Source organism: Paramormyrops kingsleyae, chromosome 19 (assembly GCF_048594095.1).
Source record: "Paramormyrops kingsleyae isolate MSU_618 chromosome 19, PKINGS_0.4, whole genome shotgun sequence".
NCBI lineage: Eukaryota > Metazoa > Chordata > Actinopteri > Osteoglossiformes > Mormyridae > Paramormyrops > Paramormyrops kingsleyae.
Window position 1 is genome coordinate 25,656,182 of NC_132815.1, and position 144,179 is coordinate 25,800,360.

The window sequence follows — 144,179 nt, forward strand, 5'->3', positions numbered from 1 at the left end:
TTAGAGTATACATAGAAGACATGTTTTACCTGTACATACTGGTGACGGATCTCCTTCACTCTTTCACTGTTCCGTTCAAATGGCACTTTGTACAATTGTTTCATGCGCATTTCATTTCTCTTGAGCACTCTGTCAATTGTTGCAATTGACACAGATCCAGTATTGCCAAATACACCGTTATCCTCTATGACAGCACTTTGAATTTCTTTCAACTTTATTGCATTGTTTGCAATCACCATTGCACAAATGGCTTCCTCTTGCTCCAGGGTAAAAAGGGGCCGTCTTCCACCTCTGCGAGGTTGTGTTTCAATCCTTTGTGGTGCAGATTACAGTAAAATTACAGTAATGTACACTAAACATGAGATATTATGAGATGTTGGATTACTGTCCAATACTATACATACCTGTTCCCCCTACGAAATGTTTGAATGATTGAATTCACAGTGGTTCTTCCAACATTTGGTTGCACCCTCCGACCAGCCTCATCCATTGTGAGGCCGTGATTGACAACATGGTCAACAAGTGTTGCCCTAATTTCATTAGGAACCTGCCTATGTATTTGGCGTCTTCTCCCTCTTCCCCTGTTTTGTCCCCCCCCCGCATCCTCACCCCTCTTCCACGATGCTGACCTTCCATTTCTGTGTCACAGAATTGTAGAAATGGTACACACTATCTCCTGCTCGGTTCATATATGCTTGCCAATTGAGGGTTCATGGGATTGATCCATGAGTGACTGTGAACAAGTGGCTTGTCATTGGTTACAACTAATACTTCACACACCTCCTCGTCAGTGAAAGCTGAAGTTCACCTGAGAGAAATTGTTCAATTTAGGAGACATTTCCAGGAAAAAATAATAAAGAAAGGTATAAAATTTGCTTGACAGAATTTGATAACTAATTCAACACTTTTGTATGTAGTGACTCAAGCAATGAAATGAAGACTATTAGTTTTATTGGGAACGACTATTCAGCATCCAAAAGTATAGTTCATTTTGACTGACATGACATAAGCAAATGATAATGTTATAAAACGGCAGAGAATTGTATGAAAGCAACTGATACATGTCCAAGGGCATTTGCAATTTGTTCAGAGGAAGGAGAAATTGCTACTATGATGTGCACAAATGACTAAATGTTGTGGAGGTTGCACTAATGGTTTTGAGACTTTTCATTCTGATGTGAGAAAAGCACCAAAGCGACTGAGAAAAACTGTAAAATAGTTTTGGGTCAAATGTTTGGTTTTGCAAGACAAGTCGAAGGTTTTGTGAGTGTAGCTTGAATTTTAGAATTTGTGTTTAGTGTTTTGAGACAAAGAGATGAGATTTTAGGAAATGTGTTTTAGCAATTCAGAAAAACTGTAATCACCCAAACAAAACAGTAAGATCTTTTTTCAACTTAGTACTTTTACCAATCATTTCATTCAGGAGCAAATAATACAAGGTAAGCGTTTCAAATTGTCCTTGGTGCTGAATGAGTGTAACTGAACTGTAAAAATTTACACAGCAAATATTACACTTATGTTCAGGGAAAAAATAAATATATATATAAATTTTCATCAACATCACAGTGGATGTCTTCGTTGTTCAGGCACCGTGGGAAAAATCTCCTGGCATGACGAATCCAGGCTTGACATTGCTCAGCAGTTATATCACCACAAGCTTCACCCATGGCTTGAAGGAGGGAGACATGTTCATGGGGATGGCGATCATACACCTTCCACCTCCATGTAGAGAAGAATTCCTCAATTGGGTTGAGGAAAGGGGAATATGGTGGAAGATAGAGGGTCATGAAGCGAGGATGTGTTTGAAACCATTCCCGAACCAGCTGTGCATGGTGGAAGCTGACAATGTCCCACACAACAACATAGATGATGTCTTCTCCCTGACAGGCCTGCTCAAGCTCATTTTGAAAATCCATGGACATAATGAATGATTCATTGATTAAACATTAAGATCAGTTGAATGAAATGACAGACAAATGTATTAAACTGAATAATAAGAGATGCAAATCAAAAATTTGATAGTGATAACATTATGAAAGGCAGTTACTGTGAACGAAACATTTATTTAGATGAAACACTTATTTTGTGTAGTGAAAAGGATATTTTGTGATTATGTGTATTGTACTAACACAATTGAAAATATGCTGAAATGTTTGAAAAAAGTGCACTTTTGATGATCTGTTGTGATATAAGTACTAAGAGTTTTGAAAATGTACCTATTGCTTGTGAAAACTGCGCCAAACCAATTAAAAAAAACTGTAACATTAAAAACTGAAGGAAAAACAGAAGGGCTGGAGGACTCAAGTAAGTCCAAAGGTTTTATTAGGTGCAAAAAAGGAAAGAAACTAACGTTTCGACACCGTGTGTGTCTTCGTCAGAGTAACTCTGACAAATGTCATTACAAACTGAAGTTCAGTTAGTTGGTATCTAAAACCCAGCTATGTCCTTCAGGGCCAAATACAGTTCTGTGGCCGATTCCCAGTCTTGTGGCTGCTGCAGTGTGTTTTGTTGTACAGCCTGTTGTAAATATTCCTCAATGTTTGGATCACCACACAATCTAACCGGTAGCCCCTCCTCGGGAAACGCATCCAGTTCCCTCTCCTCAACAGCAAATCCACAGTCTCTTGAACCATATCTGCAAAATGAAAAGCAACTTAAGCAATAACAACACCTTGCATTTAGTTTGATGCAAAAGGTTAATTCATTTTGTTAAGAACTCAAATACCTGTGAGGCAAGAGATAGAGTTCGTTTGGAATCCCCCCTGGACACGATGCAAGTCTGCTTGGCCGGATCCTGTGTTTGTTCCAGAGGTCTTTGCATTCATCCAGGTCTTTCTGTAGAACCCCTCTGAAGCAGAATCTCAGCAAGCATTGGTGTTCGTGGCTTCCATTTAAGTTTCCAGAGTCTCTTAGGTCTCCAAACAAGTCCATCCAAAACTGATACCTGGGTATATAATTAATATTTAAGAATCAATTTAGCTTTGTTCTTGGTCATTTTATAGTGTTTGTTACATTTTGGTCCCATTTAAAACATGCCACAAATGGATGTCAAACAAAGTAATGCATATTAGTTTTCCATAAATATTGTAGCGACCCTGCAGTAATGTTCCTGTTAAAAATGCTGTATTCTTTTCACTCTGTTCTGTGTGTTGATTGTGAGGAGTGGAGAGAGAGTTTGGTCTGAGTTTTTCATTTTGTATTGGCGTCGTTAAATCTAGGCAGGCATGCTCATTTCAGCACAACAGCTGACAGTGACCATTTTGAGTTCCTGCAATAAAGTGACGGCTGTTAACATCTATCTCATCCAACTTTTCAACACGTCCAGCAGGACGCTACTCTATTTTCTTAAATGCATGTAAAAAAATAAACGATCTGATCAGCTTTCACTGTAACTTACACCTACCAGACACAAATGTACCCACCTTCCTCTTCTGAAATAAGACCACCATGACTCGATGCGCTGATTCCCAGTAGATGATCCGTGACTGTGGCTTGACGATCCAGCATAATAGTCCGTGTGCGCGTGACGGAGGGTACACTGTATTGCTGCCATAGTCCCATTCTCAGTCCCGAAGTCTGTTCGTAATCTCATTGGTATCACACCAAGACTCTTTACACAGTTTATATAATTGTGAGCTATAACAGCCGGGTTGTTGTTTGTTGCTCCACACACAAGCCACATCAGTCTTCTTGAAAAGCCATCTATACATCCTGACAGGGCCAAGCCAAAGGGTTTCAGTTTATCATAGCCATCAACATGCCATATATAATTGGGCCCCATGGAGTGATACGTGTGTCTTGTGAACCTCCTTCGAGTTCTCAAAGCGATTCCTTGAGGATTTAGTTGTCTCAACAGCCTCATAACTACATCACGCTTGACACGCAGCTTGTGTTTTTGTTTGAGAACTTACCACATGGTCCGATATCCAAACAATTGTCCTGGTCCTCGAAGCTCGGACAAAATGGCACGCCTCACCTCAGGAAGTGGAGAGTAGTTGCCTCATCTGTACAGTCCAGATTCTTTTAAATGCGTTTTCAGTGTACGCATACTAATTGAAATGTCATGATTACACTTGAGCATATCCAGTATCACCTCGTATGTATGTCCTGAATCAAAATATTCTCGAATAGCGACAGCTATGTTTGGGTCACCGCTAATGTTCATGTTTGAAAAAATGCGCTACAGGCAGAGTAACTTCCGGTTCCAAAGACGAACAGCGCGGTCGTCCAATCAGTGATTTCTCCTGTTGCCGACTGGTACCTACCCTTTCCGGTTTTCTTAATGTAATTGTGCTTCTCAATTTGTTTTTGTGATTCTTCTTTTGTTTTTGTGCTTCTCAATTTTGTTTTTGTGCTTCTCAATTTTGTTTTTGTGATTCTTAATTTGTTTTTGTGCTTCTCAGTTTTGTTTTTGTGCTTCTCAATTTTGTTTTTGTGATTCTTAATTTGTTTTTGTGCTTCTCAATTTTGTTTTTGTGATTCTTAATTTGTTTTTGTGCTTCTCAATTTTGTTTTTGTGATTCTTAATTTGATTTTGTGCTTCTCAGTTTTGTTTTTGTGCTTCTCAGTTTTGTTTTTGTGCTTCTTAATTTGATTTTGTGATTCTCCATTTGTTTTTGTGCTTCTCAATTTTGTTTTTGTGCTTCTCAATTTTGTTTTTGTGCTTCTCAATTTTGTTTTTGTGATTCTTAATTTTTTTGTTGTGTTTAGCAATTTGTTGGTGTGATTTGCACTTCAGGGCCACCGTACACGTATGTAGCCCATGAATAAACAAAGAAACAAATGAATAAATATATACAATAGATGCAGCTTAATTCCAATTCCATTTTTTTCCTTTGAATTTTTTAACCCACTTGGTGCCCATGTAGAACCCATGTTCTCTGTGTACGTGGTATGCCCATTTCTAGCCCTTTTAAATTCATATGGGTTGCCCACATGGGCCCCAACACCAGCCCAATTAAAAGCCCAACCTAAGCCCATGCCCACTTGTAGCCCACCTAACCCAAGTAAAGCCCATGTGGGTCCAACTAGTACTTGTATGTGTTAGCTGGGAAGTTTCATAACAGAACACACGGTATAATATTAGGTTAATATTTTTTTGCAAATACAAGTGCTATTAAATGAGTTTGTTTTATTAAGATGTTAGTGGATTTGGAATGTTGCAATGAAAGTAGTAAATTTATGCAGTTATGTCAGTTATTTTCAGGAGACACTGACCTCGCATGCATTAAAATTTTACTCTTTTTAATAAATTAATAATACATTCTATTATACAGCTCTGCATGTCGAATAAAAAAAAAAACATGCAAGCATGCAAAACTAAAACGTATTTCTTCCGTGATCAAACTCCATCCATCCATCCATCCATTTTCTCCTGCTTATCCGAGGTCGGGTCGCGGGGGCAGCAGTCTCAGCAGGGAAACCCAGACTTCCCTCTCCCCGGCCACTTCATCCAGCTCCTCTGGGGGAATCCCGAGGCGTTCCCAGGCCAGCCGAGAGACATAGTCCCTCCAGCGTGTCCAGGGTCTTCCCCGGGGCCTCCTCCCAGTGGGACATGCCCAGAACACCTCACCAGGGAGGCGTCCAGGAGGCATCCTAATCAGATGCCCGAGCCACCTCATCTGGCTCCTCTCGAGGCGGAGGAGCAGCAGCTCTACTCTGAGTCCCTCCCGAATGACCAAGCTTCTCACCCTATCTCTAAGGGAGAGCCTAGCCACCCTGCGGAGGAAACTCATTTCGGCCGCTTGTACTCGCGATCTTGTTCTTATGGTCACTACCCACAGCTCGTGACCATAGGTGAGGGTAGGAACATAGATGGACTGGTAAATCGAGAGCTTTGTCTTTTGGCTCAGCTCCTTCTTTACCATGACAGACCGATGCAGCGCCCGCATCACTGTGGATACCGCACCGATCCGCCTGTCGATCTCCTGCTCCATCATCCTCCCACTCGTGAACAAGACCCCAAGGTACTTTAACTCCTCCACTTGGGGGAGGACCCCATCCCCGACCCGGAGAGAGCATTCTACCCTTTTCCGGCTGTGGACAATGGTCTCGGATTTGGAGGTGCTGATTCTCATCCCAGCCGCTTCACACTCGGCTGCGAACTGTCCCAGTGAGAGCTGAAGGTCACGGTCCGATGAGGCCAACAGAACCACATCATCTGCAAAAAGAAGAGACCTAATCCTGAGGTCACCAAACCGGACACCCTCAACGCCGTGGCTACGCCTAGAAATTCTGTCCATAAAAACTATGAAAAGAATCGGTGACAAAGGGGAGCCCTGACGGAGTCCAACCCTCACTGGAAACAACTCCGACTTATTGCCACCCATGCGGACCAAGCTCTGGCACCGGTCATACAGGGACCGAACAGCCCTTAAAAGGAAGCCCGGCACCCCATACTCCCAGAGCATTCTCCACAGGACTCCCCGAGGGACACGGTCGAATGCCTACAAAACACATGTAGACTGGTTGGGCAAACTCCCATGAACCCTCCAGAACTCTGCGGAGAGTACAGAGCTGGTCCACTGTTCCACGGCCGGGGCGAAAACCACACTGCTCCTCCTGAATCCGAGGTTCGACTATCCGACGGACCCTCCTCTCCAGCACCCCCGAATAGACCTTACCAGGGAGGCTGAGGAGTGTGATCCCCCTATAGTTGGAACACACCCTCCGGTCCCCCTTCTTAATGGGAGTCATTGAAGTGATTGAATATTGGTAAGCTAATTTACCTATATTTGTGTTTTGTATGACTGTAACTTTCTGATCAGCTACCCCTGACCTCACTCCCCCAGTCCCGTTCTGTGTATAACTTTCTTTGCAGCAGTGTTGATAACTTTGGTCTTGATGTTGCCGTCTTGCAGGTTTCTTCATCAGCAAATGCAACAATTATTGCAGACCCACAGGACACTTTCATTGTCTTTATTGCAGCCAAACAATAATACGCAAAGACCAGTTTAAACATCATCTATCCCAATGCATCAGTGAAACCAAGCCAACCACAACGGAAGCGCATCAGTCACCTCCCGCCTCTCCTGCTCCCTCCTTTACTGCTTCTGAAGCTGCATGTCCCACTCCCCCTCCCCCAGTCCCAATCCTCCACCCCTCACTTTCTTCATGTTCCTCTGATCCTGGCTCCTCAGCAGCACCACCACTACCACCCTCCACCCAAAGAAAGCAGAAAAAAAGACACAGTGAAGTGTATTCACTGTGGCCTAATCCTTAACAGATGGAATCTACGGATGCATCTTCAAAAACGTCACACCCCCATCAAAATGGACATTACGGCACAGAAGCACCTCAGTGCTCAGTGTGTTGATTACACAAATGGAGTGTATGTAGTGGCAAAGTCTTTTACTGTATCACACCCAGCACACCAGTACATGTAATTAAAAGGACATGGGGTCCTAACCAAAAAACAAGGTGTGAGCTGGATATCTGCAGAATTAATGCAGAGTTTGCAGAGAGATTGAACCTTCATCCATTTGAGTGCCACCACATTCAGTCCCTCCGGCCAAAATGGACACTCCATCATTTACAGAGGATGTTTTGCAGGTCATGGTACAAGACAGGTGGTTTGGGGAAGACAAAAAGGAAAGGTGTTTGGTACATCAGAGAGAAGCAAATAATGCAGGAGAGTGGTGGTAATGTACAATTCTAAAACCATTTCATGGCATTGTCCTTGCGTGAACCCAAGGCAGTCATGCATACATAAATATGTTGCCAAGTGGCATTTATTTGAAACAGACCAGACACTCTTCAGAAAAACCAGAAGTGTGGAGAAGGACATCACAGAACATTTTCCAACTGACATGGAAAGTTTTGACCTAGAAGAAGGAGCTCAATACCCACCTGAAGGCAAAAATCTGTCACGGATGGTTCAATCCATTTTTCATAAGAAGAAACTGCCTGCGATTTTCCCCTCAGATGTGGTCAAGACCATTCATTTCCCTGTGCTCTTCATACCATCAGAAACCTTTTGCTCAGAACGTTTAGAGCCCACTCCTCTAAGCGAACCTGTGCTGATTACAATTAAGGCTAAAATCCTAACATTCACTGATGTCATACAAGGTATGTTCTCTCTTTATTTAAATGTTTTATCGCTATTTTAACATTTCATTACTCACTACATGTACTGTAAATGTCAGTGTAACCATGACTTCCACTATCAGCAGCTTAACCTCCTTCCCAGCAATTCACACTTACTAAAATGATTTCATACACTGGCTTTTAGTACTGTGCAAAGTATAGAGACATGTCACACTGTAAAATGGTGAAAGATAAATGTGTAACATTTACTGGTGCTTGTGTCCATTAGGAATTTCAATGTACAGAAAATGGTGCTACTGGTGTAGTATGGTATATCGATACCAGGAGTGGACTGATGGTGTCCATAATTTGACCACACACTTTTGTCCACATACATCTGCCATTTTCTACACAATACACTCCAGGTAGGAACCATGTTCTGTTGTTTTAATCATTTAATTTATCAAAATAATATATTAAAAAGCCTTTAAATGTCATACATTAATTTCACAGACTCATCAGGCAGTAGGGAGTGCCATGGATGTGTTGGAGAAGATCTCTGGTAAAACCTATCCATCCAGGCAAAGGGTCCTACAGGCTAATTTAAGCTTTGAAGCACTGTCAGACCACAGTTACTAGTTACTAGTAAAGAATAGGAGATTTCAACTTAGTCCCACATCACCCCACTTCCAGGGATTACACCTTCTTCTCACCAGTACACCACTCACACTCTCACTTAGATTACTTTCTAATTAGCAGCTCCATGATGAGGAACATCACAGAAACCCAGATACACTCCATCGTTATCAGTGATCACGCACCGGTGTCTCTTTTACTGGCAAAGGAAAGAGTCACACCACCAAGTAGGAACTGGAGATTCAACACATCCTTACTTAAATAACAAGATTTTATTAATTATTTCAAAAATGAGTGGGCAACATATTTGGATAACAATGACTTACCAGAAATCTCACCTTGTATTCTCTGGGAAGCAGGAAAGGCAGTAATGAGAGGAAAAATAATATCTTACTGTACACATAAAAAAAATAAAGAAAAAACGTATGTTGCAGAATTAGAACAGAAGATTAAATCGCTAGAAACAGCGTATGCTTCCTCGCCACAAGAGCATATACTTAGCAACCTGAGAAAACTAAAATTGGAATTTAATGATTTAAATGATAAGAAGACACAATTTCTGGTAAACAGATTGCGTTTGGAAAACTTTGAACAAGGCAATAAATCTGGGAAATTCCTTGCTAATCAGTTAAAACTCAATAAAGAAAAAACAACAATCTGTTCTATTAAAGACTCGACCGGGAATGTAACTCATGACCCCGAACAAATTAACAAATCTTTTAAAGAATTTTATAAAGCTTTATACTCATCACAGAATAATCCATCTGATGATGACATCAACAATTTTCTTAGCAATATAAATCTGCCAAAACTAAATGATGAACAAATTAGGGTTTTAGACTCTTCTCTATCAATATCTGAATTTAATGAAGCCATACAATTTCTAACAAATAATAAAGCTCCAGGTCCAGATGGTTTCCCAGCAGAATTCTACAAGGTATTTTGGCCAACGCTAGCACCCGTTTTTATCAGAATGGTTACTCAAATTCAGAACGATCACACGCTATCTTCAAACATGAACTCTGCCAACATTAGCCTGCTTCTAAAACCTGTTAAAGACCCAACACTAACATCCAGCTATCGCCCAATCTCATTGATAAACGTAGATCTTAAAATAATTTGCAAAGTTCTTGCCAAAAGATTAGAAAAAGTCACGCCATTCCTTATACATCCCGACCAAACAGGTTTTATCAAGGGTAGACACGTAGCCAATAATACACATAGATTAATAAATGTTATAGACTACTGCTCCATTAACAAATCAGAAACCACAGTTATCTCTCTAGATGCGGAGAAAGCATTTGACAGAGTCAACTGGAAATTTCTATTTGCAGTTCTACACAAATTTGGATTTGGGTCATCCTTCATAAGCTGGATTAGAACACTATACTGCTCCCCAAATGCATGTGTTAGGACAAACGAATTCATTTCCCAAAGCTTCCGTTTGCAGAGGGGCACCAGGCATTGAGCCACTAGCAGCAGCAATTAGACAAAATGTAGATATTAAAGGAATTCAAACAGAACAAACAGACCATAAGATAAGCCTTTATGCAGATGACATATTACTTTTTCTTAGGTATTCACCAACCTCTCTTCTGAAGACAATATCACTTATAGATAAGTTCTGATCTATATCAGACTACTCCGTCAACTGGAGCAAATCAACAGTTTTGCCTTTGAATTGTAGTTTCCAAAACACAACTACTACCCCTTTACAGTCAGGTAACCTTAGATACTTAGGCATAAATTTTTCCACCAGGCTCTCAGATCTAGTACAGATTAATCATATTCCAGTATTAAAAAAGGTAGAAGATGATCTCATGCGATGGAAATCTCTACCTATATCACTCATGGGTAGAATTGCCACCATTAAAATGATGGTCCTGCCTAAAATCAATTACTTGTTCTCAATGATTCCTAATAAACCCTCTATGGCTTGGTTTAAATCACTAGACTCAAGCATCTCATCATTTTTATGGAAGAACAAACCATCACGAATAAGCTTGAAAACTCTGCAAAAAGCCAAAGGTAATGGTGGTCTAGAACTACCAAGTTTCTATCACTACTTCTTAGCCAACAGACTGCAGTATATATCAAATTGAATCAAATCAAGCCCGGTAGATAGTCCATGGCTGGACTTAGAACAAGCAATCTGCAGAGAAGTAAAATTGTCTGATTTGCCTTTTATAAGTCCTACTATTAAGCGGTATAAATGTTTTAAGAGCCTTAGTATTGCCACCTCATTAATAGCCTGGGGGGAATCTTTAAATATTACTAGGTCTCCACTTATTCCCTGCAAACTAACACCCATTTGGAACAATCCAGATATTTGCCAAAAAAAGATAACATTGAACTTTCCCTTATGGCATGATAAAGGGATTAGAAATCTTGAACATGTTATTCAAAACAGGAAATTTATTTCATTTGACGAACTAGTCTCAAAATACGGAATTAGCAACAGTAAATTTCTTGAGTACCAGCAACTGAAGTCCATTATTCAGGCAAGGTTCAATCTTAAACTGATAAACTTAGAAATACCTCCATGGGTGCTAGTATTTTTAAATCTTTCTAGCCCCAAATTATTGTCAAAAATGTATAAGTTATTGTCAAAAATGGATGACTCAATTTCCCTTCCAATCTCAAAATGGGAGAAAGATCTATCCATCGATTCAGATCAAAACTTTTGGAAAGAAATATGTTTAAACACCTTCAAAATGACTAAAAACCCGAACTTGCAGCTTAAACAATACAAAACTCTGCATAGAACTCATTATACAGGACAAAGGATGTTCCAAATGGGCCTTATCCACTCAAACCTACAGTATGCACCCACTGCTCAGGTGAATTTGTGGAGAACTACATGCATGCCATATGGTACTACACCCCAGTTCAGAAGTTCTGGCAAAGGATATGCGAGGATCTATCAATTTGGTTTAATTGCTATATCCCAACCTCACCTACATTGTGCATTTTAGGTGATGCAAGTGTATTAGATATGGAAGAAGTGCACATGATTCTTACTGCCTTAGGCATTGCAAAGAAAACTATCTTCATGAACTGGAAATCAAAAAATAATTTATGTGTTACTCAGCATAGAAATTTAATTCTAGACCACATAAGTCTGGAAAGAAAGTCTGATTCCCTCCAAAAAATCAATTGGGCAAATTGGATTCTCTGGTCCATTCTGGCCAATTCCATTACGTAGGGGGGGTGGTCGGCTGTGGTCTCGTCTCGTCTCGGGCTGTGGGCGGCTAGTGGCTTCTTGGGGCTGGGGGGGCTGTGGCAGCCGTCCTGTGATGTCTAGGTGTCTGCCCTGGCTGGTGGTGGTGGGGGGGGCTTGGGCGGGTGCTGCTCGGCGGTCATGGGGCGTGGGGTCTGGGGTGCCGGTGGTGGTGGGGGCTGGCCCTGGGATGGGTGGTTGGCCTCTTCGGTGCGGGCTTGGGTGGGGGGGTCTGGGGCTCTGGTGCCCGGGGCCTGGCCGTTTCCTCGGTGTGTGCCTTCCTGCGCGGGAGTGGCCTGTGCTCCCTCCGGGGCACTGCCGGGGGGGGTGGGTCGGTCCATGTCTGGGGGGCCAGCCTGCGCTATTTGGGGGGTGGCATGTCTCGAGCCCGGGCTGGTCTGCCACTTTTTTGTCGTCGAATGAGTGGGTGACTGACTACGGGCTGCCCTTCGGGGTGGGGGGGGAGGGGGGCTGGCTCTTGGCGTCGGCACTGCTCCGGGGCGTTGTCACCGGGGACCCCGGGTCCGCTCCATCCCGTGCCGCGGTGGGGGGCTGGGGTGCCTAATGAGCCAGCTAGTTAGCTGGCTCTCTTCTGCCAGGGGGTAGTAAGCTCCCCCCTGGTATCATGAATCCCAGCCCCTCTCCCCCCTCACTCACATAACATGCCACGCACACATGTAGGATCTCGGGGTGGGAATGTGCCGCGCACGCTGCGGTGAGGGGGCCATCCACATGGCCTTACTCGCTGTGCTGCGCGGCCCTCTGCCTCCCCTTGTTTTAATTGCACTTTAGTCATCACATATCAGTATACACACAGGGCCTTGGGGGGTGGGGGCACTACTCAGAGGTTGGTGGGTGGGGCCGCTGAGGCGGTCTCACTCACCTCTTCACTGCTGCCCGCCCCTCAATTTTACTTACACCATATATATTGAGGGTCTTGGCGGGGGGGGTGATGGGGAGGAGAGCTGTTTGCAAGCAGCGCTCCTCCTCGCTTCCCCCATCAATTTTAAATCCATCTTAAGTTTCTCAACAGTCATCCCGTACACCACATACACTCACAATCACCAACACATGCATTCAACACTCACACAGGTGCGTGGGGGAGGAGAGTGGGCGGGTCTTCCTACACCCCCGCTCCCTGCCCGCGATGGTGGGGGGACACTCGGGTAGTCGTCTGGCTGGCGGCGCCCTGGGGTTGCGGCTGGCGCTGGGGGGTGGCGTCCGTTCCCCCGCATCGCGGAGGGCGGTCCGGAGTGGATGGGCTTATGTCTTTTTGTCTCTGTGTATGTGTCTGTGTATGTTGTGTGAGTGGATGTATGGTCTATGTGTATGGCTGAGAGGTGTGTCTGCGAGGTGTCTGTGTGGGCAGTGTGGGCCTGGGTCCGGGGCTAGCTGCTCCTTCCTGGGCGCGGCTGCCTCCTTGGCATGGTTGCTGTCCCTCCTCCCCGGGTGGTGGCCTGGGGGTGGCTCGGGCCTCTCCGGCGCGGGTGGGGCTCTCTGCCAGGGGGGCGGTCGGCTCCCGGCCGCCTGGGGTCCTGGGGCCCTGGCCCTGGCCCGTGCGGGAGCGGCCATCCCCCTCGCGGGGTCGGCTGCCTGTTGCATCTGGTTCTCTGGGGCTCGTGCCCTTTTGGCTGCGGGGGCTGTGCCTGGGACCTCCCTCCTCCTCCTGCTGGGGTGGGGACCCGGCTGTCGTGGGGACGTGGGGCCTTGGCTCCTCCGTGCTCTTGGGGGGCTGCGGACGCCTTGGGTCTCCTGGGCCTGTCTCCGCCAGCCTCTGGTTCTTGTGGGGTGTGGTTGCGGCCCCCCATCCTCGCTATCAAGGGCATTCCATGGAGAAATTCACACGCACCCAACACATGCATACATGTTCAAACACCTCCCCCAAACAGATGAACACATATGCAAATACACCTCCACGCTCACCTTCCAAGCACATGCTACAATTTTGTATGTCTGTATATCTGTTTTATTTTCTTTATTTCTGGTTGTGTCTTTGTACAGTATTTATCCTTTTTTGGTTGTATTTCAAATGCGTTTTTTTTTTTTGCCTTATGTGCTTTTTACGTTACTCCTGTCTTTCTTAGCCTCTCTGTCCAACGGTTGTCTCCGCCTTTGTTCGTGTTTTTTTGCTTTTTTTTTCTCTCTTTCCTTCTTTCTCTTTCATTTCTCTCCCTACCCCTTTTCTTCATTCATTTTCCTAATCTATCACTCCCTTCCGGGCAGCACGGCAACTGGAATATTTTACATGTATTAAATAAGATACAATGAAATATACGAATAAAAAGAAATTGACCAATATGAAGGGCCTATGCAGAGTTTATAGAGCCCCTCATGGTAAAGCAAATATGTCTGACACAGCAGTGCATTCAGACCATTATTCTGCTTGCGAAAGCTGCCGGACAGGACACAATGAAAAAAAAAAAGATCAGCCGTGGGTTGGTCCCAAGTAAGTACAGTCCGCACAATGTTCTAGTGGGATGACAGTATTCTAGCATTTACTTTATCATGGAATAGTGTACTGTTATGTTAATATTTTCTAACATCATTTAAAGGCAACAAGTCAAACATCAAAATGTATACCAACCTTCAGCCACCCAAAGTTATATGCTTCATAAGATGGCTCAGTATCAAAGAAATGTGGTGAAACACTTATCTGGTTATTATTTTCATGCATGGTTTGATATGTATGGCAGGAGATCTACCAGTGTGCAGTGATAACTGCTGGGGACTACCACATCTGGAGCACATAAGTGCCCGATCGGAAATTAGAGACTCAGAGGTGCATGTTTTATGTTTTGTTCCCCCATATTTGTTTGTTTGTTTTTATATTGATTGACTCATTTGATTGATTGCAGCAAGGTCCCTCTTAGTCGCAAATTTCCAAGGTGGTAAATGTGTTGGTCCTAACTTGTTGGCACCTACATGTGTTCATGATCATTCACCATTAGATGTTCTCCAAGTGCTGTACATGCATTAGCCACTTGTTCATACAGAAGATGTCATGGGATCCTTATAAATTAGTTTAAATGTCAGTTGAGGTATCTCATGAACTTCTGATTGGAAGTGTCCAAATCTCCCCCTCTTTTTTTTTTAGCTTGATAATGTGCTGGATCGCACAAAACCAGCTACTGAGTTGATGGGAAAAGTGGGCACCACTGTTTTATCAAGATGGGACTTCCTAACCTTGGGATTAAAGGAACAGTTGGAAGTAAGTATTAGTACAGAAATGATAATTCTTTTTTTTGTGATCATATACATTTACATTTACAGCATTTGGCTGACGCCCTTAGCCAGAGCGACTTACATAAGTGCTTTAAGACTCTACAATGAATTTTTCCCGATACTAGCTCAATAAAAACCAAGGCTATGAATACCATCGATCTAATACTCTGTTGGGAAAGTGCTTTTTTTTTTTTTAAAGGAAAGAACTGAGTATAATGCCAGAAGTGCTAATTCAGGTATTTCTGGAAAAGGTGTGTTCTGGAAAAGGTGTGATCAAATATTTATTGGAGATTTTATAACAAAGAACAAGACAGAACAGAACAAAACACACTCAACCCCCCCCCCCCCCCCATACACCCTGAGACAGCACCTCAAAGGAAAAGAGACAAAGGACCAACAATGGTCACCGGCACACCCAGCCCCAAAGAGCGCAGCTAAAAACTGAGGAGAAAAGAAATAACATACTTATATCAGCAAGAAATGTCAAAATTAGGAAAGTAAAAATCAAATCAAAAAACAAGGAATACGGCCTCAGGACGTGACCCGCAGCTGCACGTCATGGAGCCAGCTCTGGATCGTAGAACCAGACGAGTTGTTAATCCAGGCCGCAGAGAGTTCCAGCAGAAGCAGATCAAGGAAGGTGGACTTCCAGACAGTGCGAATGGCAAGATCAGGAGACTTCCAACGAGAGGCTAATAACAACTTAGCCGCTAAGAAGGCAGACATCAGGAGCCTCTGCTGGAAGTGAGAGAGAGAGAGAGAAGAGAGAGAGAGAGAAGAGAAGTCCAGGAGAAGAAGGACCACGGGAGACAGAGGGATGGGAGAGGAAAGAACTGAAGAGAGAGATCTGGCCACATAATCCCAAAGAGCTCCAGGAGTTGAACATCACTGTGCACCAACAATGGGCCCCGACGACAAGCGCTTGATTTCATTTTATACATTTTCTTTTTCTTTTCTAGTTGTTAATGTGAGTGATTCACCTGCTTATGTTAATATGTGAACTGTTATACTGTGTGGTAGACACACGCAATTGGGAATAAGTGGCCATAAGACCTAGACCTACCAAATTTGGTGGGAAGATGTCAATTCTACCAACTACTCAGACCATCCAACCCAAATCAGTGTGGGTGGGAGGGTGGGGTGCTGTAGCGCCCAATTTTACATTTTTGCCAATATCTTCTGACCTGTTAGTATTGCAGTCGAAATTCTTTCTTTTTTTTGGCCACTTACAGGTGGCCATGCCCTACCAATGTGCCAGTCACACGCTATTAAGCTCCGCCTACTTAGTATTTCAGCTGATTAGCATAATTTCCAAAACCTACTTTTGTGTGGTAGTCGTACATCTTCTAACTGTGGTGTCGGACTGGTGCCCTGAGCTGGTCGATAATTGTTTTTTTTTTTTTTAAAAGAAAAGAAAAAACAAACAAAAACAAAAAAATTGCCTACCACACAGCCACTAGCCACGCTCAAACTGAGCCATAATCACAGCCGTTTTAATCAGACAACTAGAACTTGGCAATGCCTTGTCTTACCATAACTAAATTTGAAGTCCTACATCCCAACACCATTCTTGAGACACAGTAAAAGGCTGGCCGCATTTTGTCAAGAGAGGGCACTACAACTAGTCTGTGCAAAGGGTACATATACAGTAGTCATTTAAAAAAAATTAAAAAGAAATATTACATCATGTTAAATCAGACTAACTGTTTAGGGTATGAATTCACAACTATAAAATTGACTCAAATGATGAAATGATTTTGTTGGGAAGGATGGGACAAGGAGTGGGAGTCTGCACAGCACACCGAGACTCACTTTGTCACTGTTTTACCAACAGTCATTTTGTCTTTATGTCTCTATGTCTGTCTCTCAGTCTGTTTCGCTCTGTCTTCATGCATTTCTATGCCGAGACAGGACACAGTGACTCACTTTGCACTTTTCTTCTCTATTCTGAAAAGGAAGAAAAAAGTAATTCATGAAGAGCGCAAACCTATGAAAGCCACTTGTGTGACACCGTTAAAGAAGGACCACACTGGGAGAAAAGCTGGCTGAATAATGGCCTGGCTACTGGCTACAAATGCTATGTTGAGCATAGGAATGGGAATCGAGAACCGGTTCCTATTTGGAACCGGTTCTTTTTGTTGCAAAGAACAAAATGTTCATGGCTGCATTTTACAAAGAAGGACGACCATTGTGCAGTGTGCAAAGCCGTTGTCACCTCTAAGGGTGGTAACACTAGTAATATAAAACAGCTGCTTTTGGTGCTGAAAACTGCACAGGAATACTGTTTTTTTAATAAATATGTAGCTAATTAGTTCTAATTACTTGTCCACAAAATTATAATCAGAGATAAATTAATATTTGATTATTTTACAGTGATTAGGAATTGATAAGGGAATCAATAAAGAACCGATCGACGATAAGAATCGATGATGTCACCGACAACAATAATTTCTTAACGACTCTCATCCCTAGTCGAGCAGTAATGTGGCATTAATGATGAGGAGTGATGATTTACAGGGGCAATTCACCATAAAACTGGAAAAAATATATATATTAGAGGGGCTTCAGTTATATCTAACCATCTAGGTCGTTCTGCTGGGAGATGCCTAGTGTTGCAGGTGAACTGTCTCCTTTTCTGTTTTAGGGTGAACTGCCCCTTCAAATATACTAGAGGGAGCCTCCGCATGAATAGTGAGCCGGTTCAAAGCCTTGGCGGCAGCCTACTTGTATTTGATGAGCTAGTTGCCCTGGATCAGTTGCACCGTCGCATTAGCGACATGGCATGCCAAGAGGAGCCAGTTCCTCGGCTGAACTTGATACGCAAACCTCATGAAAACGACGGAGTAGCAGGTAAGAGCTTGGGAGACAGAGGTCAGGCAGGGGTCAGAGGCCGGTAAAAAGGAGAGGAAGTCACCGCAATAACAGCAAGACTAGGGAGGTGACACTCGAACAGCTCACAGCGACAGGCTTAAAACCTCCTTTAAAAAGTCCCTCTGGAGTCCCAGTTGACCCCGTGGACGCTCACACAGACGGAAGGTGAGCCCTCTGCCTCTTACCGAAGGTCATCTGGCCACTGATGAGGTCAGGACTTTTTTTCATGTCCATGATCGCTGCGATGGGCAGACCCCAGTTAACAAACTGTAGCCCGCTTACTACCCACAGCCCGAGGGAGAGACTGGCACACGCTACCCACTCATCCAGAATGCAGGGTTACACTAGTTTGATTATATGTTAACGTTTTCTGTATAATAAGATCTTGCTATATGTTACACGATCCCTTACATAAATCACCGACTTGAAGCAAAGGAGATTATATTTAAAACTGAACCATGGCTTTTAGAGAATTACATCCGAAATCAAATCCCAATATCTGTCAGAAAAATCGCGATTAGATATTGTCCTCAAATCGTTCAGCTCTATTGCAATTTATTTTAAATGCATTTAATGTATTGTGATCCCTTTTTAACACAAGGCCCAATGTGGCTCTGACTGTAATCACCTAGAGTGCGGCCCAGCGTGGCTCCTGATGACATGTTAATGTCTTGGAGTGAGAATTCCATTTCCATTTTACCATTAAACAAAATACGTTGACTTCAAGTATTAGCAATAAGTCTGTGCCATATCAAACCATCCACGATAACACTAGTTTTATGATTTTCACGTGATAGAAAAGTGTCATATGGCGATATCAATTATAGACACGATGCATTTAGGGCTGCCACTAACAACTATTTTTCTATAGATTAATTTTGACTAATATCAACTATTTTACTGATGGTTCAATTAATCTACACAAATACTTTTCCTCCAGAAAATCAAACTGACCCTCTCATTTAAGTTGTTTATTTTGACAACAGCATTCTGTATGTCATTGTAGGGCTTCAGATAATGGACACCGGAGTTGTGGCGCTATGTGGACATTTATAATAATAATAATAATACATTTTGTTTGTGGGCGCGTTTCTAAAACCCAAGGTCACCTTACATAGCACATAAAAGACAAACAATACAAACAATGTGTTAATCTGCTGCAACTCTAATGTGTGTGGAGCTTGCATGTTCTCCCCCTTCATCATGGGGTTTCCTCTAGGTACTCTGGTGTCTCCCCACAGTCCAAAAACATGCTGAGGTTACTTGGATTTACCAAATTGCCCATATGTGTGAATGTGCCCTGCAATGGGCTGGTGCCCCATCCTGGGCTGCTCCCTGCCTTATGCACCCATAGCCTTCAGGATAGGTTCTGAACCCCCCCACTACCCAAAATAGGGCAGGCAGTTTCAGAAAATGGATAAACCTACTCCTCACTGATCCAGACCAGGGATCCATTCTTTTGTGATCTTCTGCTTTTTGAATTGACTGAAAAATGGCACGAATGGCCTCCTCTCGTTTGTAAATTTCTTATATGTTTTCCCCTCGCACTTTGCATGGGCAATGAATTGGCCTTAGTAACGTGTAGATTCATAAAAAGAAGAATGGAAGACATGAACACACATATATATTTAAGTATATATATATATATTTATTTGGAAGGACAGGAGGAGGGGAGATCACATTGCAGGGAGCTTGGATAAATTGGGAACATGCACTGACTCGGAAAATCACCTGGTCAGAACTTTGGAGGTCAGAGCCAATAAGACTCAAGTTTCTGATCCAGTCAGTGTATGATGTCCTACCGAGCCCAGCCAATCTGCATTGCTGGGGGCTAGCAGAAGCACCATCTTGTCCTCTGTGCCCTGCAAGAGGGTCGCTGGAGCACATCTTGAGCTGCTGCCCGAAAGCACTGGGAGAGGGGAGGTACCGATGGCGCCATGACCAGGTGCTGAAGGCAGTAGCTGACACCGTCTGTGCCGGAATCCAGCAAAGCAAGCGCCAGCCCATAGCAAGGCCAAACATTGTTTTCGTCAGGGCCGGGGAGAAGCCTCAGTCACAGTCAAAGGCCCCAGCTGGTCTGCTATCCTCAGCAGGTGACTGGCAGCTGAAGGCGGACCTGGGGAGGCAACTGAAGTTTCCAGACCACATCATCAGCACAACACTGCAGGCGGAAGGGGTGGAGGGCCCGCTGTGAGCCAATCGAGGTTGGCTGCAGAGGATTCCCAGGACAGAGCCTGCACCGATCACTCAGGTTGCTTGGAATCAGAGGTTCTCAAGAAAGGAAAGCCACCAGAAACATCTGTGAGGCAGCGGAGAAAGCCTCTAGGTGGCTGTGGATCAAAAGGGGCGACGTATGGCTTAGTGCGCTGCTTGGACACAAGTCGGGGTCTGATCATCCCCGGCTGGGTCGCTCAGGTGAGGGTGTCTGATGATCTAAGACCCGAAACACCCTGTGACCCTGGGTTCATCACTGAGGATGTGTCCAAGCTGCACCACTAAGGTGTTTCTTATAACTAAAAATTATTTGGAAGCACTGGGGAGATCACATTGAGCGCATGCATTCCACAGGTTTATTTCCTGTTTGTCTGCTCCATTCTGAAATGGAAGAAAAAAAGCATTCATGAAGAACACAGACCTATAAAAGGTACCTGTGTGACACTGTTAAGTAAGGATCTGACTGGGAGAAAAGCTGGCTGAATGATTGCCTGGCTGCTGGCTGCAAATGTTATGTCAAGCTGTAATGTGGCATTAATCAACAAATGAGGGGTGATGATTAAAATATACTAGAGGGAGCCTGGTGGGGGCTTACTTATGTCGCATGAGCCGGGCACCCTGGATGCTCTGTGCCGTTGCATTCGCAGCATGACAAGCCAAAAGGAGCCAGTTTCGGGGCTGAACTCTGTACGCGAACCTCATAAACACTACAGAGTAGCAGGTAAGAGCTGGGGAGACAGAGGTCAGGCAGGGGTCAGAGGCCGGAAAGAAGGAGAGGAAGTCACCGCAATAACAGCAAGACTAGGGAGGTGACACTCGAACAGCTCACAGCAACAGGCTTAAAACCTCCTTTAAAAAGTCCCTCTGGAGTCCCGAGTGACTCCGTGGACGCTCACACAGACGGAAGGTGAACCCTCTGCCTCTTACCGAAGGTCATCCGGCCACTAATGAGGTCAGGACTTTTTTTCATGTCAAGAATCGCTGCGATGGGCAGACCCCAGTTTACGACTGGTCCCCAGAAGTGCTGAAATCAAACAACAAAACACAAACTCAGAGCTGATCTAACATGTAGCAGGGTGAAAGTACCAGTAAAGAAATTCCAGAGGATTCTTATAACATATTAGTGTGAGATTACTGAACAGTAGTCATAAAATTATATTTACAATAACAAAAAAAATCACTTTGTGACTTTCTTACCGTGCTTTTGTTGGAAGGTTTTCCCCAAAAGGCACATTTAGATCACGGAAAGGCAAAGAAAACAAACAAACAAAAAAAATAGATCATAATTAAGTGCAATTGTGTGATCACCAGCAGCACTTCTGCAATTATGGGCCCAAATGTAAGCAGTGACTTTATAGTTACATCTATAACACAGCGAACAGTTTAAGCTCCATATGCACTGATGGCAATCCACGAGGATTTTTAACCCTCTGGGGTCGATTATGTCGTCGGCATCGCGTACTTTTCGCTTCTATTCCAGTTTATATGTCGCTGAAATCTTATGATGCCACCTGAACGCGTAGCCGGCCGAACGCCGGTGTTGTACTCCCGTGTGGACGCTTTGATTTGCTCCAATGAGCAGAAAAATGGTCGGCGCTCACCTGGCGCCACGAACGCCAGAAAAACGCCTGCTACACTACAGACGTCTGTGTGAACAAGGCCTTAATGTAGAATCATTAAAAAAACGCTGGCTAAATCCGTAACCTGTCTTCTTTTAAAAACATCCATTGTCGGAAGTATTAAAGTTTTTTTAATTAGGTTAAACCGGCAAAAAAGTAAAGCATGTCATCTTACTTTGTTTTACCTGCATCGGGGGCGTGTAGTAACGCTCTCACCCGAAGATCGCTATTCACATTATAAATAGCCGCATTAGTGCGTATTCAAATCGCATTCGCATGGTAATTTGATTAACAGCGCAACGGTGAAACGCTATCCAGATACTGTACATCCCCATCCGCGCCATAAAAGGGGGGTAGGGACGTGGCCAGGTGACAATGGCTCTCATACACATGAAAGTTGCTACATATTCAATGAAAGGAGCCAGAAGTAGTGACATGAGTTAGCTTTATCTTATTTATTTATCCAACTGAATGTTGCATCTACACCATTTAATCATCTTCATATAGCCAAGACTTTGGTGATCAGATATCTGGGATCAAAACAAACTGCCAGCATTGCTTACTATTTACTTTTATAATCAATCTGCAAGTGTTCCAAACAACATTCTGCAATGTCTATACTTTGATGTCAAATTATAAACTTAACAAAAATCTGACATATTTACAGTATATATTAAAATAAAGATGAGTGTAATGGCAAAACAAATATATAAGAAATCATTTATTTGCCATGAATTAAGTTTATGATATTTGAAGGAATGTGTGATCATGCCCCAGTCAGTGAAAGTGTGTTTCCTACCGCTAGACCCCAGAGGGTTAAACAAACTCCGGATGCACATACCTCCTCATGTACTTGCGAAACTCCTTGGATTTGAGTTGGTTTATAGCTTTCCGAAACAAAATGCCTGCCATTTTGCGTCTACAGTATGTCGCCCTCTGTTCAAACTGAAATGTGAAGGTGAATTTGCCGTTTATATAGCAACGCAAATGACGTCAAAAGGCGGATTCCAGAACTTATATACAGTAGCCTACGTAAGCTACTGCTTATGTAACTGCATGACGTAACTATCTCAACATCTTGGAAACGGTCTGGAACTGAATGGAAGAATGTCAGTGGGCAGTGGCGGTTCTACACGGAGGCCTAGGGAGGCCCGTGCCTCTGTAGACATGTCCCTGGCCACCCCTGTGGCCCCCCTGTGCTGACCAAATAAAAAAGTATGAATTTATTATGATTTTACACACGAGCGCCAAAAGCGGAACTAATGCGACGCATCGTTCTACACGGGTAAATTAGAGCGGCGCACCCAAACACTGTGGTGCTGCTCGGTGAATGGGAGCGCAGCAACAGCTAGAACCACTCTTGGATAGTGGAGCTACGATTAATTTCTTCTGTAGCAAGAGTCGAAGGTAAGCAAAACAATTTCATCTCGTGAGTGACTTGTTGTTCTTGCACATAACCGTGTTACTTTTGTTTTTCACACTGATAATGAAATCAAGTTTGGAAATGGCTGGTCTCGAGATATTTAAAAACTTGGTAACACTTTTATATTTGTTACTTGAATATTTGTACCCTTATCATTTTTTATGGCCCTACCTCTTTTGCACCTGCACTTACTCTTGTACAAAATAAATGTTTGTATGATTTTAAAGTAAAATAAAGTTTATAATCTTTAAATATCATTTGTTGTCATTTTTTAATGTGCCTCTCTGGTTAAACACTGGCCCCTTCTTGGCCCCCCTAGTAAAATTTGTCTAGAACCGCCACTGTCAGTGGGCGAAATGCATTTTGTCAACTGAATAAATTCATTTTGTGTAGAAAATGCATATGCTGAACGAAAGTACCATTTTGTGGAGGAAGCGAATGTTATGAATGATACCGAGTCATTTCGTGGAAGAAATCGATTCTGTGGAATTACGTAGTGCTTTTTTAAAAGCGGGAAATGCATTTCGTCTTTTGCAGAGTCAGGAAAATGAGCGCTTGACACTTGGCACCCCATAGATTACAAAGTACACAGCAGGCATACAGTATGGACGCAGACTCATCTGTATCCACACCTGCATATTTCAGTGTGACTTTTCATTTGATTCTTACTACAATGGTGCCTGCGGTTCACGAACACAATCCGTTCCAGGAAAGTGGTCGTGAACCAATTTGTACACGAACCAAGGCAATTTTCCCCATAAGAAAACATTGAAATTCGATCAACTCGTTCAGAAACATACCATATCCGAGCTAACGTGGATCCTAACACTATTAAATGAATTAACTGTTTCATTGTTCATAGTAAATTACCTGTTTGTTTAAAAAGCCGTATATGTAACCGGTTGTTGTTTTGTTTTTCCAAATCGGCTGAATCTTTTCTTTTCGTCTAAGTTTACGTAAGTTTCATAACAGACAATACGGTATAATATTAGGCTAATATAGGTGGTATTAAATTAGTTTGTTTTATTAAGATGTTAGTGGATTTGGAATGTTGCAATGAAAGCAGTAAATTTATGCAGTTATGTCGGTGTTTTTCAGGAGACATTGACCTCGCATGCATTCAAATTTTACTCGTTTTAATAAATTAATAATACAATCTATTATACAGTTCTGCGCATGTCGAATAAAAAAAAAAAAACACGCGAGCATGCAAAACTAAAACATATTTCTTCCGTGATCAAACTCATGTCACTGTTAATCTCTAACAAGACAATAGCGAACAGATAATACAAGCGCCCAGGAAGGGTACAGCAGTTTCTTCTGCTTTCTTCCGGTCATCTGCTAAATAAACGTATTAACTAACTGCTTAAAACACAGCGTCGCATGAGAATAACTCGTTGATACAGATACTAGTCTAACCGTAGTTACTGTGCACATTATATTTTTTGGATTATTTTAATTAAGTGTATGTCACTGATTTATGTTATATTATTATTATGCTTTGCAGTAATTTTATTGAGGTTAATATATATTTATTTTACATTACAATGTTATGTTGAATGATCAGATTTAATATTAATTTATTTTATTTATAATCAGTTACAGCACTTTATTATTTCGGTTATATTTACATGTGTTACATTTAGGTTCAGTATGTTCCCTTGGTTAACCGTATTATTAGTTCCTATCTGCCCTGGTACACAGGGGGACGGGTTTAGAGAGGAACGGTGGAGAGCGGCTGGAAAAGAAGTTGGAACTTGGAAAGTACTGTTTTGCCATGTTTGTGATTATTAAAGACAATCGTTGAAGAAACTGTAGCCCGCTTACTACCCACAGCCCGAGGGAGAGACTGGCACACGCTACCCACTCATCCAGAATCCAGGGTTACACTAGTTTGATTATATGTTAACGTTTTCTGTATAATAAGATCTTGCTATATGTTACACGATCCCTTTTAGAGAATTACATCCGAAATCAAATCCCAATATCTGTCAGAAAAATCGCGATTAGATATTGTCCTCAAATCGTTCAGCTCTATTGCAATTTATTTTAAATGCATTTAATGTATTGTGATCCCTTTTTAACACAAGGCCCAATGTGGCTCTGACTAATCACCTAGAGTGCGGCCCAGCGTGCCTCCTGATGACATGTTAATGTCTTGGAGTGAGAATTTCATTTCCATTTTACCATTAAACAAAATACGTTGACTTCAGGTATTAGCAATAAGTCTGTGCTATATCAAACCATCCATGATAACACTAGTTTTATCATTTTTACGTGATAGAAAAGTGTCATATGGCGATATCAATGATAGACACGATGCATTTAGGGCTGCCGCTAACAACTATTTTTCTATAGATTAATTTTGACTAATATCAACTATTTTACTGATGGTTCAATTAATCTACACCAATACTTTTCCTCCAGAAAATCAAACTGACCCTCTCATTTAAGTTAAGTTTATTTTGACAACAGCATGCTGTATGTCATTGTACTGTAGGGCTTCAGATAATGGACACCGGAGTTGTGGCGCTATGTGGACATTTATAATAATAATAATAATACATTTTGTTTGTGGGCGCGTTTCTAAAACCCAAGGTCACCTTACATAGCACATAAAAGACAAACAATAGAAACAAATAATCACGATTTACTTTTGCTCACAATTCTATAAGCCTAAAATTTCAATGAGAGATATATTGTGACGCCCAAAACTTAGTAGTCTGTTTAAATGCGTCATATCCTTATGTTTATTAAATTAAATTAGCAGAGCATGCCACATGTAACTGTTTTGGTCTATCATAGAAGCGTTAAGCACAGAAGTCATAAGCTTTGATGAGTCTATATTTGTTATTGAGAGAAAATGACTTTCTTCTTCCCATCATGTTTTCTATGCACGCCACATTAGCCTGAGGTAGCTAGCCAGCAGCAGATGGTTTACCAATGTAGGGTGATCAAGGTACAGTAAAAAAAATAAAAAAAATTAAAAAATCATATATTGTCAGGTTTAAAAAGACCCAAAATGTATCATTTTTTTTCTGAGCACCAATTCCGGGTAGTACGACTTCTGGCCGCTACTCCTGCCGCGCAGCAGCGTAGCGTGTGTACTCCCAACATCCTTCTACTTAGTACTTGCGTATACCCTTAAAATGGTGTTGAATAACGACTCATGAATATTTCAAGTCACGAACGGCCGTTCGGAACGTAACTCAATCGTAAGTAGAGGAGCTTCTGTACCACCAAAAATTGGGGGTGGGAGTATGGTCACATTTTGTCATTGGAATCTGTGTATATATATACGGTAGTTAAAAAAATCTAATGTTAATTTAATACCAAGAATGAATGGCCGAAAGAACTGTATTTTTTTAGAGGCAAGAGAGAAAATATCGCAAGCACTATTGTGTCCATCTGTGTACCACAGGATCCCCGTGGATCCTTGAAAAGTATTAAAAAGTCTTAAAAAGTATTAAATTTTAAAAGGGGTGGCATTAAATTAATTCTAAGGTGAAATGAAGCAAAATCTGTTCCCGGTTAGGCTTTTGGGTGCGTTTGACTTCATTCTATATTTTATTTTTTCCATGATACAAAAGCCTCTTTTTTCTTTTTTTATTGCCAAATGAAACAATACAATACAAAACTCTCATAGAGGATATAAATTCAACATTCAAAAAAGTATAAACAACATTCACAGTACGGGGGGGGGGGGGCTAGATAAATTTTACAGTATACAAAATAGTGCAAGATATCAAATAGGGAGCACAGGCCAAGAGACAATGGAGGCATAAATCAAAACAGTAAAAAATGAGATATGATATCATAAATCCTTCTTACAGATTTGCTGTATTTCAAAAGAGAGAGGAGGCAGAAGCGAGGCTGCAGGGCCGGCGCACTAGCTAGGCTACGGATTCAGCCACACAGACCACCGCTCTCCAGTCTTTTTCTGACGAACGGCAGATCACTTGCCAGCAAGATGGATGAACTGAGGCTACAGGTTGCGACTAACAACAGCATGAAGAATAGCTGCATTCTTCTGATAACAGAGACCTGGCTTTATTCATTCATCCCGGACTCTGCTATCGAGCTAGCAGGCTACACAGCATGGCGTCATGACAGGACAGGGGACTCCGGTAAGAGCAGAGGAGGGGGGCTCTGTGTTTATATCAGTAACGACTGGTGTACACACAGTGTACACAGTGATTATTGACAGCAACTGCTCCCCAGACCTGGAGTATGTGACTGGTAAATGCGGGCCCTTTTATCTTCCGAGGGAGTTTACCGTGATCATGATACATTCCACCGGATGTTAATGCTAACTCATGCTAACAGCTATCGGACATTTATATGGCAGAATTAGCAGTCAGCAAAGCATGCATCCTGACGCTGTGCATATCGTAGCAGGGGACTTCAATCATGCAGACTTAAAATTAGTACTCCCCAAATTCCATCAGCATGTGAAGTGCGCTACTAGAGGAGCCAACACGCTGGACAAGGTCTCCTCGAACATTAAGCGAGGCTATAGAGCTAGGCCACTACCTCATCTGGGTCAGTCTAATCACATGTCCCTGTGTTTAATTCCTGCATATGTCCCCCTCAGGAAAACTGCTCTCACCATCACTAAGACTGTTAAAACTGTTAAGACTGGTTCCTCTCAGCAGCTACAGGACTGTTTCGACAGGACTAACTGGGACGTTTTTCAACATCCGGACTTGGAGGTGTTCATAGATAGTGTTCTATGTTACATTAGCCACTGCATAGACACTGTCACTGTGGACAAGCGTATCCAGGTCTATCCCAACCAGAAGCCCTGGATGAACTCAAAGGTCCATCAGCTGCTGAAGGAGAGGAACATCGCCTTCTGGTCTGGTGACAGGGCTTTGTACAGTGTGGCCCGAGCTAACCTGAAGAGAGGCATCAGACAGGCCAAGTCAGAGTACAGGAGGAGGATTGAAGATGACATGGACAGTAACAACAGCAGGAAGGTGTGGCAGGGAGTCCAGCAACTTACCAACTATAGGACCAGCCTCAGGGCTGTTGAAGGGGACGCCTCGCTGACAGAGGAGATGAACCTCTTCTTTTTCCGCTTCGAGGTGGAGCAACCAGAAACAGCCACATCTCACCTCGCAGCCCATAGCAGCATTACCCTCACAGTGGAGGAACATGAGGTGAGGCGCATTGCTGCGGGCTGTAAACCCGAGGAAGGCTGCAGGACCTGACGGTGTCACTGAATTTTCAACCAATCCCTGTCCCAGTCCACTATCTTAGTTCCCCTGCCCAAGAAACCCCACATTATTCATTAACATTACTAGTCATTATCTCAATAACTACCGGCCAGTGGCACTTACCCCAGTGGTGAAGAAGTGTTTTGAGAAACTGGTACGGGGTCACATCATTTAATTCCTTCCACCAACTTTTGATCCATATCAGTTTGCATACAGGGCAAACAGATCCACGAAAGATGCCGTAGCTACAGCCCTCCATGCCGTGTTATCCCATCTGGAGCAGCAGGGGAGCTACGTGCGACTGCTCTTTGTGGATTTCAGCTCTGCGTTTAATACCATCCTTCCCCATAAACTAATGGAAAAACTGGTGGATCTGAGTCTTCCACACTTCACCTGCGCTTGGATTAGGAGCTTCTTGTCTGGACGCAGTCAGAGGGTGAGAGTGGGCCCGTATACATTTTTGGCCCTTAGCCTCAGCACTGGCTCCCCACAGGGTTGTATGCTGAGCCCTCTGTTATACACCCTGTACACTCATGACTGCACTCCCGCCCACCACAGCAACACCATCATCAAATTTGCTGATGACACCATAGTGGTGGGGCTCATGTTTGGGGGCAATGAGACTGCCTACAGGGAGATGGAGCAGCTGACAGGGTGGTGCAGGGAGAACAATCTGCTCCTCAACACCTACTAAACAAAGGAGGTCGTCATTGATTTCAGGAGGAAAAAAACAGAAAATCTTCCACTGTACATAAACGGGGAGTGTGACTTCTTGGGAGTCCATCTTGAGGAAGACCTGACCTGAGGAGTGAATACTACACAGATGCTTAAAAAGGCCCAGCAGAGACTGTACCTCCTGAGGGTTCTTAGGAAAAATTACATCTCCCAAAGACTGCTTTTATTGGTGCTCCATTGAGAGCATCTTGACATATTGCATATGCGTGTGGTAGAGCAGCTGCACAGTGGCCCAAAAGAGGGCACTACAGAGGGTCATTAAAACCGCACAGAAAATCCTCGGCTGCCCTCTCCCCACACTGGAGGAGCTGCACAGTTCTCGGTGCCTCAAAAAGGCACAAAACATCATAAAGGAGATTTCTCATCCTGGACACACTCTCTTTGAGCTGCTCCCGTCAGGAAGACGGTACAGAAGCATTACAACAAGGACCAATAGATTTACGAACAGTTTTTATCCCACTGCAGTTGCTTCAATTAACGCTGCTTATACATAATTTTTGGATGCACATTTTTTAGGGATTTGTGCAGTGATGTTCGAATGTATGTTTGTGTGTGTGTGCGTGAATGAATGAATTAATGTTTTTTTATCTGTTTTTATATGCTCTCTTTCTTTTTGTAATGCACTGTTTTAGGTGGCACTTACAATTTCATTATACCTGGTACAATGAGTCATGAAGCGTCGCTCTTATTGCCTACACACCTACTTTACCTCTGTGCAATAAGTCTTGGGATATGGTGGCTGTGAAGGATCCATCGGGTGGATCCTTCACGACTCGACAAAAGGAAGACCTGTTTGCAGACTGCATTTGAAAGGAACCTTCGAAATAGGACAGCCTTGTCACATCAATGTGATACACACAGACTTCGAAAGCAGCCTTCAAAGGATGCAGCCCCTGAATTTGGACACAGCCTGGGCACTTACCTTTCGACCATGAACTACTGGGGAGGCACTTACAGCGATAACGTGCTGATTGGTTAACCACAAGTACTGGCGCTAACTTGTAAGTTGTGCTTAAGTGTGGGGCAAAGAGATAGAAAAAGTGGAGCAAAAACAGTAATTTTATACCTCATTTACATTTAGTACAGCAATTAATACATGTATTTTTGTCTGTCACTGGTGCCAGCAGTGAACCTTAGCGGTGCTATTAGCAGGTTAATGTTACATCGTTTTTATCCTGTGGAAAACAAAGAATTGGTCCAGATTTAATAAGGATTATAAACATGTCGCTGGTCGTATTAATAAATGGCCGTATCCTGTTTTAATTGTGATAAATCCCCCTAGTAACTAACAAATAGCTAACAAAACGACTTGTTCACTTGTTGAGGAGGGTTAGCCAGCATGGATTTAGGAGAGGTAGATCCTGTTTAACAAATCTGTTGGAGTTTTTTGAGGAAGCTACTCAGGAAGTTGATGATAAGAAGGCCTATGATGTCATCTACTTAGATTTCCAAAAGGCTTTTGATGTTGTCCCCCACAAGAGGCTCTTACTTAAACTCAAAGCGACAGGTATTTTAGGAACTGTAGCGACCTGGATTGATAACTGGTTAACTGATAGGAAGCAGCGAGTAGTTATAAGAGGCACAATGTCACAGTGGGTCTGCGTTCATAGTGGGGTACTGCAGGGTTCGATTTTAGGACCACTATTGTTCCTAATTTACATAAATGATATAGACATCAATATATACAGTAAACTGGTGAAATTTGCAGATGACACCAAGGTGGGTGGTGTAGCAGATACTGAACTAGCGGCTCAGCAGCTACAGCAGGATCTTGATTTAATTAGTGACTGGGCCGATACCTGGCAGATGAAATTTAACATAGACAAATGTAAGGTACTCCATATAGGGAGCAGAAATATAAAGTACAGGTATTTTATGGGACCCACTGAAATAAAGGTAGCTGATTATGAGACAGACCTTCGTGTGTATGTTGATACTTCCATGTCTCATTCTCGCCAGTGCGGGGAAGCAATAAAAAAGGCCAATAGGATGTTGGGGTATATCTCCAGGTGTGTGGAGTTTAAGTCAAGGGAGGTAATGCTAAGATTGTACAATTCCTTGGTGAGGATATTGTGTGCAGGTTTGGTCACCATATCTTAAAAAGGACATTGCGGCCTTAGAAAAGGTGCAGTGTAGGGCCACAAGAATGATTCCTGGTCTTAGAGGAATGTCATAGGAGGAAAGGTTAGTTGAGCTAAATCTGTTCAGCCTCAAGCAAAGGAGACTGAGGGGGGACATGATCCAGGTCTATAAGATTTTAACAGGTTTGGATGCTGTTCAACCGAATAGTTACTTCAGCCTTAGTTCAAGTACAAGAACTCGTGGCCATAGGTGGAAATTAGTGGGAGAACATTTCAAACTGGATTTAAGGAAGCACTTCTTTACACAGCGTGTAGTCAGAGTATGGAATAGTCTTCCTGATAATGTAGTGCAAGCTGAATCCTTGGGTTCCTTTAAATCAGAGCTAGATAAGATTTTAACAACTCTGAGCTATTAGTTAAGTTCTCCCCAAGCGAGCTCGATGGGCCGAATGGCCTCCTCTCATTTGTATAGTTCTTATGTTCTTCCATTGTTTTTGGTTAGCAGTGTAGTTTCATATGAAATTATGTCTGAAGTTTAACCTACCAGCTTTTTGCGTCTCCCATGCTAATTGAAACTCTGTGATCTAAGGCCTTCTGAGACACTTTGGAGATGCCTTGACATGCTTTGACTTTTATGTATATATCAGCAACACAAAATACAATGACATTTTTCCAAAGGCCCTGAAGGGCAAAATGCAACACAAATGCAAAAACACACCAGCAAATACGAAAACATGCCAGCAAAATGAAAACACTGCAACATTAGTGGCACTAATGAGATCACAGTACCCATCCCGTAAGGTAATGCATCACAGGCTAGCTTCATTGATTTCATGGTATTGTAAAGCATCAAGACACAGCTCTCCAACAGCTATACCTGTGACTGGGGGCCCCCCACCACACGGCCCCTGTAACACACAGTAACTCTGAAAATGGTGGCTCCATACACATGGATAAATCCAATATAGAAACTGGTTCTAATAGGTCTGCTGAAGGTAATATTAATTGGAGTAGTACTTAAAACCTCATCACTAGGGGCTTCCATTGCACCATTTTAGACATAAATAACATTTCAATCTGCATGCAAAAGTAGGTTATTTTTTATTTCCCAATATATTATTTGGAAATAAAAAAGGATGAGTGTCAGACATATACATTTAGTATTCAGGTTGGTATTAAAACAAAAGAAGTAGAAGTACATAGATTTATTTATTTTTAAATGTAATCTTTATTTCACCAGGCAAAGCATTAAGACCAGTTTCTTATTTATAATGACATATAGATATTTTCTTGGAACTGCTCTCTACATGGTGCTTCTCATCTTGGCACCTGCTGGAAAAATCTTTCATATGCAAGGCATTCAGTTTAAAAAGTACAAATGACATATTCTGAGCAATAAGTGAAATTATCCATTGCTTTGTATTACATGTTAATAAGTGTAAAGCTGCTTCTGAAAACCATCTACTTGGGTGTCTTACCTATATCATTAAAAAAACTCACCTACATAATGGTGCACCCTGGAATAATGGCTTCAAAAGGCAGGGCTGTGGTTTGGATGGTAATCGTTCTCCTTTTCGACATGCCAGATGTGCACATTAGCATACACAGGAAGGCAACCATCAGCATACAAGTAATGTATACAAATAATTTTATTGTCTTTAAAGCACCACCTTCGCCTTCACTCAATTTCATCTCTCCATTATTAAGCAAATAGCCAAATTCATTCACTACCACACTAATCAAATACAGGGTTTAATATGACATCTTTCCAACACAGAGTGATCCTTGCTCCTGAAAGCTTCCGATAGATTTACGACGATTTGAAGCACCTTCATGTGGATCTGAGCAGGAATCCTGATCCTCCTGCTGTCTGTCTCTCATTTGCTTTGAACCTTGCATTCTGAGAAATAGAAGGACCAGCATTAACCACTAGAAGCTCCCACACTTAAGCTTCTGCATTACTATTGCCACCAGTTCATTCAAATTGTTTAACACAGCATTTAAGTATAAAAAGAAAAAACCCACCAAACAATATAACCACCTTTCAAAACTGAACACTGCATTCAACATCTAAACCATCAGCTACAAAGCTAACAATAATTTAAGAGGTAGACTTGACATGCCAGAGCAGTGATAAGACCTGAGGAAATGGTGCGAGACACAATAACCAAAAGCAATCTGTATAAGGTGTGATTTTTGGGTCAGAACCTATTCTTGGGGGTGCACTGTTACCTCATACCTTTGGAACACGGGTTCAAGTCTCTGCTGCAACTCAAAAGTGGGTGGAGCTTGCACGTTCTCCCCATCATCATTGGATTTCCTCTAGTCTAGGTAATCTGGTGTCTCCCCACAGTCCAAAAACATGCTGAGGTTCATTGGATTTACTGATAGGATGAGTCTTCCTGCTAGTGTAGCGCAAGCTAAAACCCTGGCTTCCTTTAAATCAGAGCTAGATAAGATTTTAACAACTCTGAGCTATTAAAGTTCTCCCCAAACGAGCTTGATGGCCCGAATGGCCTCCTCTCCTTTGTAAATGTCTTATGTTCTTATACAGGGTTTATGCAGGAATCCTAGAGTTGAATTTACTACCATTTTTACTACCTCCACAATATTTTTTACTAACAACAATCGGGCAGCGGCATTTTTTTTTGGGGGGGGGATCTTCATACCCATCATAGATATTAGGTAAATTAATATTTAACTGTTATTAAGTATTGCCATTAAATATTATTAGTTTTTTTGTAGTGTCAAGTTGAGTTTCGTTTGTCCTTACCTTAACTCTAGCCCTTGGGTTATCCTAACCATAACCCTTAACCCCACCTAATAAAGTCAACTTGACACTTAAAACAAATGACACTTGACAACAGCCACAAACATTAATAAAATTTTGTGTGTCATGTGACACACACACTATGACAGACACACATTCTCCTACACAACAAAGTAGTGAATTATTTCATCACAAGGTAACTTGTAACAATAACTTACACTGTGGATTAAAAAACTGTCCAGAGTCCTTGGAATGGTAATGGGTGGTAACCACTGGTATTTATTGGTTGATGCAACGTGAAATAAAAGTTTGAATGTGTCATAAAATAAATCTCAATAAAGAAGTTTAACAATTTTTACCTGTATATACCTTGTTTATAAGTAATTTCTTAAAATGTGGCACAATGTCTAACCGAATCATGTATGCAGTCTTATCCTTGCCACATGTGAAACTTTTAGCTATATCGAAGTCAGTGTACATGCTTCTGAATAGTTCCCCAATACATAGGGTGACCAGATAATCCATGTCAGGGAGGACACCACCTGATATGGGGTGTCCTCCCTGTCCTATATGAAGTGTTCAGAAAACACTTCATATAGGACAGGAATTGTAAATTACCATTTCAATTAAAAGGACCCGGATTTCACTTGAGCACTGAGTTCTTGCTGTGTGCTGATTGGTCGGTCTCCTATAATCATGCATGTGTCACTAATGCTAATGTGAAACAGCTGGATGAGTCTTTCAGTCAAGGAAACAAACCAGTCAAAGCACAAGAAGAGCTGAACTATTTAGCCGAGCACAGGAGCCTTTCAGTTTGAAATTAGTTTGTAAAACCTGATGTAGCTCAAAGTGTCCTCCCTGACATGGATAATCTGGTTACCCTAGTTTTGGGAGTCGATGTTGGTGACAGTAAGGTCTGCTGTAGCCATTGTGGTGCTAGTCGCACTAGTTTGCTGCTGAGGTGGTGTGATGGCAATGTTTGTGCTCGTAGCTGACCTTATGTTTGCATTTGCCCCGTGGCCAGTACTACGAAGCGGGGTTACTGGCTTATTGGAGTAACTTTGCGAGTAACTTGATGACGTGTGGTGTAACTTCACGATTAACCCGTAATACGAAAGGTGGGTAGGTTTTACTTGAGGCATGCTGCTATGCCAATTTACACTAATTCTCAAACCTGCTCCGAGCAGTTTTTGTTCTTGGTTAAGTCAAGGTTTCTGTGTAAGCCAGCCCTATATGAACACCGCCCTTCCAACTACAATTTCCCCGAAGACAATGCCGGCGTACCTGGATGATCCATACGACATTAGCGCAAATCGTGAAGGGCTCTCTCTGTCAATATGTATGAAATGGAGCAATGGAATATAATATGCATACAATATATTAATTAATAACTGTTAGAGAGAAAGTTATTCTGAAGGGGGTGTGCATTGTTCCCTGTTGTCCACTGATCAAAGCACACTCCACTGGAAGTGTTTTGTCTAGTTTTAAAGTTTTTAACCCATTCATATATTGTCCCATTGCACATTATACGGATACATTCAAACATTCAAAAATTAAAATTCGTACGTAAAGCAATCTGGGAAACAAAGGGGTGTATAACAGTCGCCATGAGCCCAAAATGCTAAACCACCATGTCTAGGCACTTAAAACACTCGCTCGAGCCGATCGCCGATCGCGTCGCCCCTGATGACGTCATCATTTTAAAAAGAGTGTATCGGTAGGATTCTAAAATTTCCTCTTTTTGGGGCTAGCACTGCACGAATTTACGTTAGATGTGCACCATCTTGGACAGGAGAGCCTCGATTTCAAAACAATTTTTATCCGATCAATTTCCGTGGTGTTTTCACAAAGTTCTGTTTATCACAAACTAAAGGTAAGATTTACCCCTCCCAAAAATAGTCAGTAACCCCCCAGGCAACCCAGATTCACCTCCAGGCGCATTCTTTGGTTTCTAAACTACTTATCTGCAAAGTTTCACAACAAAATTCAAGCGGGATCTTGCATCCCCAGCCCGGGTCTTTTAAGGACACAATGCATTATGCGTGAGCTGCCAGACGAAAATACGGTCAAAAAAAATTTCACTATCTCGATGAAGGGTATGACCAAATATCATAATTACATGTAAGAAAAATACCTTTAGAAGATATTTTGATGTATAATAAGACAGGATGATTTTGGATTTGTGCTTTCGTTCTTCTCTATTGAACAGAGATAATGCATCAATTCAATGATTTTCACCATGGCTGATGGTAAGAAAAAACTCTTACTTAATTTTTTTTTCAGTTCCCATGGCCTGTGGCGGGGGCGGGGGTGGGGGTTGTAAAAATAGATGAATATGTATAATAGATTTTACAATTACAATTTGCTTTATTAAGCCAAATAACATATGCGTTAATACATATACAAATTACAATATTTATTTACTAAAGTTTCTTTTTCAGTTTCCATGGCCTGTCAGTGAAATATGCCTTATGCCTACAGACTATTGCTGTAGAACCCCTTGCATGCAGTCTTTTTACATTGTAATAAATATGTTCTCTCTTATTTTGAGCAGCAACATCTGCTGCTTCACCTCCCTTGAAAACTGCTGCTGACAAGGCCCGATACATAGAATCTTTCGCAAATGATTCAAATACGAGAAGCATTAGAAAAGGATACGTTGTTTGGCTTCATTCGACAAATCATGATCAAAAGGATTTTCTATCCACTACAAAAAAACTTGTTCAAATAGCAGAATCCAATAACATTGCAAATAGGAAGGATATTAACTTTGAAGCCCTGAAACGTAGTGTTCAGCGAACTGTTTCTGATGCCAACAAAAAGATAAACTTATCCAGACAGGGTGAAAATCTGGTTACAAAGTTGCAGGAGGACCTGTGCATCCCTGTTCAGACTTCTTCATCTATTAATGTCAGTACCACTCCACCATCTGTGAACAATCATACAGTGATTCCATCTTGTGAGAGTAGTGCTGTTGAGTTGCCTAAACTTTCACCTTCTGTGGTGATTCAATCTGGTGAGGGAAACGCTGTTGAGTTGTCGAAACCTTCAGCTACTTCAGTGATTGACTCCGGTGATAGTACTGCTGCAAATGTTCAGAAAAGATTCTGGCCAACATCAGACAAATATGACCCTTCTCCTAAAAAGTTCAAAACAGATTGTGGCAAATGCCGTCATAGAAGGAAAACAATTTTAAGTCTCGTCAGGATTAACCAAGAAACGCGGAGAAAATTGGATGATGTTTATGTATCTTCAAATGAGGGACGTACTCTTTGCCAGGCATTACTCAGAAAGAGAGATGTAGAAAAGACACTGAGAACCGATAAGAATAAACTGAAAGATGCTCTTGCAAAGGCTCATAAAAAAATTCAGAAGGAAAAAAGTTTGCCTTCCAGTTGTGAAAAGTGTGTGTGTCAGAAAAAAAAGAAGCGTCGTCGTAAAAGAACATGGGCTGAATTGTGTAAGAAAAAAGACCAGGAATTGAGGAGAATGAAAAGGGAACAAGAAAAACTTGAGCGTGAAAATCAGGGGCTAAGAGATGTAATCTTGTGTGAGGAGAGCCCTAAGGTTATGGTTAAGGAAGGGGGCAAGTTCACAACAAAGTACCGTAAAGCTGCCTATAATTGTTTGATGAACCAAGTTCCTATGGAAACAGTTGGTGGTATAATCAAAAATGTTGTAAAGGAAGTGGCAGGCATTGAAGTCAGTGCCACCCCCAGTGCACCAACTGTGAGTCAGATGGCTTACGAGTTAGGGGTGCTACTGTAAGTGATTTGCAAGTTGGTGAGTCACTTACCATTGAAGAAGATATGACACTTGCGTGGGACGCTACATCTCTCCGTGATGACCACATTAATGAGGTCCACTTAATGTTCAAGGGTGAACCACTCAGAGGTTTATCCTTGCAGATAGGTACAGTACCCTGCCAGGTGGAACAGCTGCAGATTATGTTCAGCACATTACTACAACTATTCGTGATGTTGTGACAACTTACTCAGAATACCAAAATGAAGATGCCCAAAAGTTAGAAAACACTGTTTTTCAGCGTATCAAAAATACAATAAGTGATCGGGTTTCCGTGAATCACTGTGTCGTAAGAAAACTTGAGGAAGATTTGAATCTAGAACTTCTAGAATTAAAGTGCAATATCCATCCACTGGATGGTATTTCTAATGAATGTAGGAGTATTCTCAGGGAGGTTGAAAAAGATTTGAAAATTAAAACTTCTCTCCATGGCAAGGACTGTGGAGCAGCTAACATTGCTTATAATTTGTCAAAAATTAGATACAGGCAAGGAAAGGGGGACCCCAAAGGATTTAAAGTTTTCTTGCTGCAGGAAAAAATTCCTTTGAAGCACTTCATTAGGTACGTAGGAAACCGATTACACGTTCTGTTTCACTTGGTTGGAGTGATCTTTACTTACAGGGAGAAGCTTCTAGTCTATTTGGATAAAGTCTGTAATAATAGGACTGGCCTTAGAACAGGCCTCATTTCTGCCCTTTCACACAAATCCATCCAGTTGCATCTCAAAGCCCTAGGATTGATAGGCAAATTAGTTTCAGGGCCATGGATGAGGGTTGTTTATGCACTGTAAAAAAAAAAAGTTGAGTTAACTTAAAATAATAAGGCAACCTATCACAAGCACTTTTATGAGTTAACTGAACAAACAGAGTCTGAAGACAAAGCAACTCAAAGTATTTTGTTAAAATCCTTAGTTCTCACAACATAAATATATTTGTTTACCTAACAGGTTGATCTATTATGTATTCATGATTATTTTCATAATTAGAATTTAATAAACCACAAAACAAATTTCTCTCTTTTTTTTAATAGTTTGTCCGAACACATTACAATACAGTCTACCATATGCCATACACGTCTTCTGCATTAGGCATGTTTGTAGAAAAATAGTACAGAAATGTTAATCATTGGAAAATTTGTAAATTATAAAAACTACCACTTTTTTCAACATAAATTGAAAGATGAGCTCCAAAAAAGTAATATTTTGCCCAAAAACCCAAAACAAACAAAAGTAAAAGCATCCGAGCAAAACCTCGAACCACAGTGTATAAAGCATTCTTATTCGGCAGAACAGCAAAGTACATAAAATCCAAAACAAGTATACGTCAAAATATACTAGATTCAAACACTACATAAAGAATTTTGTATTATTTTGGCAGATCAACATTGAGAATACATTAACATCTCATCTGAATAAACCTCAAACCTTAGTAAAGTATGATTCATATACTGTATAGCATGAACTATTTTACTGCATGTAAGTGTATCTGAAAAAAAAATAGCTTGTACCGCTACAGCCAGATAAAAACAAAAAACAAAACTCAAAGATTCAGTATTCTTTAAGGGTGCAAAGATTGAACCAAATTATACATTGTAATAAATCAGTATGTACTACTAAATTTTGATTGCAAAGATCATTGTCCCATTTGCCATAGCTCCAATAACATCCGCAAAATGGTCAGCTACAACAATTTTGATTTTAGTGACTGGACTCTCGCAGAGCAGGTATCACCAAGATCCATAAAGATTTTCTGAATGACTTCAAAAGTATATTTCAGTTCTTTTGGGTATTCCATATTGAGTGCATACAAGAGACCGAACAAGTAAGCAAAGGTTTCAGGCAGATCTGGAATTTCCTGAAGAACAATGGCCTCTTCCAGGATTATTGCATGGTTGATCACAGTGGCCAGTGAAGCAGGAGTGCCAACATCATCTTCAACCACAGTGAGGATTCCGATCTTTACACCTCTGGTGCTGCGGTCTTCAGGGTCAACGTCCTAGGAGATTAAGTGATAGGAGGGGGCATTAATTGACATGTAAACATAATTACTTATTCTTATTAGGGTTTGAGCAATGGTGGTGCTTGCAGCCCTAATTATTATTTTTATAATGTGCAAAGAAAATGAACAAATGTAATACTAAGCATGCTAACAAATTACAAATAAGGTATGAAAAGGGCAACTTACCAGACACATCTTGAGCAAGAAAGCCGAATTTTCACGCAGAATGAGTGGCAGTCCCTCAAGAGCTGCTCTTTTTCGGTGAGTGACAATATCACTGGCCTGAAAAAAAAGAAAGTTTACAAAGGGTGCAGATGCTTTACCGCCTTATAAGTCTTATGGATTAAATGGATCTCAAATTGAGAGTAAAAAGGATCATTTGTGATTAATTGCACAGTGCTTTCACAGTGGGGAACAATTATATAGTTTATAATTATTATACAATTATTCCTAAAATTCACCAGTTCAATTAGATTCCCACACAACACAGACGAAAGATATGCAAACTTGCTTTAATTACCCTATTCAGGAAGGTACTTCAGTATTTTAAATATGTGTATTGTATATTAAAGAATCTTAAAGAGTACCTGGTCATCCAGCTTGTCCAAAAGTGTCTTCATTTCTGGACTACTAATTTGCAAAAACTTTTTTTTCCAGCCATTTCACATATTTAAAATGTGATTTCCAGCTAGCGAACTGTCTTGAGGTAAGTTAAGTTGGCCTGGATAGCCAGCGCCACAATACAATTTATTGGCCGTTTAGTCGAGGTAACCGAACGTCTCAAGTGATGTATATTGCCTGAATGTCACACGATGTTCTTGATATACTTAGTTCTCACTGTCTGTTCCACTGTTAAAACCGTTAAGAATACGCGCAACGTTTAAACAGTGCCGACAGGCATCCGGATAGACAGGACTTAAAGTTAACGTTATATTCCTTGTTTTGCAAATGCATATGACTAGCAAACGTCACGTTGAACTCATGTATTTTTTTTTTCAATAAATAAATGACAAATTCGCTGTTCATACATAAGCATTCAAAAGTCTAAATTAGTTAAAAAGCTAACATAACCCCGCAAGCAGCTACATTCGAATATATAGTTATTTTGGGACACCAACATCCAAGCTTACACGTCAAATAATATAACTTTAAGTTAGATGATAATAAAAAAAGATTAATACATAACTTACCTATGATTTGGCAGAAATGCTGGACTGCTTTGAACCAGCACGCTGTTTCAAATCAACACTACACTAGTAAAACAGATTATGTAGTTAGCTTGGTAGCACATCACATATTAAATGAAAAAAAAAGTTATTCGATCATGAAAATGATTGACACTCACCTGTAACTCGGCAGAAACAAGTGAATTGTTGGCACGATGCTGCCCTTTCACTAATCCCCGCAGTTGAAGTTTCAAATTACCATGCGATTGGGCCAACAAGACGCAAACGCACGCTTTAACGCAAAACTAACATTTTAATGTAAGTTCAACAAAACATTTTTAGTATTATGCAGTTTTTTAACATTGAAGCAACATATTTGTTGAATAAACTAAGTATTATTTCTGAATATTTCAAACAAAAATATCTTAGTTCAGTTTACTTTTAAAACTTTATCTAGATAACTTTTCATAAGTTGGCTTTTTTACAGTGTGGTAATCCGGAAAAGAAATCAAATTTGGAAATAGTTCCCCAGCTGCAGGAGGCTTTTGATGCATTGCATGACCTGGCAAGTGCTGATGTCCTGGTCTCTGTGCTTCATGCAAAGAAGGATATTTTTGGAGAGACTTTGAACAAGGATGATGAACTTCTCAGGTCCCTGCAGACAGCAGTTTGCAGTCGGGATGAAAACGAATTCAGAGATGTTCTTCAGCAGTTACTTAGGGGTGTCATTTCTGTAATGGAGCGGCAGATGGCTGATTACCTCTCTGGCGATCTCTCTGCACCAACAAAGAAGATATTGGTGCAGGCAAAGTCTGCTCCCCTTCACAACATTATGAGTGAGTGGATATTGGGAATGACAGATCACCAGACTCGTAGGGCAGCCAATGCCACTATGGGATTTATAGAAGGTAAAGTTAAAGCTGCTACAAACAACACAATTCAGTGGTTGAATGCCAAGGACTCAGAAGAACAGGACAGACTGGTTTCTTTTGCTGTTAAGCGAGCCAGGGATGTGAGAGATATCCGTAAGGAAGAAATGGAAAGGGTTTACCAACAGAGACAAAAAATGAAACAACAAATGAGAGATGAAAAGTTCAGGAGAAAAGTAGAAAAAAAAGTTCAATGTCTTATTGCTATATCAGGGGAAGTTGATAGTAAGTTCTTAGAAGACTTGGATGTTTTGCTCAGTGATGATAAAGTGAATATTGTCAATCAGGTGATTAGTGACTATAACTGGCTTGTGCATAGAAAAATTGAACATTTCTGGTATGACAGCGAACAACAAGAAGATGTTCTCTACCATGGACGCATCGTTGAACTCAAGCAGGATAAAAACAAAGATATGTCTGTGCTTGTAACATATTGGAAAGAGGGCCAATCAGAAAATGATGATGGGAATGACACAAAAGTGAAGGTTGCAGGGGTCCTTAGTGACTTTCTTCTGGAAGATCTATCATTTTTATAGTTGGGTAGGTCCTACAGTATGCTCTTTACAGACACCTTGCCATTGTTGTATCCCAGTACCCTTCCATATTGGCATATGGTCATTTGGTATGTCTCTCATTCGTGACATGCATGAAACACTCCCTGGTCATGACTATATGTCTATAAAGGGAGGCTTTATGAATATACATAAATGTTTGCATTTTTTCACCCTATTTTTGCATTCTATTCATTGTGCCCTTCGATTTGATATATTACACCACTGATTATCAACTGGCGGCCCGTTCAATCCGGCCCGCGACTAGATTCCAAAATTGTGAGGATCAAAAAGAAAATAGTGGTCCACACTATTAAAGCAACTAAAAATAACAACAACTGAGTCTCTTGTCAGAATAACCACCATTTATGACTATATTTAGGCTACACTCCGAAATGAGGACAGACTCAGACAGACTATGCGGCATTAAGCATTTATTGTGATTTTCTTCTTGGGGGTCCGGCCCCCAAGGAGACTGTCTGGTAAAACTCTGGCCCTCTGACAAATATAGTTGATGACCCCTGTATTACACGATAGGTTTGGTGATGTTTTAACTTTTTCCAATATGGCCACCATTTTCCAATATGGCCACCATTATGAAACACGGTGTGAGTGTTCAAATATAACTGGTAACCCAAATGCGCCATACCACAGTGAATTCAGTCACAGAAAATGCACATTCATTGCTTTTTCATCATTTCCTCCCTTCAGAATCCATGAGAAGTTGACCCCTAATGACCTTGACCTTGTCATCCCACAAAGGTTATCGAAGTGGAATAAGATGCTCCAACCTTCTGACATGGCCCCCTCCAAATTTCATTGCAATTGACTGATGTTTAGTGTACTATATATTGTATCATATTGTTGCAGTGTCTTGAAGACAAACCTCTAATTCTTATCACAATTTTTCTTTGTTCATTAATGGAAATTGCATTACAACAAAAGGCGGCTAAGTGGCACCTTTAAAAAGCTCTAGATCAGGAACTACTGGACCGATCTTGACAAATGAGGTATCAAAATGCTTCTGTTCTCATGCTCTTTGCAATGAACTTATTTGTCAGGCATATAGTGCCTTCTGGCAGAATCCTCTTAAGTGCCTACCATGTCATTACAGGTGACAGCACCTCTAATATTAGCTATTAACATGATTTTGCACAAATCATGAAATGGTTTGAAGCGCAAAAATAATTGGTGTGCATCGATGTCTGTGTACTGGGCATCATAATTCTGTCATTACAAACGCCCCCACCTTCCATTAAAAGTTATTAAAGCCAGAAAACTGAATATGGAATATGACGCTAACTTAACCGCGGTCGAGGTTCCTAGTCGTTTTCTCATGACACATATGCTTCTGTTTTGTCCTGTTGTAAATCATTTGTTTGTTAAAAAATGGCTCACCTTCTATTAAGTGTAATTTTACACTTTTTCTTATTAGCTGTAAAACATAGAAACACGCTATTAAGTGGAGACTAGACAACAAATCTTTCATAATGAGTAGAAATATAAATACATAGCCCTACCACTTGACATGATGTTTTTATATTTCATCTTCACTTGCTGCCACGTACGCTTTCCACTACAATTGCATTTGAAATCGGATCAGTTAAGTTATTAACATTAGGTTTACATTATGAGTAACATCGCAGTAATGGAACTTTAGGGAGCATTACATTACTTAATAGCAAATAATAGGTGACTTCTGAATTGTGTCGCATCTGTGAGCCTCTGTATTTATTAACTGTACTTCAATTACTTTCAGAAAACACTTCATATAGTCTAATACTCGGTCGAGATATTTTATACCACGTTTTATGACCATGAAAATGTACTTATGTATTTACTCGGTCGGCAATACGTTGCCAACAAGCCTGCCTGCAGTGGTATCAGACTTTCTTTGCAGTGTTTATATAAGCTCCTCATAATCCTGCATAATTAGCATGCAGTCTTCCTCCGTGAAACATGGAGATCGCGCCATGAGTCAAACGGAGACTTGCGCTTTCGAACGTGCTCCATTTATGTGAACGCGCACAAACTCCAATGCAGAACACCAATGTAACAAATCAACTTCTTAACTGGCGTCGTAGTACTGATTAGCACCGATTGAGACAACCTGATTTTGTCAACCCCGCGTTCGCAAATGAAATCCCGATTAAATCTGATTTGGTTAAATCCCCTTTGTAGTACAAGCCACCGGTCCGTGAAATATCACCGAACAACGAAATAGGGAACTGCTCCCCGCGCACGCGAATCCGCTGCTGATGACTGGTGGATTCTCGATGAGATTTGGACGTGGAAACGCCGTTGCAGGTTAGATTTAGAGTTTTTTTGCATATACTGCAGAATGCTTTCCGGTCATTCCCCATGACCGGCTTAAGCCAGTCTTTAATAAATGACGGGTTATCAAGCCAACTTTTAGAAAACTTACATCTCCCCATTTCACTGCGAAGTGGCTACTAGCTAATTTCAGAGGCTCTCCTGATACCAACAAGTTAGACCACCCTGGCGCAACTGAGGTAAAAGGCGGAGAAATGGCGTCAGCGTCACTCTGATAGGCTATTAATTCCGACTGAGGTCCTGTTAGCACGTATATTATATATTTTTAATAAGATGAAGTTAAAACACGTAGACAGTTTTGAAACTCATAATATATTGAGGTGGATGATGAAAAATTTACTACCAAGTCAAATTCCATTTACTACCTTTTAATACCTTTCAAGGGCCTTAATTTTGTCTGATTTCATTTGCTACGTTTTACTACCGCGCGGAAACCCTGTTATATGTTTTCCCCTGGCACTTTGCATGGGCAGTAAATTGGCCTTGGTAACGTGTGGATTCATAATAAGAAGAATGAAAGACATGAACACACACATATATAAGTATGTGTGTGTGTGTGTGTGTATGTATATGTATGTATGTATATATATATATAAATTTCCCATAGACAGGGGAGGAGACATTTTTCTGCTCCATTCTGAAATGGAAGAAAAAAAAAGCATTTATGAAGAACACAAACCTATAAAAGGTACCTTTGAGACACTGTTAAGGAAGGATCTGATTGGGAGAAAAGCTGGCTGAATGATTGCCTGGCTGCCGCCTGCAAATGCTATGTCAAGCAGTAATGTGGCATTAATCAACAGATGAGGGGTGATGATTAAAATATACTAGAGGGAGCCTGGTGGGGGCTTACTTGTGTCGCATGAGCCAGGCACCCTGGATGGTCTGTGCCGTCGCATTTGCAGTGTGGCAAGCCAATAGGAGCCAGTTTCTTGGCTGCACTCGATACGCGAACCTCATAAACACCAGAGAGTAGCAGGTAAGAGCTGGGGAGACAGAGGTCAGGCAGGGGTCAGAGGCTGGAAAGAAGGAGAGGAAGTCACCGCAATAACAGCAAGACTAGGGAGGTGACACTCGAACAGCTCACAGCAACAGGCTTAAAACCTCCTTTAAAAAGTCCCTCTGGAGTCCCAGTTGACCCCGTGGACGCTCACACAGACGGAAGGTGAGCCCTCTGCCTCTTACCGAAGGTCATTTGCCCACTGATGATGTTAGGGCCGCTATGGGCATATCCCAGTTAACCCTCTGGAGTCGGCGGTCCTGCCGGCGGGATCTGACAGAAATTTCGCCAAACCGTTTAAATATCTCTGCGAGTTTTTGTCATATACACATTTTAAAAACACCCTCAGAAACCTTGGACGGTCTACTTTTGAAATATATATTATTAGAAACTAAATATATTTTTATAGCTTCGTGATACGAATAGGAAGAACAAGAGTGACTGACTTAAGCGTCTGCGTCTCGAAGCAGCTCTGATCGCCTTCCCACTTGCAAATCGCGCTATTCGCATGATAACATGATAATCCGACAGTTAGTATTGGGTAAAGAAATATGTGAATACGCCCATTGTGACCGAAATAAACAAGAGCACCTGTCTGGGTAGTGTTTACACTGATCGGCTACAATATAGCACACGGATACATCTCTGCCGCTGAAACTTTGCGCCAATGTTGCCATTTTCGGCTAGCAAAGTTCATACCTGTCTTCATAGCTCAGTGGGCTAAGCCTGTGTGTCTGTAATCACAAGGTCGCTGGTTCAAACCCAGCCTATTTAGAATGTGAATAGCGATCTTCAGCTGAGAGCGATACTACACGCTCCTGATGCAAGTAAAACAAAGAGAGGTGACACGATTTTTCTTTTTTGCCTATTTAACCTAATTTTTAAAACTTTAATACTTCCGACAATGGAAGTTTTGAAAAGAAGACATATTACGGATTTAGTCAGTGTTTTTTTCATGATTCTACATAATGATTTCAGCGAGATATAAACTGAAATTCACGAGAAAGATACGCGGTCGACGATGCCCTCGTTCCCAGAGCGTTAATAATAGTCACTGCATCATATTTATCGCTTTCTATATTTATATGGTCGCAGTTTCTCATTTTTCATTCCATCTACCAATAAACTGTGAAAGGGATTTTATTGTTGTTACTTTTCTTGCGCTTCAAACTGCCTTTCCAAAGTGATGGGTGTGGGGTGCAGTGACATTCCAGACTAATGGGCCATTGACAGTATGCAAACTACTACAGTTGTGGGGACACCTATCTCATCAATATTCATTGTGCAGGCCACTGACTTTGAGAAAAAGAGTGTCACTCCAAATTTCTAACACTTTAGTAATCAAACCACATAAAATTTCAGAATGTCTCTTTCACCTACACTCACCTAAAGGATTATTAGGAACACCATACTAATACGGTGTTTGACCCCCTTTCGCCTTCAGAACTGCCTTAATTCTACATGGCATTGATTCAACAAGGTGCTGAAAGCATTCTTTAGAAATGTTGGCCCATATTGATAGGATAGCATCTTGCAGTTGATGGAGATTTGTGGGATGCACATCCAGGGCATGAAGCTCCCGTTCCACCACATCCCAAAGATGCTCTATTGGGTTGAGATCTGGTGACTGTGGGGGCCATTTTAGTACAGTGAACTCATTGTCATGTTCAAGAAACCAATTTGAAATGATTCGAGCTTTGTGACATGGTGCATTATCCTGCTGGAAGTAGCCATCAGAGGATGGGTACATGGTGGTCATAAAGGGATGGACATGGTCAGAAACAATGCTCAGGTAGGCCGTGGCATTTAAACGATGCCCAATTGGCACTAAGGGGCCTAAAGTGTGCCAAGAAAACATCCCCCACACCATTACACCACCACCACCAGCCTGCACAGTGGTAACAAGGCATGATGGATCCATGTTCTCATTCTGTTTACGCCAAATTCTGACTCTACCATTTGAATGTCTCAACAGAAATCGAGACTCATCAGACCAGGCAACATTTTTCCAACATAAGAACATAAGAACTATACAAACGAGAGGAGGCCATTCGGCCCATCGAGCTCGCTTGGGGAGAACTTAACTAATAGCTCAGAGTTGTTAAAATCTTATCTAGCTCTGATTTAAAGGAACCCAAGGATTCAGCTTGCACTACGTTATCAGGACGACTATTCCATACTCTGACTACACGCTGTGTAAAGAAGTGCTTCCTTAAATCCAGTTTGAAATGTTCTCCCGCTAATTTCCACCTATGGCCACGAGTTCTTGTATTTGAACTAATGCTGAAGTAACTATTCAGTTGAACAGCATCCAAACCTGTTAGAATCTTATAGACCTGGATCATGTCCCCCCTCAGTCTCCTTTGCTTGAGGCTGAACAGATTTAGCTCAAATAACCTTTCCTCGTATGACATTCCTCTAAGACCAGGAATCATTCTTGTGGCCCTACGCTGCACCTTTTCTAAGGCCGCTATGTCCTTTTTAAGATATGGTGACCAAACCTGTACACAATATTCTAGGTGAGGTCTCACCAAGGAATTGTATAATCTTAGCATTACCTCCCTTGACTTAAACTCCACACACCTGGAGATATACCCCAACATCCTATTGGCCTTTTTTATTGCTTCCCCACACTGGCGAGAATGAGACATGGAAGCATCAACATACACACCAAGGTCTTTCTCATAATCAGCTACCTTTATTTCAGTAGGTCCCATAAAATACCTGTACTTTATATTTCTTCTCCCTACATGGAGTACCTTACATTTGTCTATGTTAAATTTCATCTGCCAGGTGTCAGCCCAGTCACTAATTAAATTAAGATCCCGCTGTAGCTGCTGAGCCGCTAGTTCAGTATCTGCTACACCACCCACCTTGGTGTCATCTGCAAATTTCACCAGTTTACTGTATATATTGGTGTCTATATCATTTATGTAAATTAGGAACAAAAGTGGTCCTAAAATTGAACCCTGCGGTACCCCACTATGAACGCAGGCCCACTGTGACATCGAGCCTCTTATAACTACTCGCTGCTTCCTATCCGTTAACCAGTTATCAATCCAAGTCGCTACAGTTCCTAAAATACCTGTCGCTTTGAGTTTAAGTGAGAGCCTCTTGTGGGGAACAACATCAAAAGCCTTTTGGAAATCTAAATAGATGACATCATAGGCCTTCTTATCATCAACTTCCTGAGTAGCTTCCTCAAAAAACTCCAACAGATTTGTTAAACAGGATCTACCTCTCCTAAATCCATGCTGGCTATCCCTCAAAATGTTATTTGAGTCCAGGTAATCTACCATTTTCTCTTTGATTATAGCCTCCATAACTTTACCAGTTATACAAGTTAGACTGATTGGCCTATAGTTTGACAAATTACTTCTATCCCCTTTTTTGAAAATGGGCGTTATGTTGGCATGCTTCCAATCAGAAGGTACCACACCTTCAGATAAGGATTTTTGAAACAGTAATGTTAAGGGTCGGCAAATAATATCCCTCATCTCTTTTAACACTATAGGTAAGATGCCATCAGGGCCCTGTGATTTATTTATTTTGAGCTTAGCTAGGCTTTGCAAAACATCAGCTTCAGTTATATATATATATTAGTTATAGACGATGTTGGATTAGTAATAAGAACTGGTAAGTTACTAGTGTCCTCGACAGTGAATACCCGTGCAAAACTATCATTGAACTCATTTACTATGTCAATGTCGTTTTCAATTATAAGACCCTTACTATCCTGCAGATTAGTAATTTCAGCTTTTAGAGCTCTTTTAGAGTTAAAATACTGGAAGAAACTTTTAACGTCATCCTTAGCCTCCAATGCGATCTTCCTTTCGACATTCCTTTTAGCTCGTCTAATGTCATTTTTTAATTCAGCCTGTAGATTTAGATACTCTTGCTTTATTATGTCATCATCAGTTATTTTCCATCTCTGGAACAAAGCCCTTTTCCTCCTTACTTTATACTTTATGTCCCTATTAAACCACCTAGGTTGCAATTTCCTAGATTTATTCTTGCTAGAAACAGGTATGAAGTCCTCTTGTACTTGCAATAATGTGCTTTTAAAAAATTCCCATGCCTCTTCAACAGTTTTGTTATTTAACTCCATCCAGTTCACAGTTTCTAGTTTTAATCTCATACAATTGAAGTTAGCCTTCCTAACATTATATATTTTTGATTTGGACTTTGTTCTTCGGGCACTAAACTTAACCTCAAATTTAACCATGTTATGATCGCTACTGTCAAGTGGTTCTAAAACATCTAATTTACCAATCCTGTCCTGGTTATTAGACAAAACAAGATCAAGAATGGCATCTCCCCTGGTATGGGTGTTAACAAACTGAGTAAAAAAACAATCCTGTACTAATTCCACCATCTCAAGTTCATTTTCAGAAGAGCCAGCAACAATGTCCCACTGCATCCCCGGTAGATTAAAATCACCCATAACTACCACATCATTTTTATTGCTCATAATCCTAATATCACTGTATAACAATCTGCTTTCCTCAGCAGCTACATTGGGTGCTCTGTAACAAACACCGACAATTAGGCTATTTGAGTTTGTAGCATCTAATTTTACCCATATAGCTTCCGTACTTTTACTTATATCAGTAAGCTCCCTTGCCTGCAAGTTTTCCTTTACATATACTGCAACACCACCTCCCTTCTTACCTATACGGTCTTTACGGAACAATGTGTAACCATCCATATTATATTCTTGTCCATCCTTATCACTCAACCACGTTTCAGTTATTGCTATAATATCATAAGAGTCCGATGAGATAAGAGCCTCTAAATCATGAATTTTATTCCTAATACTCCTGGCGTTTAAATACAGACAACAAAGGGTAGGCCTATTACAGTGCATACTTATAATATGATTTTTTTGGGCTTTCCGTTTCCCCCCAGTTACATACTTAACTAACCTCCCTGCCCCCCCAGTCCCTAGTTTAAACATTCCTCAACTACGCTACAAATACGCCTTCCCAGTACACTGGTTCCCCTCCGGTTCAGATGCAACCCATCCGGCTTGAACAGGTCCCACCTGTTCCAGAAGGTCCTCCAGTGCCCCATAAACCTAAACCCCTCTTTCCTACACCATCCTTTTAGCCACGCATTTAATCTCCTTATCTCAGCTAACTTAGCCTCACTTGCGCGTGGCACGGGGAGTATTTCGGAAAATACCACCATGGACGTTCTGCTTCTAAGCTTATTGGCGACTTCTATAAATTTATCCTGCAGAACAGCCCTTCTACCCTTGCCTATGTCGTTGGTGCCAACATGCACCACGACAACTGGATCCACCCCAGCTGGGGCCAAAAGCTTGTCCACACGATCTGGAAGGTCTCCTACCTGGGCACCAGGCAGGCAAGACACCGTACGGGACCCTCTATCACGCGTGCACACATAACTGTCTACTCCCCTAATAATTGAATCCCCCACTACCACAACCTCCCTCTTTCTGGGGGGAGGGGGCTCCTCAGTGCCCAAGGGCCCACCTGCTTCCCCAGTCCCTTCCGGCTCTAAAGCTGGAAGCACCTGAAACCTGTTAGACACAGACACCTCAGGTGATGCCGCCTCTGTAACGTGTGTACGCCTTTTCCTGCGTCTACGACCTACGGTCACCCAGCTATCTCGACCTCTCTGCTCTTCATTCTCCCTCCCCCCCGTTAGTGGCGTACACACCGTCTCCCTAAACAGCGTATCAACTAGCTCATCTAACTCACTGTTGCATTGGTTGCGAGCCAGTTGCTCCTCAAGGTCGCGAACCTTGACCATGACTGAGTCCACTAGCTTACATCGCTCGCAGATGAAGTCCGACTGGACACTAACGTCCAGAAGGGCAAACATCTTGCAAACGCAACACTGAGCCGGCCCCATAATTAACTAACTCACTATGACCCCGTACTCCCAGCCCAGTAAATTTATATAGTGTATTTAACTATAAAGATTAATTTGCGTAACAATAAATGCAATAACGTGCGGAGTACACTAAAATAAGTTATTACTTGTGTTAAAACGGAACTTAATTATTATTTTATTTAAAATTTTAAACCTGATAAATTTACTACTACTTACCAGAAGAACTTCTGCCTGAACCAAGTATGAACTAAAAGTTGCTCTTGGGAGGTCGAAAAACCACAAAAACCCCCTCACAGCAGGCTACTGCCGGAGCGGGAAAAAAGTGGAAAATGTCCTCCCGGCCCCGACTGGCGACCGAGCAAAGCTCAGGAGCAACTGTCCTTTTCCGACGCTTGGTAGCGATACCGACGTTAGATATTATTAGTTATAATCGCCCCGCGGGTGTTTGCTACGGAGTTTAAACGCGGACAGAAAAACGCCGCTCACGCGACACCCGCAGCTCTCTGTCGGTAATAATCGCGCTGTTGATTAACAGACAGGACAGACAAGCACTCACGCTGACCGAAATAAGAACAATAAATAGAAATAAACAGCCACCCACGTAAACAGGTAAAGCACACAAACACTCAAAACACTCCAAAAAACAATCCCAAACAATCGCTGCAGCTCAACACCACTCTCTCGCAGCAATCCCAGCAATCCTCGACAGTCTTCAACTGTCCAATTTTGGTGAGCTCGTGCAAATTGTAGCCTCTTTTTCCTATTTGTAGTGGAGATGAGTGGTACCCGGTGGGGTCTTCTGCTGTTGTAGCCCATCCGCCTCAAGGTTGTGCGTGTTGTGGCTTCACAAATGCTTTGCTGCATACCTCGGTTGTAACGAGTGGTTATTTCAGTCAAAGTTGCTCTTCTATCAGCTTGAATCAGTCGGCCCATTCTCCTATGACCTCTAGCATCAACAAGGCATTTTCGCCCACAGGACTGCCGCATACTGGATGTTTTTCCCTTTGCACACCATTCTTTGTAAATCCTAGAAATGGTTGTGCGTGAAAATCCCAGTAACTGAGCAGATTGTGAAATACTCAGACCGGCCCGTCTGGCACCAACAACCATGCCACGCTCAAAATTGCTTAAATCACCTTTCTTTCCCATTCTGACATTCAGTTTGTAGTTTAGGAGATTGTCTTGACCAGGACCACACCCCTAAATGCATTGAAGCAACTGCTATGTGATTGGTTGATTAGATAATTGCATTAATGAGAAATTGAACAGGTGTTCCTAATAATCCTTTAGGTGAGTGTATGTGTAGCCAACCCCTGTGTCTATAAGCTTCAGAGCTCAAAAGTCTTGGCTACAAATGTCTATTATCACGTTTCGGCAGGCAGGTGAGCAGGGAAGCAGGCGAGAGCCAAAATGACGGGTAATCAGGGTCTTTAATCATTGACTGACAGACAGGTAGGGACATCTAACGGACAATACACGACAATACAATGCTGGATCTGGCATACATGGGGAGACGCGGACTAATATACACAAGACAAGGCAAAAGAAACAAGAAACAGCTGGGCACAATCGGGGAAGCACACGTGGATAATGAGGGGGCGTGGCACACACTAGGAGCGGACGGAGCAGAGCGTGACAGTCTATAATGTGATTTTTTTTTTACAATTTCTCAGCATGTCTGAAAATAGGTTTTGAAAAGTATATGTTTAAAGTTGATTTTAAGAAAAAATCGAATAACAACATTTTAAGTGGACTCAGATTATTGGTGCTGAGTTTGTGCTGTATAAAAGCAAATGTAACACTTTGGGATAAATGTTTGGCCGATGTTGGAGCAAGCCAGAGCAAGCGGGAAAACTGCATACTACAGAGGGCATTTTGGGTATATCAATGGCTTCGGAGTTTCTCTGAATTAGTTATATGCTCTCCACTCAGAGCCAATATTTTACTTTGTGGTACTACTGTTAAGATTTAAGGTGTTTGAGTGAATACACTTTTCAAGTGTTATTGTAGCAGGTTCGTATTTGACTTGAAAGTAGGAAGGTTCTGTTATTTGTTTACTTAGGGACTTATTATTGAGATCTTCTCTTCAAACACTAACTTTGCATAGCACATCTTCGTTTTTCAATGTCTTTGTTTAATTTAAATCTTTGATGTTTCTCTCTTAAGACTAGGGGTCTTAGGGACAGCGCTAAAAGAAAGTCATTTTTTTTTGTTTTGTAAAAGTAACAAAGCCAGTTGTTTTTTTCTTCAGGAGACTCACTCTGTATTCTCTGTACTCTCTCTGATGAGAAATGTTGGGCAAATTAGTGGGGGGACAAAATATTGTTTAGTCATGGTAGTGATAGTTCGGATGGTGTAGCCATATTATTATGTAATTTTCGTGGTCAGTAAAGCCGATAACTCGGGCCATTGGCTCTAGAGATGGATAACTTTATAATTCTGGGAAATGTTTATGGGTACAATAATCCTACTCAAAATAAGTGTTTGTTATCTGAGGTAATCAAAGATATCTCACAGAAAGTGTTATAATTGGAGGAGATTTTAACATGGTATTGGATGAATGGCATGATAGATTTCCATCCAAACACCAGGAGCACCATTATAACTTAATTTTAAGAGATTTCTGTGCAGACCTCAAATTGGATGACCCATGGCGTTTAGCAAACAAACTTAACCAGACATTTACATGGTTCAAACCCGATGGCTCAATTCAATCTAGAATTGATTTTTGGCTTGTCTCTCATACTCTCCTAAGATTGCATGTTTGTAGTACCATATCTGCAGCACCTCTCACAGACCACTGTATGATTAGTCTTGCTCTTAATCCTCTTGAAAAGCAGTGTCGCCGCAAGGGGTATCTTAAATTTAACTCTAATTTACTCAATAGTGAATCCTTTTGCCAAGAAGTTAACGAAGAAATCAATGCAGTTCTTTCTGATCCAAGCCTAGTATCATACTGTATATCATTAACTGGGAATATCTTAAATTTAGGGTACGGCAGATTGCTGTAGCACACAGTAGATTAATCAGTCACTTAAGCAAAAAGAAATGACTGTGAAAGAAAATTATATTATTTATAGTAAAATTGTGTTAAGTGACTGACAAATGTAGTCTGGCCTTGTTGCAATTGACATTAGATGATATATATGTTAGTAAGGCAAAAGGGGCATACATTAGATCAAGGGCAAAGTGGATAGAAGGGGAAAGAAGTAGCGCATACTTTTGCAGGCTAGAAAAGAAGAGGCAAGAAAGTAATGCAATTAAGAAACTTATCATTGATGGTCAGGAGTGTACCGATTCAGACCGAATTGCCAGGGAAATCTACACATTTTACAGTAATCTATATTCCTCCTCTTACTCCTCTACAGAAGCCGACTCCTTCTTTCAGGTAATTAAAGAATGGATCCCTCAAGATAGATGATGACTTTAAAATGTTATGTGAGGCAGAAATGAATATGGCAATAACTTGTTTATCTTTAGATAAATCTCCTGGATCAGATGGTTTAACAAGTAATTTCTACAAACGTTTTTGGAACTCACTCAAAGAATTACTTCTTAATGCTCAGAGAAGTTGTTGAACTCTGGACCCTCCCAAACACCATGAAACGAAGAACTATTATTCTGATTCCCAAATCTGACAAGGATTTCAGATATCTGGAAAATCTGAGGCCAGTAACTCTTTTAAATAATGACTACAAGCTACTGACTCATATTTTTGCTAATAGACTTAAAAAGGGTATCACGCAGATAATCTCAGAGACACAATCAGGTTTTATGAAAGGCAGGTCTGTTTACAACAACATTCGTCTTGTACTTGATTATAATAATTTAATAGATGATGAGGGGTTTATCTTATTTTTAGATTTCTACAATGCATTTGATATGGTTGAGCACCCTTTTATATTTAAGACTCTGGAATGGTTTGGGGAATTATTTATTGATATAGTGAAACTATTGTATGAAGATACAAACTGCACTGTTACATTACCTCATGGTTCTTCCCCAAGGTTTTCAATTAATAGAGGTATTAAGCAAGGTTGCCCAATCTCCCCCATCCTGTTCATTATTGCAGCAGGGATGCTGTCAATCCTGATTAAGCACTCTCATTTTGAGAAAAGAATTGGTCATAGGTCAGCTTGCTGATGACCATGCAATTTTTATGAAAAACTTTAACCAAATTCCTAAGGTTATTGATATAATCGCTATTTTAAAATTAGAACCAGTTACCTTAAATTCCCAGAGTTACCAAAAGTCAAAGAGATACACTTCAGGATTCTTTCAGGGATCTATCCTTCAGGGGAATTCCTGAGAAGACGATTTGGTTTTGATAATAACATTTGTTTATTTTGCAATGAAGGCATAGAGACAACAAATCATTTGCAAGAATGTGTGCAGGTACAGTAATGCTTTATGGGAAGAAATACATTATTGGTTGTTCCCTTAAATTTTTGGTTTAAAGGAATTTACAATATGTGATGTTATTTTTGGTTTTATTACAAGTGATAAAAGTCATGACCTGGTTGTCAACACGATTATTGCCCTATGTAAATTCTTTATCCACAAGGCAAGGTACACAAAAATAATGCCATCTTTTGTAGCCGTTTATAGGGAACTAGGCTATTTCTTTTTGTCCTTAAAAATGATGAAGAGGAAGAGTGGTTTAAAACTTTTCAAGCTTGTGAATGATCTTGGGCTTTATGACTTCCCCTAGTGTGGGTATGTGTCTGTTGGTTTATTTTTTCTTTAATGTCTTTTCTCATTTCCACTGTGATTGTGCTGGCCTTTCTGGTACCCTTGGAAGGTAGTTTATTTTGTGATTGATGCCTTGACAACACAACTTTGCCCTTATTGGCTGAAGATTTTAGTCACACACATGACGTATGTATCCCAGGAAGTTCCGATGCGTTATCTGCTATATCTCCCCAAAAGCATGTAAAGCAGTGACAACTGGTTTTCAGTTAATTTACCTGGTAAAATAAAGTTTAAATAAATGCTCTAATAGTACACGTAAATTAGTTGTTTATTTATTGTTAGTTACTGTAATGTTGCGCTGCTTTATTTGTTTAATCATCTAGTCTGTGAAGAAGGCATTCAAGTAAGAATTGCATTGTACTCTGTACATGACAATAAAAACTTTGAATCCTTGAAGTAAATGTATTTGATCTTTTTCCTGTCAGCTATCTTTTGGGGCAGCGTGTGGCTCAGTGGGCTAAGCCGTGTGCCTGTAATCACAAGGTCACCGGTTCAAGCCCAGCCTCAGCACATCTGCGGCTCCTTGAGCAAGACCCTCAATCCCCAGCTCCCTGGGCGCCGCTACGGGTGGCTGCCCTTCGCAGACAGCTTGCTCTACAAAGAGCAAGTTGAGGGAGGCGTAAAAACAATTTCCCCACAGGGATCAATAAAGTACCAATCATTTTTATACAGGGCCACTATACACAATAGTTTTTTCACTGCTAACAGTTTGGAAAAGGAGTTGGGTATTTTAAAAGAAGTAATGTGCATGCAGGTGATATTTGTATAGATTTATCTACACCCTTCTGGCAGTGCTGTCATTGCAGTCAGGTCTCGCACACTACGAGGAGTAGAAGTTGTCCGACTTGGCTGCAGTCAGTTACTGCACCCCTGCAGCCGCCGGCAGATCTCGCTCCACGTCACGTCAGCTGCAGACACACCTAAGCCCAAGTGGAACGCACCCATTTTTGTAGGAGGAGGGTTGGAATTGTGATATATATATATATATATATATATATATATATATATATATATGTGTTTTAAGATGATGTGAGGGGGATATAGGGTTTTCGAAGGAACAAACAGGCACACTTAGGTTCGCTACTAAAAACGCTTTATTGCAAGTAATACAAAATAACCTTGCATTAAAATCAATACCAAAATATTGGATCAAAGGCAATGCAAAAATAATCCCATATCACAAGTGATATCCAATAATCAAACCGCCAATACAAGAGATTATAGGCATATAAAAAAGTGACAACAAAAAACATGCATATATAGAAAGTGCAAATTGTTATTATGGTTATTGCGATAATTGATTGAATTAACAAATTGAAACTGCAAAGCTATTCACACTCGGACGTGCCATCATCACCTACCTTCACTCTTAGACTGGGGAGCCCATTTCAGTCCTGGCAGGAGACCAACACGTGAGTCCCGAGAAAGGGGGCAATGCACGCTCTATCCCATGGCTGAACTCCAACCAACACTATGTTCTCCCCCTACTTTTATACTAAATTTAGGCACTGCGTGCGGGCAGGGGATGAGCTGGCCAGGCTCACCCCTCCCCTCAGGCAATGTGTTGTCTAATTTCCAATTTTCCAAATAGGTGAATCATGGACGGCGAATTTGAATCTCAGGATGATTAGTCCACACACGATCAGAATTAATCCACACGTCAATCACCTCAGATGTATGTCTACTAGGTGGAGTTGGAGGGACTCCACCAAACTGTGAATAATGGTGTCGAACAATTACAACTTCCCAAATCATTACAGTAACAGGGGGACACTCAACACATTGTTTCAATTCTATACTACGTGGGCGGCGTGGCCAGTTACGGGGCCACCTGTAAGTTCGTTTTGATACAATATATAACCAGAATAAATTTCATTTGTAGTTCTAAACGTATTTATGGTGTTTTTAACCACCTTTTGCCTCTCCCACGATATTATTCCTCTCTCCTACAGCGTCCATTACACATTATGCAAATGAGGCGATGGCGTCATTTAGCAACTTCTAGCGACTTTTGGGACGAGTTTGCAACTGCTCATCTGGCATTACACATGGTCAGACCCTCACGCTCAAGCAAGACGTCCTACAGCAAATCTATATTATTCTATTATAAACCACCCAGTGAGGTTCCTGCTGGGGCAGTTGCTGCTGCGGCGCCCCCCTGCTGGCCGTGTGTTGTCGGTGCCTGCTGAGGCGCCCCCTGCTGGCCGCGAGTCGGCGTTGCCCGCTGCCACCGCCACGCCTGCCTCACCTGTCCCGTCTGCCCTGTCCGACTCACCAGCACCCCCTGCTGGCCATGAGGTAACAGTGCCCGCTGTCGCCGCTACGCCTGCTACAGCTGCAGCGACACCTGCTGGCTGAGAGTTGGCGGTGTCTGCGTCCATTACACATTATGCAAATGAGGCGATGGCGTCATTTAGCAACTTCTAGCGACTTTTGGGACAGCCGAGAGCTACTTCTCTTGCTGACGAGTTTGCAACTGCTCATCTGGCATTACACACGGTCAGACCCTCACACTCAAGCAAGACGTCCTACAGCAAATCTACATTATTCTATTATAAACCAAAAAAAATAGCTACATCAATCGCGTTGGAGTAGTTTTCAAACCCTACAGACCATTTACATGGTACTGTAATAAATCTGTTGCATGTATCTTATAGCGAGGACCGTAACTGGTTAGTATGTGGAGTAGCAATCACTACAGGGTGTCGGATCAGAACAGCAATTACATATGTTCAGGAGAGTAGAGATGTAATGAGAGAATGTCCAGCTCCAGAAATCATCTCTGAACTTGGTTTTAATAAGGCGCTAACAATCCTTAATTCATACAGGTATCGGGTGTGAGTGGTTTTTCTACAAAGAAAATAAAAAATATATATGAATATTCTTACAACAAATACAACTAAAATGGCCACAAGGGAATAAACATGTAACCAATGTCTGCTACGATGCTAAATGCACATAACTATTGTAATAAACCTACAATAGCGTTGGAGGCTGTAAGGGAAGAATAGACCACCAGACTTCTACTACAATTACAAAAATAACTTTATTCAGTACAATTCATACAGCAACCTATCGGGTCGGGTCGGGTCTGGGTTCACAAAGGGTTCGGCCCTGCTATCTCCCCATAGCAAAGCAACCCTTCCAAACGTGCGTTAACCCACGTTACCACACAGTAAATCCCGCACCACACAACATCTCTATTAGGGCACGGCACACCAATAGCACTGCAATACTCAGTAATCTCCACACTTCGGGCACAGGCAAGAGTCACGGAACCAGTACCGCCTCTATAGTCCCGCCCCGACCCCTAGCGGGCTACGCTGCTTACTTTAAAAGACACGAAACAAACATACAAGGACAAGATTAAAACATAGCGTCCCCCCCCCCCCGAGGCTCAAGACCCTCCAGGAACATTCACACAGGTCCGCAATCTAATAAGACACCACGCGGAAAGGGAATTCCACCGCCGCTACGTCACTATGGGGATGCCGCTATTCACCTTTATCAAACACCCCAGACTCAGCAGCGATCATGCACTCCTAACTACCCCCCGTCCTAACTATCCTCCCCCTACCACACCGGAACCTGTCCCTGCAGCCCTAAACGGCATACGAGCGGCACCTACCTCCCAGAACCAACGAGTGCTGTGCCTAACAAGCAATCTCTCTCGCGCGGCTCCACCCTCCCCCGCTTCTGCTTGCTGTTTCATGGCGGCTGGCAAACAACTATTTGGTGCATTACCGCCACCAACCGGTCTCAAACAACCATAAAACTCTACCATATCAGTGTAAATACAGCTGTAAGTCATCAAAGAAATAAGGATGAAGCACAAATAGTAATACTCACTTCCAATGGACGCACACTGTTAAAGATATTAATTGAACCAATACCTCCCCGAACCACGTTATGCTCAGAACATGCATTATTACACTCTGGTAGCCACCTGATGGCGGAAACAAAAACTACATGCAAACACATTAATGAAAGGAAAATAAAGGGCTGAGAACTAGTAGATTAAGTCTTTTTTACACATGTAAATGTGAGTGCAGATTTGTCTCAAATTGAAAATCTCACGCCAGCCAGCTGACCAAAGATGATAGATGGCAACACTGTTGTCTTATTTACCACAAAAACTGTATTTAATGTGGCACTCAGATGTAATTCCATAAGTCAATAAAATCCTATGTTTGTAACCCTTGTATATATTTTAAAAATCTAGTAATGATGCAGTAAAAGCAGAAGTAACCAAGCAATATTTTGCTCTAGTAAAAGTGGCCTTTACACTTAAGTAAAAGTAATTGTTTGTGAATAGATTTAAAGTATTAAAGTAATTGAGCTTGTAGTCCTTGATGCTACTATATAACATAGCACTAAGCATGTCCACTGCAAAAATAACCTATAGAATTTACTCAAATAAAACCGGGCTCTCACGTCTCATGCATTAATTGACCGTGAGACACATGAATTACAACCAGCCCTTACGCCATACTTTGTATTCCACACGCTGAGGCGTAAGGGAAAACGCCCTCCAACGTGTCCCCTTGTATAGAATTATTGGACGATGCGCAGGCATGCGGACTTCAGGAGTGGAGTTCATAACTGTCCTGAGATATACAGAGTCAATAACCACCTACCAGCAAATCATTTGTTGTTTCCAGGTAAATTACAAAATAAGTTACGTGTGCATTACTACATGGATGTGCATACAGATGGAGTGCAGAAAAGATTAAAGTGTAAGATCCGATGAATGCGGTAGGCAGGGCTCTCAAGTCTCACGCATTAACCGTGAGACATATGTTTTGCCCCTGATGTAATCTCGCTTCAAAGTTTTGATGAAATTTGGGAGCCTTGAATCAAATAAGGTTACGATTTGCAGTCACTTTTTGGAGTAAACTTAAACTGTTTTTTGAGTGAAATATACCCAATTTAAGGGAAATAAATATTTTAAATATGCATGAATGTGTAAAATATGGTTCACGTGTATGTTAAAAGAATTTTATACTGTCTTGTTTTTTTCTGTATACTACATTTACCAGCATGCTGTATCGCGAGTACGTGTTTTTTAGATGGACCAATTACAACGGAGAAATCCACTTTGTCCGCGAAATCGCGGCGGGAATGAATGCGTCAGTCGGAAGCTGTAGTCGGACAGGTAAGAAAAATCCAGTCTGTCGGCAAAGACTTTCCTTATTTTGTTTGGTATTGTGATCGTGGTTTGCCGTTGGAGTTGCTATAGCTGGCAAGTTACAAATTACCAGGAGGGCAATGCTAGCTGACCAGCAGGAGCCAGCGCCTTTTGAACTAATTCATCTTGCCGCCCGGCTATGGAGTTAATTTAGTGCCAAAAGTATCATGTTTTTCTTTGCTTTTGGAATTTTTTTTTTTTTGCTTCTGGAATATTTTTCTTTGCTTTTGGATTTTTTTTTTGCTTTTGGATTTTTTTTTTTGCTTTTGGAATGCTTTTTTGCTTCTGACTTTTGGCACTGTTTTAACGGGTGGGCGGGCCTTAGCAGCTTACACGTGTATTGGTCAGCTGGAATTTGGAGTGAACACGCCTTTAACCATCTGAGCACGGCCACTCCATGACGCATCAGAACATCGCAACATAGCGGGAAGCTCCGGAGCCAGTTTACAGCATGGAATTGCATCTTTGTAGTTCTATAATAGTGTACTTTTATTAGGAATCGGTGTATGCAACACATATTTCGCGTTCATAAAATGTCACCAACCCACCCAATTCAGTAAATTGCAAAGAAAAATATTCCAGAAGCAAAACAAATTAGAGAAGAAGAAGGATAAAATGATTTTATTTGACTTTTTTGATATTTGGAATCAGGGGCGATTTTAGCCCATTTTTGGGGGTGCTTCAGCACCCCCAAAATGAATAAAAGCACCCCCAAAGATTTCTAAAGATTTCTAACTTTTTTTGACAGTTCGTGCTGTTTATGTGAGACAGTATTAAAATATGAAAAATCATTCAGATGTAATATTTTAATAACTAGTATAGATACCCCCCCCCCCCCAGCCCCGAAAAATGGTTCGTTCCAGCTTCACTCTCCGCTACTCTGACTGGCTCCAGCAATGGTGGCTGAGACGCATTGGAGCGGTGGTGTGAGTACTTGGCTTAAAACAGGACATGTTAGCTGCATTTAACCTTCAGTAACTCTTTCTTTATATAGTTAGGTAGTAGGAGTCAGACCATGTCTCTTATTAGCTGAAAAACATTACCCCAGGGCTCTCAAGTGTCACGCATTGAGAGTGAGTCACACTTTTCATTCTTTTGTCACGCATTCCCGCCACACATTGTATTTCTCACGCGGAAAAATAATTTGTAGGCTAATATGCCGCCCATTTTTCCCCCAGACCACGGCACAGTAGCGCCTCACTATAAAACAAGCGTGTCTCCGCTGGAGTCTAATGGTGCGTTCGTTTTTCTCTCGGAACTCGGAAATTCTGAGCTGAGTGACATTATGATACATTCGATTATTTCTCTCCAAGTCGGAACTCGGATGAAACACGCCTCTTTTATGACGTTGAAGTCGGACAAGATTTGCCCCAAGAGCCTGTCACTTACCAGCCAATCAAAAAAAAAGGGTCTACACAATAGCCAATCAGAAAATAGTACTATTGTATCTGGGTAGAATACAACACAACAACCAATGAAAAGGCATCCTGTGGAATGTCACTCTTGCCTGTCTTCAAAACTTGACAGCCCTGTTACCCTCACAGGTAAACTGCAGTGTTGAAAACACGTTTTCTGACGATGTTTGCTACCCTACAATCCGCCCTACTCTGTAGGAAAATCAGCAACATTTTGACCGTCCTGTTGCTCCCATTGAAATTTATATAGCCTAAATCTAAAAACTTAAATTGCCAACCGTTTTACCAGTCCTCTTTGAAATGGAACGAGAGAAGCTGGTTATTTTTTCATGTTCCGAATATTAAACCTAAGGTACCTGTAGCTAACTGACTGGATGCCCATTAACTTCTGGTGTGTGTGTGTGTGTGTGTGTGTGTGTGTGTATTTTGCACAGAAAGACAGCCAGGTTCATAATGTATATAAGGAAGTTTTTTCAAAAAAAGGACGGGCATTCAGGTAAAAGTAGAAGATCATGATCTGTCAATCAAGAATAATGTTGGATCAGTGTTTAAATAGTCATATATTTTATTAAATGTACACGTGGTTTGGTTATTTGCCTTTTGATTGAAAGTACACTGAGAGGCAGGGAAAAAGTCTCATTTTGACGAGTAAAGTGTATCTTGCCTTGCTGGGCAGCTCTCTGGGTGCTCAGCACCCCCAAAGCTCTGAACCTAGAATCGCCCCTGTTTGGAATACAAATTTTCATTCTGATACTTAATGATTTGCTTGCGGTTTTCAAAATTTTGATTGATACTTTTGGCACTAAATTAACTCCATACCCGGCCAAGACTCGGTGAAGAAATTAAGGGAAACTCGTGGTCCGAGGATAGACTCACCAGAGACACTTGACCTGAGACGGGGAAATGACACACACGCGATGACGGAGCAAAGTGGTCGGCCGTAACCGACCTCGCCATAGGTTGTTCCGAAGCTACTATCGGTGGAGGTAGCGGCAGGACACCCGCTCCAGACTCCGGGACTGAGAGAATCCATTTGAGTAACGTACGCCTATACTGATACGCACACACACATAGCTATGGCATTGATAGATCTAGGTTTTAAAGTGGAAGCACTGTAATATCTGCTGGATTAAACTCCAGGAACTGAACACTCCTATGCACCGGCGGACGGCCTCCGACGACAAGGGCTTAATTTTCGTGTGTTTACATTTAATATATATATATATATATATTCACATCTATCTGGAGGATTAAGGGTCATGTCCACCACGGGGCAGTGCGAGCAAACCATCTTGGTCGGATCCTTCATTTCCAGTCTCACGTTGTATGAGGTTGTGGTATGAAGTGTTGTATAATACTGCTGCCGCATTTCCTGTTCTGCCCACCGCTCCACATCGTACTTCGCTCTGCGACACATCACTTTACTACCCCATGTTGAATGTTGCGTTGTATGTTAGATATCTCGTAGTAGTTAGTAGTTTGTAATTAGGCGGCAGGATATTGGAAAAAACCCATTTCTGTAGTAAGCTTTGCAGTATCTATAAAGAAACAAAAAATGTTAAATCAATTTCTCACAAATGTCTTGAGTGCTTTAAACAGTAAGGAGGAAAACATTAGTGCATGCAGAGCTGTTGCAAAAGTAGAGGCTGTAAACTTGGTTTACATAGTAAACTAATGTTAAACATATGCTAGATAATTATGAGGAGCGGTCATTAAAATTGCACAGCTTGTTTATATTTTTATAGGAAACAAAATATAATGTTCTGGTGAAACGTAAACCGCACAATCTGCGAATTTTATCACCAAGACATAGATATACTGGAATCATATTGAAAAATAACATTGATTATGAAAGTAGGCAAGTAAGAATTTAAAGTTAGAATTTCATTGTACTTTGTACACATGACACTGCTTTCTTAGAACTTTAAACTGCCATTTAATTTTGAAGACTGTGTACACAGAGGGACACAATAATCCTCAGAATATTTTCTGTCTTTCCTCCGAAAACATTGCCCTGTAAAGATGTCCTCCAACTTACAGGGATATTTGGGGGCTGGTGGCAGGATCAGTACTCCGGTCACTGGAAAAGAACTCGCTCTCCATTCGGACTACTGTGGTGCTGAGGTATCACTCACTGCACGGCTGCACTCAGGTTCTCACCCCTGAGGTGGTTCATCGTGTGGTGGGTGCAGCAATGTGCTGCAATCAGCCCACACCCCCTTACCTACCTACCTCTGAAAACATACTGTTCTTCTAGCCACTCCTTCTGAGAAAATCAGATGCTACTTTAATACAAAAGGTGACCATACTGCCACCCCAATTTTTGTTAGTACTAGGGGTGTAACGATACACCAAAGGCACGATTCGGTTCGGTTCACGGTTTTGGAGCCTCGGTTCGGTTCGGTTCGGTTTCTGTTTGCTGTGGGTTAGGGTTGATGTCATCCTAACAGCAATGCTAAGGAACAATAGATTCACTTAATAAGAACAACTAAACTTTTTCTTTATTAACTTTGCCATCACATTTTTAGTATAGTCAGGATACTTGAGTAAACAACAAAAATTAAATAAATACCTCCAATATTGACTAGTCAGAAAAAAACAATACTAATACTAACTTTAGAATATAATATTTAGAACAAAATTTAGAACAAAAGCTCATCATTACTAATACAATTTAATCAAATGTGATAAAATAAAGATGTGTTTAAATTGGTTAAATTAGTTAGAGACAAGTGACGTCAACCTCAACAATGGGCAGCAGGGGGCGTGAGAGTACCGCGGTACGCCACGAGAGTTCCGCGATACGTATCGTGGTTGGTGTATCGCGATATTTCGGTTCGGTTTGTAATATCGTTACACCCCTAGTTAGTACTACAGCTTGCACACATGTTAATTCCTCACATAGGTGCTCAAGCGATGCATGGAATCAATGATGAAAATGCGTGATGGCCACGATGTGTCAAGTATAAATTTGCCCTTATACTGTGTGGTATACAAGTAACGGCAGGTTGTTTGGATTTGTTGTCACAATTGGGAATGAGTTAAACTTCGCCTTGTAGATGTAACCATAAAGTCATTGCTTACATGTGGGTCTCATTGCAGAAGTGCTGCTGGTGATCACAGAATTGCACTTATCTTTTTGTTTGTTCTCTTTGCCTTTCCATGATCTAAATGTGCCTGTTGGGAAAACCTTCCAACAAAAGCACAAACTGCAAAGAAAGTCACAAACTGATTGTTATTGTAAGTATAATTTTATGACTACTGTTCAGTAATCTCACAATAATATGTTGTAAGAATCCTCTGGAATTTCTTTAATGGTACCTTCACCCTGCTACATGTTAGATCAGCTCTGAGTTTGTGTTTTGTTGTTTGATTTCAGCACTTCTGGGGACCAGTAATTAACTGGCGGTCTGCCCATTGCGGCCATGATGGATATGAAAAAGAGCCCTGACATCAAAAGTGGCCGAATGACCTTCGGTAAGAGGCAGAGGGCTCACCTTCCGTCTGTGTGAGCGTCCACGGAGTCAACTGGGACTCCAGAGGGACTTTTTAAAGTAGGTTTTAAGCCTGTTGCTGTGAGCTGTTCGAGTGTCACCTCCCTAGTCTTGCTGTTATTGCGGTGACTTTCTCTCCTTCTTTCCGGCCTCTGACCCCTGCCTGACCTCTGTCTCCCCAGCTCTTACCTGCTACTCTGGTGTTTATGAGGCTCCTATTAGCTTTCCATGCCGCTAATGCGACGGCGCAGACCATCCAGGATGGCCGGCTCATCCGACATAAGTAAGCCCCCACCAGGCTCCCTCTAGTATATTTTAATCTTTACCCCTCATCTGTTGATTAATGCCACATTACTGCTTGACATAGCATTTGCAGCCAGCAGCCAGGCAATCATTCAGCCAGCTTTTCTCCCAGTCAGATCCTTCCTTAACAGTGTCACACAGGTACCTTTTATAGGTCTGTGTTCTTCATGAATGTTTTTTTTTTTTCCATTTCAGATTGGAGCAGAAAAATGCAAAATAAGCCTGTGGTATGCGTGCTCTCAATGGGATCGCCCCTCCTCCTTCCAAATAAATATATATATATATATACTTAAATATATATGTGTGTTCATGTCTTTCGTTTTTCTTTTTATGAATCCACACGTTACTAAGGCCAATTCATTGCCCATGCAAAGTGCGAGGGGAAAACATATAAGAAATTTATAAACGAGAGGCCATTCGGGCCATCAAGCTCGTTTGGGGAGAACTTAACTAATAGCTCAGAGTTGTTAAAATCTTATCTAGCTCTGATTTAAAGGAAGCCACACGTTACTAAGGCCAATTCATTGCCTATGCAAAGTACGAGCGGAAAACATCAGAGTACCTAGAGGAAACCCAATGATGACAGGGGAAGAACATGCAAGCTCCACACACATTAGAGTTGCAGCAGAGACTTGAACCTGTGTCCCAAAGGTATGAGGTAACAGTGCTAACCACTGCACCACCATGGCACCCTGAAGAATAGGTTCTGACCCAAAAATCACTTCTTTTACTGATTGCTGTTGGTTATTGTGTCTTACACCATTTCCTCCGGTCTTATCACTGCTCTGGCATGTCAAGTCTACCTCTTAAATTATTGTTATCTTTGTAGCTGATGGTTTATATCAGCGGTCACTAACAGGCGGACCACGGTCCGGTTCCGGACCCAGAAGCTGTCCCATATGGACCTGGACAGACAGCCAAAACATTAAGTTATTATTTAAAACCTGATGGGGTGCTTTTATTTTAACCGGCGAAGCGTTTGTAGTCTTTTTAGTTAGTGGTTTAGTAGTAGAACCGCCGTTTCCCACGCCAATGAACGTCAAACGCCTTTTACCACCAAGCAAGACGTTTATAGTTCGGCGTATGCAGCCCTTTGTCTGCGCTAATGCGCCATTTGTGTTAATAGCAGCAGCAAAGCTAACACCCGTAACCAAAAAGCGTAATGTTCCTAACAGCGGGGCTGCGCTCTCCTGAAATCGTAAAGCTGAAAAGTTTTCAAATACAATATGTATTATGTAACAAGTTTGATGAATAGACGTAGTTTATTGTTGATTTCATGTTTGTTGAAGTTTCTGCTTTTTACATATGTATAAAGTAATGTTATCAATAATAACTCATATTTATTTCTGAAGGCTGTTGGAGCTGGGGGGACTGAGAGGGCAGGAATAACACCAGACTGCTGGACCAGACCAGGCTGTTTGTAAATGTATAGGCTTATTACTTTTACTAGTATACTGTACTTCTTCTAGGATAATTCCTGGGAGTTATCAAAACCAAAATCTTTTGGATTGGGATAAAGATAATGAGATCTTCTGTATTGATTCTCATTTTGTTGCATGTCCAGACCATGACCGTGTGTTACATACATGTTAGTAAACTCCCCTAGTGAATCTTGCACTCTTAACATTGCTCCTGGTGGCAACTATTCATATTGACGCGGTAGCGGACCATAATGGTCATAGAAGTGTTATGAAGGCAGTACCCCCCAATTATGGAGAGGTAATTCGCACTCTGGCTGCATCTATTGCATATATTTATTCATTTGTTTGTTTGTTTATTGATGGGCTAATGTCTTGGTACATCTGAGCAATTTTAATAAAATATAAATTTTATACGGCCTACATGCTATATTGCCCGACCAGTTTTCTATTCAGCAAAAGAATCAATGTATGAGGCTGAGAGAACATAATACACAAGCGTACGCACGTATACCGTCGCAGCCACGCCCCCCGCGCGCGCCCGCCCACTCTAATCGGACTTTCCCGCCTCTTTATCTGGCACTTTCCATCACTCCGAATCTGAGGCGAGCCAGTGTGCAACAGGTATAAACTAAAGTATTTTTGGGTTAAAAGTGAAACATTACTTTTACACATGTCTGGGTTATACTTAAATGAATATTCAGTAATAAAGTTGTGTCTAACGGATCGGCTTCCAGGGATTTTCCAAGTTTAAATAAAATCTGTTTAGTTAGCCTTCTTGTCATATTGGAATTTTGCAGGTAACGGTGTTAGTTTGGTAAATTAGCTATACTTGCTATATTTTTAGCTGTACTTCTTGGAGGGAAATCGCTTAGCACAGGGGTGCCCAATACGTCTGTTGTGTTCAATGATTGTTATTGCAAGTTTAGAACACTAGGTGGCAGTGTCGGAAAAGTGGAGACTTGAAAAAAACAGAGATAGTGATTACCGCGGGATATACGGAAAATCCATGCTGAGCTCAATGTTGCCAACTTAGCGACTTTGTCGCTAGATTTAGCGACTTTTCAGACCCCCTTGACGACTTTTTTTCAAAATAGCGCCTAGCGACAAATCTAGCAACTTTTGGACAAACCTTAGCAACTTTCCAAATGTCGCCAGTACTGTCCTGTAAGCGCGAGGTCTTGCTTTCCCGGTACAGTTACTCATCTCCCTGTGTCTGCTCTGATCAGTGAGCGCTATCTCCGGCTGAAAGGAGCAGCATATTCCCGTGACCGCACGGCAGCTGACATAGATGTGAATGAGCTGCGCATGTGCAAACGGTGTTGCCACGGACCAATCACTTACCTGCTTCTCCTTTGCTTGAAATAAAACTATTTAATTTGACCGTTTCTTCTTATTTTTTCTCATTTATTTATTTTTTCTTCTGATGCACTTATATTACTCACTGTTACAGAGCTTAAGTTCATTCCAGTGAACTCGTCTGAGATCGTTTACTGAGCTACATCTGATTGACTGTACGTGATTCTACTTACTCATACACAACGATAAACTTCATTAAACTTATTAAACTCATATACACATAAAAAAAACATATATACGTATAATATAAATGTTGTCTGACAGAAAATATGTAACGTAATTGATAGTTTTATATTGGACACGTGAGGAAGGATTAGGGAAAACACGCAAAATGCAAATATGACGTAATTGCGTCATCAATATGCAAATATACGCATGACGTCATCTAGCGACATTTGGCGACTTTTCGAGCAGACTTTAGCTACTTTCCATTGAAAATAGTTGGCAACACTGGCTGAGCTACCGTGATAATTTGCTGTACTGTTTGTTAAGTAAACAGCATTTTTGTTCTATTCTCTGGCCTGGTTATTCGGGTGCCAACATTACATTTTGGCGACGAGTTTTGTGTTTTCACCTCTTCTTTTTTCTGCTGACTCACCATGGCTGGAAATGTGCCTGCACCTTCAATGTTTTTACCGTGCCCGGGAGAACCCCCAGTACCCTTCGACATGTGGAAACGGATTTTCAAGAACTATCTACTGGTAATTAATGCAACAGGAAACGCTTGGCCTGAAGCTCGCAGGAGAGCTACACTACTCCACTGTCTCGGAGCCGAGGGACAACGGACTTTCTACTCGCTACCAGATACAGGTGACTCCTTTGACTCTGCTGTCGCTGCTTTAGAGAAACATTACACACCCAAAGTAAATGTTGTTGTGGAACGACATACCTTCAGACAGCGAAGACAAGCACCTCATGAGACTATTGTACAGTATGCAGCCGTGCTGCGTGATCTTGCTTCAAAATGCGGATTTGATGATAAAACAGATGAGATGATCCGTGATCAGCTGATTGAGCATGTGAGTAACTCAAATATAAGAGAGAGGCTCCTGCTCGAACCGGATCTGACACTGGACAAAGCCTTAACAATCGCATCACAAGTAGAATCTGCCGTTCGACAAGCCAAAGCAATAGCAGCAAATGACAGTGTCCCAGTGCAAGCTGTACAGCCCCGTTCGCGATTCACTAAAAAGGAATACACACAGCACACTCGTCCAAATAAGCCATCCCATGTCACCACTACATCTTCCCGCAGCTGTTTCAGGTGTGGTTCTGACAAACATCTGGCTAATTCTTCTCAGTGCCCTGCAGCCAAAGCAACTTGCAAGTCTTGTCATAAAGTTGGACATTTTGCTCGTGTTTGTCGCTCATCCAAGACAAGTGATGTACGTGAGATTCAGCTACCTGAACTGACTGTGCTATACTTAAACAAGTCACCACACACACTTAAGTGCAAAATCAATATCAGTACACCTGCTTCTCCTACCAAAGAGCATGAACTGACTGTTGACACAGGATCAGCAGTATCTATTTTGCCACACCACATCTATGTTCAGTACTTCAATGACACCCCACTGCTTCCACCTGTTAGTCAGCTAGTGACCTACATGAGGAAGAGAATTCCTGTGCTTGGCTGCCTACAAGTCGAGGTGAGTACTGCCCCAGTCACATTCTACGTGGTGAAGAAGGGCACCTCTCTTTTAGGAAGAGATCTTATGAAAGCCTTAAGCATCTGCATTGAAGGTAACACTGTCCTTCCCCCCGTGTTTACCACAAACTCTACATCTGCTCCCTGTATCCCTACTGCTCCTGCCGTTAGCTGTGTGACTGTTTCACCTGCTTCCTGCATCCCTGCTACTCCAGACATTGGTTGTGCACAAAATTTTGTGCATAAGGTGAAAATCGACCCCACTGTTAAACCAGTACGCCAGAAATTACAACGCCTACCTTTTGCTGTAAGAGCTTCTGTCTCAGCTGAACTTGACCGATTACTGAAAGCTGGCGTGATTGAGAAAATTGACGCATCACCCTGGGTTTCGCCTATTGTGGTCACAGGGCGAAAAACTGGTGGAATACGGATGTGCACGGATCTCCGTGAACCGAACAAAGCTGTGGTCACAGACTGCTACCCCCTACCTCATGTGGATGAACTGCTTGCAAATTTACAGGGTGCAAAGATGTTCTCTACAATCGATCTGGCTAATGCATACTACCAGTTGTCTCTTCATGAAGATAGCAGGGACCTCACAGCATTCATCACACATGACGGTCTGTTCCGATTCTGCAGAGTTCCTTATGGCCTTGCGTCGGCTCCCTCAGCCTTTCAGAAAATGATGGTTGACATCCTCAGCGGTCTCCCAGGTGTTCAAAATTATTTGGATGACCTTATCGTTTATGGCAACACTCCTGTTGAGCATGACCAGAACCTCAACACTGTCCTCCAAAAGCTGAAGGAGGCTGGATTGGTTTTCAATGAGAATTAATGTGACTTCAGGAAGACCTCCCTACGCTTCCTAGGTCATGTCATTACTGTAGATGGCATTCTTCCTGACCAAGACCACCACATTAATGCTGTCCTGAAAGCCCCTTCCCCATCTGATGCTGTTGCCCTGAGATCATTTCTGGGCCTAGTGTCCTGGTATTCAAAGTTTCTGCCTAACTTTGCGACGGTTGTGGCTCCTATGCGTGCCTGCGTCAGTGGAAAAGACATATTTACATGGTCTCCTGCAGCACAAAGCAGCTTTGAGGAAGTCAAGCAACTTCTTGTGAACAGTCCTGCGCTTGCTCTTTTTGACCCTTCTCTGCGACCGGTGATTTCCACAGATGCGAGTGACTATGGACTTGGAGCTGTCTTTGCACAAGTACAGCCTGATGGCACAGAGAAGCCAGTGGCTTTCGCTTCCCGCACACTGACTGAAACAGAGAGGAAATACTCGACCGTTGAAAAAGAAGCACCTGCTTGTGTGTGGGCTACAGAAAAATGGAGAACATACCTGTGGGGACGTCGTTTTACTCTCCGCACAGATCACCAGGCATTGACAACACTGCTCAGCACAAAGGGAATCGGTCGGGCTGGAATGCGGGTTGCCCGCTGGTCTGCACGCCTGCTCTGTTTTAACTATGATGTTGTCTATCGACCAGGCTCCCAGAACTATACGGCTGATTGTCTCTCGCGCCTTCCCTTGCCTGTGCCTTCTGACTCTATTTCAGATGCAGAACCCGAGATGGTGGCACATATTTCTGCTGTCCTGAGCTCCCTTCCAGTGGCTGACTTCAACTCTGCTTGCTCTTCTAGTCCTGAACTGTCAGCCCTGCGTTCACAAATTGAAAGTGGTTGGCCTCCATCCGTTAAATCAGTAAGTGGTGTACTGGCCCTATACTACAAGATCAGAGATGGAAGAAACTTGGCCTTGACATTGTTGGTCCCTTTGACACTGCAGTTTCTGCTTGCAGGTACGCTATCACGCTGACGGACTATTATTCAAAGTGGCCTGAGGTTGCCTTTTCACATACTGCCACTACTGAGGATGTTATTCACTTCCTGACATCAGTTTTCTGTCGTCATGGTAACCCTGAGAACATTGTCACAGACAATGGTCCACAGTTCACCTCGGCAGCTTTTGGCTCATTCCTGCACACCAACGGTATCTCCCATAGCAGGACCTCAGTTTACTATCCAGCTGCTAACGGAGCTGTCGAGAGACTCCATCGTGCCCTGAGAACCTGCATTCAAACTGCCACTCAACAGTCACAACCATGGAATGAGACTGTTATGAACTGGCTCCAGGTGTATCGTGCAACGCCACATGCTGCAACCTCCACCTCACCATATGAACTCCTTTATGGCAGGAAAATGCGCACCAAATTGGATATTTTTCCCCTGCCGTCTGCCATGTCTCCATTGGATGTTTCTGCTCATTGTGCAGTTCAGAGACATCAGAATAACATGCAGCATTACACTGATGCTAAACGTGGCGCACGAATGCCTTCTTTTCGACCAGGAGAGAGAGTGAGGATAAGGAAGCCTTATCATGTCCCTAAAGCTCATCCCAGATTCACTTCCCCTACAACCGTGAGGAAGAGAATAGGTCCAAACTCTTTCTTGTTGAGTGATGGGAAAACTTGGAATGCCTCTCATCTTGCCCAGATTCCTCCTGTGGCTGGACAAGACTGTGACACATCTCGACTGATACACACAGGTGTTAGTCATTCCCCCTCTCACAAACAGCCACGTGTTAAACACAAATCCAAGTGGCATAAGGACTATGTCATGTCATAGTTGCCCAAAAGGAAGCTGAGATAATTGCAGTAACTGTTTACATGGTTCGAAGTATTTCGGGTTATTCACTAGACAATAGTCGAGTTTAAGCATAGGTAATTCACTGTTTGCAATGATGTTACAGTTACATGTTAATGCACCTTGTGTAAAGATACTTTATTCATGATATCTGATGCAATGGTACCACAAGAGTTTGTATTGGCAAAACTACATTTCATTTCATTAGATTTACTTATTACATTTTGTTTTCATCTTAGAATCCACCTCTTATAGAGAGTGTATTCTTTTACAGAGAGAGGAGATGTTGTGTTCAATGATTGTTATTGCAAGTTTAGAACACTAGGTGGCAGTGTCGGAAAAGTGGAGACTTGAAAAAAAGAGAGAGAGTGATTACCGCGGGATATACGGAAAATCCATGCTGAGCTACCGTGATAATTTGCTGTACTGTTTGTTAAGTAAACAGCATTTTTGTTCTATTCTCTGGCCTGGTTATTCGGGTGCCAACATTACAACGTCCATCGCGAACGACCGGTAGATCGCGAAGGTAGTGCGGGCAGATAGCGCGACATTCAAAAACATTTGGGCGGCCAGTTTGCTGTTGCTTAATTAAAACTTTATTACAACAGGTTACCATAACATCTACTTAGATCCCTTCTCTTCTAACGTATCTTTGATCACATGGGTCACCAGGGAGAAAACGCGAATGTATTGCGAGCTAACGCAAAACTCCAGCGAGCAAAGGACCAGAAGGTACTTGTTACTGGCCACCAGGACAAGTCAATATCAGCAAGGCAGTGAAGGAAGAAATTTTTCCGAGTACAGACTGGCCACAGTTTAAAGTGCGTGTCTTGGGAAAAGCAGGTAATGTTTTAAGTAGTTATAATGATCTGATTACGATTGCCTCTAAATCAAAAACAAACAGGGAACGATAGCATTTCCCTTTTTTATGTGTCATCTACAGGAAACTATGCCCATGCAAGAACAAAACTTTTGAAGTCTGAGGCGAACTCAGACCTGCACACAAAGAAAGAATCTGGAGGAGGAATGGGGAAAGGGAAGCGGAGAAGGAGGTAAGACTATATTTCTCAATCATGACACAAAGTACATTGGCGAAAAGTCCTTTTCAAACAGTTTCCTTAAATTATTTTAAAACCACAGATAACATATGCACTGTTTTATTACAACAAAATATTCAAGTTTTAATAGTTGAGCATATTTACATATTTAAAAAAAAAACTTTGTCAGTGAACTATGAGGGGGGAAAATCATTAATCATAATCGAGGTAAAATTATTTATTTTTAATTAATCATGATATTGATTTAAGGTCATATCGCCTAGCCCTAAGCAGAATCTAAATTTTCAATCATAAGCAAGTGTTCACCTATACACTTAAAAATACTTTGGGAAAATATTAATAGTAATAACATTTTTTTGCTCTGTTATTCACAGGTGGCTTGAAAAAAATGCTCTTACAAGCAACATTACAAGAAAAGACGGTGTCAAAGTAGCTAATTGTTGCCCAGGACAGGGGAGGGAATCGAATTGCGGGGACCCGAGGTGGCGACCAAGATTGGTAAATGTCAAGCTTAATTTTAAGTGGTTAGCACTGATACCTCATACCTTTGGGACACGGGTTCAAGTCTCTGCTGCAACTCTAATGTGTGTGGAGCTTGCATGTTCTCCTCCTGTCATCATGGGGTTTTCTCTAGGTACTCTGGTGTCTCCCCACAGTCCAAAAACATGCTGAGGTTACATGGATTTACCAAATTGCCCATAGGTGTGCATGTGTGAGTGTGCACTGCAATGGGCTGGTGCCCCATCCTGGGCTGCTCCCTGCCTTATGCGCCCATAGCCTTCAGGATAGGTTCTGAACCCCCCACTACCCAAAATAGGGTAGGCAGTTTCAGAAAATGGATAAACCTACTCCTCACTGATCCTGACCTTGGATGGCATTGAAAGCCAATGTTTCACATAAGCTGAGAAAAGCTAGCTGAAGTGAGGAAAATATTTACTAATATTAGTTTAATATTATCAGAATAAGAGTTATATAAGACTTAACAACTTACCCATTGTCATAGCAGCTTGCTGTGTGTGTGTTTTTAAGCCGGTGTCCGGGGGGCGTGGCCTTGTATGTATAGTGCCCGGACTGTTTTCCGTGTGAATGGCGTGTGGGCGTGTCCTGCCTCGGGTCATTAGCAGATAATGAAGTGCGACAGAAATTCTGTGCCTCTCCTTGGTTTCACATGGATTACATAAACTGAAAATATTTATTTTTCATTTAAACAGCTTTATTTAAACGTAGACACTTTAAGCTTTCTATAGATATATTTCTCATGTCTGTCTGTGCAGTATTCGCAGAGTTTCAGTTCATTTTAGTGACGTGTTTCAAAAAGATTTTCGCGGAGCCTGAGACGGCTGAAAGCGCACCCTGTTTATTTTCTTTATTTTACAAAAGCACAATGTTTTGTGGATATTGTGAGTATACATGACTAAAAGTAGACCATTTACAGATTAAAATGATGTACTACACTTACGTGTATGATCAAACATGACGACGCATTTTAAGTTCTTTTCACGGTTACCAGAAAAAAATGCAAGTGTCCCCGCCGGCGGGTCCGCCGACTCCCAAGGGTTAAATCAGAGCTAGATAAGATTTGAACAACTCTGAGCTATTAGTTAAGTTCTCCCCAAACGAGCTTGATGGCACGAATGGCCTCCTCTCATTTGTAAATTTCTTATGTTCCTACATGTTTTCCCCTCACACTTTTCATGGGCAGTGAATTGGCCTTAGTAACATGTGAATTCATAATAAGAAGTATGAAAGACATGAACACACACACACACACATATACACTCACCTAAAGGATTATTAGGAACACCATTATTAGGAACACCAATAACCCCCTTTGACCCTCTTTCCCCTTCAGAACTGCCTTAATTCTACGTGGCATTGATTCAACAAGGTGCTGAAAGCATTCTTTAGAAATGTTGGCCCATATTGATAGGATAGCATCTTGCAGTTGATGGAGATTTGTGGGATGCACATCCAGGGCACGAAGCTCCCGTTCCACCACATTCCAAAGATGCTCTATTGGGTTGAGATCTGGTGACTGTGGGGGCCATTGTAGTACAGTGAACTCATTGTCATGTTCAAGAAACCAATTTGAAATGATTCAAGCTTTGTGACATGGTGCATTATCCTGCTGGAAATAGCCATCAGAGGATGGGTACATGGTGGTCATAATGGGATGGACATGGTCAGAAACAATGCTCAGGTAGGCCGTGGCATTTAAACGATGCCCAATTGGCACTAAGGGGCCTAAAGTGTGCCAAGAAAACATCCCCCACACCATTACACCACCACCACCAGCCTGCACAGTGGTAACAAGGCATGATGGATCCATGTTCTCATTCTGTTTACGCCAAATTCTGACTCTACCATTTCAATGTCTCAACAGAAATCGAGACTCATCAGACCAGGTAACATTTTTCCAGTGTTCAACTGTCCAATTTTGGTGAGCTCGTGCAAATTGTAGCCTCTTTTTCCTATTTGTAGTGGAGATGAGTGGTACCCGGTGGGGTCTTCTGCTGTTGTAGCCCATCCGCCTCAAGGTTGTGCGTGTTGTGGCCTCACATATGCTTTGCTGCATACCTCGGTTGTAACGAGTGGTTATTTCAGTCAAACTTGCTCTTCTATCAGCTTGAATCAGTCGGCCCATTCTCCTCTGACCTCTAGCATCAACAAGGCATTTTCGCCCACGGGACTGCCGCATACTGGATGTTTTTCCCTTTGCACACCATTCTTTGTAAACCCTAGAAATGGTTGTGCGTGAAAATCCCAGTAACTGAGCAGATTGTGAAATACTCAGACCGGCCCGTCTGGCACCAACAACCATGCCACGCTCAAAATTGCTTAAATCACCTTTCTTTCCCATTCTGACATTCAGTTTGGAGTTCAGGAGATTGTCTTGACCAGGACCACACCCCTAAATGCATTGAAGCAACTGCCATGTGATTGGTTGATTAGATAATTGCATTAATGAGAAATTGAACAGGTGTTCCTAATAATCCTTTAGGTGAGTGTATATATATATATATGTGTGTGTGTGTTTTTTTATTTATCTGGAAGGACAGGAGGAGGGGAGATCCCATTGAGAGAGCACGCATTTCACAGGCTCATTTTGCATTTTTCTGCTCCATTCTGAAATGGAAAAAAAAAACATTCATGAAGAACACAAACCTATAAAAGGTACCTGTGTGACACTGTTAAGGAAGGATCTGACTGGAAGAAAAGCTGGCTGAATGATTGCCTGGCTGCTGGCTGCAAATGCTATGTCAAGCAGTAATGTGGCATTAATTAACAGATGAGGGGTGATGATTAAAATATACTAGAGGGAGCCTGGTGGGGGCTTACTTGTGTCGCATGAGCCGGGCACCCTGGATGGTCTGTGCCATCGCATTTGCAGCGTGGCAAGCCAATAGGAGCCAGTTTCTTGGCTGCACTCGATACGCGAACCTCATAAAAACAATGGAGTAGCAGGTAATAGCTGGGGAGGCAGGGGTCAGAGGCTGGAAAGAAGGAGAGGAAGTCACCGCAATAACAGCAAGACTAGGGAGGTGACACTCGAACAGCTCACAGCGACAGGCTTAAAACCTCCTTTAAAAAGTCCCTCTGGAGTCCCAGTTGACCCCATGGACGCTCACACAGACGGAAGGTGAGCCCTCTGCCTCTTACCGAAGGTCATTTGCCCACTGATGATGTTAGGGCCGCTATGGGCAGATCCCAGTTAACCCTCTGGAGTCGGCGGTCCTGCCGGCGGGATCTGACAGAAATTGCGCCAAATCGTTTACATATCTCTGCGAGTTTTTGTCATATGCACATTTTAAAAACACCCTCAGAAACCTTGGACGGTCTACTTTTGAAATATATATTATTAGAAACTAAATATATTTTTATAGCTTCGTGATACGAATAGGAAGAACAAGAGTGACTGACTTAAGCGTCTGCGTCTCGAAGCAGCTCTGATCGCATTCCCACTTGCAAATCGCGCTATTCGCATGATAATAACATGATAATCCGACAGTTAGTATTGGGTAAAGAAATATGTGAATATGCCCATTGTGACCGAAATAAACAAGAGCACATGTCTGGGTAGTCATTACACTGATCGGCTACAATATAGCACACGGATACATCTCTGCCGCTGAAACTTTGCGCCAATGTTGCCATTTTCGGCTAGCAAAGCTCATACCTGTCTTCATAGCTCAGTGGGCTAAGCCTGTGTGTCTGTAATCAAACCCAGCCTATTTAGAATGTGAATAGTGATCTTCAGCTGAGAGTGATACTACACACTCCTGGTGCAAGTAAAACAAAGAGAGGTGACACGATTTTTCTTTTTTGCCTATTTAACCAAATTTTTAAAACTTTAATACTTCCGACAATGGAAGTTTTGAAAAGAAGACATATTACGGATTTAGTCAGTGTTTTTTTCATGATTCTACATAATGATTTCAGCGAGATATAAACTGAAATTCACGAGAAAGATACGCAGTCGACGATGCCCTTGTTCCCAGAGCGTTAATAATAGTCACTGCATCATATTTATCGCTTTCTATATTTATATGGTCACAGTTTCTCATTTTTCATTCCATCTACCAATAAACTGTGAAAGAGATTTTATTGTTACTTTTCTTGCGCTTCAAACCGCCTTTCCAAAGTGATGGGTGTGGGGTGCAGTGACATTCCAGACTAATGGGCCATCGGTCTTTGACAGTTGACGTCACACTCGCTATAGTCGCAGTGTGTTGTGGGTCTAATCGCCATTTTGAAGGTATATAACTCAAGAGCAAGCGTTTGCGTCCGCCATTATCCTTTGTAAGATGGGATACTCGTGTTGTGTGAAAGGCTGTCATACTAAATCACATGGCAGAAAGGTGGACCACAAGATAAGATTTTTTCGGATTCCCACTTGGAAAAGAGGATAAGGACGGCAGGTAGAGGAGGTAACAAAGAGGCGTCGGATGGCCTGGGTCGCAGCGGTGAGACGCAAGGAGATCACGTTCAACAGGATATCTCCGTTCATGCGTGTTTGCTCTCTGCATTTTCATAAAGGCAAGTAAGATGTTTTTTGTTTGAGTAATATTTCTGGATATGCATTTTTTTGTACTCTAAAGTTGCTGTTTTCACATTGGTTAACCTACGCTAGCAAGCTAGCCTCACTACGGAGGGTAGCAGAAACGGGTTAATCTGTTCGTGTTAAACTATTGTTACAGATTGAATGCTTTTTAAAGTAAACGGCAAACTGTGATGTCTATCAATGTACGTATGTGTATATTCGCGTGCATGGATTTTTCCTGTTTTTGGCATATATAGACATACGTTTTATATTTGGGACGTGTTTGTTTAAGAACGTGTTCATTTAAAAACTTACCATTTGCTTGCAGGACAACCAGCTTATGAAATGATGGAGACTGACCCTGACTGGGCACCATCCCTACATCTGGGGCATACATATGTTACACCCACAGACATTGCACGCTTTGAAAGACAAAGTAGACGTGAGCAGCTACGGAAAGAGATACTGCAAGCAGCAGAGATGGGGGTCGACAAGGATGGAGAACTTGGAGAGCTGCAGAGTGAGGATAGCACACCAGAGCCTGGTGGTGAAAGCAACCAGCAACAGACTGAGGATGGGACACCTGACACTGGAGAAGACGGTGGTCAGCTATATGCCGAAGAGTGGACACATGAGGCAGTAGGAGAAAGTGATGAGCTCATCACTGAGGACGAGATACAGAACAGCAGTCATGACGTGGCACAGACTGAATGTGAATTGTGTGTGCTCAGGTGTGCAGAAATAATCCGCCTGTTGGAAGAAAACAGAGAGCTACGACGTGAACTCAATGAGTGCAGGATATCTGATGGTTTCTTTGGAGAGGATGATGAAAAAGTAAAGTACTATACAGGTCTGCCAAACCTGGGAATCTTTATGGCATTATTCAGGTTTTTGGTACCTCTCATGCATGGTCAAAGGAAAATTCTCACCCCATTTCAAATGCTCCTGTTAACTTTCATGCGCCTTCAATTGGATCTGCCTCCACAACACCTAGCTCATCTGTTTTGGATTTCCCCAAAGACAGTGTACAGAACATTCAATGAAATGGTGTCATTTTTACATGCAAACTTGAGGCGTTCTACTGTATGGCCAGAGAGAGAGACACTGCGCAAAATTATGCCTCATGAGTTTGTGGAGGCCTTTGGACACAGAGTGGCAGTGATTATTGACTGTTTTGAGATTTTCACTGAGAGACCATCAAATCTGAAAGCACGTGCCCAAATGTTTTCCAGCTGTAAGCACCACCACACTATGAAATACCTGATAGGTATTACTCCCAAGGGAGCCATTTGTTTTTTATCAAAAGGCTGGGGAGGTCGTACAAGTGACAAACATATAACGCCGAACAGTGGTTTTCTTGCTAATCTGTTGCCTGGGAATATTGTCTTGGCTGACAGAGGTTTTGACATACAGGAATGTGTGGGCATGTTGTGTGCAGAGGTCAAACTTCCAGCGTTTACTAAAGGCTACTGTCAGTTGGCAGCTAGAGATGTGGAGGAAACTAGAAAAATAGCACATTTGAGAATCCATGTTGAAAGGGTCATTGGAAATGTCTGCCAGAAATATAAAATTTTAACAGGAACCACTCCTATAAACATGATTCTTCCATGTGAAGTCACAATGCTGGATAAAGTTGTCACTGTGTGCTGTGCCTTGACAAACCAATGCCCAACTGTAGTCTAGAAACATCATTGTATACTGAGCCTGTATTCTGCTTGCCATTTAACTGAAATATATGTTCAATGACATTTTTGTGGTGTTCTTGACTCTTCCTTTCTGAAACACCTAAATTACTAGTATGTTTTGATTATGAAAATTACGTATCACTGATTACATAAAACAGCTTAGGTGGAAAAAACACTGAATTTGAAATATTTAGTTTAACCAAGCGGGATGCGGCTTCGGCGGTCGCTGAGGCAAAAACTCGGGTTTGGGAGGAGTTCGGTGAGGCCATGGAAAACGACTTCCGGACGGCTTCGAGGCGATTCTGGTCCACCATCCGGCGGCTCCGGGTGGGAAAGCGGTGCAACATCAACACTGTTTATGGTGGGGATGGGGTGCTGCTGACCTCAACCCGGGACGTTTTGGGTCGGTGGAAGGAATACTTCGAAGACCTCCTCAATCCCACCGACACGCCTTCCGATGTGGAAGCAGAGTATGAGGACTTGGGTGTGGACTCCCCTATCTCGGGGGCGGAGGTCGCTGAGGTGGTTAAAAAGCTCCTCGGTGGCCGAGCCCCGGGGGTGGATGAGATCCGCCCAGAGTTCCTGAAGGCTCTGGATGCTGTAGGGCTGTCTTGGTTGACACGCATCTGCAGCATCGCGTGGACATCGGGGGCAGTGCCTCTGGACTGGCAGACCGGGGTGGTGGTCCCCCTCTTCAAGAAGGGGGACCAGAGGGTGTGCTCCAACTATAGGGGGATCACACTCCTCAGCCTCCCTGGTAAGGTCTATTCGGGGGTTCTGGAGAGGAGGGTCCGCCGGATTGTCGAACCTCGGATTCAGGAGGAGCAGTGTGGTTTTCGCCCCGGCCGTGGAACAGTGGACCAGCTCTATACTCTCTGCAGGGTTCTGGAGGGTTCATGGGAGTTTGCCCAACCAGTCTACATGTGTTTTGTGGACTTGGAGAAGGCATTCGACCGTGTCCCTCGGGGAGTCCTGTGGGGGGTGCTCCGGGAGTATGGGGTGCCGGGCTTCCTTTTAAGGGCTGTTCGGTCCCTGTATGACCGGTGCCAGAGTCTGGTCCGCATGAGCGGCAATAAGTCGGACTTGTTTCCGGTGAGGGTTGGACTCCGTCAGGGCTGTCCTTTGTCACCGATTCTGTTCATAACTTTTATGGACAGAATTTCTAGGCGCAGCCAGGGCGTTGAGGGTGTCCGGTTTGGTGACCTCAGGATTGGGTCTCTGCTTTTTGCAGATGATGTGGTCCTGTTGGCTTCATCAGACCGTGACCTTCGGCTCTCGCTGGGACAGTTCGCAGCCGAGTGTGAAGCGGCTGGGATGAGAATCAGCACCTCCAAATCCGAGACCATGGTCCTCAGCCGGAAAAGGGTAGAATGCTCTCTCCGGGTCGGGGATGGGATCCTTCCCCAAGTGGAGGAGTTTAAGTATCTCGGGGTCTTGTTCACGAGTGGGGGGACGATGGAGCGGGAGGTCGACAGGCGGATCGGTGCGGCGTCCGCAGTGATGCGGGCGCTGCATCGGTCTGTCATGGTGAAGAAGGAGCTGAGCCAAAAGGCGAAGCTCTCGATTTACCAGTCGATCTACGTTCCTACCCTCACCTATGGTCACGAGCTGTGGGTAGTGACCGAAAGAACGAGATCGCGAGTGCAAGCGGCCGAAATGAGTTTCCTCCGCAGGGTGGCTGGGCTCTCCCTTAGAGATAGGGTGAGGAGCTCGGTCATTCGGGAGGGACTCAGAGTAGAGCCGCTGCTCCTCCGCATTGAGAGGAGTCAGATGAGGTGGCTCGGGCATCTGATTAGGATGCCTCCTGGGCGCCTCCCTGGTGAGGTGTTCCGGGCATGTCCCACTGGGAGGAGGCCCCGGGGAAGACCCAGGACACGCTGGAGGGACTATGTCTCTCGGCTGGCCTGGGAACGCCTCGGGATCCCCCCAGAGGAGCTGGATGAAGTGGCCGGGGAGAGGGAAGTCTGGGTTTCCCTGCTGAGACTGCTGCCCCCGCGACCCGACCTCGGATAAGCGGGAGGAAATGGATGGATGGATGGATGGATAGTTTAACCAAATGAGAAGCTCGACAGATTTTTAGCTGACATTTTTACTGAAATTCACTTTTGAAACAAAAATTAGCAGCACAATGGTGGACAGTTCAATAAATGTTCAAGTCAGAGTTGCATTATGTCACTGCCTGGGTGGAACACTGAGAGCAGATCCAAAACTCCTCTTTAGCTGTTGCATGCTGTAGACCAACACAACTTAAATGAAACCACACAATTGGGCAGTTTTGATTGTCACAAGCCACCATGTCATCTTTGCTCTCTGGTCCATGACAAAAGCACCACAACTTGACAGCCGTTTGCCTCTTCCGGGACTTCTCCGCTACTGTGCGAAATGTTCTGTGTGTTCTTTTTGGGTTCCCTCCTGGAACAGAAATCTTATCAACTGGCATCTGTCTTGCAACCTGAGTGAAGTAACAGCTGACCAGTTCAGGGAGACATACACACTCAAAAAATTGCTGTGCTTTTTTCAAAAGAGCACCCCAGAGCTCTGGGTCAGGCGCCACACGCAACACCACACAGTCTTTCAGGGTCCACACAACAAAATCACAGTACTCTGCATCTGCAACAAAAATTTGTGTCTGTACTTGTTTATAATATGGATGATCCTTCTTGCGCTGCAGCTCTCCATTCACTATTCCCAAACAGAAGTTCTTGTCTCCAGTGTTGCATGCCTCCTCAACAGTAGTGTCACGGTACGTGTATGGGCATTTTATTTCAGTGCAACCTTTACCACAACAAGTGCACTGCACAATCCCATCCGGCGATGCCCCAATTTGGGGAAAGTGTGGGTTTATGATAAACCCACACTGACTGGTCTCAAAGTCACAGTGAAGTTTCTCAGTCTGCAATCTGTACTGTGCTTTCCCACACTCCTCATTTTGTCTTCCCCATGTCGCAGCAGTAGATCGGTTTGTTGCATTGCTCTTAGGATAACACACTGCTGTCACTGTAGACAGTGCAGGCTTGTCCAAGCTTGACACATGAACTGAATGCATATTTGATGCAGTAATCCTTCCAATGCGATAGTGATACCAAGCTGAAGATCTGTATTGACGTCTGCTGATTTTTTCTATGTAGTGTGCCTGCTCAAGTGAAATGTCTACTTTATTTACCAAGCTTTTGCAGTGCAGGCGCAAAGCAGTTAATTCTGTGCCATCCATTTTCTCATCACGTAGACAGCGAAGTGAATCTGGTGCTGAAAATGGCTGCACTGGGTCTACAAATGCATCGCAATAATCTGGGAGATTTGACAGAAGTGCAGCTTTTGGGGATACTTTCTGCAGGTCTGCAACATACGCATCCCACTGATCCTGTGTGGAATTGTGGAATGTAAAATTGTTTGTTGCAGTCCTCAGAGCAGGCATGTTTGCTGCCTCACCATTCAGGAGTTTGTTAAGGCTTCTTCTTTTTGCTTTCGCAGTGGTGAAGTCTATTTTGTGTCCTGCTTCTGCTCCCACTTTACTTATGCTGCTCGGTATCATCCAGTATGCAGGTTGTCCTGTTACTGTTACTGTCTCTCTGCATATGACGACCGCCTCCAGCTTAAACAGCATAGCTGCAACATGTGTGCATGTCTCTGCTAACCCAGCCATACATGTACAGTGTGCAGAGGATATAGCTCCTGATGGCTCAATGATGGCCCATGGCTTGAGAGGCGTCTCAGTGAGGCGCTGGGAGTGCAAGACCTGTAGACAACACATAGACCAGGGGTGTCCAAACTTTTTGCAAGGAGGGCCAAATTTGATAAAGTGAAGATGTCCGGGGGCCACTAGTTCCTTCTGACATTTTTTTAACCACAAAAGTTACATGAAAATATACACTGTTATAAAGCAATTTTCATTGTCACGATTACCTTTATTTTTTTTAAATGGCAATGTAACCAAACATAACATCAACAGTTATAACCAAATCTTATTAGAGTTTAATAAAATAAGTGACATAAGTCTAAGTTTATTATTGTGCTTTAGGCTTTTCATTGTTAATAGTGACAGATGTTACCGTTCAAAAAACACTCAATTTCAGATTGAACAAGGAACAGATAACTTGCTGATACTAATGAGAAGGGTGATACTGAGATCTAGATTTCAGTAAAGAGACCAGGTCTGGCTTGAGGGCAGTGGTTGAGATGTGTAAAATGTCACGTAAGTGGGAGTCAGTCATCCTTGACCTCAATCGGTTCTTGTGCAGATTCATGACTGAGAATGTTTGCTCACACAAATATGTGGAGCCGAATAAGCTCAGCATTTTCTTAGCGAGTAACCGCATTTTTCAGTCCCGCTCCCGCAAGATTCTGTCCCGCTCCCGCAAAAAATATATATTATTTTCTCCCGCTCCCGCCCGCAGTATTCAAGTTTTGTCCCGCTCCCGCCCGCAAAATCCCGCAGGTAAACATATAAGTAGTTTTATTTTTACCGCTTCTTCCCGCTACTCTGTTATTTGTTTCACTTGCTTCCCTTTTGAGTATATATAAAAAAGAAACAGAAAACAAACAAATATGTTTCGTTTTATTTGAGTTTAATTAAATGGAATGATGAACATGGACACGAACGAGGATATAGATATAGCCTATAGTTCCGCGCATGAACCACGCGAGAATTAGCTTCCGACCTTGTGCCTGTAAATTATTATTTTAATTTAGTCGTTCTTGTTGCTTTTGTGCAGTAGATAAATAATAGAGTATTTGTTTTTAATAAATTAATTTTAAGATAATTCCATTTTGCTGGAGTCCCGCGATTAATTCTATTCTCCCGCAACCCGCACATACTGTACATGAGGACCTTACCGCCCGCACCCGCATTCACCCATCAAATCTTGTCCCGCGCCGCACTCGGTGCGTTGGATCCCGCGGGAGTGCAGGTCTCTAATGCAGAGCCAGATAGCATCGGAACCGTGTGGTGAAAGGAGGAATTACATTTTTAAAGTATTTATTTATTCTGACAGAGCTAGCGGGCCATAAATAACACATTATGAGACCGAAGCTGCGGGCCATATGAAATCTGGCCGAGGGCCGTGATTGGCCCGCGGGCCGGACTTTGGACACCCCTGACATAGACAGACAACAACGGTGTTACCACGGTGTTAAATTATTCCATGTATTATTATTTATTATTATGGTTCATTTGTAAGGCTATCTACATGATTACAGTTAACTTCACCATATAATTACTAATTTATCATATAATATATAATATTAACTTGAACATAAGAACATAAGAAATTTATTGAAGTAGCCATTTGGCTGCATCCAGACCTGTTAGAATCTAATATACCTGTATACCTGGACCATGTCCCCCCTTAGTCTCCTTTGTTCGAGGCTGTACAGATTTGTTTGCAACTTGATTACAAGCTAGCTTACCTTTGCAGTGACGACTGTGTTTTCGCAGTCCTGCGTTCGAAATGTGAACAGATCCTGCACCCAGCCATTGATGAAATGTCCGTGGGCTTCAAGATATTTATAGTTCTTGAACTGTTCATACGTGTAAGCGCTGATATCATAAACGAGGTAGTTTGTTATATCCAGAGATGAAGTTGGAGGTAACAATGTCGCATCGGAATTCCATTTTCTTGATGTGAGATCATACGGATCTACACTCACCTAAAGGATTATTAGGAACACCATACTAATATGGTGTTTCACCCCCTTTCGCCTTCAGAACTGCCTTAATTCTACGTGGCATTGATTGAACAAGGTGCTGAAAGCATTCTTTAGAAATGTTGGCCCATATTGATAGGATAGCATCTTGCAGTTGATGGAGATTTGTGGGATGCACATCCAGGGCACGAAGCTCCCGTTCCACCACATCCCAAAGATGCTCTATTGGGTTGAGATCTGGTGACTGTGGGGGCCATTTTAGTACAGTGAACTCATTGTCATGTTCAAGAAACCAATTTGAAATGATTCGAGCTTTGTGACATGGTGCATTATCCTGCTGGAAGTAGCCATCAGAGGATGGGTACATGGTGGTCATAAAGGGATGGACATGGTCAGAAACAATGCTCAGGTAGGCCGTGGCATTTAAACGATGCCCAATTGGCACTAAGGGGCCTAAAGTGTGCAAAGAAAACATCCCCCACACCATTACACCACCACCACCAGCCTGCACAGTGGTAACAAGGCATGATGGATCCATGTTCTCATTCTGTTTACGCCAAATTCTGACTCTACCATTTGAATGTCTCAAGAGAAATTGAGACTCATCAGACCAGGCAACATTTTTCCAGTCTTCAACTGTCCAATTTTGGTGAGCTCGTGCAAATTGTAGCCTCTTTTTCCTATTTGTAGTGGAGATGAGTGGTACCCGGTGGGGTCTTCTGCTGTTGTAGCCCATCCGCCTCAAGGTTGTGCATGTTGTGGCTTCACAAATGCTTTGTTGCATACCTCGGTTGTAACGAGTGGTTATTTCAGTCAAAGTTGCTCTTCTATCAGCTTGAATCAGTCGGCCCATTCTCCTCTGACCTCTAGCATCAGCAAGGCATTTTCGCCCACAGGACTGCTGCATACTGGATGTTTTTCCCTTTGCACACCATTCTTTGTAAACCCTAGAAATGGTTGTGCATGAAAATCCCAGTAACTGAGCAGATTGTGAAATACTCAGACCGGCCCGTCTGGCACCAACAACCATGCCACGCTCAAAATTGCTTAAATCACCTTTCTTTTTTTTTCTTTTTTTTTTTTTATATTCCCTCCTCCACCCCCCCTCTGCGGGGGACTGTATCTATTTTTTTTATTTATTTTTATTTATTTTTTTTATTATTATTTATTTATTTTTTTTTTATTTTATTTTATATTTTTATTTACTTCCTCAAAAGAAGGAGAGGGAGGGGGGGGACAAAGGAGAAGGAGGGAAGAGAGAGAGAGGGAGAGAGAGGAATGGAAAGAAAACAGAAAAAAAAAAAGAAAAGAAAAACAAAAAAAAACAAAAAAACCAAGAAAAAAACAAAACAGATAATCTGCTTCCATGTCTGTTGAAAAGAGAAAGACAACATACAACATCTGTACTAATCACAACGACCATCAAACGTTAAATGTTGTTGAACAGCACACACAACCAGCCTTACAACCCATGCCCAGAAACAACAGCCGATCAAGACAGTGTGTGTCCGTGAGCACGTGTCCGTGAGCACCTGTGTGCACACCTGTGTGTCAGCGCGCTGGTGTTCCTAAGGTTTCTCCAAGTAATTGTCAAGTAGTGTGTGTGGGGAGCCACAGCCCCGCCCACCTAGGACATGAAGTCGACACGGGGGAGACCCGGGCCCCAGATATCCAGAGGCCCCCCAGGGCACGGGAACCCCAGGAGGACCAACGCAGGGACAATTGCAGCCCCCACCGAGAAAAGGGCAGAGGAGCGCTCCGGAGGGGGGCCATCCGGCAGCCACATCACAGGAGCCCCAGGGGGCCGTGGCGACGAGCACGCAGGCCCCGCCGGCGGCCGGCCACACCAGGGCAGACCGGACCCCGGGCCCAGAGATCCAAGGGACCCCCCACCCCCCAGCCAGGGCCCCGACAGAGCCGGAAGGGCCAGGCCCCGGCAGGCAACCGCCGAGAGTGAGCCAGCACACACCAGAGCATCCAGCCCCAGACATCGAGAACCACCAACGCATCGGCGGCCGGGGGCCTCATCCACCAGCAGGGAGTGTGGCGGGGGGTAATAGAGCCTGAGATGTTATTTCAGGTGGAGTCTAAGACCCAACCTGACACATACGTATAGACAGACAGGCACACACATACACAAGCATACGTTCCCACCCTCATGCACACATAAACAAATATTCACCCATTCGCCCAACATGAAGACACAGAAATGAACGCCGTACACACACTCACACTCCCCATATATACTCTATACTCCGAGATCTAGGCACCACCGCCCCCAGAGGGGCAATCCGCCACCAGACCTCGGAGATGGATCCCTTTTTTCCTCTGGCATGGGGACAAGAAGACCACCCCGGACCCCACAGCAGCCGAGAAGCCCACCAGCCCAGACCCCGACCGGACGGCCATTGCTTAAATCACCTTTCTTGCCCATTCTGACATTCAGTTTGGAGTTCAGGAGATTGTCTTGACCAGGACCACACCCCTAAATGCATTGAAGCAACTGCCATGTGATTGGTTGATTAGATAATTGCATTAATGAGAAATTGAACAGGTGTTCCCAATAATCCTTTAGGTGAGTGTATAATGTTAATTGTTGACAATTTAGCCAAATACCGATCCCTGGCGTCCTTCCTAAGTTTTTCTCTGTACGGAATTTTCTCGTTCTGCTTTATCTTCTCCATTCTTCCTAGTGTTTGCGTCTGCAAATACCTTCAAAATGGCGAATGGGGGCGTGTCAGACGGTGCAGACACGTGACTGACAAAGACCGATTGACAGTATGCAAACTACTACAGTTGTGGGGACACCTATCTCATCGATATTCATTGTGCAGGCCACTGACTTTGAGAAAAAGAGTGTCACTCCAAATTTCTAACACTTTAGTAATCAAACCACATAAAATTTCAGAATGTCTCTTTCACCTATGTGTAGCCAACCCCTGTGTCTATAAGCTTCAGAGCTCAAAAGTCTTACCTAGAAATGTCTATAATGTGATTTTTTACAATTTCTCAGCATGTCTGAAAATAGGTTTTTGAAAAGTATATGTTTAAAGTTGATTTTAAGAAAAAATCGAATAACAACATTTTAAGTGGACTCAGATTATAGGTGCTGAGTTTGTGCTGTATAAAAGCAAATGTAACACTTTGGGATAAATGTTTGGCCGATGTTGGAGCAAGCCAGAGCAAGCGGGAAAACTGCATACTACAGAGGGCATTTTGGGTATATCAATGGCTTCGGAGTTTCTCTGAATTAGTTATATGCTCTCCACTCAGAGCCAATATTTTACTTTGTGGTGCTACTGTTAAGATTTAAGGTGTTTGAGTGAGTACCTTATATCGTCTTGGTTCAGTGAAGAATGTAACTTCCAAGGTTTTTAGGTGGAGCAATTTTTTGCATTGCACTTCCTGCATCAAGTTCTTTTTTTGGCAAAGGGTTTGTTCTATGAATTTTCCCCAGTTTTTTTCCTCATTTACTCTATTCATATTAGCAGCCTGGAGCTGCTTTTTCAAGTGTTATTGTAGCAGGTTCGTATTTGACTTGAAAGTAGGAAGGTTCTGTTATTTGTTTACTTAGGGACTTATTATTGAGATCTTCTCTTCAAACACTAACTTTGCATAGCACATCTTCGTTTTTCAATGTCTTTGTTTAATTTAAATCTTTGATGTTTCTCTCTTAACACTAGGGATCTTAGAGACAGCGCTAAAAGAAAGTCATTTTTTTTTGTTTTGTAAAAGTAACAAAGCCAGTTGTTTTTTTCTTCAGGAGACTCACTCTGTATTCTCTGTACTCTCTCTGATGAGAAATGTTGGGCAAATTAGTGGGGGGACAAAATATTGTTTAGCCATGGTAGTGATAGTTCGGATGGTGTAGCCATATTATTATGTAATTTTCGTGGAAGGGTCTTGGTCAGTATAGCCGATAACTCGGGCCATTGGCTCTAGAGATGGATAACTTTATAATTCTGGGAAATGTTTATGGGTACAATAATCCTACTCAAAATAAGTGTTTGTTATCCGAGGTAATCAAAGATATCTCACAGAAAGTGTTATAATTGGAGGAGATTTTAACATGGTATTGGATGAATGGCATGATAGATTTCCATCCAAACACCAGGGGCACCATTATAACTTAATTTTAAGAGATTTCTGTGCAGACCTCAAATTGGATGACCCATGGCGTTTAGCAAACAAACTTAACCAGACATTTACATGATTCAAACCCGATGGCTCAATTCAATCTAGAATTGATTTTTGGCTTGTCTCTCATACTCTCCTAAGATTGCATGTTTGTAGTACCATATCTGCAGCACCTCTCACAGACCACTGTATGATTAGTCTTGCTCTTAATCCTCTTGAAAAGCAGTGTCGCCGCAAGGGGTATCTTAAGTTTAACTCTAATTTACTCAATAGTGAATCCCTTTGCCAAGAAGTTAACGAAGAAATCAATGCAGTTCTTTCTGATCCAAGCCTAGTATCATACTGTATATCATTAAATGGGAATATCTTAAATTTAGGGTACGGCAGATTGCTGTAGCACACAGTAGATTAATCAGTCACTTAAGCAAAAAGAAATGACTGTGAAAGAAAATAATATTATTTATAGTAAAATTGTGTTAAGTGACTGACAAATGTAGTCTGGCCTTGTTGCAATTGACATTAGATGATATATATGTTAGTAAGGCAAAAGGGGCATACATTAGATCAAGGGCAAAGTGGATAGAAGGGGAAAGAAGTAGCGCATACTTTTGCAGGCTAGAAAAGAAGAGGCAAGAAAGTAATGCAATTAAGAAACTTATCATTGATGGTCAGGAGTGTACCGATTCAGACCGAATTGCCAGGGAAATCTACACATTTTACAGTAATCTATATTCCTCCTCTTACTCCTCTACAGAAACCCGACTCCTTCTTTCAGGTAATTAAAGAATGGATCCCTCAAGATAGATGATGACTTTAAAATGTTATGTGAGGCAGAAATGAATATGGCAATAACTTGTTTATCTTTAGATAAATCTCCTGGATCAAATGGTTTAACAAGTAATTTCTACAAACGTTTTTGGAACTCACTCAAAGAATTACTTCTTAATGCTCAGAGAAGTTGTTGAACTCTGGACCCTCCCAAACACCATGAAACGAAGAACTATTATTCTGATTCCCAAATCTGACAAGGATTTCAGATATCTGGAAAATCTGAGGCCAGTAACTCTTTTAAATAATGACTACAAGCAACTGACTCATATTTTTGCTAATAGACTTAAAAAGGGTATCACGCAGATAATCTCAGAGACATAATCAGGTCTTATGAAAGGCAGGTCTGTTTACAACAACATTCGTCTTGTACTTGATGTCCTGGATTATAATATTTTTACAGATGATGAGGGGTTTATCTTATTTTTAGATTTCTACAAAGCATTTGATATGGTTGAGCGCCCTTTTATATTTAAGACTCTGGAATGGTTTGGGGAATTATTTATTGATGTAGTGAAACTATTGTATGAAGATACAAACAGCACTGTTACATTACCTCATGGTTCTTCCCCAAGGTTTTCAATTAATAGAGGTATTAAGCAAGGTTGCCCAATCTCCCCCATCCTGTTCATTATTGCAGCAGGGATGCTGTCAATCCTGATTAAGCACTCTCATTTTGAGAAAAGAATTGGTCATAAGTCAGCTTGCTGATGACCCTGCAATTTTTATGAAAAACTTTAACCAAATTCCTAAGGTTATTGATATAATCGCTATTTTCACAAATGAGTCTGATTTGAGGTTAAATCTTAAAAAGTGTGAAATATTGCCGATTAAAGAATGCCCTCTCAGGACAGCTCACAATATTCCTATTAAGTCTGTAGTAAAATATTTGGCAGTTCATATTACAAAAGATAATGCTTTATCAGAAAGGCTTAATATTTTGAACAAGATAAACAATTGTAAATTGCGGTTAAATGCTCGGTCATCTAGGGATCTATCGATATTTGGCCGCGTTTTTTTGACAAAATTGGAAAGTATCTCCAGACTTATCTATCCTGCGTATTGCATGGCAATCCCAAAAACAGCTGTTAAAACCATTAATCATGTACACTGATTATATTTGGAATAGGAAAACTCATTACATTAGGAAAGCTGAATTGGTCAAGGATTATGAAGCAGGTGGCTTACAAGCTATTGACTTTGATTGTCTCAACGGCACTCTTAAAATAAACTGGCTAAGATCCTTCATTAGGTCCCAAAGTAGTTTAAGGATTCATTTCCCTAGTCAGATTTTCATGAAACTTGGCGGTCATTGACTTCCTTCTTAGATGTGATTATGATTTGAATAGTTTACCTGTAAAACTGTCATCATTTCATCAACAAGTTTTGTTGTATTGTAAATTGATTTACAATCATAATTTTTTATGATATAACGTTATTCCTTTGTGGAGCCGTAGGTATGTGACGGTAAGAAACAAATCATTGTTTAATGAAAAATGGATGGAAAAAGGAATATGGTCTATTCTGCACATACTAGATGGCAGTGGTATGGTCCTGTGACTCCTGTCATATGAACTTTTTTGTCTGAAATATAATTTTGCAGTTGACTGTAAACAATACACTAAAATTATTAAGGCAATCCCACAGTCAGTAACTGTGATGGCTTCTAATTTAGTACAAACCCTATAAGTAGAACTCCACACCTTCCTAAACATGACCTTATGGGAATTACTTTATCAAACTCCACAATCCGTATAATATTCACAGAAACACTGTTCCCCTTCATAAACAAATGAAACTCAATCTGTCAATTCTTTTTCCTTAGCTCATGTTTCTAAAATTAGAACCAGTTACCTTAAATTCCCAGAGTTACCAAAAGTCAAAGAGATACACTTCAGGATTCTTTCAGAGATCTATCCTTCAGGGGAATTCCTGAGAAGACGATTTGGTTTTGATAATAACATTTGTTTATTTTGCAATGAAGGCATAGGGACAACAAATCATTTGCAAGAATGTGTGCAGGTACAGTAATGCTTTATGGGAAAAAATACATTATTGGTTGTTCCCTTAAATTTTTGGTTTAAAGGAATTTACAATATGTGATGTTATTTTTGGTTTTATTACAAGTGATAAAAGTCATGACCTGGTTGTCAACACGATTATTGCCCTTTGTAAATTCTTTATCCACAAGGCAAGGTACACAAAAATAATGCCATCTTTTGTAGCCGTTTATAGGGAACTAGGCTATTTCTTTTTGTCCTTAAATATGATGAAGAGGAAGAGTGGTTTAAAACTTTTCAAGCTTGTGAATGATCTTGGGCTTTATGACTTCCCCTAGTGTGGGTATGTGTCTGTTGGTTTATTTTTTCTTTAATGTCTTTTCTCATTTCCACTGTGATTGTGCTGGCCTTTCTGGTGCCCTTGGAAGGTAGTTTATTTTGTGATTGATGCCTTGACAACACAACTTTGCCCTTATTGGCTGAAGATTTTAGTCACACACATGACGTATGTATCCCAGGAAGTTCCGATGCGTTATCTGTAGGGGTGTAACGATACACCAAAGGCACGATTCGGTTCGGTTCACGGTTTTGGAGCCTCGGTTCGGTTCGGTTCGGTTTCTGTTTGCTGTGGGGTTAGGGTTGATGTCATCTTAACAGCAATGCTAAGGAACAATAGATTCACTTAATAACAATAACAACTAAACTTTTTCTTTATTAACTTTGCCATCACATTTTTAGTACAGTCAGGATACCTGAGTAAACAACAAAAATTAAATAAATACCTCCAATATAGACTAGTCAGAAAAAAACAATTCTAATACTAACTTTAGAATATAATATTTAGAACAAAATTTAGAACAAAAGCTCATCATTACTAATACAATTTAATCAAATGTGATAAAATAAAGATGTGTTTAAATTGGTTAAATTAGTTAGAGACAAGTGACGTCAACCTCAACAATGGGCAGCAGGGGGCGTGAGAGTACCGCGGTACGCCACGAGAGTTTCGCGATACGTATCGTGGTTGGTGTATCGCGATATTTCGGTTCGGTTTGCAATATCCTTACACCCCTAGTTATCTGCTATATCTCCCCAAAAGCATGTAAAGCAGTGACAACTGGTTTTCAGTTAATTTACCTGGTAAAATAAAATTTAAATAAATGCTCTAATAGTACACGTAAATTAGTTGTTTATTTATTGTTAGTTACTGTAATGTTGCGCTGCTTTATTTGTTTAATCATCTAGTCTGTGAAGAAGGCATTCAAGTAAGAATTGCATTGTACTCTGTACATGACAATAAAAACTTTGAATCCTTGAAGTAAATGTATCTTTTTTCCTGTCAGCTATCTTTTTATACAGGGCCACTATACACAATAGTTTTTTCACTGCTAACAGTTTGGAAGAGGAGTTGGGTATTTTAAAAGAAGTAATGTGCATGCAGGTGATATTTGTATCGATTTATCTACACCCTTCTGGCAGTGCTGTCATTGCAGTCAGGTCTCGCACACTACGAGGAGTAGAAGTTGTCCGACTTGGCTGCAGTCAGTTACTGCACCCCTGCAGCCGCCGGCAAATCTCGCTCCACGTCACGTCAGCTGCAGACAGACCTAAGCCCAAGTCGAACGCACCCATTTTTGTAGGAGGAGGGTTGGAATTGTGATATACACTCACCTAAAGGATTATTGGGAACACCTGTTCAATTTCTCATTAATGCAATTATCTAATCAACCAATCACATGGCAGTTGCTTCAATGCATTTAGGGGTGTGGTCCTGGTCAAGACAATCTCCTGAACTCCAAACTGAATGTCAGAATGGGAAAGAAAGGTGATTTAAGCAATTTTGAGCGTGGCATGGTTGTTGGTGCCAGACGGGCCGGTCTGAGTATTTCACAATCTGCTCAGTTACTGGGATTTTCATGCACAACCATTTCTAGGGTTTACAAAGAATGGTGTGCAAAGGGAAAAACATCCAGTATGCAGCAGTCCTGTGGGCGAAAATGCCTTGCTGATGCTAGAGGTCAGAGGAGAATGGGCCGACTGATTCAAGCTGATAGAAGAGCAACTTTGACTGAAATAACCACTCGTTACAACCGAGGTATGCAGCAAAGCATTTGTGAAGCCACAACACGCACAACCTTGAGGCGGATGGGCTACAACAGCAGAAGACCCCACCAGGTACCACTCATCTCCACTACAAATAGGAAAAAGAGGCTACAATTTGCACGAGCTCACCAAAATTGGACAGTTGAAGACTGGAAAAATGTTGCCTGGTCTGATGAGTCTCAATTTCTCTTGAGACATTCAAATGGTAGAGTCAGAATTTGGCGTAAACAGAATGAGAACATGGATCCATCATGCCTTGTTACCACTGTGCAGGCTGGTGGTGGTGGTGTAATGGTGTGGGGGATGTTTTCTTTGCACACTTTAGGCCCCTTAGTGCCAATTGGGCATCGTTTAAATGCCACGGCCTACCTGAGCATTGTTTCTGACCATGTCCATCCCTTTATGACCACCATGTACCCATCCTCTGATGGCTACTTCCAGCAGGATAATGCACCATGTCACAAAGCTCGAATCATTTCAAATTGGTTTCTTGAACATGACAATGAGTTCACTGTACTAAAATGGCCCCCACAGTCACCAGATCTCAACCCAATAGAGCATCTTTGGGATGTGGTGGAACGGGAGCTTCGTGCCCTGGATGTGCATCCCACAAATCTCCATCAACTGCAAGATGCTATCCTATCAATATGGGCCAACATTTCTAAAGAATGCTTTCAGCACCTTGTTCAATCAATGCCACGTAGAATTAAGGCAGTTCTGAAGGCGAAAGGGGGTGAAACACCATATTAGTATGGTGTTCCTAATAATCCTTTAGGTGAGTGTATATAGATGCAATCGGGGGATAGAATGTGACATATTATTAGACACACACGGTGATTAACACACGAATGATGACCACAGCCACACACACATGTATACATATACTGTATGTATGTTTAAATACATCCATCCATATATATATGCAAGATACTTCTCCCACTTGAGTCAGTCCGCGTCAGTCGTGCTCTTTAACCAATCAGATGTGACCTCAACATTTCAACCAATCATAACCCACCAGGAGCGCAGCCTAAATCCTGTTTACATGAAATAAACCTGCTCCCGAGCAGGTTTAAGCTTACGGACCTGTTGCTATGACAGCAAGTCCAAGATGCGCATCGAAGAACGAAACAATCCAAGATCAGGACAAATCCACAACAATCAAATCCAGCTAACTGAGTTAGCGACGTACGAAGAACGGACCCCTGATAAGTAACTGAATTTAGTTTGTCAGGCTTTCCTAACATCATTGGAGCCATTGACTGTACACACGTGACGATAAAGGCTCCAGCAGGTCCAACAGAGCCTGATTACATAAACCGCAAATCATATCACAGTTTTAATGTACAGGTAAGTACTGATAATACCTCACATTTATATATGAGAGGTGAAAGTGTAGTCGTCCAACATCAGCAATGTATGTCATTACCATTTCCTAAAATGTTTCAGATGGTATGCACTGCTGAACATCTAATTTCAAACATTGTGGCAAAATGGCCAGGATCAGTACATGATGCCAGAATTTTTCACGAGTCTTCACTGGCTCAAAGCCTCAGACAAGGCAAGTCAACTAAAATTCACAAATATACAATAGTTTATTATACTATAGTCTAATGTGTCTACTTTCTATTACATGAATTTTTCCTGGTGTGCTGCTTGGTGACAGAGGATACCCATGTCTACCATTTCTTCTCACACCATATACAGATCCTGCAACACAAGCAGAGAGACATTTCAACCATGCCCATTGTAAGACAAGGGCACGCATTGAAATGACATTTGGACAGTTAAAATCCAGGTTTAACTGCCTGCGGCATCTCAGAGTTACACCAGACAGAGCGTGTGACATTGTAGTAGCCTGTGCAGTTTTGCATAATGTGGCAATACTGCAGCAGGAGCGTATGCCAATATTGATGCAGGATGAGCAATGGGAAGAGGGCCTAGCAGTGGAAGACCACATGGACAGTAGAGCTGTGAGAGATGTGTACGCACACACATATTTTGGTTGATTCTGTTGCAAATTTCATTTATTTTTTTCTCCCCCCCAACAGAGAATTAGAGAAATTTCTTCATTTTTATTTAATCTTTCATATCCTGTTGGGGGAAAGGGGAAGCATTTACAACAGTGAACACTAAATGTAGACAATAAAGTGATGTTAACCACTTACATCTCTCTCCAATTTTTTAATTTCAAGCTTCAGTTTTTTTTATTTTCAGTTGTCTATATTTGAGATCTGCTTTTTGGACTTCCATTTCCTGGATCAAATACCTCTTGTAAATAGCACAGATATCTGTCTCAGAAGGAAAAAATAATTATTCATTCATTCTTATTAGTTACATTAAACAGTTTATTACTTTCCTTCTTCCTTTGACGGTCTTTGAGTACATGTGGGCTGTGCTGATGAGGGCTGAGAGCATTGGCCACCTGGGTCTTCAGACTCCTGTACACAGCAAATACTGCATGGGTTTATAAGGAAGAGACAAATGTTATTCGCTGCAAAATAGTTTCAAGTTCATACGGCTAGCATTTCTGAGCAAGCAAACAGTTTCCTCATCCTCCTGTGTCGTGGATGGCCCCACGATCTGCAAAAAGGGAACATTTGTTGGTTATATTTACCATGGCCACAATGCAATCAAATTCAACTTTTATCACATACAAAGTACGACATGCAGTGGTATGCTTATTGCTGTACAATGCCTGACTACAAGTATTAACAGTACAAGTAAAGCTATTTCCATTATTTCCATTCTTAACTTACAGAATTAACTTAAGTGAACAAAAACCACAATACATGACAATTAGCAGCAGATAAAGGCATTGGACTGGAACATTAAATATAAAATCCACAGTTATTGCAGTGTATTAAAGTATATGATTAAATACAATAATCACAACAGATTCTAATGACTGTTGTTCAGGATCCAAGAGGGTCAAGACACAATCCAGTACTGTAATGCATTAGAATATTTGTTTAAGACATTTAACAGAAAGCAAGGCAGAGAGGAGAAACAGAGTAAAGACCTACCATACCTTTAACATACGATTGCACATTACCAGAAGGAACAACATCTGAGGATGTTCCTCCCTCAATCCCCTCAATAATAGGCCGTGCACGGTTCTGTGCAAGGGCCATCACCTCGGCTGGGGTACAGGCTGTTGGCGGTGGGCCCCCACCAGTTGCAGCAGCCGCAGCTCTCTTTTTGGTGGCTAAATTATACAATGCAAAAGTGGCCTTTAAATTAATTCTTTAAAAATGTAGTTCTAATTAGACTTACTTTTTACCATTCTGAAGAATATTTTTGTATTTAATCTTCACTTGCTGCCAGGACCTTTTCGTTCCACTCATGTTGCTCCTGAAACCAAGCATTATTAATAATTACAATTATATATATCACTTTTTATCCAAGATGGACCCATATAATTAACATGCTGTCCTGTTTATCAATATGTTAAAATAACCTTCAAGTACTTTAGAACTGGTAACAAAATGCATATGTAAAAGGAAATTTTAATTACTATACATTTTGAAGGCTTGACACTGTTCTCATTTAGTTGTTAAATAGTTTGACATCCTTAACACAAAGGTTACTTAAATCATATTCTTACGCATTTAACCTGTCAGCAATTTTCTGCCATGCAGCCTCACGAGCTTTGATAATACAGCTCGTGTTCCCCTTTCTAGTTATTATATCTTCGTAGTCCTCATAGGCTTGTAATAATAATTCTTGCTCTGCCTGGGGGGGACGCAGCTCTTTCCTTAGTTTCAATTCTTACTTATCCAGCATCGATTAACAAGGCTGCCTTCTATATCGCGCGGACGCGCACGAGCCTCGCTTATCAAGCTTGGCTTGAATTAGCGGAGATTAAATACGCCTGAATTTTGTTCGTGGAACTCAATGAGCCTGAAGTGAACTGTTAGGCTAACTCAAGCGAGGCTATTACAAATAATCCTCGATTTTATAAGCTCGCTTCGTGGAACAGCCCCCCGGGACAACGACATGTTGTTGTGTCCGTAAAGTAGAGAACCAAACTTTTTTTTAAAAAAAAAGAGAGAGTAAAGCAAAATAAATAAAGTGCGCTTGGTTGTTTTTAACAAAAAAAAAAAAAAGAACCGAACTTTTTTAAATCATACAACAATCGCACACTTCCCACAGACTTCACCTGTAGGGAGGGCACTCATGACGCTTTGAATCCTGGGAGTTGTAGTGAACATACACATACACAACACGTCACTCCAAGGGTACTGTCCAATCACGAACAAGAAGTGTGGTCCTACCCTTTCCGTTTTCTGAAATGTCGTGTTTTCTGTAATGTCGTTGTGTTTTTTGAAATGTTTTGTTTAATGTAATGTCGTTGTGTTTTATGAAATGTCGTGTTTTCTGTAATGTGGTGTTGTTTTCTGAAATGTTGTTCTGTTTTGACCTTCAGGGCCACCGTAAATCTATGAGGCTGAGAGCACATGATACACAAGCGCACGCGCGTGCCGCAGCCATCCACGCCCCCCGCGCGCGCCCGCCCACTCTCATCGGGCTTTCCCGCCTCTTTATCTGGCACTTTCCATCACTCCGAATCTGAGGCGAGCCAGTGTGCAACAGGTATAAACTAAAGTATTTTTGGGTTAAAAGTGAAACACTACTTTTACACATATCTGGGTTGTACTTAAATGAATATTCAGTAATAAAGTTGTGTCTAACGGATCGGCTTCCAGGGATTTTCCAAGTTTAAATAAAATCTGTTTAGTTTGTCATATTGGAATTTTGCAGGTAACGGTGTTAGTTTGGTAAATTACCTATACTTGCTATATTTTTAGCTGTACTTCTTGGAGGGAGATCGCTTAGCACAGGGGTGCCCAATACGTCGATCGCGAACGACCGGTAGATCGCGAAGGTGGTGCGGGCAGATAGCGCGACATTAAAAAACATTTGGGCGGCCAGTTTGCTGTTGCTTAATTAAAACAGGTTACCATAACATCTACTTAGATCCCTTCTCTTCTAACGTGTCTTTGATCACATGGGTCACCAGGGAGAAAACGCGAATGTATTGCGAGCTAATGCAAAGGACCAGAAGATACTTGTTACTGGCCACCAGGACAAGTCAATATCAGCAAGGCAGTGAAGGAAGAAATTTTTCCGAGTACAGACTGGCCACAGTTTAAAGTGCGTGTCTTTGGAAAAGCAGGTAATGTTTTAAGTAGTTATAATGATGTCATTACGATTGCCTCTAAATCAAAAACAAACGGAACGATAGCATTTCCCTTTTTTATGTATCATCTACAGGAAACTATGCCCATACAAGAACAAAACTTTTGAAGTCTGAGGCGAACTCAGACCTGCACACAAAGTCAGAATCTGGAGGAGGAATGGCGAAAGGGAATCGGAGAAGGAGGTAAGACTATATTTCTCAATCATGACACAAAGTACATTAGCGAAAAGTCCTTTTCAACCAGTTTCCTTAAATTATTTTAAAACCACAGATAAAATATGCACTGTTTTATTAGAACAAAATATTCAAGTCTTAATAGTTGAGCATATTTACATATTAACAGTACTAACTTTGTCAGTGAACTATGAGGGGGAAAATATCATTAATCATAATCGAGGTAAAATGATTTATTTTTAATTATTCATGATATTGATTTAAGGTCATATTGCCTAGCCCTAAGCAGAATCAAAATTTTCAATCATAAGAAAGTGTTCACTTATACACTTAAAAATACTCAGACCTGCACACAAAGAAAGAATCTGGAGGAGGAATGGGGAAAGGGAAGCGGAGAAGGAGGTAAGACTATATTTCTCAATCATGACACAAAGTACATTGGCGAAAAGTCCTTTTCAAACAGTTTCCTTAAATTATTTTAAAACCACAGATAACATATGCACTGTTTTATTAGAACAAAATATTCAAGTTTTAATAGTTGAGCATATTTACATATTAAAAATACTAACTTTGTCAGTGAACTATGAGGGGGGAAAATCATTAATCATAATTGAGGTAAAATTATTTATTTTTAATTAATCATGATATTGATTTAAGGTCATATCGCCTAGCCCTAAGCAGAATCTAAATTTTCAATCATAAGCAAGTGTTCACCTATACACTTAAAAATACTTTGGGAAAATATTAATAGTAATAACATTTTTTTGCTCTGTCATTCACAGGTGGCTTGAAAAAAATGCTCTTACAAGCAACATTACAAGAAAAGACGGTGTCAAAGTAGCTAATTGTTGCCCAGGACAGGGGAGGGAATCGAATTGCGAGGACCCGAGGTGGCGACCAAGATTGGTAAGTGGCGCCCCCTTAGTCCCTCGTGGGCTCCCTCTCGGGTTGGGTGGGTGGTTGTCTTGGGGATGCGTGGCTGTGGGCCCTTGTGCCGGGGGGATGGCGGGGTGGCCTCGGTTGCCTGGTTCTCCTGCCTTCGCCTTGGGCCTGGGGGGGGGGGGGGAGGGTGCTGTCACCTCCCCTGACGGCATCAAATGCCAGCACATCCAATGACAAATCAGGTCACACCTACACTTGCACATATATACAAGAATGGCTGAGCGATCAATATCATTATTATTATTACTTTTTAGGGTATGTTATAGATATAGGAATTGAAATATACATATATATGGGTACGATCACGTGTGTGTATGCTACATATATATAATACCGATTTGTCACATTATTAATTATTATTATTATCACTGATGTTGTTATAATTTTTGTTGTTTGATGAGTGTTATGTTTCTTATGGTTGTTTGTATTCTGTATTCCCCTATACTTAATTTTTTTCCCATCCCACCTACATTATTAGTGTTATTATTTCTGTATACCTTTTTTTTTTAGTCCCTCGTGGGCTCCCTCTCGGGTTGGGTGGGTGGTTGTCTTGGGGATGCGTGGCTGTGGGCCCTTGTGCCGGGGGGATGGCGGGGTGGCCTCGGTTGCCTGGTTCTCCTGCCTTCGCCTTGGGCCTGGGGGGGGGGGGAGGGTGCTGTCACCTCCCCTGACGGCATCAAATGCCAGCACATCCAATGACAAATCAGGTCACACCTACACTTGCATATATATACAAGAATGGCTGAGCGATCAATATCATTATTATTATTACTTTTTAGGGTATGTTATAGATATAGGAATTGAAATATACATATATATGGGTACGATCACGTGTGTGTATGCTACATATATATAATACCGATTTGTCACATTATTAATTATTATTATTATCACTGATGTTGTTATAATTTTTGTTGTTTGATGAGTGTTATGTTTCTTATGGTTGTTTGTATTCTGTATTCCCCTATACTTAATTTTTTTCCCATCCCACCTACATTATTAGTGTTATTATTTCTGTATACCTTTTTTTTTTTTTTTCTCTCCCCCTCTCCCCATGGTGATTGATGTCTGTTATTGTTACGCTTTTTTTTTCTTTTTTCCACGGGACGGGTGAGTTAGGAGCGGCCACACTCTTTGCTCTTGAATGTAATGTAAAATAAAGTTGTCCTCCGAAGAGGGGGGGTGGTGGTGGGCAATAAAAAAAATAAAATAAAAAAAAAAAAGATTGGTAAGTGTCAAGCTTAATTTTAAAAGAAAACATAAAGCACAAAGGTTTGATAATAATAAATCCTAGGAGCTTTAAACCCCAGACCTGCCAACATGAGCCAGGCAAGCATTGTGACATCATAGTACTCTAGTATGGAGGACAACAGATGTCACTGATAAAGAAGTAGTTTTTTTTTTTACTAAATTATATTTAGATGCTCAGTTTTAGATGCATTTATAAATAAATTTATTCATCTATAAGTTAATAAACTTATTTAGTAAAGCAATTCATTATATTTTAATGGCAAAATGAGAATTTCCTAAAGGATTCATAAATATTAAAAATATTTAAAAAGGTTAATAAATGGATTAACAAAGTAAATTTTAAAAATTGCATTTAATGAGGCAATTCATTAATCAATTAATCAGTGTGCTATTAAATACAGTAGGTATTTAGGGGTTTTCTGTGAAATGACAAATAGGATGTACCTACTGTAGCCCAAATGAGCGCTACATAAGACCAAGCTGGGTTACCCATATAGGCCTTCTATTGAGCCCATTAAGGGCACATCATTAGCCCATGTGGGCTAACCCATATGGGGCCACCATGGAAACTGTGGACAAAATTGACTGGGCCCCACTTGGGTTTCCCAGGTGGTGTCCACATGTCAACCCAAGTGCATCCCATGCGGGCCCCACATGAATGTGCTGGCTGGGTTGTTTTGACCAGTTAGTGGTGAGAAAGCAGGCACACCCATCCATCCATTGACCAACCTGCTTATCCTACTGGGTCACGGGGGGGTCTGGAGCCTATCCCAGAAGCATGAGGCAGGGAACAACCCTGGATGGGGGGCCAGCCCATCGCAGGGCACACTCACACACCATTCACTCACACATGCACACCTAAGGGCAATTTAGCAACTCCAATAGTCTCAGCATGTCTTTGGGCTGTGGGGGGAAACCGGAGTACCTGGAGGAAACCCCATGATGACATGGGGAGAACACAAGTGGAGACTCGAACCCAGGTCCCAGAAGTGGGAGGCAACAGTGCTAACCACTGCACCACCATGCCGCCCCGCAGGCACACCCATCACATTAAAATGTTAATTTAAAATTTTTGGTGCCAAATAATCCCTGTGGGTGACTAGACCCGTAATTTAATTTATGTTAAAAGTCAATTTACACGTTCAGCACCATTTGGCAGTGTTCAAAAGTGTAGTTAAAAACAACATAAAACAAAAATTGTGAAAAAAAAACTAGGTTTCTTGGTTCTTATATATAGGCATAGGTACATAATAATAATAATAGCAATAATAATGATGATGATGATAATAACAACAACAACAACAGCCTAATTACTATATATCTGTATATTTACTTGGCAATAATGTATTTATTTGACAATAAAAAAGCACTCCTGTTAGGTCATGTTTAATATTGTTCTTACATAGGCATAAGCCCTAATAATACCAATACTAATAGTAATAATAACAGTAGTGGTAGTAGTGTAATAATAATACTATCTATCTATCTATCTATAGTAATAATGTCTATCTGTCTATGTATCTATCTATCTATGTGGATACGCATCCGCGCGTATGCACGGGGGGGAGGTCGTTTATGCAGGGCCCTGTAGCCCCGAAGGATGACATGACTGGTCCCCAGGACAAATAAGTTTGAGGAACGCTGACCTAGAGTGCGGCCCAGCGTGGCTCCTGATGACATGTTAATGTCTTGGAGTGACAATTTCATTTGCATTTTACCGTTAACCCTCTGGGGTCTAGGGGTAGGAAACACACTTTCACTGACTGGGGCATGATCACACATTTCTTCAAATATCATAAACTTAATTCATGGCAAATAAATTATTTCTTATATATTTGTTTTGCCATCACACTCATCTTTATTTTAATATATATTGTAAATATGTCAGATTTTTGTTAAGTTTGAAATTTGACATCAAAGTATAGACATTGCAAAATGCAGTTTGGAACATTTGCAGAAACATTATAAAAGTACATAGTAAGCAATGCTGGCAGTTTGTTTTTATCCCAGATATCTGATCACCAAAGTCTTGGCTACATGAAGATGACTAAATGGTGTAGATGCAACATTCATTTGGATAAATAAATAAGAAAAACTTAACTCATGTCACTATTTCTGGCTCCTTTCATTGAATATGTAGCAACTTTCATGTGTATGAATGAGCCATTGTCACCTGGCCACGTCCCCAACCCCCTTTTATGGCGCTGAAGGGGATGTATCTAGATCGCGTTTCACCATTGCGCTGTTAATCAAATTACCATGCGAATGCGATTTGAATACGCGCTAATGTGGCTATTTAGAATGTGAATAGCGATCTTCGGGTGAGAGCGGTACTACACGCCCCCGATGCAGGTAAAACAAAGTAAGATGACATGGTTTACTTTTTTGCCGATTTAACCTAATTAAAAAAACTTTAATACTTCCGACAATGGACGTTTTGAAAAGAAGACAGATTACGGATTTAGCCAGCGTTTTTTTCATGATTCTACATTAAGATTTCAGCGAGATATAAACTGAAATAGACGCGAAAAGTACGCGATGTTGCCGACGACATACTCGACCCCAGAGAGTTAAACACTGACTTTTTAAAAATTGACTTTAAGTATTAGCAACAATTAAGGCTGTGCCATATCAAACCATCCACGATAACACTAGTATACATTTTTACGTGATAAAAAAGTGTCATATGGTGATATCAATGATAGACGCGATGCATTTAGGGCTGCCGCTCACAACTATTTTTCTATAGATTAATTTTGACTAATATCAACTGACGGTTAAATTAATCTATACGAATACTTTTCCTCCAGAAAATCAAACTGACCGTCTCAATTAGGTTAAGTTTATTTTGACAACAGTATACTGTATGTCATTGTAGGGCTTCAGATAGATAATGAACACCGGAGTTGTGGCGCTGTGTGGATGTTTATAAAAATAATAATAATAATAAATTTTATTTGTGGGCACCTTTCTAAAACCCAAGGTCACCTTACATAGCACATAAAAGACAAACAATAAAAACAAATAATCACAATTAATTTTACGCTCACAATTCTATGTGCCTAAAATTTCAATGAGAGATATATTGTGACGCCCAAAAGTTAGTAATCTGTGTCCTGCCAGCCAAGACGCGAACATCAGAATTCAGGCAACCAAGTTTATTGGGAGTGACACAAAGAGTAGTTGAAAGCCGGTTCCGGGTCGTTGCCAATAGCCGTCCAATCAGGTCACCAAAAGCCAAAGCGCATTCCGAAGTCGTGGTCAGGTCAATGAACACTGCATTCAACATCTAAACCTTCAGCTACAAAGCTAACAATAATTTAAGAGGTAGACTTGACATACTAGAGCAGTGATATGACCTGAGGAAATGGTGCGAGACACAATAACCAACAGCAATCTGTATAAGGTGTGATTCTTGGGTCAGAACCTATTCTTGGGGGTGCCATGGTGGTGCAGTGGTTAGCACTGTTACCTCATACCTTTGGACACGGGTTCAAGTCTCTGCTGGAACTCTAATGTGTGTGGAGCTTGCATGTTCTCCTGTCATCATGGGTTTTTTTCTATGTACTCTGGTGTCTCCCCACAGTCCAAAAACATGCTGAGGTTACTTGGATTTACCAAATTGCCCGAAGGTGTGCATGTGTGAGTGTGCCCTGTAATGGGCTGGTGCCCCATCCTGGGCTGCTCCCTGCCTTATGCGCCCATAGCCTTCAGGATAGGTTCGGAACCCCCTCACTACCCAAAATAGGGCAGGCAGTTTCAGAAAATGGATAAACCTACTCCTCACTGATCCTGACCTGGGATCCATTCTTTTGTGATCCTCTGCTTTTTGCATTGACTGAAAAATGCAGCAGACAACAATAAATACCTAGAGTTAGAATCTCTCTAGACCTGCTAGACTGATGTAAAGACCTTGACCTGTACTGTTGCTCTGCAGATGCTGAGAGGACCAGTCTTCCTGCTAGTGTCGCTAAAGCTAAAACCCTGGCTTCCTTTAAATCAGAGCTAGATAAGATTTTAACAACTACAGTATGAGCTATTAGTTAAGCTTGATGGCACGAATGGCCTCCTCTCCTTTGTAAATTTCCTACATGTTTTCCCCAAGCACTTTTCATGGGCAGTGAATTGGCCTTAGTAACATGTGAATTCATAAAAAGAAGTATGAAAGACATGAACACACAGACACACACATATATATGTGTGTATTAATTTATTTATTTATCTGGAAGGACAGGAGGAGGGGAGATCCCAATGAGAGAACACGCATTTCACAGGCTCATTTTGCATTTTTCTGCTCCATTCTGAAATGGAAAAAAAACATTCACGAAGAACACAAACCTATAAAAGGTACCTGTGTGACACTGTTAAGGAAGGATCTGACTGGAAGAAAAGCTGGCTGAATGATTGCCTGGCTGCAAGGCTGCAAATGCTATGTCAAGCAGTAATGTGGCATTAATCAACAGATAAGGGGTGATGATTAAAATATACTAGAGGGAGCCTGGTGGGGGCTTACTTGTATTGGATGAGCCGGCCACCCTGAATTATCTCCGCTGTCGCATTCGCAGCATGGCATGCCAAGAGCAGTCAGTTCCTCGGCTGAACTCTGTATGCGAACCTCATGAAAACGACGGAGTAGCAGGTAATAGCTGGGGAGACAGAGGTCAGGCAGGGGTCAGAGGCCGGAAAGAAGGAGAGGAAGTCATCGCAATAACAGCAAGACTAGGGAGGTGACACTCGAACAGCTCACAGCAACAGGCTAACCGAAGGTCATCCGGCCACTCATGACGTCAGGGCTCCTTTTCGTGTCTACCATGGCTGCGATGGGCAGACCCCAGTTAACTACTGGTCTCCAGAAGTGCTGAAATCAAACAATAAAACACAAACTCAGAGCTGATCTAAAATGTAGCAGGGTGAAAGAACCAGTAAAGAAATTCCAGAGGATGCTTGCAACATATTAGTGTGTGAGATTACTGAACAGTAGTCATAAAATTATATTTACAGTACAATAACAAAAAAATCAATTTGTGACATTCTTACTGTGCTTTTGTTGCCTCCTCTGCTGTGTCCGCCTCCGCCATTCTTCAAAGGTTTTTTTCTTCTTCAATTCCTCCAGAATTCGTCACGTAACCTGCTCAAGGCACGGCATTGGTTCTCGTCTCCTTTTTCTTTTATGGCGGTCGGCATCCAGCTTAATGCTGCCACCGCGGCTTTGGTTAGCTTACTGCTCCCAAATTAGGGGGTAGCCACTGTACTTACGTGTATAATAACGTAGACCCAACTAATCGATTATTAAATTAGTTGCCAACTATTTTAATTGTTGATTTTAATCGATTTAATCGATTAGTTGCTGCAACCCTACTTAAAACCTCATCATTGGGGGCTTCCATTTCACCATTTTAGACATAACAATATTTCAATCTGCATGCAAAAGAAGTAGGTTATTATTTCCCAATATAGTAGTTGGAAATAAAAAAGGACGAGCCTGTCAGACATATACGCTTATTATTCAGGTTAATATTAAAACAAAAGAAGTAGAAGTACATAGATTTATTTTTTATGTAATCTTTATTTCACCAGGCAAAGCATTAAGACCGGTTTCTTATTTATAATGACATATAGATATTGTCTTGGAACTGCTCTCTACATGGTGGTTCTCATCTTGGCACCTACTGGAAGAAGCAAGGAAGCTCATTAACTCTGAAACAACAAAAAATCTTTCATATGCAAGGCATTCAGTTTAAAAAATGACATATTCTGAGCAATAACTGAAAGTATCCATTGCTTTCTATTGCATGTTAAGTGTAAAGCTGCTTCTGAACACCGTCTACTTGGGTGTCTCACCTGCATCATTAAGTAACTCAGCTACATAATGGTGCACCCTGGAATAATGGCTTCAACAGGCAGGGCTGTGGTTTGGATGGTAATCTTCCTCCTTTTCGGGAATTAGCATACAAGTGATGTGTGCAAATATTTTATTGTCTTTAAAGCACCAACTTCACCTTCACTCAATTTCATCCTTCCATTCATCCCTCCATTATTAAGCAAATGGCTAAATTCATTCACTACCACACCGATCAAATACAGGGTTTAATATGACGTCTTTCCAAGAGAGAGTGATCCTTGGTCCCGAGGGCTTCCGCTAGATTTACGACGACTTGAAGCACCTTCATATGGTTCTGAGCAGGAACCCTGATCCTTCTGCTATCTGTCTCTCGTTTGCTTTGAACCTTGCCTTCTGAGAAATAGGACCAGCATTAACCACCAGAAGCTCCCACACTTAACTGCATGGGTGCCTTGATGTTTCCATAACAAATTGAACCCCGACTTAAGCTTCTGCATTACTATTGCCACCAGTTCATTCGAACTGTTTAACACAGCGTTTAAGAATTAAAAAGAAAAAACCCCACCAAACAATATAACCACCTTTCACATTCCCGTCATGGCGCGGCCACGTCCGGATGCCTTCCTGACCGCTCCGTGCAGACTGTGCAGACTTATTTAGTTTTCGTTTTATTTTATACCCAAACTTTGCTGGGTTTAGTTTACGATAGTACGACACTACTGTACATCGGAAATCAGGCTTCAAACTACATTTCAAACACTTTTAAGCTTGATCCGTCCTGGCCGTCGGAGACATTAAGCGGCTCGGACGACAGCAACAATGGACGCAACGCTTGCCCGCGGCGTAGAACAAAGAAACGCCGGGGGACACGCGGCGGCATCCGAAACAGATTGAGATGGCAAGTACGTCACACCCCACTGCCTAGTATCCTGCTGGCTAACGTGCAGCCACTGGAGAACAAGCTGGACGACCTGAGAGCCAGAGTTACTTTCCAGCGCGACATGAGGGATTGTAACATTCAGAACATTCAGCGTAAAGTGTCGTCCTTTCTACCTGCCTCACGAGTTGACCTCGGTCATCACCACGCCGGTCTACATCCCTCCCCACGTGGACACAGGTTCGGCTTTTATCCGAGCTCCACGATGTGTTGTGCGCGCTCCAAAACAAACACCCGGACGCAGCGCTCATTGTGGCAGGGGACTTTAATAAAGCGAACCTCAGGCAAGTTATGCCGAACTTTTACCAGCATGTTACGTGTCCGACGAGAGGAGTAAACACCCTGGATCACTGTTACACACCGTACAAGCAGGGCTACAAAGCTGTTTCACAGACTGGGACATGCGTCCCCATACCCAAGAACAGTAAGCCCTCATGTCTGAATGTCTGCTGGCCTGTTGCATTAACAACGGTGGTCATGAAAGTGTTTGAGGGGCTCCTGAAGGACACCATCTCCTCCTCCATCCCCAGCAACACTGACCCCCGGCAGTTCGCCTACCGCTCCAACAGATCAACGGAGGACGCCATCTCCCACGTCCTGCATACGACCCTCAGCCATGTGGACAAGAAACTGGCCAACTTTGTGCAATTGCGGTTTATTGATTATAGTTCAGCATTTAACACAATAGTGCCCAACAGGCTGTTCACTAAACTGAGGAGCTTAGGAGTAAACAACCGACTGTGTGTGTGGGTGCTGGACTTTCTCTTTGGTAGGTCACAGGTGGTGAGAGTTGGGAGCTGTGTCTCCAACAGCATCACCATCAACACAGGATCTCCACAAGGGTGCGTACTCGGTCCATTGCTGTACGCACTCTACACTCATGACTGTAAGGCCACTCATCGCTCCAACACCGTTGTTAAGTTTGCGGACGACACAGTGGTGCTGGGGCTCATCACCAACAACGATGAGTCGGCCTACATGGCTGAGGCGGCGAGCCTATCAGCGTGGTGTCACGACAACAGTCTCCAGCTGAATGTCGACAAGACAAAGGAGCTGGTGGTGGACTTCAGCAGGAGGCAGCAGAGGGTCTACACTCTCCTCACCGTCAACGGATCTCCTGTGGAGAGGGTGAGGAGTTTTAAATATCTGGGTGTCCACATTTCTGACGACGTGACGTGGACTTTTCACATCCAAGTCCAGTCCAAAAGGGCTAAGCAGCACCTGTACCACGTGCAACAGCTGAGGAAGTTCGGGGTCTCTCCAACGATCCTACGGACATTAACATCAAGAGATGTAGGAGCAGGGCCTTCAGGATAGTGTTAATTTCGTCACCTATTTTTAATTTAGTCTTAGTCTTAGTCTTGTGCCAAATGTCCTTGTTAGTTTTAGTCATATTTAGTCATTCACATATCTTTTTTTGTTAGTCAAGTTTTAGTCGACTAAAAGTCTCGTCATTTTAGTCTAGTTTTAGTCAAAAGAAAACTCAAGGTATCTTGGTCAAGTTTTAGTCGACTAAAAGTCTTTTAATTTTAGTCTAGTTTTAGTCAAAAAAGAACTCAATATATTTTAGTCTAGCTTTAGTCAAAAAATTGTAGTCTTTTTTAAAATAACACATTATTACTGAGATTATTACTGATACACATTTCAGTAAAAAAAAAAGTGTTTCACATATCTCAAACATTGGTTAAATGTCATAATTACCTGACAAAATACACTTGTTGAATGATTTTTGTTGAATGCAAATGTTAAACGTGTCTGGTTTTCAATTTCTGATTTAGGAGACACATTCACAAATGATTAACCTGTTCTGAAGAGCATTTTATTTTAACCAACACAATTCAAAAGCTGGGTCCCAACAGACTCCGACTGACAACTTAAGTTACAAAGATGTCGTTTAAGGTTGGTGGTGTTTTCCCCGAAATTCTTTGTCCGCAATGTTTCCCGTCAGTTATGATGACACATTCTGACTTTTTGTCAGTATCATTGTACTTAAAATGCGACCAAATATCGAGCCTCTTCCTTCGACCTAGCATGTCGTCGTCGCTCGTCACTCGTGTTCGCTTTGTGTGTTGTGTGTTCAGCAGGAGTATGAGACCTGTAACTTGAGCAACAGCGCGAAGCCGCGAAATCGTTCTGAATATTTTAAAGCCGTAACAGCTGATGAAAAAGCAGAGACGATTGTAGACGAAAATGAAGAGAGATTTTATCTTAGTTTTTATTTTATGCAAAACATTTTCGTCTCGTCTTTTTTCGTCAACAATAATCCATGTTAATTTAGTCTTAGTCAGCGTTTTTGGACAGTGGTGCAGTCTTGTCATCGTCTCGTCTTAGTCATGAAAAAAAAGGTCGTTGACGAACATATTTCGTCTCGTCTCGTCTGACGAAATTAACACTACTTCAGGATCATAAAGGACACATCCCACCCCAATAGCAGCCTGTCTGAAATCAGCTTCTGAAATCAGGAAAGAGACTCCGGAACATCATGACCAGGACTGAGAGGCTTTGGAGGAGTTTCTACCCCCAGGCCATAAGCTTTCTGAACCTGGACGTGCCATTGCACCTCACACCCTGATGTACATTGTGCTCTTGTACCCCTCACCATATCCGCACTGTTACACTGGTCACTTTTTTATGTCTGTGTTACCGTTCATTTTGAACATACTTCTCTGCTCGCATTTTAGCTTTTTGCACTTTAGCATAATTGGATTTTTAACTTGCACAGTCTACAAAAGAGCCGTTCAGGATGCTTTTCACTACGTGTTGTACTTTCTTTAACTGTCACATACATAGTTATACAATCTTGAATCTTCAAAAATGAACACTGCATTCAACATTTAAACCTTCAGCTACAAAGCTAACAATAATTTAAGAGGTAGACTTGACATGCCAGAGCAGTGATATGACCTCAGGAAATGGTGCGAGACACAATAACCAACAGCAGTCTGTATAAGGTGTGATTTTTGGGTCAGAACCTATTCTTGGGGGTGCCATGGTGGTGCAGTGGTTAGCACTGTTACCTCATACCTTTGGGACACGGGTTCAAGTCTCTGCTGCAACTCTAATGTGTGTGGAGCTTGCATGTTCTCCTCCTGTCATCATGGGGTTTTCTCTATGTACTCTGGTGTCTCCCCACAGTCCAAAACATGCTGAGGTTAATTGTATTTACCAAATTGCCCATAGGTGTGCATGTGTGAGTGTGCCCTGCAATGGGCTGGTGCCCCATCCTGGGCTGCTCCCTGCCTTATGCGCCCATAGCCTTCAGGATAGGTTCTGAACCCCCCCACTACCCAAAATAGGGCAGGCAGTTTCAGAAAATGGATAAACCTACTCCTCACTGATCCTGACCTGGGATCCATTCTTTTGTGATCCTCTGCTTTTTGCATTGACTGAAAAATGCAGCAGACAACAATAAATACCTAGAGTAAGAATCTCTATAGACCTGCTAGACTGATGTAAAGACCCTGACCTGTACTGTAGCTCTGCAGATGCTGAGAGGATCAGTCTTCCTGCTAGTGTAACACAAGCTAAAACCCTGGCTTCCTTTAAATCAGAGCTAGATAAGATTTTAACAACTCTGAGCTATTAATTAAGTTCTCCCCAAACGAGCTTGATGGCCCGAATGGCCTCCTCTCGTTTGTAAATTTCTTATATGTTTTCCCCTCGCACTTTGCATGGGCAATGAATTGGCCTTAGTAACGTGTGGATTCATAAGAAGAAGAATGAAAGACATGAACACACATATATTTAAGTATATATATATATATATATATATTTGGAAGGACAGGAGGAGGGGAGATCCCATTGAGAGCACGCATTCCACAGGCTCATTTTGTGTTTTTCTGCTCTATTCTGAAATGGAAGAAAAAAAGCATTCATGAAGAACACAGACCTGTAAAAGGTACCTGTGTGACACTGTTAAGGAAGGATCTGACTGGAAGAAAAGCTGGCAGAATGATTGCCTGGCTGCTGGCTGCAAATGCTATGTCAAGCAGTAATGTGGCATTAATCGAGAGATAAGGGGTGATGATTAAAATATACTAGAGGGAGCCTGGTGGGGGCTTACTTGTGTCGCATGAGCCGGGCACCCTGGATGGTCTGTGCCGTCGCATTTGCAGCGTGGCATGCCAATAGGAGCCAGTTTCGGGGCTGCACTTGATATGCGAACCTCATGAAAACCATTGAGTAGCAGGTAATATCTGGGGAGACAGAGGTCAGGCAGGGGTCAGAGGCCGGAAAGAAGGAGAGATAGTCACCGCAATAACAGCAAGACTAGGGAGGTGACACTCGAACAGCTCACAGCAACAGGCTTAAAACCTCCTTTAAAAAGTCCCTCTGGAGTCCCAGTTGACCCCGTGGACGCTCACACAGACGGAAGGTGAGCCCTCTGCCTCTTACCGAAGGTCATTCGGCCACTCATGACGTCAGGGCTCCTTTTCATGTCTACCATGGCTGCGATGGGCAGACCCCAGTTAACTACTGGTCTCCAGAAGTGCTGAAATCAAACAATAAAACACAAACTCAGAGCTGATCTAACATGTAGCAGGGTGAAAGAACCAGTAAAGAAATTCCAGAGGATCCTTGCAACATATTAGTGTGTGAGATTACTGAACAGTAGTCATAAAATAATATTTACAGTACAATAACAAAAAAATCAATTTGTGACATTCTTACTGTGCTTTTGTTGCCTCCTCTGCTGTGTCCGCCTCCGCCATTCTTCAAAGGTTTTTTTCTTCTTCAATTCCTCCAGAATTCGTCACGTAACCTGCTCATTGGTTCTCGTCTCCTTTTTCTTTTATGGCGGTCGGCATCCAGCTTAATGCTGCCACCGCGGCTTTGGTTAGCTTACTGCTCCCAAATTAGGGGGTAGCCACTGTACTTACGTGTATAATAACGTAGACCCAACTAATCGATTATTAAATTAGTTGCCAACTATTTTAATTGTTGATTTTAATCGATTTAATCGATTAGTTGCTGCAACCCTACTTAAAACCTCATCATTGGGGGCTTCCATTTCACCATTTTAGACATAACAATATTTCAATCTGCATGCAAAAGAAGTAGGTTATTATTTCCCAATATAGTAGTTGGAAATAAAAAAGGACGAGCCTGTCAGACATATACGCTTATTATTCAGGTTAATATTAAAACAAAAGAAGTAGAAGTACATAGATTTATTTTTTATGTAATCTTTATTTCACCAGGCAAAGCATTAAGACCGGTTTCTTATTTATAATGACATATAGATATTGTCTTGGAACTGCTCTCTACATGGTGGTTCTCATCTTGGCACCTACTGGAAGAAGCAAGGAAGCTCATTAACTCTGAAACAACAAAAAATCTTTCATATGCAAGGCATTCAGTTTAAAAAATGACATATTCTGAGCAATAACTGAAAGTATCCATTGCTTTCTATTGCATGTTAAGTGTAAAGCTGCTTCTGAACACCGTCTACTTGGGTGTCTCACCTGCATCATTAAGTAACTCAGCTACATAATGGTGCACCCTGGAATAATGGCTTCAACAGGCAGGGCTGTGGTTTGGATGGTAATCTTCCTCCTTTTCGGGAATTAGCATACAAGTGATGTGTGCAAATATTTTATTGTCTTTAAAGCACCAACTTCACCTTCACTCAATTTCATCCTTCCATTCATCCCTCCATTATTAAGCAAATGGCCAAATTCATTCACTACCACACCGATCAAATACAGGGTTTAATATGACGTCTTTCCAAGAGAGAGTGATCCTTGGTCCCGAGGGCTTCCGCTAGATTTACGACGACTTGAAGCACCTTCATATGGTTCTGAGCAGGAACCCTGATCCTTCTGCTATCTGTCTCTCGTTTGCTTTGAACCTTGCCTTCTGAGAAATAGGACCAGCATTAACCACCAGAAGCTCCCACACTTAACTGCATGGGTGCCTTGATGTTTCCATAACAAATTGAACCCCGACTTAAGCTTCTGCATTACTATTGCCACCAGTTCATTCGAACTGTTTAACACAGCGTTTAAGAATTAAAAAGAAAAAACCCCACCAAACAATATAACCACCTTTCACATTCCCGTCATGGCGCGGCCACGTCCGGATGCCTTCCTGACCGCTCCGTGCAGACTGTGCAGACTTATTTAGTTTTCGTTTTATTTTATACCCAAACTTTGCTGGGTTTAGTTTACGATAGTACGACACTACTGTACATCGGAAATCAGGCTTCAAACTACATTTCAAACACTTTTAAGCTTGATCCGTCCTGGCCGTCGGAGACATTAAGCGGCTCGGACGACAGCAACAATGGACGCAACGCTTGCCCGCGGCGTAGAACAAAGAAACGCCGGGGGACACGCGGCGGCATCCGAAACAGATTGAGATGGCAAGTACGTCACACCCCACTGCCTAGTATCCTGCTGGCTAACGTGCAGCCACTGGAGAACAAGCTGGACGACCTGAGAGCCAGAGTTACTTTCCAGCGCGACATGAGGGATTGTAACATTCAGAACATTCAGCGTAAAGTGTCGTCCTTTCTACCTGCCTCACGAGTTGACCTCGGTCATCACCACGCCGGTCTACATCCCTCCCCACGTGGACACAGGTTCGGCTTTTATCCGAGCTCCACGATGTGTTGTGCGCGCTCCAAAACAAACACCCGGACGCAGCGCTCATTGTGGCAGGGGACTTTAATAAAGCGAACCTCAGGCAAGTTATGCCAAACTTTTACCAGCATGTTACGTGTCCGACAAGAGGAGTAAACACCCTGGATCACTGTTACACACCGTACAAGCAGGGCTACAAAGCTGTTTCACAGACTGGGACATGCGTCCCCATACCCAAGAACAGTAAGCCCTCATGTCTGAATGTCTGCTGGCCTGTTGCATTAACAACGGTGGTCATGAAAGTGTTTGAGGGGCTCCTGAAGGACACCATCTCCTCCTCCATCCCCAGCAACACTGACCCCCGGCAGTTCGCCTACCGCTCCAACAGATCAACGGAGGACGCCATCTCCCACGTCCTGCATACGACCCTCAGCCATGTGGACAAGAAACTGGCCAACTATGTGCAATTGCGGTTTATTGATTATAGTTCAGCATTTAACACAATAGTGCCCAACAGGCTGTTCACTAAACTGAGGAGCTTAGGAGTAAACAACCGACTGTGTGTGTGGGTGCTGGACTTTCTCTTTGGTAGGTCACAGGTGGTGAGATTTGGGAGCTGTGTCTCCAACAGCATCACCATCAACACAGGATCTCCACAAGGGTGCGTACTCGGTCCATTGCTGTACGCACTCTACACTCATGACTGTAAGGCCACTCATCGCTCCAACACCGTTGTTAAGTTTGCGGACGACACAGTGGTGCTGGGGCTCATCACCAACAACGATGAGTCGGCCTACATGGCTGAGGCGGAGAGCCTATCAGCGTGGTGTCACGACAACAGTCTCCAGCTGAATGTCGACAAGACAAAGGAGCTGGTGGTGGACTTCAGCAGGAGGCAGCAGAGGGTCTACACTCTCCTCACCGTCAACGGATCTCCTGTGGAGAGGGTGAGGAGTTTTAAATATCTGGGTGTCCACATTTCTGACGACGTGACGTGGACTTTTCACATCCAAGTCCAGTCCAAAAGGGCTGAGCAGCACCTGTACCACGTGCAACAGCTGAGGAAGTTCAGGGTCTCTCCAACGATCCTACGGACATTAACATCAAGAGATGTAGGAGCAGGGCCTTCAGGATCATAAAGGACACATCCCACCCCAATAGCAGCCTGTCTGAAATCAGCTTCTGAAATCAGGAAAGAGACTCCGGAACATCATGACCAGGACTGAGAGGCTTTGGAGGAGTTTCTACCCCCAGGCCATAAGCTTTCTGAACCTGGACGTGCCATTGCACCTCACACCCTGATGTACATTGTGCTCTTGTACCCCTCACCATATCCGCACTGTTACACTGGTCACTTTTTTATGTCTGTGTTACCGTTCATTTTGAACATACTTCTCTGCTCGCATTTTAGCTTTTTGCACTTTAGCATAATTGGATTTTTAACTTGCACAGTCTACAAAAGAGCCGTTCAGGATGCTTTTCACTACGTGTTGTACTTTCTTTAACTGTCACATACATAGTTATACAATCTTGAATCTTCAAAAATGAACACTGCATTCAACATTTAAACCTTCAGCTACAAAGCTAACAATAATTTAAGAGGTAGACTTGACATGCCAGAGCAGTGATATGACCTCAGGAAATGGTGCGAGACACAATAACCAACAGCAGTCTGTATAAGGTGTGATTTTTGGGTCAGAACCTATTCTTGGGGGTGCCATGGTGGTGCAGTGGTTAGCACTGTTACCTCATACCTTTGGGACACGGGTTCAAGTCTCTGCTGCAACTCTAATGTGTGTGGAGCTTGCATGTTCTCCTCCTGTCATCATGGGGTTTTCTCTATGTACTCTGGTGTCTCCCCACAGTCCAAAAACATGCTGAGGTTAATTGTATTTACCAAATTGCCCATAGGTGTGCATGTGTGAGTGTGCCCTGCAATGGGCTGGTGCCCCATCCTGGGCTGCTCCCTGCCTTATGCGCCCATAGCCTTCAGGATAGGTTCTGAACCCCCCCACTACCCAAAATAGGGCAGGCAGTTTCAGAAAATGGATAAACCTACTCCTCACTGATCCTGACCTGGGATCCATTCTTTTGTGATCCTCTGCTTTTTGCATTGACTGAAAAATGCAGCAGACAACAATAAATACCTAGAGTAAGAATCTCTATAGACCTGCTAGACTGATGTAAAGACCCTGACCTGTACTGTAGCTCTGCAGATGCTGAGAGGATCAGTCTTCCTGCTAGTGTAACACAAGCTAAAACCCTGGCTTCCTTTAAATCAGAGCTAGATAAGATTTTAACAACTCTGAGCTATTAATTAAGTTCTCCCCAAACGAGCTTGATGGCCCGAATGGCCTCCTCTCGTTTGTAAATTTCTTATATGTTTTCCCCTCGCACTTTGCATGGGCAATGAATTGGCCTTAGTAACGTGTGGATTCATAAGAAGAAGAATGAAAGACATGAACACACATATATTTAAGTATATATATATATATATATATATTTGGAAGGACAGGAGGAGGGGAGATCCCATTGAGAGCACGCATTCCACAGGCTCATTTTATGTTTTTCTGCTCTATTCTGAAATGGAAGAAAAAAAGCATTCATGAAGAACACAGACCTGTAAAAGGTACCTGTGTGACACTGTTAAGGAAGGATCTGACTGGAAGAAAAGCTGGCAGAATGATTGCCTGGCTGCTGGCTGCAAATGCTATGTCAAGCAGTAATGTGGCATTAATCGAGAGATAAGGGGTGATGATTAAAATATACTAGAGGGAGCCTGGTGGGGGCTTACTTGTGTCGCATGAGCCGGGCACCCTGGATGGTCTGTGCCGTCGCATTTGCAGCGTGGCATGCCAATAGGAGCCAGTTTCGGGGCTGCACTTGATATGCGAACCTCATGAAAACCATTGAGTAGCAGGTAATATCTGGGGAGACAGAGGTCAGGCAGGGGTCAGAGGCCGGAAAGAAGGAGAGATAGTCACCGCAATAACAGCAAGACTAGGGAGGTGACACTCGAACAGCTCACAGCAACAGGCTTAAAACCTCCTTTAAAAAGTCCCTCTGGAGTCCCAGTTGACCCCGTGGACGCTCACACAGACGGAAGGTGAGCCCTCTGCCTCTTACCGAAGGTCATTCGGCCACTCATGACGTCAGGGCTCCTTTTCATGTCTACCATGGCTGCGATGGGCAGACCCCAGTTAACTACTGGTCTCCAGAAGTGCTGAAATCAAACAATAAAACACAAACTCAGAGCTGATCTAACATGTAGCAGGGTGAAAGAACCAGTAAAGAAATTCCAGAGGATCCTTGCAACATATTAGTGTGTGAGATTACTGAACAGTAGTCATAAAATAATATTTACAGTACAATAACAAAAAAATCAATTTGTGACATTCTTACTGTGCTTTTGTTGCCTCCTCTGCTGTGTCCGCCTCCGCCATTCTTCAAAGGTTTTTTTCTTCTTCAATTCCTCCAGAATTCGTCACGTAACCTGCTCATTGGTTCTCGTCTCCTTTTTCTTTTATGGCGGTCGGCATCCAGCTTAATGCTGCCACCGCGGCTTTGGTTAGCTTACTGCTCCCAAATTAGGGGGTAGCCACTGTACTTACGTGTATAATAACGTAGACCCAACTAATCGATTATTAAATTAGTTGCCAACTATTTTAATTGTTGATTTTAATCGATTTAATCGATTAGTTGCTGCAACCCTACTTAAAACCTCATCATTGGGGGCTTCCATTTCACCATTTTAGACATAACAATATTTCAATCTGCATGCAAAAGAAGTAGGTTATTATTTCCCAATATAGTAGTTGGAAATAAAAAAGGACGAGCCTGTCAGACATATACGCTTATTATTCAGGTTAATATTAAAACAAAAGAAGTAGAAGTACATAGATTTATTTTTTATGTAATCTTTATTTCACCAGGCAAAGCATTAAGACCGGTTTCTTATTTATAATGACATATAGATATTGTCTTGGAACTGCTCTCTACATGGTGGTTCTCATCTTGGCACCTACTGGAAGAAGCAAGGAAGCTCATTAACTCTGAAACAACAAAAAATCTTTCATATGCAAGGCATTCAGTTTAAAAAATGACATATTCTGAGCAATAACTGAAAGTATCCATTGCTTTCTATTGCATGTTAAGTGTAAAGCTGCTTCTGAACACCGTCTACTTGGGTGTCTCACCTGCATCATTAAGTAACTCAGCTACATAATGGTGCACCCTGGAATAATGGCTTCAACAGGCAGGGCTGTGGTTTGGATGGTAATCTTCCTCCTTTTCGGGAATTAGCATACAAGTGATGTGTGCAAATATTTTATTGTCTTTAAAGCACCAACTTCACCTTCACTCAATTTCATCCTTCCATTCATCCCTCCATTATTAAGCAAATGGCCAAATTCATTCACTACCACACCGATCAAATACAGGGTTTAATATGACGTCTTTCCAAGAGAGAGTGATCCTTGGTCCCGAGGGCTTCCGCTAGATTTACGACGACTTGAAGCACCTTCATATGGTTCTGAGCAGGAACCCTGATCCTTCTGCTATCTGTCTCTCGTTTGCTTTGAACCTTGCCTTCTGAGAAATAGGACCAGCATTAACCACCAGAAGCTCCCACACTTAACTGCATGGGTGCCTTGATGTTTCCATAACAAATTGAACCCCGACTTAAGCTTCTGCATTACTATTGCCACCAGTTCATTCGAACTGTTTAACACAGCGTTTAAGAATTAAAAAGAAAAAACCCCACCAAACAATATAACCACCTTTCACATTCCCGTCATGGCGCGGCCACGTCCGGATGCCTTCCTGACCGCTCCGTGCAGACTGTGCAGACTTATTTAGTTTTCGTTTTATTTTATACCCAAACTTTGCTGGGTTTAGTTTACGATAGTACGACACTACTGTACATCGGAAATCAGGCTTCAAACTACATTTCAAACACTTTTAAGCTTGATCCGTCCTGGCCGTCGGAGACATTAAGCGGCTCGGACGACAGCAACAATGGACGCAACGCTTGCCCGCGGCGTAGAACAAAGAAACGCCGGGGGACACGCGGCGGCATCCGAAACAGATTGAGATGGCAAGTACGTCACACCCCACTGCCTAGTATCCTGCTGGCTAACGTGCAGCCACTGGAGAACAAGCTGGACGACCTGAGAGCCAGAGTTACTTTCCAGCGCGACATGAGGGATTGTAACATTCAGAACATTCAGCGTAAAGTGTCGTCCTTTCTACCTGCCTCACGAGTTGACCTCGGTCATCACCACGCCGGTCTACATCCCTCCCCACGTGGACACAGGTTCGGCTTTTATCCGAGCTCCACGATGTGTTGTGCGCGCTCCAAAACAAACACCCGGACGCAGCGCTCATTGTGGCAGGGGACTTTAATAAAGCGAACCTCAGGCAAGTTATGCCAAACTTTTACCAGCATGTTACGTGTCCGACAAGAGGAGTAAACACCCTGGATCACTGTTACACACCGTACAAGCAGGGCTACAAAGCTGTTTCACAGACTGGGACATGCGTCCCCATACCCAAGAACAGTAAGCCCTCATGTCTGAATGTCTGCTGGCCTGTTGCATTAACAACGGTGGTCATGAAAGTGTTTGAGGGGCTCCTGAAGGACACCATCTCCTCCTCCATCCCCAGCAACACTGACCCCCGGCAGTTCGCCTACCGCTCCAACAGATCAACGGAGGACGCCATCTCCCACGTCCTGCATACGACCCTCAGCCATGTGGACAAGAAACTGGCCAACTATGTGCAATTGCGGTTTATTGATTATAGTTCAGCATTTAACACAATAGTGCCCAACAGGCTGTTCACTAAACTGAGGAGCTTAGGAGTAAACAACCGACTGTGTGTGTGGGTGCTGGACTTTCTCTTTGGTAGGTCACAGGTGGTGAGATTTGGGAGCTGTGTCTCCAACAGCATCACCATCAACACAGGATCTCCACAAGGGTGCGTACTCGGTCCATTGCTGTACGCACTCTACACTCATGACTGTAAGGCCACTCATCGCTCCAACACCGTTGTTAAGTTTGCGGACGACACAGTGGTGCTGGGGCTCATCACCAACAACGATGAGTCGGCCTACATGGCTGAGGCGGAGAGCCTATCAGCGTGGTGTCACGACAACAGTCTCCAGCTGAATGTCGACAAGACAAAGGAGCTGGTGGTGGACTTCAGCAGGAGGCAGCAGAGGGTCTACACTCTCCTCACCGTCAACGGATCTCCTGTGGAGAGGGTGAGGAGTTTTAAATATCTGGGTGTCCACATTTCTGACGACGTGACGTGGACTTTTCACATCCAAGTCCAGTCCAAAAGGGCTGAGCAGCACCTGTACCACGTGCAACAGCTGAGGAAGTTCAGGGTCTCTCCAACGATCCTACGGACATTAACATCAAGAGATGTAGGAGCAGGGCCTTCAGGATCATAAAGGACACATCCCACCCCAATAGCAGCCTGTCTGAAATCAGCTTCTGAAATCAGGAAAGAGACTCCGGAACATCATGACCAGGACTGAGAGGCTTTGGAGGAGTTTCTACCCCCAGGCCATAAGCTTTCTGAACCTGGACGTGCCATTGCACCTCACACCCTGATGTACATTGTGCTCTTGTACCCCTCACCATATCCGCACTGTTACACTGGTCACTTTTTTATGTCTGTGTTACCGTTCATTTTGAACATACTTCTCTGCTCGCATTTTAGCTTTTTGCACTTTAGCATAATTGGATTTTTAACTTGCACAGTCTACAAAAGAGCCGTTCAGGATGCTTTTCACTACGTGTTGTACTTTCTTTAACTGTCACATACATAGTTATACAATCTTGAATCTTCAAAAATGAACACTGCATTCAACATTTAAACCTTCAGCTACAAAGCTAACAATAATTTAAGAGGTAGACTTGACATGCCAGAGCAGTGATATGACCTCAGGAAATGGTGCGAGACACAATAACCAACAGCAGTCTGTATAAGGTGTGATTTTTGGGTCAGAACCTATTCTTGGGGGTGCCATGGTGGTGCAGTGGTTAGCACTGTTACCTCATACCTTTGGGACACGGGTTCAAGTCTCTGCTGCAACTCTAATGTGTGTGGAGCTTGCATGTTCTCCTCCTGTCATCATGGGGTTTTCTCTATGTACTCTGGTGTCTCCCCACAGTCCAAAAACATGCTGAGGTTAATTGTATTTACCAAATTGCCCATAGGTGTGCATGTGTGAGTGTGCCCTGCAATGGGCTGGTGCCCCATCCTGGGCTGCTCCCTGCCTTATGCGCCCATAGCCTTCAGGATAGGTTCTGAACCCCCCCACTACCCAAAATAGGGCAGGCAGTTTCAGAAAATGGATAAACCTACTCCTCACTGATCCTGACCTGGGATCCATTCTTTTGTGATCCTCTGCTTTTTGCATTGACTGAAAAATGCAGCAGACAACAATAAATACCTAGAGTAAGAATCTCTATAGACCTGCTAGACTGATGTAAAGACCCTGACCTGTACTGTAGCTCTGCAGATGCTGAGAGGATCAGTCTTCCTGCTAGTGTAACACAAGCTAAAACCCTGGCTTCCTTTAAATCAGAGCTAGATAAGATTTTAACAACTCTGAGCTATTAATTAAGTTCTCCCCAAACGAGCTTGATGGCCCGAATGGCCTCCTCTCGTTTGTAAATTTCTTATATGTTTTCCCCTCGCACTTTGCATGGGCAATGAATTGGCCTTAGTAACGTGTGGATTCATAAGAAGAAGAATGAAAGACATGAACACACATATATTTAAGTATATATATATATATATATATATTTGGAAGGACAGGAGGAGGGGAGATCCCATTGAGAGCACGCATTCCACAGGCTCATTTTATGTTTTTCTGCTCTATTCTGAAATGGAAGAAAAAAAGCATTCATGAAGAACACAGACCTGTAAAAGGTACCTGTGTGACACTGTTAAGGAAGGATCTGACTGGAAGAAAAGCTGGCAGAATGATTGCCTGGCTGCTGGCTGCAAATGCTATGTCAAGCAGTAATGTGGCATTAATCGAGAGATAAGGGGTGATGATTAAAATATACTAGAGGGAGCCTGGTGGGGGCTTACTTGTGTCGCATGAGCCGGGCACCCTGGATGGTCTGTGCCGTCGCATTTGCAGCGTGGCATGCCAATAGGAGCCAGTTTCGGGGCTGCACTTGATATGCGAACCTCATGAAAACCATTGAGTAGCAGGTAATATCTGGGGAGACAGAGGTCAGGCAGGGGTCAGAGGCCGGAAAGAAGGAGAGATAGTCACCGCAATAACAGCAAGACTAGGGAGGTGACACTCGAACAGCTCACAGCAACAGGCTTAAAACCTCCTTTAAAAAGTCCCTCTGGAGTCCCAGTTGACCCCGTGGACGCTCACACAGACGGAAGGTGAGCCCTCTGCCTCTTACCGAAGGTCATTCGGCCACTCATGACGTCAGGGCTCCTTTTCATGTCTACCATGGCTGCGATGGGCAGACCCCAGTTAACTACTGGTCTCCAGAAGTGCTGAAATCAAACAATAAAACACAAACTCAGAGCTGATCTAACATGTAGCAGGGTGAAAGAACCAGTAAAGAAATTCCAGAGGATCCTTGCAACATATTAGTGTGTGAGATTACTGAACAGTAGTCATAAAATAATATTTACAGTACAATAACAAAAAAATCAATTTGTGACATTCTTACTGTGCTTTTGTTGCCTCCTCTGCTGTGTCCGCCTCCGCCATTCTTCAAAGGTTTTTTTCTTCTTCAATTCCTCCAGAATTCGTCACGTAACCTGCTCATTGGTTCTCGTCTCCTTTTTCTTTTATGGCGGTCGGCATCCAGCTTAATGCTGCCACCGCGGCTTTGGTTAGCTTACTGCTCCCAAATTAGGGGGTAGCCACTGTACTTACGTGTATAATAACGTAGACCCAACTAATCGATTATTAAATTAGTTGCCAACTATTTTAATTGTTGATTTTAATCGATTTAATCGATTAGTTGCTGCAACCCTACTTAAAACCTCATCATTGGGGGCTTCCATTTCACCATTTTAGACATAACAATATTTCAATCTGCATGCAAAAGAAGTAGGTTATTATTTCCCAATATAGTAGTTGGAAATAAAAAAGGACGAGCCTGTCAGACATATACGCTTATTATTCAGGTTAATATTAAAACAAAAGAAGTAGAAGTACATAGATTTATTTTTTATGTAATCTTTATTTCACCAGGCAAAGCATTAAGACCGGTTTCTTATTTATAATGACATATAGATATTGTCTTGGAACTGCTCTCTACATGGTGGTTCTCATCTTGGCACCTACTGGAAGAAGCAAGGAAGCTCATTAACTCTGAAACAACAAAAAATCTTTCATATGCAAGGCATTCAGTTTAAAAAATGACATATTCTGAGCAATAACTGAAAGTATCCATTGCTTTCTATTGCATGTTAAGTGTAAAGCTGCTTCTGAACACCGTCTACTTGGGTGTCTCACCTGCATCATTAAGTAACTCAGCTACATAATGGTGCACCCTGGAATAATGGCTTCAACAGGCAGGGCTGTGGTTTGGATGGTAATCTTCCTCCTTTTCGGGAATTAGCATACAAGTGATGTGTGCAAATATTTTATTGTCTTTAAAGCACCAACTTCACCTTCACTCAATTTCATCCTTCCATTCATCCCTCCATTATTAAGCAAATGGCTAAATTCATTCACTACCACACCGATCAAATACAGGGTTTAATATGACGTCTTTCCAAGAGAGAGTGATCCTTGGTCCCGAGGGCTTCCGCTAGATTTACGACGACTTGAAGCACCTTCATATGGTTCTGAGCAGGAACCCTGATCCTTCTGCTATCTGTCTCTCGTTTGCTTTGAACCTTGCCTTCTGAGAAATAGGACCAGCATTAACCACCAGAAGCTCCCACACTTAACTGCATGGGTGCCTTGATGTTTCCATAACAAATTGAACCCCGACTTAAGCTTCTGCATTACTATTGCCACCAGTTCATTCGAACTGTTTAACACAGCGTTTAAGAATTAAAAAGAAAAAACCCCACCAAACAATATAACCACCTTTCACATTCCCGTCATGGCGCGGCCACGTCCGGATGCCTTCCTGACCGCTCCGTGCAGACTGTGCAGACTTATTTAGTTTTCGTTTTATTTTATACCCAAACTTTGCTGGGTTTAGTTTACGATAGTACGACACTACTGTACATCGGAAATCAGGCTTCAAACTACATTTCAAACACTTTTAAGCTTGATCCGTCCTGGCCGTCGGAGACATTAAGCGGCTCGGACGACAGCAACAATGGACGCAACGCTTGCCCGCGGCGTAGAACAAAGAAACGCCGGGGGACACGCGGCGGCATCCGAAACAGATTGAGATGGCAAGTACGTCACACCCCACTGCCTAGTATCCTGCTGGCTAACGTGCAGCCACTGGAGAACAAGCTGGACGACCTGAGAGCCAGAGTTACTTTCCAGCGCGACATGAGGGATTGTAACATTCAGAACATTCAGCGTAAAGTGTCGTCCTTTCTACCTGCCTCACGAGTTGACCTCGGTCATCACCACGCCGGTCTACATCCCTCCCCACGTGGACACAGGTTCGGCTTTTATCCGAGCTCCACGATGTGTTGTGCGCGCTCCAAAACAAACACCCGGACGCAGCGCTCATTGTGGCAGGGGACTTTAATAAAGCGAACCTCAGGCAAGTTATGCCGAACTTTTACCAGCATGTTACGTGTCCGACGAGAGGAGTAAACACCCTGGATCACTGTTACACACCGTACAAGCAGGGCTACAAAGCTGTTTCACAGACTGGGACATGCGTCCCCATACCCAAGAACAGTAAGCCCTCATGTCTGAATGTCTGCTGGCCTGTTGCATTAACAACGGTGGTCATGAAAGTGTTTGAGGGGCTCCTGAAGGACACCATCTCCTCCTCCATCCCCAGCAACACTGACCCCCGGCAGTTCGCCTACCGCTCCAACAGATCAACGGAGGACGCCATCTCCCACGTCCTGCATACGACCCTCAGCCATGTGGACAAGAAACTGGCCAACTATGTGCAATTGCGGTTTATTGATTATAGTTCAGCATTTAACACAATAGTGCCCAACAGGCTGTTCACTAAACTGAGGAGCTTAGGAGTAAACAACCGACTGTGTGTGTGGGTGCTGGACTTTCTCTTTGGTAGGTCACAGGTGGTGAGAGTTGGGAGCTGTGTCTCCAACAGCATCACCATCAACACAGGATCTCCACAAGGGTGCGTACTCGGTCCATTGCTGTACGCACTCTACACTCATGACTGTAAGGCCACTCATCGCTCCAACACCGTTGTTAAGTTTGCGGACGACACAGTGGTGCTGGGGCTCATCACCAACAACGATGAGTCGGCCTACATGGCTGAGGCGGCGAGCCTATCAGCGTGGTGTCACGACAACAGTCTCCAGCTGAATGTCGACAAGACAAAGGAGCTGGTGGTGGACTTCAGCAGGAGGCAGCAGAGGGTCTACACTCTCCTCACCGTCAACGGATCTCCTGTGGAGAGGGTGAGGAGTTTTAAATATCTGGGTGTCCACATTTCTGACGACGTGACGTGGACTTTTCACATCCAAGTCCAGTCCAAAAGGGCTAAGCAGCACCTGTACCACGTGCAACAGCTGAGGAAGTTCGGGGTCTCTCCAACGATCCTACGGACATTAACATCAAGAGATGTAGGAGCAGGGCCTTCAGGATAGTGTTAATTTCGTCACCTATTTTTAATTTAGTCTTTGTCTTAGTCTTGTGCCAAATGTCCTTGTTAGTTTTAGTCATATTTAGTCATTCACATATCTTTTTTTGTTAGTCAAGTTTTAGTCGACTAAAAGTCTCGTCATTTTAGTCTAGTTTTAGTCAAAAGAAAACTCAAGGTATCTTGGTCAAGTTTTAGTCGACTAAAAGTCTTTTAATTTTAGTCTAGTTTTAGTCAAAAAAGAACTCAATATATTTTAGTCTAGCTTTAGTCAAAAAATTGTAGTCTTTTTTAAAATAACACATTATTACTGAGATTATTACTGATACACATTTCAGTAAAAAAAAAAGTGTTTCACATATCTCAAACATTGGTTAAATGTCATAATTACATGACAAAATACACTTGTTGAATGATTTTTGTTGAATGCAAATGTTAAACGTGTCTGGTTTTCAATTTCTGATTTAGGAGACACATTCACAAATGATTAACCTGTTCTGAAGAGCATTTTATTTTAACCAACACAATTCAAAAGCTGGGTCCCAACAGACTCCGACTGACAACTTAAGTTACAAAGATGTCGTTTAAGGTTGGTGGTGTTTTCCCCGAAATTCTTTGTCCGCAATGTTTCCCGTCAGTTATGATGACACATTCTGACTTTTTGTCAGTATCATTGTACTTAAAATGCGACCAAATATCGAGCCTCTTCCTTCGACCTAGCATGTCGTCGTCGCTCGTCACTCGTGTTCGCTTTGTGTGTTGTGTGTTCAGCAGGAGTATGAGACCTGTAACTTGAGCAACAGCGCGAAGCCGCGAAATCGTTCTGAATATTTTAAAGCCGTAACAGCTGATGAAAAAGCAGAGACGATTGTAGACGAAAATGAAGAGAGATTTTATCTTAGTTTTTATTTTATGCAAAACATTTTCGTCTCGTCTTTTTTCGTCAACAATAATCCATGTTAATTTAGTCTTAGTCAGCGTTTTTGGACAGTGGTGCAGTCTTGTCATCGTCTCGTCTTAGTCATGAAAAAAAAGGTCGTTGACGAACATATTTCGTCTCGTCTCGTCTGACGAAATTAACACTACTTCAGGATCATAAAGGACACATCCCACCCCAATAGCAGCCTGTCTGAAATCAGCTTCTGAAATCAGGAAAGAGACTCCGGAACATCATGACCAGGACTGAGAGGCTTTGGAGGAGTTTCTACCCCCAGGCCATAAGCTTTCTGAACCTGGACGTGCCATTGCACCTCACACCCTGATGTACATTGTGCTCTTGTACCCCTCACCATATCCGCACTGTTACACTGGTCACTTTTTTATGTCTGTGTTACCGTTCATTTTGAACATACTTCTCTGCTCGCATTTTAGCTTTTTGCACTTTAGCATAATTGGATTTTTAACTTGCACAGTCTACAAAAGAGCCGTTCAGGATGCTTTTCACTACGTGTTGTACTTTCTTTAACTGTCACATACATAGTTATACAATCTTGAATCTTCAAAAATGAACACTGCATTCAACATTTAAACCTTCAGCTACAAAGCTAACAATAATTTAAGAGGTAGACCTGACATGCCAGAGCAGTGATATGACCTCAGGAAATGGTGCGAGACACAATAACCAACAGCAGTCTGTATAAGGTGTGATTTTTGGGTCAGAACCTATTCTTGGGGGTGCCATGGTGGTGCAGTGGTTAGCACTGTTACCTCATACCTTTGGGACATGGGTTCAAGTCTCTGCTGCAACTCTAATGTGTGTGGAGCTTGCATGTTCTCCTCCTGTCATCATGGGGTTTTCTCTATGTACTCTGGTGTCTCCCCACAGTCCAAAAACATGCTGAGGTTAATTGTATTTACCAAATTGCCCATAGGTGTGCATGTGTGAGTGTGCCCTGCAATGGGCTGGTGCCCCATCCTGGGCTGCTCCCTGCCTTATGCGCCCATAGCCTTCAGGATAGGTTCTGAACCCCCCCACTACCCAAAATAGGGCAGGCAGTTTCAGAAAATGGATAAACCTACTCCTCACTGATCCTGACCTGGGATCCATTCTTTTGTGATCCTCTGCTTTTTGCATTGACTGAAAAATGCAGCAGACAACAATAAATACCTAGAGTAAGAATCTCTATAGACCTGCTAGACTGATGTAAAGACCCTGACCTGTACTGTAGCTCTGCAGATGCTGAGAGGATCAGTCTTCCTGCTAGTGTAACACAAGCTAAAACCCTGGCTTCCTTTAAATCAGAGCTAGATAAGATTTTAACAACTCTGAGCTATTAATTAAGTTCTCCCCAAACGAGCTTGATGGCCCGAATGGCCTCCTCTCGTTTGTAAATTTCTTATATGTTTTCCCCTCGCACTTTGCATGGGCAATGAATTGGCCTTAGTAACGTGTGGATTCATAAAAAGAAGAATGAAAGACATGAACACACATATATATAAGTATATATATATATATATATATATATATTTGGAAGGACAGGAGGGGAGATCCCATTGAGAGCACGCATTCCACAGGCTCATTTTGTGTTTTTCTGCTCTATTCTGAAATGGAAGAAAAAAAGCATTCATGAAGAACACAGACCTGTAAAAGGTACCTGTGTGACACTGTTAAGGAAGGATCTGACTGGAAGAAAAGCTGGCAGAATGATTGCCTGGCTGCTGGCTGCAAATGCTATGTCAAGCAGTAATGTGGCATTAATCGAGAGATAAGGGGTGATGATTAAAATATACTAGAGGGAGCCTGGTGGGGGCTTACTTGTGTCGCATGAGCCGGGCACCCTGGATGGTCTGTGCCGTCGCATTTGCAGCGTGGCATGCCAATAGGAGCCAGTTTCGGGGCTGCACTTGATATGCGAACCTCATGAAAACCATTGAGTAGCAGGTAATATCTGGGGAGACAGAGGTCAGGCAGGGGTCAGAGGCCGGAAAGAAGGAGAGATAGTCACCGCAATAACAGCAAGACTAGGGAGGTGACACTCGAACAGCTCACAGCAACAGGCTTAAAACCTCCTTTAAAAAGTCCCTCTGGAGTCCCAGTTGACCCCGTGGACGCTCACACAGACGGAAGGTGAGCCCTCTGCCTCTTACCGAAGGTCATTCGGCCACTCATGACGTCAGGGCTCCTTTTCATGTCTACCATGGCTGCGATGGGCAGACCCCAGTTAACTACTGGTCTCCAGAAGTGCTGAAATCAAACAATAAAACACAAACTCAGAGCTGATCTAACATGTAGCAGGGTGAAAGAACCAGTAAAGAAATTCCAGAGGATCCTTGCAACATATTAGTGTGTGAGATTACTGAACAGTAGTCATAAAATAATATTTACAGTACAATAACAAAAAAATCAATTTGTGACATTCTTACTGTGCTTTTGTTGCCTCCTCTGCTGTGTCCGCCTCCGCCATTCTTCAAAGGTTTTTTTCTTCTTCAATTCCTCCAGAATTCGTCACGTAACCTGCTCATTGGTTCTCATCTCCTTTTTCTTTTATGGCGGTCGGCATCCAGCTTAATGCTGCCACCGCGGCTTTGGTTAGCTTACTGCTCCCAAATTAGGGGGTAGCCACTGTACTTACGTGTATAATAACGTAGACCCAACTAATCGATTATTAAATTAGTTGCCAACTATTTTAATTGTTGATTTTAATCGATTTAATCGATTAGTTGCTGCAACCCTACTTAAAACCTCATCATTGGGGGCTTCCATTTCACCATTTTAGACATAACAATATTTCAATCTGCATGCAAAAGAAGTAGGTTATTATTTCCCAATATAGTAGTTGGAAATAAAAAAGGACGAGCCTGTCAGACATATACGCTTATTATTCAGGTTAATATTAAAACAAAAGAAGTAGAAGTACATAGATTTATTTTTTATGTAATCTTTATTTCACCAGGCAAAGCATTAAGACCGGTTTCTTATTTATAATGACATATAGATATTGTCTTGGAACTGCTCTCTACATGGTGGTTCTCATCTTGGCACCTACTGGAAGAAGCAAGGAAGCTCATTAACTCTGAAACAACAAAAAATCTTTCATATGCAAGGCATTCAGTTTAAAAAATGACATATTCTGAGCAATAACTGAAAGTATCCATTGCTTTCTATTGCATGTTAAGTGTAAAGCTGCTTCTGAACACCGTCTACTTGGGTGTCTCACCTGCATCATTAAGTAACTCAGCTACATAATGGTGCACCCTGGAATAATGGCTTCAACAGGCAGGGCTGTGGTTTGGATGGTAATCTTCCTCCTTTTCGGGAATTAGCATACAAGTGATGTGTGCAAATATTTTATTGTCTTTAAAGCACCAACTTCACCTTCACTCAATTTCATCCTTCCATTCATCCCTCCATTATTAAGCAAATGGCTAAATTCATTCACTACCACACCGATCAAATACAGGGTTTAATATGACGTCTTTCCAAGAGAGAGTGATCCTTGGTCCCGAGGGCTTCCGCTAGATTTACGACGACTTGAAGCACCTTCATATGGTTCTGAGCAGGAACCCTGATCCTTCTGCTATCTGTCTCTCGTTTGCTTTGAACCTTGCCTTCTGAGAAATAGGACCAGCATTAACCACCAGAAGCTCCCACACTTAACTGCATGGGTGCCTTGATGTTTCCATAACAAATTGAACCCCGACTTAAGCTTCTGCATTACTATTGCCACCAGTTCATTCGAACTGTTTAACACAGCGTTTAAGAATTAAAAAGAAAAAACCCCACCAAACAATATAACCACCTTTCACATTCCCGTCATGGCGCGGCCACGTCCGGATGCCTTCCTGACCGCTCCGTGCAGACTGTGCAGACTTATTTAGTTTTCGTTTTATTTTATACCCAAACTTTGCTGGGTTTAGTTTACGATAGTACGACACTACTGTACATCGGAAATCAGGCTTCAAACTACATTTCAAACACTTTTAAGCTTGATCCGTCCTGGCCGTCGGAGACATTAAGCGGCTCGGACGACAGCAACAATGGACGCAACGCTTGCCCGCGGCGTAGAACAAAGAAACGCCGGGGGACACGCGGCGGCATCCGAAACAGATTGAGATGGCAAGTACGTCACACCCCACTGCCTAGTATCCTGCTGGCTAACGTGCAGCCACTGGAGAACAAGCTGGACGACCTGAGAGCCAGAGTTACTTTCCAGCGCGACATGAGGGATTGTAACATTCAGAACATTCAGCGTAAAGTGTCGTCCTTTCTACCTGCCTCACGAGTTGACCTCGGTCATCACCACGCCGGTCTACATCCCTCCCCACGTGGACACAGGTTCGGCTTTTATCCGAGCTCCACGATGTGTTGTGCGCGCTCCAAAACAAACACCCGGACGCAGCGCTCATTGTGGCAGGGGACTTTAATAAAGCGAACCTCAGGCAAGTTATGCCGAACTTTTACCAGCATGTTACGTGTCCGACGAGAGGAGTAAACACCCTGGATCACTGTTACACACCGTACAAGCAGGGCTACAAAGCTGTTTCACAGACTGGGACATGCGTCCCCATACCCAAGAACAGTAAGCCCTCATGTCTGAATGTCTGCTGGCCTGTTGCATTAACAACGGTGGTCATGAAAGTGTTTGAGGGGCTCCTGAAGGACACCATCTCCTCCTCCATCCCCAGCAACACTGACCCCCGGCAGTTCGCCTACCGCTCCAACAGATCAACGGAGGACGCCATCTCCCACGTCCTGCATACGACCCTCAGCCATGTGGACAAGAAACTGGCCAACTATGTGCAATTGCGGTTTATTGATTATAGTTCAGCATTTAACACAATAGTGCCCAACAGGCTGTTCACTAAACTGAGGAGCTTAGGAGTAAACAACCGACTGTGTGTGTGGGTGCTGGACTTTCTCTTTGGTAGGTCACAGGTGGTGAGAGTTGGGAGCTGTGTCTCCAACAGCATCACCATCAACACAGGATCTCCACAAGGGTGCGTACTCGGTCCATTGCTGTACGCACTCTACACTCATGACTGTAAGGCCACTCATCGCTCCAACACCGTTGTTAAGTTTGCGGACGACACAGTGGTGCTGGGGCTCATCACCAACAACGATGAGTCGGCCTACATGGCTGAGGCGGCGAGCCTATCAGCGTGGTGTCACGACAACAGTCTCCAGCTGAATGTCGACAAGACAAAGGAGCTGGTGGTGGACTTCAGCAGGAGGCAGCAGAGGGTCTACACTCTCCTCACCGTCAACGGATCTCCTGTGGAGAGGGTGAGGAGTTTTAAATATCTGGGTGTCCACATTTCTGACGACGTGACGTGGACTTTTCACATCCAAGTCCAGTCCAAAAGGGCTAAGCAGCACCTGTACCACGTGCAACAGCTGAGGAAGTTCGGGGTCTCTCCAACGATCCTACGGACATTAACATCAAGAGATGTAGGAGCAGGGCCTTCAGGATAGTGTTAATTTCGTCACCTATTTTTAATTTAGTCTTAGTCTTAGTCTTGTGCCAAATGTCCTTGTTAGTTTTAGTCATATTTAGTCATTCACATATCTTTTTTTGTTAGTCAAGTTTTAGTCGACTAAAAGTCTCGTCATTTTAGTCTAGTTTTAGTCAAAAGAAAACTCAAGGTATCTTGGTCAAGTTTTAGTCGACTAAAAGTCTTTTAATTTTAGTCTAGTTTTAGTCAAAAAAGAACTCAATATATTTTAGTCTAGCTTTAGTCAAAAAATTGTAGTCTTTTTTAAAATAACACATTATTACTGAGATTATTACTGATACACATTTCAGTAAAAAAAAAAGTGTTTCACATATCTCAAACATTGGTTAAATGTCATAATTACCTGACAAAATACACTTGTTGAATGATTTTTGTTGAATGCAAATGTTAAACGTGTCTGGTTTTCAATTTCTGATTTAGGAGACACATTCACAAATGATTAACCTGTTCTGAAGAGCATTTTATTTTAACCAACACAATTCAAAAACTGGGTCCCAACAGACTCCGACTGACAACTTAAGTTACAAAGATGTCGTTTAAGGTTGGTGGTGTTTTCCCCGAAATTCTTTGTCCGCAATGTTTCCCGTCAGTTATGATGACACATTCTGACTTTTTGTCAGTATCATTGTACTTAAAATGCGACCAAATATCGAGCCTCTTCCTTCGACCTAGCATGTCGTCGTCGCTCGTCACTCGTGTTCGCTTTGTGTGTTGTGTGTTCAGCAGGAGTATGAGACCTGTAACTTGAGCAACAGCGCGAAGCCGCGAAATCGTTCTGAATATTTTAAAGCCGTAACAGCTGATGAAAAAGCAGAGACGATTGTAGACGAAAATGAAGAGAGATTTTATCTTAGTTTTTATTTTATGCAAAACATTTTCGTCTCGTCTTTTTTCGTCAACAATAATCCATGTTAATTTAGTCTTAGTCAGCGTTTTTGGACAGTGGTGCAGTCTTGTCATCGTCTCGTCTTAGTCATGAAAAAAAAGGTCGTTGACGAACATATTTCGTCTCGTCTGACGAAATTAACACTACTTCAGGATCATAAAGGACACATCCCACCCCAATAGCAGCCTGTCTGAAATCAGCTTCTGAAATCAGGAAAGAGACTCCGGAACATCATGACCAGGACTGAGAGGCTTTGGAGGAGTTTCTACCCCCAGGCCATAAGCTTTCTGAACCTGGACGTGCCATTGCACCTCACACCCTGATGTACATTGTGCTCTTGTACCCCTCACCATATCCGCACTGTTACACTGGTCACTTTTTTATGTCTGTGTTACCGTTCATTTTGAACATACTTCTCTGCTCGCATTTTAGCTTTTTGCACTTTAGCATAATTGGATTTTTAACTTGCACAGTCTACAAAAGAGCCGTTCAGGATGCTTTTCACTACGTGTTGTACTTTCTTTAACTGTCACATACATAGTTATACAATCTTGAATCTTCAAAAATGAACACTGCATTCAACATTTAAACCTTCAGCTACAAAGCTAACAATAATTTAAGAGGTAGACCTGACATGCCAGAGCAGTGATATGACCTCAGGAAATGGTGCGAGACACAATAACCAACAGCAGTCTGTATAAGGTGTGATTTTTGGGTCAGAACCTATTCTTGGGGGTGCCATGGTGGTGCAGTGGTTAGCACTGTTACCTCATACCTTTGGGACACGGGTTCAAGTCTCTGCTGCAACTCTAATGTGTGTGGAGCTTGCATGTTCTCCTCCTGTCATCATGGGGTTTTCTCTATGTACTCTGGTGTCTCCCCACAGTCCAAAAACATGCTGAGGTTAATTGTATTTACCAAATTGCCCATAGGTGTGCATGTGTGAGTGTGCCCTGCAATGGGCTGGTGCCCCATCCTGGGCTGCTCCCTGCCTTATGCGCCCATAGCCTTCAGGATAGGTTCTGAACCCCCCCACTACCCAAAATAGGGCAGGCAGTTTCAGAAAATGGATAAACCTACTCCTCACTGATCCTGACCTGGGATCCATTCTTTTGTGATCCTCTGCTTTTTGCATTGACTGAAAAATGCAGCAGACAACAATAAATACCTAGAGTAAGAATCTCTGTAGACCTGCTAGACTGATGTAAAGACCCTGACCTGTACTGTAGCTCTGCAGATGCTGAGAGGATCAGTCTTCCTGCTAGTGTAACACAAGCTAAAACCCTGGCTTCCTTTAAATCAGAGCTAGATAAGATTTTAACAACTCTGAGCTATTAATTAAGTTCTCCCCAAACGAGCTTGATGGCCCGAATGGCCTCCTCTCGTTTGTAAATTTCTTATATGTTTTCCCCTCGCACTTTGCATGGGCAATGAATTGGCCTTAGTAACGTGTGGATTCATAAAAAGAAGAATGAAAGACATGAACACACATATATATAAGTATACACTCACCTAAAGGATTATTAGGAACACCTGTTCAATTTCTCATTAATGCAATTATCTAATCAACCAATCACATGGCAGTTGCTTCAATGCATTTAGGGGTGTGGTCCTGGTCAAGACAATCTCCTGAACTCCAAACTGAATGTCAGAATGGGAAAGAAAGGTGATTTAAGCAATTTTGAGCGTGGCATGGTTGTTGGTGGCAGACGGGCCGGTCTGAGTATTTCACAATCTGCTCAGTTACTGGGATTTTCACGCACAACCATTTCTAGGGTTTACAAAGAATGGTGTGCAAAGGGAAAAACATCCAGTATGCGGCAGTCCTGTGGGCAAAAATGCCTTGTTGATGCTAGAGGTCAGAGGAGAATGGGCCGACTGATTCAAGCTGATAGAAGAGCAACTTTGACTGAAATAACCACTCGTTACAACCGAGGTATGCAGCAAAGCATTTGTGAAGCCACAACACGCACAACCTTGAGGTGGATGGGCTACAACAGCAGAAGACCCCACCGGGTACCTCTCATCTCCACTACAAATAGGAAAAAGAGGCTACAATTTGCACGAGCTCACCAAAATTGGATAGTTGAAGACTGGAAAAATGTTGCCTGGTCTGATGAGTCTCGATTTCTGTTGAGACATTCAAATGGTAGAGTCAGAATTTGGCGTAAACAGAATGAGAACATGGATCCATCATGCCTTGTTACCACTGTGCAGGCTGGTGGTGGTGGTGTAATGGTGTGGGGGATGTTTTCTTGGCACACTTTAGGCCCCTTAGTGCCAATTGGGCATCGTTTAAATGCCACGGCCTACCTGAGCATTGTTTCTGACCATGTCCATCCCTTTATGACCATCATGTTCCAATCCTCTGATGGCTACTTCCAGCAGGATAATGCACCATGTCACAAAGCTCGAATCATTTCAAATTGGTTTCTTGAACATGACAATGAGTTCACTGTACTAAAATGGCCCCCACAGTCACCAGATCTCAACCCAATAGAGCATCTTTGGGATGTGGTGGAACGGGAGCTTCATGCCCTGGATGTGCATCCCACAAATCTCCATCAACTGCAAGATGCTATCCTATCAATATGGGCCAACATTTCTAAAGAATGCTTTCAGCACCTTGTTGAATCAATGCCACGTAGAATTAAGGCAGTTCTGAAGGCGAAAGGGGGTCAAACACCGTATTAGTATGGTGTTCCTAATAATCCTTTAGGTGAGTGTATATATATATATATATATATTTGGAAGGACAGGAGGAGGGGAGATCCCATTGAGAGCACGCATTCCACAGGCTCATTTTGTGTTTTTCTGCTCTATTCTGAAATGGAAGAAAAAAAGCATTCATGAAGAACACAGACCTGTAAAAGGTACCTGTGTGACACTGTTAAGGAAGGATCTGACTGGAAGAAAAGCTGGCAGAATGATTGCCTGGCTGCTGGCTGCAAATGCTATGTCAAGCAGTAATGTGGCATTAATCGAGAGATAAGGGGTGATGATTAAAATATACTAGAGGGAGCCTGGTGGGGGCTTACTTGTGTCGCATGAGCCGGGCACCCTGGATGGTCTGTGCCGTCGCATTTGCAGCGTGGCATGCCAATAGGAGCCAGTTTCGGGGCTGCACTTGATATGCGAACCTCATGAAAACCATTGAGTAGCAGGTAATATCTGGGGAGACAGAGGTCAGGCAGGGGTCAGAGGCCGGAAAGAAGGAGAGATAGTCACCGCAATAACAGCAAGACTAGGGAGGTGACACTCGAACAGCTCACAGCAACAGGCTTAAAACCTCCTTTAAAAAGTCCCTCTGGAGTCCCAGTTGACCCCGTGGACGCTCACACAGACGGAAGGTGAGCCCTCTGCCTCTTACCGAAGGTCATTCGGCCACTCATGACGTCAGGGCTCCTTTTCATGTCTACCATGGCTGCGATGGGCAGACCCCAGTTAACTACTGGTCTCCAGAAGTGCTGAAATCAAACAATAAAACACAAACTCAGAGCTGATCTAACATGTAGCAGGGTGAAAGAACCAGTAAAGAAATTCCAGAGGATCCTTGCAACATATTAGTGTGTGAGATTACTGAACAGTAGTCATAAAATAATATTTACAGTACAATAACAAAAAAATCAATTTGTGACATTCTTACTGTGCTTTTGTTGCCTCCTCTGCTGTGTCCGCCTCCGCCATTCTTCAAAGGTTTTTTTCTTCTTCAATTCCTCCAGAATTCGTCACGTAACCTGCTCATTGGTTCTCGTCTCCTTTTTCTTTTATGGCGGTCGGCATCCAGCTTAATGCTGCCACCGCGGCTTTGGTTAGCTTACTGCTCCCAAATTAGGGGGTAGCCACTGTACTTACGTGTATAATAACGTAGACCCAACTAATCGATTATTAAATTAGTTGCCAACTATTTTAATTGTTGATTTTAATCGATTTAATCGATTAGTTGCTGCAACCCTACTTAAAACCTCATCATTGGGGGCTTCCATTTCACCATTTTAGACATAACAATATTTCAATCTGCATGCAAAAGAAGTAGGTTATTATTTCCCAATATAGTAGTTGGAAATAAAAAAGGACGAGCCTGTCAGACATATACGCTTATTATTCAGGTTAATATTAAAACAAAAGAAGTAGAAGTACATAGATTTATTTTTTATGTAATCTTTATTTCACCAGGCAAAGCATTAAGACCGGTTTCTTATTTATAATGACATATAGATATTGTCTTGGAACTGCTCTCTACATGGTGGTTCTCATCTTGGCACCTACTGGAAGAAGCAAGGAAGCTCATTAACTCTGAAACAACAAAAAATCTTTCATATGCAAGGCATTCAGTTTAAAAAATGACATATTCTGAGCAATAACTGAAAGTATCCATTGCTTTCTATTGCATGTTAAGTGTAAAGCTGCTTCTGAACACCGTCTACTTGGGTGTCTCACCTGCATCATTAAGTAACTCAGCTACATAATGGTGCACCCTGGAATAATGGCTTCAACAGGCAGGGCTGTGGTTTGGATGGTAATCTTCCTCCTTTTCGGGAATTAGCATACAAGTGATGTGTGCAAATATTTTATTGTCTTTAAAGCACCAACTTCACCTTCACTCAATTTCATCCTTCCATTCATCCCTCCATTATTAAGCAAATGGCTAAATTCATTCACTACCACACCGATCAAATACAGGGTTTAATATGACGTCTTTCCAAGAGAGAGTGATCCTTGGTCCCGAGGGCTTCCGCTAGATTTACGACGACTTGAAGCACCTTCATATGGTTCTGAGCAGGAACCCTGATCCTTCTGCTATCTGTCTCTCGTTTGCTTTGAACCTTGCCTTCTGAGAAATAGGACCAGCATTAACCACCAGAAGCTCCCACACTTAACTGCATGGGTGCCTTGATGTTTCCATAACAAATTGAACCCCGACTTAAGCTTCTGCATTACTATTGCCACCAGTTCATTCGAACTGTTTAACACAGCGTTTAAGAATTAAAAAGAAAAAACCCCACCAAACAATATAACCACCTTTCACATTCCCGTCATGGCGCGGCCACGTCCGGATGCCTTCCTGACCGCTCCGTGCAGACTGTGCAGACTTATTTAGTTTTCGTTTTATTTTATACCCAAACTTTGCTGGGTTTAGTTTACGATAGTACGACACTACTGTACATCGGAAATCAGGCTTCAAACTACATTTCAAACACTTTTAAGCTTGATCCGTCCTGGCCGTCGGAGACATTAAGCGGCTCGGACGACAGCAACAATGGACGCAACGCTTGCCCGCGGCGTAGAACAAAGAAACGCCGGGGGACACGCGGCGGCATCCGAAACAGATTGAGATGGCAAGTACGTCACACCCCACTGCCTAGTATCCTGCTGGCTAACGTGCAGCCACTGGAGAACAAGCTGGACGACCTGAGAGCCAGAGTTACTTTCCAGCGCGACATGAGGGATTGTAACATTCAGAACATTCAGCGTAAAGTGTCGTCCTTTCTACCTGCCTCACGAGTTGACCTCGGTCATCACCACGCCGGTCTACATCCCTCCCCACGTGGACACAGGTTCGGCTTTTATCCGAGCTCCACGATGTGTTGTGCGCGCTCCAAAACAAACACCCGGACGCAGCGCTCATTGTGGCAGGGGACTTTAATAAAGCGAACCTCAGGCAAGTTATGCCAAACTTTTACCAGCATGTTACGTGTCCGACAAGAGGAGTAAACACCCTGGATCACTGTTACACACCGTACAAGCAGGGCTACAAAGCTGTTTCACAGACTGGGACATGCGTCCCCATACCCAAGAACAGTAAGCCCTCATGTCTGAATGTCTGCTGGCCTGTTGCATTAACAACGGTGGTCATGAAAGTGTTTGAGGGGCTCCTGAAGGACACCATCTCCTCCTCCATCCCCAGCAACACTGACCCCCGGCAGTTCGCCTACCGCTCCAACAGATCAACGGAGGACGCCATCTCCCACGTCCTGCATACGACCCTCAGCCATGTGGACAAGAAACTGGCCAACTATGTGCAATTGCGGTTTATTGATTATAGTTCAGCATTTAACACAATAGTGCCCAACAGGCTGTTCACTAAACTGAGGAGCTTAGGAGTAAACAACCGACTGTGTGTGTGGGTGCTGGACTTTCTCTTTGGTAGGTCACAGGTGGTGAGATTTGGGAGCTGTGTCTCCAACAGCATCACCATCAACACAGGATCTCCACAAGGGTGCGTACTCGGTCCATTGCTGTACGCACTCTACACTCATGACTGTAAGGCCACTCATCGCTCCAACACCGTTGTTAAGTTTGCGGACGACACAGTGGTGCTGGGGCTCATCACCAACAACGATGAGTCGGCCTACATGGCTGAGGCGGAGAGCCTATCAGCGTGGTGTCACGACAACAGTCTCCAGCTGAATGTCGACAAGACAAAGGAGCTGGTGGTGGACTTCAGCAGGAGGCATCAGAGGGTCTACACTCTCCTCACCGTCAACGGATCTCCTGTGGAGAGGGTGAGGAGTTTTAAATATCTGGGTGTCCACATTTCTGACGACGTGACGTGGACTTTTCACATCCAAGTCCAGTCCAAAAGGGCTGAGCAGCACCTGTACCACGTGCAACAGCTGAGGAAGTTCGGGGTCTCTCCAACGATCCTACGGACATTAACATCAAGAGATGTAGGAGCAGGGCCTTCAGGATCATAAAGGACACATCCCACCCCAATAGCAGCCTGTCTGAAATCAGCTTCTGAAATCAGGAAAGAGACTCCGGAACATCATGACCAGGACTGAGAGGCTTTGGAGGAGTTTCTACCCCCAGGCCATAAGCTTTCTGAACCTGGACGTGCCATTGCACCTCACACCCTGATGTACATTGTGCTCTTGTACCCCTCACCATATCCGCACTGTTACACTGGTCACTTTTTTATGTCTGTGTTACCGTTCATTTTGAACATACTTCTCTGCTCGCATTTTAGCTTTTTGCACTTTAGCATAATTGGATTTTTAACTTGCACAGTCTACAAAAGAGCCGTTCAGGATGCTTTTCACTACGTGTTGTACTTTCTTTAACTGTCACATACATAGTTATACAATCTTGAATCTTCAAAAATGAACACTGCATTCAACATTTAAACCTTCAGCTACAAAGCTAACAATAATTTAAGAGGTAGACTTGACATGCCAGAGCAGTGATATGACCTCAGGAAATGGTGCGAGACACAATAACCAACAGCAGTCTGTATAAGGTGTGATTTTTGGGTCAGAACCTATTCTTGGGGGTGCCATGGTGGTGCAGTGGTTAGCACTGTTACTGTACCTCATACCTTTGGGACACGGGTTCAAGTCTCTGCTGCAACTCTAATGTGTGTGGAGCTTGCATGTTCTCCTCCTGTCATCATGGGGTTTTCTCTATGTACTCTGGTGTCTCCCCACAGTCCAAAAACATGCTGAGGTTAATTGTATTTACCAAATTGCCCATAGGTGTGCATGTGTGAGTGTGCCCTGCAATGGGCTGGTGCCCCATCCTGGGCTGCTCCCTGCCTTATGCGCCCATAGCCTTCAGGATAGGTTCTGAACCCCCCCACTACCCAAAATAGGGCAGGCAGTTTCAGAAAATGGATAAACCTACTCCTCACTGATCCTGACCTGGGATCCATTCTTTTGTGATCCTCTGCTTTTTGCATTGACTGAAAAATGCAGCAGACAACAATAAATACCTAGAGTAAGAATCTCTGTAGACCTGCTAGACTGATGTAAA

General features: G+C 42.5%; 1 protein-coding gene and 5 long non-coding RNA genes across 19 annotated transcripts; 3 read left to right on the plus strand and 3 right to left on the minus strand.

The window, feature by feature from the left end:
* Nucleotides 1-19,666: 19,666 nt before the first annotated feature.
* On the minus strand, nucleotides 19,667-22,778 carry LOC140581229 (uncharacterized). The gene is made up of 4 exons (XR_011984288.1): nucleotides 21,386-22,778; nucleotides 21,116-21,212; nucleotides 20,784-20,916; nucleotides 19,667-20,569 (listed from the first exon to the last, which is right to left on the minus strand). It is a non-coding gene; the product is annotated as an uncharacterized lncRNA (long non-coding RNA).
* A 12,911-nt stretch (nucleotides 22,779-35,689) lies between these two features.
* LOC140581227 (uncharacterized) lies at nucleotides 35,690-102,786 on the plus strand. 2 transcript variants are annotated; one of them, XR_011984285.1, is made up of 5 exons: nucleotides 35,690-35,752; nucleotides 101,420-101,575; nucleotides 101,674-101,782; nucleotides 102,118-102,175; nucleotides 102,556-102,786. It is a non-coding gene; the product is annotated as an uncharacterized lncRNA (long non-coding RNA). The 2 variants fall into 2 exon arrangements; XR_011984284.1 differs by lacking the exon at nucleotides 35,690-35,752 and adding an exon at nucleotides 100,891-100,992.
* Nucleotides 38,848-42,533, minus strand: LOC140581160 (uncharacterized). Of its 4 annotated transcripts, none has more exons than XR_011984218.1 (4): nucleotides 41,182-42,533; nucleotides 41,027-41,089; nucleotides 40,023-40,118; nucleotides 38,848-39,833 (listed from the first exon to the last, which is right to left on the minus strand). It is a non-coding gene; the product is annotated as an uncharacterized lncRNA (long non-coding RNA). The 4 variants fall into 4 exon arrangements; XR_011984219.1 differs by having other exon boundaries at nucleotides 40,424-41,089; XR_011984216.1 differs by having other exon boundaries at nucleotides 41,027-42,533.
* Nucleotides 64,321-67,092, plus strand: LOC140581230 (uncharacterized). Its single transcript, XR_011984289.1, has 4 exons — nucleotides 64,321-66,273; nucleotides 66,413-66,510; nucleotides 66,710-66,810; nucleotides 67,026-67,092. It is a non-coding gene; the product is annotated as an uncharacterized lncRNA (long non-coding RNA).
* LOC111840255 (uncharacterized) lies at nucleotides 68,402-98,563 on the plus strand. Of its 9 annotated transcripts, XM_072703164.1 has the most exons (6): nucleotides 73,930-74,430; nucleotides 74,577-74,747; nucleotides 74,848-74,956; nucleotides 75,337-75,460; nucleotides 80,161-80,206; nucleotides 80,332-81,751. In XM_072703164.1, the coding sequence occupies exon 6, from the start codon at nucleotides 80,349-80,351 to the stop codon at nucleotides 81,684-81,686; it is 1,338 nt and encodes a 445-aa protein (XP_072559265.1). In that variant the 5' UTR covers nucleotides 73,930-74,430; nucleotides 74,577-74,747; nucleotides 74,848-74,956; nucleotides 75,337-75,460; nucleotides 80,161-80,206; nucleotides 80,332-80,348; the 3' UTR covers nucleotides 81,687-81,751. The 9 variants fall into 9 exon arrangements, 8 of the variants coding, with proteins under 8 accessions (XP_072559262.1, XP_072559263.1, XP_072559264.1 ...); XM_072703161.1 differs by lacking the exon at nucleotides 73,930-74,430 and adding an exon at nucleotides 68,402-68,872 and having other exon boundaries at nucleotides 80,161-81,751; XM_072703162.1 differs by lacking the exon at nucleotides 73,930-74,430 and adding an exon at nucleotides 68,939-70,417 and having other exon boundaries at nucleotides 80,161-81,751.
* On the minus strand, nucleotides 98,396-100,851 carry LOC140581228 (uncharacterized). Of its 2 annotated transcripts, none has more exons than XR_011984287.1 (2): nucleotides 100,559-100,851; nucleotides 98,396-99,750 (listed from the first exon to the last, which is right to left on the minus strand). It is a non-coding gene; the product is annotated as an uncharacterized lncRNA (long non-coding RNA). The 2 variants fall into 2 exon arrangements; XR_011984286.1 differs by lacking the exon at nucleotides 100,559-100,851 and adding an exon at nucleotides 100,004-100,469.
* Nucleotides 102,787-144,179: the final 41,393 nt, after the last annotated feature.

What these genes read in the sequence shown, in the direction of transcription:
- LOC111840255 (XM_023804890.2), top strand. Translation starts at nt 79,909, where the DNA reads ATGGCCTGGGTCGCAGCGGTGAGACGCAAGGAGATCACGTTCAACAGG. An exon ending in CTCTCTGCATTTTCATAAAG is followed by an intron (nt 80,000 to 80,331) that starts GCAAGTAAGATG and finishes ATTTGCTTGCAG; the next exon opens with GACAACCAGCTTATGAAATG.